Source organism: Alnus glutinosa, chromosome 12 (assembly GCF_958979055.1).
Source record: "Alnus glutinosa chromosome 12, dhAlnGlut1.1, whole genome shotgun sequence".
Classification (NCBI taxonomy): domain Eukaryota; kingdom Viridiplantae; phylum Streptophyta; class Magnoliopsida; order Fagales; family Betulaceae; genus Alnus; species Alnus glutinosa.
This window is the reverse complement of record NC_084897.1, coordinates 18,740,463-18,884,641: the sequence shown is the minus strand read 5'-3', so window position 1 is coordinate 18,884,641 and position 144,179 is coordinate 18,740,463. Positions and strand designations below refer to the sequence as shown.

Below are 144,179 nucleotides of genomic sequence, written 5' to 3'. Positions count from 1 at the left end.
CAAGATCTTCAGGGCTTTGCAGGAAATCATAAAGCTTGACCTGGTTCCAAGCAACTTCAATTCCTTCATACTCATCAAATGCCCTGTAACTGCAATAATCAAACACCAAAAACACCCAACAACTGCCAAATATATCAAATGCCCATTTACAACTACTCATAGAAAGACCAAAAAGAGCTCAATTTTTGAAGAAATCTGAAACGGATACTCGATAAATCAAGTGGACACGTTCAATTTGTAGAAAAATCTGAAATGGGTGTTCATGAAAAAAAAAAAATGGGAACGTAAGGATCACAATTCGTACACTGTCTTTGAAGCTCCTTTGCCAAGGATTTCATTGTACTGCAACAAATGGAGGAACCCAAATATCAGACTCAAAGCAGATAACGCGAGAGAGAGAGAGAGAGAGAGAGAGAGAGAGAGAGAGGTATACTCTGCCATATCTGCCAGTTGGATCAACTTCAACAAACTCAGAGAAATCCGGTTCAAGATGTGTTAGACCATTCATTCTCCAATTTCTCCTCCACCTTTTTTGCTCTCCTTTTTCTTTCCTATGATTACGATTCCCCTTGTGACTCTTCTTCTTCTACAGTTCTGACACACACTAACACGCGCAGAGGATTTATTATACCAAAATAATACTTTTCTAAAACTTTTGGAGATAGAAAGGCAGAGTGAAAATGAACAATTATTTACATGAGAAAGAGAGAGAGAGAAAAGAGTCTGGGAATTTACATGATTTTTGTAAGACTGTCCGATTTTTAAGAGGATAGAAACACAGCCACCCACCCACGACGGAACGTGACAAACAGAGTGAGAAAGAGATTTCAGTTGGCCTGCAAGTGTGTAAAAACATGGCTTACATAAGGTCCCACTTAAGTTGATGCTCAGATCAGATCATGAGGAGTAGGACCATGCTCGCTAAAAACATGAGAGAAGTTACAATGATCTTCCTCTTATCAAATTATGTTAATTTAAATTTTGGAGTAATTATCTTTTCTCCCATAAATTATTAACTTTTGTGTAAAGCTCTCACAAACTATCAATTCAATCAAAATAAAGCATTAAACTACCAAAGACAACCATTTTCCCCCTACCGTCAGTAAAATGGGTTAAAACAAACGGTCAACGAGTCATGTGACCGTCATATGTTGTTTTACCCTCATTTTCTTCTTATTTCCCTCCATGAACGACCACCATCTTCTAACATGCCCCCATAAACTACCAACATCTTCCAACATGTCCCCATGTAAAACGGCACGTGACCCGTTGACCGTTTGTTTTAACCCTCTAATTTACGGAAGGGAGAAAAATGGTTGCGTTTGGTAATTGAATTCTCTATTTTGGTCGAGTTGGTAGTTTATGGAGGCTTTGCGCAAAAGTTGGTAATTCATAGGGGAAAAAGATAATTACCCCTTAAATTTACATTCGACTTTTCTAAATTCCTAAATATTACATGCTGATCTCTTTTTGATTTTTAGCTTCTATTTAATGGATTAAATGAAATCTTTTCCTTAACGATTAAATAAAGAATAAATTACTTATTTAGTTCCTTAAGGCGTAAATTGGTAGTTGGACTAAACATGTGGCAAGGACAAATTTATTGGACATGGTCACATGGACTCGACTTATTATAAAATTAGAATTTTACCCTAAAATTTAAAAACAAAAACATTAAATAAACAAAAAGGCCATGACAAGGGTGGCCTATTGCCCCTGATTTGTTGAGGAGGGCTTCATCCCATCATACGGTGGGCAATCAATCACTCTACGGAGACCCCGTCTCTAACTAGTCATTCCATTTTGAGAGAAGGTCATTGTCACCCTCTCTGATAGAAGGTTATCCCTCACATTAAAGTAGGGCAAACTCTCCTCACATAAGAGTGTCGGACTATCCCTCACTTAATGACGGGTGGCGTCTCCAAACAAGGGGGGTGGTCAACCTCCCCTCACCATATGAGGGGTGAGGGGAGGTCGACCGCCCTTTACTAGTAAAGGGCAACTCTTTTTTTTTTTTTTTTTTTTTCATTGTGGGGGTAAAATTGTAGTTTTACAATATAATGATTTTTTTGGCTATATCACGAAACTATTTTAAACAAACAACTTCCACTAAGGATTTTTAAGATATTTTTTATACCTCATAGCTAAGTTTGGTACGACTACAACTTTAAAGGACTAAATAAGTTATTACGATTTTAAGTGTCATACATGGTTTAAGTAAAATATTACCTATGTGTATGTGAACTTGTATGCACATTCTACTTGTAATGGAGTTTTTAAGGATAAGTTCTACATGAGGTTTGTATTATTTAATATCAGACCCAACTACCATGTCGTGTATGACATCACACGCAAACTCATCAAGTATAACATGAAATGAGTTAAAGCTTTGTAGTCAAGTCACGAAGGAGCCAACCTATAGGCCGAATTAAAATATGTTGGTACCATGTGTAGACATAACGTTGAGTCATTGAATATTAATAGATGATTGGAGCTGCCAAAATAAAAATGATTATTATTGGATCAATGTTGATCGAGTGGGCTGCTATGGACATTGATTGCAGAGCATGTTGTTATGTTACAATCATAAATGTTCCGCATGTCTTAAGTACAATTTTTATCATGTGTATATAATCTATCGGATACATTTTCCTTGCAAACTAGTTAATTTTCAAATGTGAATTTTACCAAAAGCTTATATCATAAGTAATTTTTTGTAAAACCAATATTTGTAAAAAGTGATTTTGTTTAGTGCACTTGTGACTCTCACCAACCGAAAAACACTTTTCATTTTCATAATAGAATTACTTTTCTGAGTTGGTGGAATTTTTAGGTAGATTCCTCTTGTATTTTCACTCTTGTTTCGAAAATTGATTAATTCCTTTACTATTAACACTCGTACGGGTACCCGTCATGTAACATAGGAAGCAAAATGCATTCTAAAATTTGAACAAAATATTTTAAGAAATTTGAGTAGACTATTAGGGGCATGATTGGGTAATAATTGTTTTTTTTTTTTTTTTTTTTTTTCAAAAGCATGTTTGAGTTGATTTTTATAATTCAAATTCTATTTAGATTTTATTGAACTTTTTCTAATTTTGTCTCAGATTTTTTAAATTATTAAAACATAATTTCAAAATATAAATTCTCTCAAAATTTGTAATTTTGAGTATAATATAATAATAAAAAAAAAAATTGCACACCCAAACGAGTTCTTAACAAATGAATTGAGCCACACAATTTTCTTGCTATTGTTTTCCTTGACGAATAAATGTTGTTGTGCAAAACTTATTCTTATGAAGGTTTTTATTTTTTATTTTTTAAAATATATATATTTAATGCCTGAACATCCTCCCTTGATAATCATCTTTGGAGAAGATTTTTGCTTTTTATCGAAAAAAATAAAAATATTAACAAATAACTTTAAATATAAATTATTTACAAAACACTTAAAATTATTCTTACCTTTATGCCACATTAAAACATTTTTTCAACTAAAAAAAAATCATTTAAAAAGTGTTATCAAATAAACTCTCTTTGTTATCATGTTTGAGTGACTTAAAAAAAAAAAAAAAAAAAAAAAAAGAAAGAGGAGGAGGAGGCTATTTTGATAACATATTATTATTTTTAATTCCTTCAATCTTCTCAACAAACAAAAAAAAAAAAAAAAAAATCTTCAAAAAAAAGAAACACAATGATGTGTCATATCCAAATTATTTAGTATTTCTTTTAGGATTATTAATTATATACTACTAGTTGAACGAGCTTTCAAGCAGATTCTGAAATGGCCGAAATTCTTTATAATTGTAGACAGAGCTTCTCACAATTACGGTTGGACAAACTGCAATTCGGGTAATGAAGAGGGGTGCTACACATGCACCCCTCATCCACCTTTCATCCTCTATTTATTATAAAAAAAATTGATTTTAAGTAAAAAGGTGTCTCTGATGTGACATCAGAGACACCTTTTTGCTTAAAATCAATTTTTTTAAGCAAAAGAGGTGGACAAAGGAAGGATGAAGGGAGAATTTTTAGCATTTCCCATGTAGCTAATAGCCTAATAGCCTAATAGCCTGGTAGATTAGCCAACCCCTTGAAGTTGAACAAATTTTAAAGCGTTTACTTTTATGCACCGAATTTGAGTTGGTGAAATCGGGAAAATCCATCGAGGTGTTTTATTCTCGGAGAACATTAATTAATTCGGCGCACATGTGTTAGAAAATGTCGATACTATTAGCTCTCTCCTGATTCTCTTCCACTTTTTCTGTTTCTGGAAATGTCAAAGGGGGATTAGGTTACGAGTTAGAACCAGGGACGGACCAAAAAGATTAAAATTCTTCGTGCTAATATACCATGGGAAAGAAAACAAAGATGATGACATCACCGCTAGCAAAATGCATTTTTATCAAATTAGTCTTTTAGATTTAAATTTTATTGATTTACTCTCTCTAATATTTTAATTTTAATTATTATCAAATAAATCCTTTCTTTAAATTTATGACGGTGCTGTCAAGCCATATCCAATTAGAAGGTGACATCTTTTTTTGTTAAAGGGGACATGCATGGATCCGCCATGCCCCCTTGTTTCAAAATATTATTTTAATGTTTTTTTATTAAGTTATATATATATATAAGCTTAAAAAATTAGGTTTGGCCTCTACTACAAAAATATGATTCTCCATTCATACTTTGACCACTCCAGATGAAAAATTCAATTCTGTATTTGAAAAAGAAGACGTGTCGCCTTCTAATTAAGTATAACGCGATAACACCATTATAAATTTAACAAAATGATCTATTTCGAATTTGTAGATACACATGACTTTGTTCATTTTCTCATCTTCTCATTTTGAAAATCAATTATTAGATCTATATAATTCACATAAGACTCATGTGTAGATCATACGTATTCAATTGTTAATTTTCAATATGAGAGGATAAAAATAAAAAATAAAAAACATTTTATATATATATTTTTAATTGCGTGTGGGGTATTTGTGTTGTTGTGCAGTGCTCGTGCCCCTGGATAGAGTCTGGAGGTTGGTTGGTTGGTTTGATGGACTAAAATTTCTTACGTCTCAATAATAGCCGAGACAACCTAAGTTTATTAGTATAGCTAGGGATACTCTATCACAACTCAGAAGGATGTAGGATGAGTACCACAACTTCATTAGCTGTTTCTACTGATCATCAAAATTAGTCTTGGTTCCGTTAATTGTTTCGTAACAATAATTAAAGAGTAATGTGCGCTATTTAGTAGACGGTTTTATGTATGACTGTTATATAATTGAAAATAGGACTGAAAATGCAAGTCGTTATTAACCGCCTTAAAGCGCCTAACCGCTTTTAAAGGTGGCGTTAAAAAAAAACTGCTAACTGCCTATCCATACATATTTTATATACACAAAATGAAGTCGTTTTACCCTAGGGTTTAAACTTAAACATAGTAATCATTCATAGATTCACTCATTAAGTTGCACTCTCTAATCTCTGTGTTTCTCTTAGCTCTACATCTCTCTCATCTTTGAATTATTCACAGATTCACTCATTGTCTGTGCCCTATTCCTTATATTGCTTCAAACCCTCCTCCTTTTCACCATCCTCCCCTGCAAGCCATGGCGCTTCTTTTCCTCCTCTTGTTCCTGCACCATTAAGGACTTATTGTTGTATGTTTGTTTTGAGGTGCATAGACAGGTGTGATAATTTTTTGTTGCACAAGTGATGAATGTGTCATTGCAAGATTGAATGAAGCGTCTTTTTTGTGAGGATTGATTTAGAGGATTTGTCTTTTGAGTTGAAAAATCTTTTGGATTCATATTCTGTGAATTTTGGCTCGTGGATCTTAGATATTGTTATTTGTGTGTGCTCATTTGGGTTCTCATTTTAAAAAGCGGTTATATGATTAATAATCGCTAACCGGCGGTGATACAGCAGAGGATAGGAAAATAACATAAATAAAAGTAAATCTACGTTATTTTAGAATCTCACCAAAATAACAAAGATGATAGATTGAACTAGAGTTTCACTGGTATTGACAACATCTCACCACCAAAAGAACAGAGGAATCACATCTTAAAACAAAACATCTGTTTTTTTATATAATCATAATCTCTCCTCAACCGAATACAACAGGGGGATTAAATAGGATTAGAATAAAACCCTCATCATACCCTAGTGGACTTACTTGACGCCCACACATTTTACCAATTAGCCGCCCCCCCTCCCCCCAATTGAATTTGACATAAAAATAACGGATACTTGCTTAATAACTTGATATTTGCCAAACTGTAAAAATCCCTTATTGAACACAAAATAAACACTACAGCTGTTGACGCCATCAGTCGGTTATTTTATAACCGCTAACCGCTTAAAGCAGTGTGGAGACAATTATTAAATTTCACTAACTGCCTTAAACGGTTACAGTTAGCGGTTTGGGACGATAACTGCTAACTGTAATCGCCTTTTCACTCATACCTGGAATGATGTGACAATTTAAAGATTAATTTTTACTGTTATGTCATCAAATTGTATAACATTCATATAATTAACCGTCTATCAAACATAATTAACATTTAGCATTCACATTTATTTATTTAAAAAAAGGGCATGCAGTAAATGCTTCTTGGCTAAACATATTGTTTTCCTGACCTTCCTGGATGCAGATGGACGTTCAGGAAACAGTTATTTTCAAGAGTTGAATATAATTTATTCTGGTACAAAACAATATCATGATTCATGCATGTTGTCTTAATCTTAACTTTATTTTGAGTGCTTAATTAACTCCCAAGAAAAAAGAAAACGATTAAAAAAACATAATATATTTGAATTGATTAGACCCTACTAATTATATAATATTAAGCCAACAAATAGTCTAACAAGTTAATTGCCTTCGAGGGTTAGCTTGGAGGTTAGGGCACAATTAAGTTTACCATTTCTTCATATCTTGTTTTTAACTTTCGAGAAATGATAGAGGGGACTTTTGACCGTCGCCCTTCATTTTTTAATAAAAAATACAAATTTATTAAAAAATAATAATAATAAAATAATAAAAAGTACACTTTCTTAAATAAATTTGTATTTTTTATTGAAAAGGGAAGCCGGGAGGGGACGTTCACACTATAGACTTTTCGAACAGCTTTGGTAATAGGAATAGGGACTCTTGTAGGGTAGCTTTTGAATCTAAGGTAATAATGACATAAATACACCAATAAACCTTTTCTTTCAAACTTTCTTTTATCAAAATAATAATAATAATAATTAAAAAAAATCAAGAGCATTAACAGTAAATCCTCGTTTTCTTTTTCTTTTGGCTTGCTGGTAAGAGTTTATTTTTTATAGTAAAAAATTTATGGCAGTTTTTGTTCTAGAAAAGGTCTTTTCAGTGAAGAAATTTCAATGGAAGGCTTCTAGATTTCTCAAAATAATTACTTTTTCCCCCCAACAGTTGTTTTGAGTGCAAGACTTTCAAAGAGTGACACATGTAGAGGTGCGCAAAACCCGCACGAACCAACCCGATCCACAGGAACTGCCCCGCCCTGCCCCACCCCCGAATTTCAACATAAACCGCACAAAAGCTGTGCTTCACGTTTGTTTTTCCCGCAAACCGTGCGGTGTGGTTTGCGGGTCATGCGTTTTCAAAATCTCGGAGACCCGCCCCCACTGCCCCACCCCGTTTTAATATATATATAATTTTTTTTAAAAAAAAAAAACCGTAAACTTAATTCTTAACCCTAGCTAGCGCTACCCCCATCTTTTTCTTATGTTTTCTTTTCTTTGAAGCTCCGGAGAGTTCCACGGGGACCACAACCACTCGTCCCCTACACCACACAGCCTTTTTCTCATCTCTTCACGCTGCGTCGATGTCGATCTTCGATTATTCGCCTCTCCATCTTCTTCAACATTCGCCTATTCATCTTCTTCAACCTTCATGTGAATCCCCAAGTCAAGTATTGTCTACATCTCATATTCTCGTTTCTCATATCATAAAAGGATTATCATCTACATCTCATTGCCCTTTTTCTGTGGGCTTTGATTGTTGAATTTGTTGGGAACTTATTGGTTTTGCATTTTTTTGGAGGTCTTGAGCAGAAGCGGGAGCTAGAATCCAATGACCTGCCCCACCCTGCAAACCCGCGCCTCCCCGCCCCGCACAAACCCGCACCACACAGATTTCTCTTAAATTTTGCAGTTCACGGGTTGGATTTGCCCAACCTGCCGGAGTGCGGAGCGAAGCCAAAAATGGCGGAAAATTACCCCGCCCCATGCACACCCCTAGACACAGGGGTTGTGCTGTGCAAGAAAACACCTGGAGTCAAAAGTCAATGGACCCTAGTTATATTTACTTATTTATACCATACACATTTTATAATTTATTCAGAACCAATGTGTTCTAAAAGGCCATATGATTCATAATGTATTTTTATCAAATTAGTCTTTTAGATTTAAATTTTATTGATTTACTCTCTCTAAGGTTTCAATTTTAGTTATTATCAAATAGATCGTTTCGTTAAATTTAGTTATTAATATATATTGTTCAATATATATTTTCCTTTAACAATATATATATATATATAATTTAAATTGTAAATATATAAATATAAAAATAAAAAGAGAAGTAAAAAAAAGAGGTGCTACGCCACCCACTTGTCTAGTGCTTGTTTTCTTCAACTATACTTTTTCCTTCTTTCTTTTTTCATTTTTTACTTTTATTTATATATATATATATATAATTTTGATTTTTTTTGTTTGTTTAAGGGGACATGCATGGACGGATCCATGAATGTATAGAACAAGAGGCCATGCCCCACCTTGTTTCAAAATATTATTTTCTCTGAATTTCGGTTCCTTAACTTTATTTTGAGCGCTTAATTAACTCCCAAGAAAAAAGAAAACGATTAAAAAAACATAATATATTTGAATATATTAACTTATTATATAATATTAGCTTATTATAAATAATTTATGGCAGTTTTTGTTCTAGAAAAGCTCTTTTCAGTGAAGAAATTTCAATGGAAGGCTTCTAGATTTCTCAAAAGCATTACTTTTTCCCCCTAGCAGTCGTTTTGAGTGCAAGACTGTCGAAGAGTGATGCAGGGGTTGTGCTGTGCAAGAAAACACCTGGAGTCAAAAAGTTATTGGAACCTAGCTAGTTATATTTACTTATTTATACCGTACACATTTTATAATTTACTCAGAACCAATGAGTTCTACAAGGCCATATGATTCATGATGTTGATCAAGGATTAGGGGAGTAATTAGGTTATATTTAAATTTAAGGCTGTCTAAGAAATTCAGATTCCTTTCTCACTACTGTTGGTCTGAGATCAAATTCATGTTGAGTTGTCAGTTTTTGACACATTAAATTAATATATTAGAATTGAGGGATTTAATTCATTTAATTAAATGGGTCGAGTGAAGATTGACTTATATAATCTTATAAGTTATACACATGCCTCGACATCACCCCCGAATCCGACACGTGACCTTAGGGCAGCAAATTTTTTATATAAACCTAATACGAAATTAACGAGCTAGATTGAGATGTCTGACCCGTTTAATTAAATGAGTCGAGTTATGATTGAATTTTATAGTCTTATATCTATGACTCGGTATGATCCGAATCCAACACGTGTCTTTAGAACTGTCAATTTTTTATACGAATTTAATACGAAATTAGCGAGTCAGGGTTATGAGGTATAACTCATTTAATTAAATATGTCAACTTATGGTTGACCTACATATATTGTCTTATATACATATCTTGACACAATTCAAACTTTTGACACGTAAATATGAATTGCAACCCTTAATTTCAAGTAACGTTGCCATTTTCTTCTTTCAGATGAATATTTTTAATTGTAACTCTGACTCATCTAACTTTAAAGATAAATGGTGAGGTGTACACTTTCAAATAAACTGAAAATGAGTTAGTTAGTTGAAATGCAAAGACAAATTTGTCCTAAAAAAAATGTGAAATGACAAATTACCCATTTACTTAAACTAACCGACCCCTCTCCAATTCAGAGGATCCTTATCCGGTACAAGGGGCGTACACCCCAACATTTCTCAACTTTAAATATATCATTAATTTTATTTTTTTTTATAAACCAAATTAAAAAGATACAACAAATGGAGTTGAGCAAGTGACAAGTCATATACACCATTGTTTAATTAACCAGTGGTTCCAGCTAGCTGCTAATTATTCCCATTCATGGCCTTCATTGGATGCCATGGGCCTTTTGTTTTATTGCAACTCTCTTAATTAAGTTATTAATTACTATTATGGCTTTTCCCGTTTCGCTTAAGACAAAAGATGATTGATTTGATTGATTGAGATTATACGTGCAATGATCGATGTAACGCTTCAAAACAAAACACGCTTAGTTTGACGAGCTCGCGTTGATTCCGTAAATCGCCGTACGAAAAAGTCAAAAAGAAAATACAAAAAGCCAGAAATGAGTCCGAAATTGAGGCCAAAAGCCAAACTGGAACGTACAACTTGGGATACCCCGAAAATCTTGCTCTTCAGTCAAAAACAAAAACCAAAATAATTGTACGGATTGAGACTTCTATAATATAATATAGAATTTATATAGAATTTCGATCCAAAAAACTTTGATTTTTTTTGGTATAGAATTGGAATTTTCAAGAATGTGACTTTTTCGTGCTTGGAAATGATTAAAAATAATCAGATTAAATTGATAAGAACACGAGATTATTTTGTGTTGTTTACTCGTAAATATCTTATAAAAAATTATTATTATTATTATTTTAAAAAAAAAATTATTTATAGCCCATAATTTTTTATTATTTTTATAATCATACTGGTAAACTTTAAAAAGTGTCAATTTAATATATTTATTTTTTAAATTTTTTTCAATTTAAAATTTTTTGTTAAATCATATCAAAATTTCAAAAAATACCTATTTTTTTCTTATAATTTTTTTTTTTAATATTTAGGCATAGATATTTTTACATATTTTTTAAATCTTGTCCAACGGCTAAATCCTTCCATTTTTTTTTTTTTTTTTATAAAGAATAGGTATTTTAAGAATTTTGACACCCCTCTATTATGATTTAACGAAAAATTCGAACGTATGGTGAAATTAAAAAAAAAAAAAAATGAAAGATGGATACTACATTAACAATTTTTAAAGTTTATGAATATGATTGTAAAAGTGATGAAAGTTCAGAGGTGGTAAGTAAATTTTTTCCTATTTTTCTTTAAATATCTGTATGCATGTTTTGTCCAAATTTTTCTTACAATTTGTACGTTTTACTATCAATGAAAAGAAGAGACGGGTTGGCTACTACATGTATATCTTTTATATGAGTAATGCTAAAATGAAGACCTGTGTTTTTTTTAGTCCTCCCAAAATTGATATGGCTTTTAAAATTTACCTTGAATCAAAATCCAATAATAATCTATAACACATTTAATGGTGATTTTAGCATTACTCCTCTTGTGCATATGTGGTTAATTTTTTTTTTTCAAATCAATCATTGAATTTTTACATTCTGAATATATTTTTTCTGAAAATAGGGCTCCCGCTGTGAAAATTGATGCCTATATGTGAAGATTGATTGCCTCAATTTCGTCTGAAATTGACAAATCCTTTGTTTTATATATATATATATAGGTGGGAAAAGAAGCATAGGAAAATTATACAAGTGGGTCTTTCCCACTATGGAGTCATTGATTGAGCAAGGGAGGGGAGAAAAGTGAGAATGCTTCTAGATAAAGCCTTGGTTAAATTGGGCTATTCCGAATTTAGGGTTTGTTTTGAACCTATTTGGGGATTCTAACCTAGGAGTCGCCATAAACTTCACTTCTCAAAAAACATACATGAGAGGAGGAGGGATTAGATCACGAAAATAAAGTTTTTACATAAAAAATCTAACCCAGTATACTTTGTAATGGAAGAATTTTATGCTCGTAATCTTTAGTTAATGAAATACTCAGATATATATATATATGTATGTGTGTGTGTGGCTCTAAATTCATGATTGATACCAATAATTGAATCCAATTTTGATGTAGACTTAATCAATTAATTAAAAGAAACTCAAAGTTAGCGTTTATCTTGCTTTCATGTTTTTAGTACAAAATTGAGATCTTAAATTGAAGAATTCGTAGCCAATTTGATATGTATGATGTTATAATATATTAGTTGTTAGTGATACATATCCACTCCTCACCTTCAATTTAATATGCGACAAAGAAAATGATATTAAAATATATTATTGGATAATTTTTTTGGACTCAAATATCAAAATTAAAACCTCTGATATCTTATATTGAATTATGGGCAGCTGCAGTTTAATTATAAGCTGAGATATTATAAACATCTCTCTTGTGTAACATGGCCTTTATTTTTATTTTTCTTCCTAAGAACAAAGGAAGAACTACAACAAAAAAAAAAATAAAGATAATTAAGTTTTATATTGAAAAAAATCGAATTTTATTGGCTAAAAATGAGATTAGGCATACATCATTCTTCTGGAAGATAAACTATCACACCTCTAAAAGAAAAAACCCATCTCTTATATAAGTAATGCTTGAAGACTACTCATATGACATAAAACTCCCTAAGCATACATCATTCTTCTGGAAGATAACTTTTACTGTTGAAAAATAAAGACTTTTTCACTTCCGGACTCCTATGAGAAGATGGATATATATTTTCTCTTGTTGGACGCCTTTCCCATGATAGTCGTCATTTTTGTTGACAATTCCTAACTTGAATAAAAATATAACAAAACACAGATAATGAAAGATAGAGAAATGATCCTACTGTCCATCTTGCTTGCGTATATCTTGGTTGAGTTGATATGCTCCATTTAAACTTATTTAAGAATTGACTAGGACTGTCATGTTAATTTTATTGGATAATTATAAAATAAATATATAATTTCTAACATTATTTATATAAATTATAGGAATAAACTTTTTAAAAATCAAGCAATGGTGTCATAATCTTAAGGTCGTTACCTGAGGAGAAAAATAAATGACAAATTCCTGTGATATCTGCTCTTTTGTGAGTGACTTGTAGCCATGCATATATATATATATATATATATATATATATATATATATATATATATATATATATATATATATATATATATTGCCTCTTTTACTCTATAAAGGTCATTTAAGCAGAAAGTATGCTGTTAGGGCCATCAATCATTTCTTAACGTCTTTAGAAATGTTAAGCTTATTTTTAACCACTGAGAGATGTTACTAATTGTTTATAATTAATTATTATTATGTCCTAACAATTGTAAAGTTGATCCTACTCAATATTTCGATTTAATTATCATTTGTTCTAAAAGCTTCTTCTATACCTATGTTTGGTTTTTAACATGGTATCAGAACAGAAATCTTGAGTTCAAACCTTATTTTTTTCTTTCATTTTTCATTTTAACTAAATATTCGACGTGATGTGTCTCATGTGTTAAAATGAAGTTTGAATCCATACTGACATGTGAGGGGAAATGTTAAAGGATTGATTAAATGATTAAATTTATCTTTTTCTATCAACTTAAACTTTTAGAACAAGTGATAATTTAAAATATATAATATTTTTTTCAATACTTTAGTTCAAGTTGTCAAAGTGAAAAAAAGATGGAGAAACTTAAAATAATATAGATAGAAGTAATTAATTAATAAGAATATGTTAAATGCAAATTAAAGGCGAAAAATATTATGATTTTGTATAAAATAGAAGGATAGAAAAATAATACATGTGACAGATTCCAATAGGCTGACAAAGATCCCTGGAAACTGATTACAATATAATTGTTTAGTTGAACTCTCTTCAAAAAAAAAAAAAAATTGTTTAGTTGAACTGATCAATTGAGTTAATTAAATATGAAATGATAATAATAGGCTAGGATAGTTGAATCAAGATCTCCCACTATTCAAAACAGGATAGATATCACTTATTTAATTACTCTGTCCTTTTTGTTCCTATTTTTTCCATTTCTATTAATTGTATATATAAGACTCCACTTCTTCCCTGTCTTTACATATTATCAAGCATTCTTCTTTGGGCCGACCCACCATATTTTAATCAAATGCCAAAAGCTCTGCTGCATATTTTAAGGGGGACAATATTTTACACAATCGATGAATTTTGTATGAATTCAATATAAAATTATTGGATTAGAGTCGAGAGATATAAGTATATAACTCATTTAATTAAATGGGTCAGGTTAGAGTTGACCTATATAGTCTTATATATACCCATGCTTCGACGAGACTAGAATCTGACATACAACATAAGGCTAGCAATTTTTTACACAATCAGCGAATTCGATATGAACCCAACATGAAATTATCGGGTTAGAGTTGAGGGATCTAAGTATCTAACAATTTAATTAAATAGGTCAGGTTACGGTTGATCTATATAGTCTTATATATACCGATGCATCGACACAACTCGAATCTGACACGCGACATTTAGGACTGACAATTTTTTACTCGATCGACCAGTGACCCAACACGAAGTTAGGCAGATCATTAGGGTTGAGGGATCTTGTAATACCCTATATTTTAAGATATTGAATAAAATATCTTAAAATAGGATTTAAGGCCTAATAAACTAAATATGAATATTTATTCATAAATATTCATCAATTTGGGTTTAAAGGAATCAAATACTTAGTGACAATATATTTAGAGTTTAAAACGGATTAAGAAAGAAAATGAATTGTTTTTAGTATTGTGTTATAAAATATCTTTTGAGATATTTTATGAAATATCCCAGAAGATATTTTGAGATATTTTACAAAATATCCTAATAAGATATTTTGATAAGATTCTTATCATTTAATTATTCAAGTTATGTTTTAAAATAAGGTTTTAAAAGTGAAGTGATTAAAGTATAAATCATGTCATTGTGATGCCTGAGTAAAAAGAATCATTTTCGGTAAAAAAAAAAAAAAGAAAAAAAAAAAAGATAGGGTATTTTCACTATTTTGATAATGAAAAAGGGTATTTTGGTAATTGTTATGATTAAAGGTATTTTGGTAATTTAATAATGAATGCAGTTATATGCCCACATGAAATATGTGGCATTATAATTGAAGGATTTTATGTGCCGTTTCTATGTTGAAACTATAATAAGATTAAGAAGTCAGAAATTAGTATAGAATTAAATATATGTTTAGTGAATTGTATTACAGTGGTTTTATCTCTGAACACTTTTTTGAAGCCAAAAGAACTACTATGAATATTTCTTACTCACCGGAAGTGATGCGTGTGATTTAGTCTTTAGCATCATGGTGATTGCTGTTTTATTTGATTGTATGCAAGTTGTTTAACATATGGTTAACATGTTTTGATTGGAATTACATGTATGATGGTTGTATGATTACAGGTAGGTAAGTATATGTGTATACTAAACTTATATAACAAGTTATTAAGTTGGTTATTAATATTGTTGAATTGTGGACGTTATTAACGGTATTAGGATGGTGGGTGTTGTCTGTGGTAAGTATGGATGGTAGGCTCTGTTCATGGTAGGTGTGTATGGTTGGCATGCAGACACATTCATCTATAATTGTGGGTGTTATTCATGATAGAGTATATCTGTTAGTATTTTAGAGAACTATCTTTGCTTGTGTGATTATGTATATGATATGTATATCTGGCATCTTTTGGTTGCATTGTATATTATTAAATACATCAGTATGTTACTATGTGGTTGAGGACTGTTGACTCACTTGACTACAGAATGGGATTGTGGTGTGAACTATAATCACATGCAAGTTTTGTAGGATTGGAGGCAGGAGCTGCTAGATTATGGACGAGATCTTAATTAGTAGGTAGATGTTATATATAATAGTTATGTAATGTTTGTGCCGCATGTTGTTATTTGGATGTATTATATTATATCAGAATAAATGGTTATTATTTTCTATATTAAGGTTATTCAGTCAGCTCTAATGTATTATTGTAAAAAAAATATATATGTTCCGTTGTCAATTTATACTCTGATGATGTCGTTGTTGATGTCATAACGATACGTGAAAATCGAAATTTTCTCTTACGCCTTTTTGTAAAAGTGCGGATCGTTATAGATCTGATCAGTTTAATTAAATTGGCCGGGTTAAGATTGCGTAATATAGTCTTATATACATGCATCGATATAATCCAAACTCGACATATGAACACAAATTACCAACCCAACCTAGTGGTGCCAAAAGCATCCAGAGCATCCACATTTATGAAGGTAGTGCATCCGTTAGGTTCACAGCCTGTTCTTGGTGGGGCAGTGTTCCATCTTGTAGGGCTACATATGTATATATTTGTTTTGTTTTTTGTTAAATTCAATTGTAGTACACACTGTGGTGGTTTTTGTTTAAGTAAATTAAGGCCCATATTTGTAGGGGTGATTGAACTAAGAAGCTAGGGCATGTGTGATGGTTGGGGGTTAGGGCACACTGATGGCAATGAAACACTGCTCCACATGCTCACGTACGTACAAGTGGGATCCTACCCACTCCTTAAGTTTCCTTCCTTTTGCAATTTTGGATCACATCTTCGACCAAATTTCCAGCTGCCCTTTTCCTTCTTCTTCTTCTTCTTCTTCTTCTTCTTCTCTTTTTTTTTTTTTTTTTTTTTTTTTCAGAAAACATGTGAATACATACATTCCTTACATTTATTGAAGGCTAAAATACATAATAAATAAATAAAGAATTTCGTACAAAACCTAGCTAATCTACACACAAGTAAGAGTATCTCGAGCAATAATAACCAAAATAATTATTAAAAAAGTACAACTCTCTACTTTAGCTATTGCTTTTTCTATATTATCTCTAATAGGTTCTATATTTTACTCTTTATTTGCATTTAAATATTATTTCTCAATTTTTTTTTTTTTTTTTTGTCAACACTTGATGAAATTGAAAATATTGAATTTCCATAAATTCTTTGAGCTACACGGTACGAGTGTTGCACCAGATCAATATTCTAGCAAAATTACGCAATTTATGAAAGCAAAGCAACAAAAAAAAAATTAAGCGATTGATCATTCTTTTTTTTCTTTTTCTTTTTTTCAAAAAAAGACCAACAATGCAAAAAGAAAAACAAAGCAACTAAAAGCAACATAATATAGTTACAATAATGCAATTTAGAAAATATAATAGCAAATACTCTGTCCTTTTTATGCAATAATTGCAAAGAAATTCCAAAATGCAATGAAAAGTGAGAATGAGAGTGCGGGATACGGGTGAATATCATATTGTTTTAGTTATTATTTTTTTCAATATTGTATTAGTTATAGAATGAACAATTCATAGGCTGTTCATTCTATAATGAAAATAACAAATTTGTCGCATATGTGGAATTGAAAAAAAAAAATTGATAATAGTCAAATTTGATTATTTTGAGGATGCAAATGTTTGCAAACACAAGCAACCAAAGTATATATTGATGCCTCTATGACCTAATTGTTGGTAGAATTAAAGAGGTTGCAAACACAAGCAACCGGTTCAAATGTGAACATGTAATGGCTTCATCAGCATTTTAGGTGGAAGTTTATATATGGGCTTCTTTTTTCTTGGCCGAAGTCTTTTATGTATCATCAAAGTTATCAAACTACTGCGACAAGAAAACAGATGCATGCACGTAATTAAGTTGCTTTTGTGCAGCTCAATCCGTTGCTTGTTCGTTGCGTTAGCGCAAGAGCCAATTACTTTGTTGCCTAATTTCCAACCCTAAAAGAGGCCAAGTCCCCCTATATGGTGATTACACATTTTTTTTCTCATCTTCACGTAAGCCAACTATTAAATTAGCTTTAAAGTGGTCGAAAACCAAATTTTCAGACTTTTAAAAGGTCTGTCGGAATTAGGTCAAATTAAGCAGTGGAAAGAAAATGATGTCAATTTGAATTGCAACCAAATTTTACTCACAAGTATACGAATCATATGTAATCATACGTAGACACTTGTTTTACAAAGATCCATCCCACAAGGATTGACTTAATTATCTCAAATTCTAGAATTATTAATTAAATAATTCAACAAGAGAATGGATTATTAATCTTATGACCGAATGAAAAATTAAAGATGCGTTTGGATTTGTGATTTCAATAACTGTAATTTTAAATATATAATTTCAAAACCTAATTTTTTAAAATACAGTTAAGTACTGTTTGACAAAATCGCAGTTTAGCTTTTAAAATTATGCATTTTCAAAAAAACATTCACTTTTCTCCTATTTGAAAACACACAGATCTGCATTTTCAAATCACAATCCCAAATGTACCCTAACTAAATAGCTGAAAAAAAATATTAAAATTTGCTATTGGTAACACTAAGGCCTTGTTTGGTTTGCGGAATGAGTATTCCATTGAGAAATAAAATAGTTATTATCGGGAATAAAAGACAGTGAAATGAAATGGTTATTTATATTCTTTAGTTTGGTAACAATTCATATACTTTAATTAGAATATAATCAAAATTAAAAAAAAAAATCCAGCATTATTTTTTTAAAAAAAAAAATTACAAAAAAAAAAAACTCAAATTAAAGAAAAAAAAAATTGAAAACCCAAATACTCATGGCCACCCCCGATGATGCTTGGGGGTGGCTTGTGCCACTGCGACCACCCTCGGAATGCCTCGTGCACCACTCCCAGCTCCATATATGGCTGGCCAACTACCTATTGGGGTGGTCGACCAGCCACTGGGTAAAGGGGTTTTTTTTTAAAAAAAAAAAAAAAAAAAAAAAAATTGAGAAAAAAAAAATAATGAGTGGTTTTTTTTTTTTTTGAAAAATATAGTTTATTCCTATAGGAATAACTATTCCTCTAAAAAATGAAAGGAATTAGTATTCCTCTTCGTAAGGAAATAGTTATTCCAATAAGAATAACTATTTTAAGAAATAGACCCATATCATGCAAAGGAATATAATCATTCCATTCCAGTAGTCTATTTCACGAACCAAATGAGGCCTAATGCTTAGAGTTCACCCTGATCATCATAAATCCAAGTTTCTAGTGTAAGCTCACCAAAAGTCAGATTTCTATATATATATTTGACAGATTTTTTGCACATCTATATTCCTTGTTAGAAACAAAGATGTTTTCTTAATTTGAATCCATGAATATTGTATCCTTGTTTATATAGGCATAGAAAAATCACTCTCTCCATTCACCTTCTCACAAATTTCATAGTAATACCTGTTTATGATCAAGCACAAGCATCTATTGGGATATTCAAATCAGTCAAAAAAAAAAAAAAAAAAAAAACCAATCTATATATATTTCAAAAGATTAAAACACTATTTTGTGGAGAATGAGATAATACTAGAAATAACATAAAAATACTCAGGGTAGGGGATTCTTCGTAGCCTTAGGGTCCGTTTGGGTTTGCGATTTAAAAAAGTGCGATTTAAAATCACGATTTTAAAATGTGCGATTTGAAAAAAGTGATTTTTAAAAACACAATTAAGCGTTTGGCAAAATCGCAGTTTAACATTTAAAATCACAAATTAACCTTTAAAATTCTGTGTTTTGAAAAAAGCATCATCTCACCTGTGATTTAAAAAAACGGATTTTCTGCGTTTTCAAATCGCAATTTTTAAAAACGCAGTTTCCAAACGATTTATGTTCTGCGATTTGGTTTAAAATCGCACTTTTTGTCTACAAAATCGCAATCCCAAATGCATCCTTAGCCAAGGAAAAAGAAAAAAGAAAAAAGAAAAAAAAGTTGTCTTCTAATTTTAAGGTAACCCAAGAACTTGGGCCTATGGGCCTAGGGTGCAAAAGCATCTTGTCAACGGATCTAAGTCCAAGCAATAAACATATATTTATAAACCATATGGGCCTGTCATCCGTCCATGATAATTCACACTTATACAGTCATTTATCACAAATCATTTAATAAGCAAATATTTAATAAACTTTAGGCTCATAACATAATCACTTTGGGCTGGCTTTTGTTGACTAAGTGAATAATCTCCAACTCCTGCATATATTAAAAAAAAAAAAAACTGTAATTAATTGTATCTAATTCAGCACACGTACCAACTATAAAATATAATTTTGGGGTAAATATAATACCAATATTTCATGATTATCAAATATCCCAAAACCTATATTTTGCTAGTCCTCAAACAAAGACCTAATTTTTTATTTTATTTTTTATTTGGGTCTTAGCAGCTAATAAATGAAGCTTGACTACTCCTTGATAGCTTTGTAGCTTGTATGAACTTAGATTCAAGATTTCAAGGTCGTTTGTCACATCATTCTAGTCGTTCAACGATTTGCATAGGGTTAAAATAATATAAAAATTATGAAAATTAATTACATAATAATAATAATAATATATGTTTTGAGTAGTAGCAAGATTAAATCCATTCTGATTATTAAATTAAAGAAAGCCAATCCCAAGAAGTCTCAAAGAAACATGCTTGTTTTTGGTGTCACGCTTAAATTGTTTTATAGCCTAGTTTTATATGATGATAAACTGTACGTACTACCATAGGTTTTTGATTCCTCCGCCAGCTTTAAAATAGTGGATTTTTCTGTACTATTTATTTAGAAATGAAAAAAATAATTAGAAAAAAAAAATGAAAATAAAACTCGTTTGCTCATAAATAAGCAATGGGAATATTAGTCGTCTTAGTCCCACTAATGCCTGATAAAGCTAGGTCATGCTAAGGTTCGGTTGGACTTGATAGAGCACATGTAGTTCTCACCGTTTATGCGTCATCTTGTACCGCTTATAGCTGACAAGTGCTATTATGGTCACGCTCAGCTAAAACAACTACAATTAATCTCTTCAACTACCTTTTTGACAAAAAAAAAAAAAAATACAAGACAATGGGAGTACGTAGTGGAGTACTATAATTCCAAAACACCTCAGTGTCATTTGTTGTGTTAAAGTTGAATGATATATGGCTGGATTTTATAAATTTGTGCATTTTTTTAAAAAGAAAAAAAAAATTGTTGTAACGTGGTGTAAAAGTAAAAGTAGTTTTAAGTATTATGTTTAGAGCATCCGCATCGAGCTGGTTATTTCAAAAATTTCACCAAATTTTGGTGAAACTTTTCCAACTCTCTCATGCATCAAACTCTCTATCATTTCACCAAAACAATTCTTGTCAGAATCCTTCTCTATATTTAACGTCCATTGAGCTCACGCTATTCTATTTTTATTTTTTTTTCATTCTCGCGCCTTTCTTCACTTTCCTTTACATCTCTCTGTCAAGCTTCTTCACTGTGTGCACCTGCTTTCCCTCTTTCTCAAAATGCCCATACTCTCTCTCTCTCTCTCTCTCTCTCTCTCTCTCTCTCTCTCATGGCTTTTGATATGGATTCTGGTAGATGTGTTGAATTCAAACGAAAAATTACTGAGATCAAAGACACCCAAGTGACATAGCCAACACTGCCGCCACAATCCTCCACTTCTCTGTTGCAGCTCTTCTAAGAGAGGGAAAAAAGGTAAAAGCTGGAACTTGAAGAAGATCGATAGAAGAAGAGTTTGTGTGATTGAAGTGAAGGGTACGTGGCATCAATCTAAAGTGTTGTGGTCCAACTAATTAAGCATTTTAGAAGGGGATGAAGCGGTGCGTTTAATAGAGAATGTTGTGCGTTTTAGTAAAAATTTGAAGTTTGTAGTGGCTGGGAATTGAAAATTTGAAGTTTCCTGTTACGTGGGTAGCTGAATGTGGTGGGATTGTTTGATGTAGGAAAATTGATGTTCATACAGTTAAAGTGGTTGCTCTTAAAATCAATAAAAAAAATAATATTTAATTAAAATAGATAAATATTTAGAGAGTTTGATGTAGGAAGTGTTTTAAAAGTAAGAGATAAAATCAAAAAAGTAGATTATTTAAGTTAAATTTAGAGAAAATTTTGGAGAGCTTGATGTGAATGCTCTAAGTAGCCGTTCGGTATTAGCTTTTATTTATTTTTAATTTAATTTAATTTAAGCTAAAACATTCTCAAAAAACGATGTGAAATAAGGCAGGCCCAAAGTTCAAAGTTGAGCATCTTGTTTTGGGAAGCGCGTCTTGCTCGTGGGCTCGTGCTTACGGCACTGCAACAACGGACTGACGAAATAAAATTTATAGAGAAATAGTTTTAAATAATAAATGAAAAAAGATTTTTAACTGAATTTTCAATCCCAATGAATGCTTCACATGCCCCCCGTTCCTCTCCTCGAAGGGACGCAAACAATATTTAAAAACAATTTGATTAATTCGTTATTACTATCTCTTCACCAAAACAGACTCCATGTGATTTACGAAGATTGTTGAACTTCAATTGGATGACAAACATATATATATATATAAAAGAGAAAAAATAAAATTTAAGAAAAATTGAATTATTGATTCATGTGGTTGGCCTTAATGATAAATCGCTCCATACGATATCAAAATGGATTCAGAGATAACTGCGGTTAGGCTAATTTACAAATCGCTCATTAGAATCAAATTCCGTTAAAATTTTTAATATATTCTGTTAGGTGTCACATCAGAGCCAATAAGATGACGACACGTGTTACTCTTAATAAAAGAAATATAAATATATAAAACTTTAAAAATTATTATTTTTTTTTAAAAAAAAAAATTGAAAAAAAAAGAAAGGGGTGGCCTTTCCTTTTGTGTTGTTTACCATAAGTGTCGTGTTTTTAAAAAGAAAAAATAAAAATAAAAATAATATTTTTTGAAGTTACGTTGCGATGTATAATAAGAGATTGGGCCTGGATAAAATCCAGGCCCAAGAGCACTAGGTAGGCACCTCCCCAACCCTATCTATATTTTTTTAGGAGCAGGGGCTAGTGTTTCATCTCATTCCCCTAGCCATCCACCTGCTTGTCCCACATTACAACTTAACAACAAAGGGAATACAACCTTAATCAAAGCTGGCTCTTCCTTCTACAGGAAAAGAAAAGAAAAAAAAAATAGTACTTCATACATACCAGGCAAAAAATTAATAAACACTAAAAAAATGTAACATTTACTTTGGATGATTTAGCGAGTCCATGTAACGCCTTGATCTAATCTACGTCATTGAATAATATCTTCACTGTCTTTGTAGATAATGATGGCTAATACAAATTAATAACCCGATTACCAGCACAAAAAGTTGACTCTGGCCAAAGTGGTAATGAGTATAGGCAATATGCCTCGGGCTATTTTAGACAATATGCGAAACTTTTGAGACGATGCATTCTACCACTCTAAAGCATTTAATTTAAGTTCACATCTACCCTTCTCACAGATGAATACATTCTCCTCCAAATATTTATCTAAATTAATTTTAACTTGCTGAATTGTGTACATAGTTCGTACAAATGATTAAAATTTCTCCCGAGTCCAACAACATTGGAAGAACCACTAGAAGAGCTTTCTCGAGCATTTACTTGTTGAATTATTCAATAGCTAAAATTATGGTCCTTAATATATTCATCATACAACTTGTGCAAAATGGTAAGGCAATATTTATGTTGGCTTCTAGCTCTCGATAAGTAAACGGAAAACAAAACTAGATCAGCACCATTTTGAACCTTGGGTCCAACATTGTAGCTATCACCACCAACATATAGCATTCTCCCAAACACTCCCCAAAATTAATATTCATTCTCGTTGTCATGACCTTTATGTAGTCATTCTCATTCATGGACTTCTTAGTTAAAATGTTTTTTTATTCTCCACACTTCAGGAATGAACAAATTAGCAGTCGGGTAATCACTAATTGATACAATATTTGCTACTTTATTAAATACCTCTAAGACTTGACAAACATTTTACACTTTTAGCCAATCCTCAACAGTCGGCACCAAATGAAATCTTTGATCCTTATCTTCATATCTACAAAAAAACTTCTCTAAACTCAAGTGTAACCACCGATATCAGACAGTTTTTATTTCATAGAAAGGGTACATCAAGAAATATTTATTTATTTATCTTTTTGAAGAAAATTGCAATTACTTTGCAATCTAAGTAAATTGTCTCAACCTCCCCTCCAATACCACCAAATATTTTATCTCTTTTCTCACACAATTAATAACTTCCCCAATCTCAGCATGTACATATATAGAAGACTAAGAAGAGTTTTTATGCATTCTTGATCGATCTGTTGGTGATTTTTGTATTGTTAGATCAAGTCATAGACAATTGATCGAAGGATCCGGCTTAGACTACCGCATACATGCTGTTGCTCAAAGCAGCATCGTTTTGTTAGCCAACAGATAACAATCTCTACGTTACTTTAATTTCCATCACTTCGCATTAAATGAGCAATAAATTTCCCCCCAGAGAAAATAGGGATTCCTTTATATGATATTCATTTATTTCAACTTTTTGTCACCTAGCTTGTGATCAAATTTGAATGGCTAAGAATAAAGCTCTTCATGACAATATTGTTCCAAATACTCTTGGTAATCTCTTCTACTATAAACCAAATTGTTAAGCTTTATCACTCAGCGTGGTCCAATAAGCTTACTCTAAAGCTTGCAGTTTGGGAGAAGCCTTTTGCCTCTTGTTTCAAAATTAATTATGATGTTGCAACTCGTCCAAATATTTTAGCACAAGCAGTAGTTTGTAGGGACTTTTTGGAAACTATCATCGGTTGTTTTACTATTATCAGTCCACCATATACCCCTGTCTATGGTGAAACTAAATCAGCCTTTCTTGCCTGTCAATCGGCCTTATCTTTAGGTCTATCACAGTTCATTCTTGAAGGTAACTCTCTTATTGTCGCGTTATCTCTTCAAAAGCTTCTCTAATGCAAGATTAGAGAATCTCTTCCACTATCTCCCAGATTCTATCAGATATTCCATCAACTACTACTTGGTCGGCTACTCATGTTAACCGAAGTGTAAATTTCTGTGCCCATCATGTGACAAACTGAACCACAACTAAGTTTTTATCTAACTGCATTCTCAATTTCACCTTTTACTCCGGATCCTTTTCTCCTTGTTTTGGCAGGGAATTCATTTCATCTTTTTTCGTGCCTTAGATTTTTTTTTTTTTTTTTTTTTGGCCTTTTCTCTGTTGTATTTATAATAATAAAAAAAATAAAAAATAATCGGAGCACAAGTATGAAATAATCATAATTCACGGTTCAAAACTTACACATGATAAGAAAATTTATTGCTCATTTATTGTGAAGTGATGGAAATTAAAGTAACGTAGAGATTGTTGTTTTGAGCAACAGCATGTAAATAATGTAATAACCATTATCTGCCTTTATTTATAATTATTATTTTTTTTTGTGGTGAAGAAGAGGAGACGTATTAGGAGAAAGGAGATTTTTTTGTGGTGAATAAGAGGAAACGTATTAGGAGAAGAAGAGTCAGCTCAAGTGGGACTTTGGCATGTTTTCTGGTGAAATCAAGTGCATGTAATAAAGGCCAACCCAACTGCTAATTTGTATTTTGGCATGTTGTTGCTCAGTGAATTGAACCTATCTATCTCTTCTATCTCATCAAATAATGTTTTTGATATCTCAACTCTGGAGTAGATGAGAGAAATAAATGTAAAAGGGAAGAGAGTCAATGGAAGTACAAAAATGAAAGGATTTTGCCATGGAAACATGATCCTACCTGGTTGTAATCTATACTTGGTTGACAAAGTCAGCCTTTTTGATTTCCCCATTTTATATTAGGATTAATTTACCGTTTATTTGAATTTTTCTTTTTTAGTTTATTTTATGAAAAATACTATTTGATATTCTTTCATCCCTTCTCATATCCTCATTTTATTAAAAGATAAATGTTTAGTTTTCATTTTTATCCTATCTCCTGTCCATCGAGATATGATATGTTGTCACCCCATAACATAATTATTGACTTTTTAATTTTTTTATTAAACAAAAAAAAATCACAAAATCATGTAAATGGGTTGTTGTATGATTTTGTTTTTTTTTTTTTAAAAAAAAAAAAAAATCAATAATTGTGTCTTTGGGGCAAAATATCATTTTTCCTTGTCCATCTTTTATCCACGTGGATCTTACAAATTCGACGGTTGATTTTTTTTTTTTTTTTTTTAAATGAGGATAGAGAATGATGAGAGAAGAATGCGATAATGCTATATAACATTTCTCTTTTTTTATTGCCTTTAAGATTTAAGATTTTGTAATGTTTTCCTTCTTACTAGGTTTTAAACCACCTTTAGAATATGAGAAATGCTTAATTGTATTCTCCTATCCGTTCATTTTAAAAATAGAACCCGAGTGTACTAAATAGCAGGTCTCTTAGAATATTATTAGCCATAGTTGCGGGGTTGATAAATGATATTTTGTATTCCCTTGTCATTCTCTACTGATATGGTATATTCGATCCACTATTATTATTATTTTTAATTAAAATTGATCTAAAAATGAATTGACAATGTCACGTGAATGAAAAGAGATAGAAGAAAGAAAACGAATTGACATATCTCTGCGGGATTACCCATATTTAATTAGTTTAGTTTTATTTTATTTTCTTTTAAGCATTGTATTTGCTATTGTATGGAGAAAGAACAAGTTTTGAAAATGAAATATTAAGCAAAATCTAGATTTATCCCACCACTTCATCACATAATGTGATGGTTGAAAACAGAGTACAAAACAGAGTACTCTTCGGTCTTCGGTCTTCAGGCCAGGTTTGACATTTGATCTTCGCTGGAATTCACTAATATTAGATTATAGAGCCTATATTTCTGTAACCCTCAATGCAATGGTCTTTGGTTTGACTTGGAACAGATCAATCCTGACCATCCAGATCAAAAATTCAAAGCACTTGAAAATTCATCTTTTATTCTACAAAAAAAATCATTTCTGTGCGGGGTCCAAGGCCAACTGGTTGTAAAGCAATAAGTTCAGTGGATTAAAAATCCAGCCGAACAATCAGGCAGGTATAGGGAATAAATAAAATTAAGAAATTAAAATAAATTCATAAAAATCCAAAAGAAAGTAGGACCAAACAATTAAAAAATGAAAATGATTGGTGGGGTTGAAATTCAGCAAAAAAAAAAAAAAAAAAGCCAAAAGAAAGTACCTTTGGTACCCTACATTTTTATCTCAATTTGCCACTAAGGCACTGCCAATTAGTTTTTTTTTAAAAAAAAAATTATGACTAATCTAAATATTGATAGGTTTTGTTATTGATTTAAACAATGAATGGTGTTTTTCCAACATCTAAATAAACAAGAGATATACTATTTAACATTCTCTGCTAACATGTCATACATAATTTTTTTTTTTTTTTTTTAAGAAAAAATTAATTTGTCATTAATCAAGAAAAGTGTATATAACAAGTCACCATAAAGATGTACATAAGACACTATCATAAAAGTGTATACCCAACCTGAGCCAACAAAACGACTCAGACCATTGAGTCCTCCTAAATTGCATTGATTTATCCTAAAGATTTCATTTCAATTGAAATTTGGTTATTCACCATGTACGAAGATGCCCGCTAAGCATCCATGGCTGAATGGTTAAAGCGCCCAACTAATAATTGGTGAATTCGTAGGTTCAATTCCTACTGGACAGAAAAAATGCTACAAATAAAACTTAGCCAACCAAAATAATGCCTTTGTATTGAACATGTCATACATAATTTACATTAAGATCAATTTTTATTAAAAGAAAAAAAAATTAAAAAGTGTATTAAGCATGCTACGTCAATTAAAAATGTCAAAAAAAAAAGGAAGAGAAAATGCTAAATAGCTTTTCTCAATTAACAAATAGAAAACAGATGCGCGTGGTTATCACATGTCTGCGCGTGGCAATCCTATGCTTCTTTTGTTGTTTTGTTATCTTTTTGTTGTATTTATGATGTTTTTTCCGCACTTTTGTTAGTGTTACGTTGTTTTTATTTTGTGGTTTGGATTATCGTCTCCCAGCTTCTTTGATGCATGATCTGTTAGTAGAGACTTTTGTAATCGGGTTTCGCTCTACATCATCAGGTCCTCTCCGGTCTTTGACAGTATTTCTTCAACAACAACCATCTTCCAGTGGTTGTTGTTTTCTCTGGTTGTGCTTATCTTTGAGCCCTTTTGTCATTTAAAAATGCCTTGTGCGGCCTTATGAAAGACTCAGCTTGTTTATAAATTTTTTGAAATCATAGACAATTACTATTACCTATTGTTATCTGTTTGTGTTTGTATTCTACTGCCTTTCTTGTTATGGTTTGGTTGGTTTGACCTCCCTTCCCCTTTTCTCATATTTGACTAGAAAAGAAAAAGAAAAAATAGAAAACAGTTGATTTTGTTGCATGTTCTATTATTGAATCTGAGTTATTTATTTATTTATTATAAAATATTCATTATTATATATATATATATATATATTTTTTTTTTTATAAGGATGAAATATTCATTATTGAATAGGAGTTGAATGTACGTACGCCATGCTTTATCCAATAAAGTTGTTGAAACCCACTCGACGGCTGAAGCGAAGCAACGCTACAAAAGTGGTTGGAAAGTCTTTCCTTTTCCCAAGACCCCATCTTCCAATCCCTTTTGAGATGGCAAATAAAAAAGAAGGAAATATTAAATATATATATATATATATATATATATATATATATATATGAATATATCACAAATTATGGGTCATATATTATTTATAAATTATTAATTAATTCAACTTTAATCATTTGAACTTTAAAAACATCTCAATGATATTTTTTTTTTTTTTTGTAAATATCTCAATGATATATATTGATATCTATGTCCTATGACCATTATTCATCGATGCAGTTTCGTTTTTTTTTTTTTTTTGGTTTAAATATCCTTACAATATTAAAAGAATATATTAAACTAAATATTAACACAAGATAATTTAGAGATAAAATAAATTATACAAAAAAGGACAAAAGTCTAAAAGTAAAAGAAAAATCAGAGCCATGTGAACTAATCGTGAATGGTAAGCCCCCAGTGCAACCCAGCTCACTCAGACACAGAGAGAGAGAGAGAGAGAGAGAGAGAGAGAGAGAGCCCTTTCCGAGGCGCAAATCAAGGAAGGCAACATTAAGGGAAGTGTACGAGTGGGCTTTTTCTTAATAATTATTTATTTAAATTTAAAAAAATTTAAATAATTGAATATGAAATTATTTATAAAATTTATCTGACGAAATAAAAATTAGACTGTTTAATTATTTATTTTATTAGATGAATTTTATAAGTAATTTTTCATAATTATCTGTTTAAATTTTATAAAATTCGAATAAATAATTATAAAAAAAACTAATTTGAGCGCAAAGATCAACAACAGGTGCTGATGATTGTAATGATGGAAGCCTCTTATTTTCATCGTTCAAGATTCAAAACAAACGCGTATACCTTTTGCCCTCGTGAAAAAGCCAAATGCTCCCCTTAAATTTGTTTGGAATTGCGCCGGGAAATAGAACATTTATTTATAGGAAAAGTTTGAAGTTGTGTTAGAAAATAGAGTTTATATTTATAAAAAATAATTTCGAAAAATGGTTTTTTAGAAAAAAAAAAAGTCTCATTTTCAAGTTTTCCTTAAAATGTAGTTTTTTTTTTTAAATAAATAAAATTAAACAACCTTTTTAACTTAGGGGTCCGTTAAGGTTTTCGATTTCAAGAAATACAATTTAAAAATGTGCGATTTGAAAACGTGATTTTTAAAAGTTATTAAGTGTTTGACAAATCTCAGTTAAACCTTTAAAATTGTACATTTCGAAAAATAATCTCTTTAAGTGCGATTTGAAAACACAAATTTTTTACGTTTTAAAAAGAAAATTTCAAACGATTTATTTTTTAACTATTTAGTTTAAAATCACACTTTTTATATACAAAATTGTAATGCCAATCACACCCTTAATATAAATTTAAATTTTTTTAACTTAAAACAATCTAAAACAGCCTTACAAAAACCACCAAATAGACATTTTCCTAAACCAAGTGCAAAATAAACCATCCCCCAGCATAAATCCAAGCAAGCTGCAAACCTCCAAGATCTCTCTCTCTCTCTCTCTCTCTCTCACTGGACTGAAGTGCCGCAAAATCCAACTATAACTCTTCACAAAATCACAAAGCCAAGAACCAGAGCTCGCCCTCTCTCTCTCTCTCTGTGAAAACTTTCGACAGTTCTTCAACTGGTCCGAATGTTTTGAGAAACAAACGCAAGATTGAACGCCATGATTCCAGCATGTTTCAGCCAACCCAACACGCTCTCAAGCAGCTCTCAAGTGCCTCATCAGAACCTCATAACCTCCATCTACCAAACCCACCTCTGCGACTCTCCAACATATCTCACCCTCACCTGGTCCAAAACCCTCTTCTCCCACTCCCTCACCATTTCCGCAACCGACTCTTTCTCCATCTCCATCTCTCTCCACCCATCAACTTTCCCCTTTTTCCGAACCCGTCCCGGCTCCAAATCCATCTACCCGACCCACCATCGTTGCCAGAGAATCAAGCTCTACTGGGACTTCACTCGGGCCGAGTTCACCCACAACTCCGCCGACCCCGACTCGTGCTTCTACGTCGCCATCTCGTGCAATGGCAAGCTCGAATTCTTTCTCGGTGATCTTTTCGATGAGTTGACTCGGCGGTACTCCGGGTTGGTTATGGCTCGCCGAGTTGGCGAGCCAACTCTGTTGTCAAGGCGAGAGCACGTGTTTGGACGCAGGAATTATGTATCCCGGGCTCAGTTCTTGGGAACCAAACACGAGATTGGGATCGAGTGTAGTGGGGGAGTGCTCAAAGTAAAAGTGGATGGAGAAATACGGCTCGTCGTAAAAAGGCTTGCATGGAAATTTAGAGGGAATGAGAAAATTTACGTCGGTGGCATTGAGGTGGAATTCTTTTGGGATGTGTTTAATTGGGTCAATCATAATCATAGCAATAATAGTGGGACTAACGGAAATGGGCATGGTGTGTTTGTTTTTCAAGTTGGTGATGGTGGGGTGTGGCCAGAAATGGTAGGCCCGGAGAAGAGGTTGATGAGGAAGAGCTTGTCGTTCTCGTCCGGGTCCGGTGCCATGCCGTCAATGATATCGTCGTCGCCGTCAACGCCGTCGTGCTCGAGTGTGCTGCAGTGGGCAGAGGAGAGCAGTGATGGGGGGAGGAGTTCATGTTCATCAACTAGGTCGTGTGGGAGTAATGGGGGGTTCTCGTTGTTGTTGTATGCTTGGAGGAGGGATTAAGTTTAAAAATAAAAAAAATAAAAAAAACAGTTGATTTTGTGGTAATTAATTGGCTTTTATGTGGAGATCATTCTTTTTATAATTTGCATTATATTTGTGTCACAATTGTTTTATTTCATGTGAATTAATTCAACCCTTTTATATATATATTTCACCCATTTGATTTTGCTCTTTTATAACAATTTTGGTAAATCCTTAAGAATATATATATATATATATATATATATATATATATAGGTCGATCTCCAAAGTTTCACTCTCTTAATTATTCTTTTTCTCATTCATTCACAAGCCTTTTATTTATTTTCCCTTCTTAATTAGAGGTCATGAAAGGTGAATAAAATTTTGACATTTCAAATAATTTACCAACTATTTCTTCATCCAATACCCTTTTGGATCCTTTCTTTACATTTTCTACTTTCATATCTTAAAAGGTTGTATGAAGTAGTAACAAAATTCACTAAAAACAGACAACTAAATACAATTATACTTTTAAATCCACTTATATGTCGCTTCACAATTCCATAGGTTGCCTTTGGAATTTTCTTATGCCTTTTGGTGGGAAAATATAATAATATTATTTTTCATTACTAGATGCCTACTAGCACAATTAATTCTAATGCATGATTTTTTTTTTTATTTTTCACATAAAAAACATGTGGCTTTAAAAACCAGATTCATAAAAACTATTCTTAATTTTTTTTAAGAAGAGCTGCTTGTATCGCATGGAACCGGATCCTCTCCGATTCCTTTAAAAAGAAGGGTAAAATTGTTCAAAAATTTCATATCACATTTTTTTAGGGGGGTTACAAACCAAGCAACATTATCTATTCCCTCTACAAGTTCTTTTTTAGAAAAATGAGATTTTTCTTATGCTAATATTTTTTGTTTAATTTCTTATATATATGCCTACAAGCAGAAATTAGATTCTAGTGCATGGTTTAATTTTCACCTAAAATAAAGAATGCTGCAAAACGCAAGGTTTTTTGTGGCATTAAAAATTAACTATTTAAATCGAAGTGAAGGTTTTTGAAAATATTTGAAGGTCCAAGGAACTTGTTATAACAACTCCGACAGTTGACTTAACAAGACTTTTCATACCCATTTGTGGCGATACAAACCAACAAAGGCGCTTGACAACTAAAATGTCGCCTTTATAAGAGTTCCTTTTGAAAAAAAAGAAAGAAAAAAGAAAGGACCATCCTTATGCCCCTTCTCGCCTTTTATATATATTTTTAGAAATCCCTAAATTTGATTCTTGGGCATGTTTTTGTATAAAAAAAAAAGACCCTATAAAGCTCTTTAACTCGAAAAGCCTTGTGATCTTCATAAATTTCTAATTAAAAGTTAATTTTTAAATAACTTAAAATAACGACAATCATTCAAAAGTCGCCCTCAATAATGTCTTTTTAAGGAGACCCTACAAAACCAACCCCAATAGAATAGGAATATTTGGAGACAATATGATATTGAAGTTCTCAAATTATTATTATTTTTTTATTTTATTTCTGAGCAATTGAAGTCCTCAAAAGTCAATTCCTTTGAAACCCATCTTCCTTAGTTTCATGGTTTTACACTACCTGAAAGTGATAAATCCAAGATGTCCAAATTCAAGAGCCCAGAAAATGGGGACCAAAGTCAATTCCTTTACCCCAGTGAAAAAGCAAAGCAATAAGTTTTATCTCCATGCGCGCATGCACCACCTTCTAGGATTCCCTAATAAGCAATCATCTCTCATACATACATACATATAGCACAGTAACGGTGGCGGGTCCCATCAACACCATGGCCATCATCACCATCCATCCCCCAAAGTTTTCAAGTCTTTTTATTACAGATATGTTTAGGTGACATCAAATCTTCGAGTGGATAGGCTATCAATCATAACTAGAATAATATATGATGATGCACATTTTTGCACAGCCCCGGGAGCCTGTGAGTCTCCGATGCTTAAAATTGAATGAAGAGAGTTTAGGGCTGAAGATGTCATACGGGTATGGAGTTGGTGACCCTTTTTATCTAGAGCTCTCTAGAGGTGGTCTATGATGACTGCCTAATTATTTGCCACGTGGTGAATGAATTTGTTTGAGTGGGAACCTGATTATTTAAATTAATCACCTTTATTTAGATAAAGTCACAATCCTATTATTGATAAGTTATATGTATTAACTCCTTAAATTATCACCTTAAGGATATCTCAAACTAAGAAGGAAAATATGAAAGTGAAAAACCCTAGTGTCTTTTTTCATTTTCTTCTTTATCTTGGGTTCCCTGTTTTGTGGTCACATAATGACCACTCATAACACCAATCTACCAATCCGCCAATCTAAGCGCCCATTGTCACACTTAAAAAGTCTTTTTTATCCGAAATTTTATTTTAATTTTTATATGGTTTGATTTTGAATTCTTTTGTTCATTTAATTTGTGTATCGGTTCAATATTAAAAGAAAAAAAAAATAAAAAAAAAAATTCTAATTTGTGTCTTAATTTCTATTGTATACCAATCGGATTATAAGTACTTCATTGATCTTTTTGAATTTTGTTTATGATTCATGTTTTGCCCTTTTATATACAATATAAGACGCAATATGTAAACAGAATAAACAATACTATCAGCACAATTCTAATCATCTTCCATCCCTAGTGTTTGAAACTTTCCCTTCCAAACCATGAGGAGCTCACGTTACTGCCTTTACAACCCATAATCTCTATTATCTACATATTGTTATCTGTATGTATAATGATTGTGTTCCCTTATGATTACAAAGGCATACAACGCAGAACGCAGAAGCATAACTTTGTAATATTTAAAGGAAACACAGTTGTGGAGCCCTGAAGTGAGGATTGAATAGATATTTCTTGTGCGTGTGTATATGTCTAAAGCTTGAAAGTTAATGGCTGCCTGGAGCCTGTTTCACCATTAAAAATATGTAATGGGTGTCTCATTGCCTCACACAAATGGACGACATAATTCTTATGGCCAATCAAAAAAGGGAGAATGGAAAGGGTTTTCCTCCGACTCTTCCGACCGAGTCTTTAAAAAATTATTTGTGTTTCTCACATGTTATTAAAAAAAAAAAATGTGATTCTTACACGTGGACAAACCTCCTTTGAGCTTGGGTTTGTTAGAGAGGGAGTCAAGCTCGGAACTCACGCCAACTAGAGCAACTGATAGCTATCAAGCCTGCAAAAAGACTCGAGCCCAAAATCCCGCAAGACAAGAAAGTCCACATGAAGTAATTAATAGTCATTATGTTTTAGTTGCAATGATAATGATTGTATCAGCCGCAACAATGGTATAGGATCCTGATACTATCTATTTCAAATGAAAGGTCGGGATTTGAAGTTAGTGCATCTAGCGGTATATATGAAGTCAATGTTAGCACTTCTTTTAAAAATTTAAATAATGTGAAATGTTATACACTATTAGATGCATCAACTTTAAATCATGGCCATAAAATAGATAGTATCCAATCCTATTCCTTGTACCAGTATGGTCCACATGATCGACAATAATTTGTTAGTGAGTCCAGCAGTTAAACTAGCAATTAACTCTATTGACATAGATAACACGATCCAGCAGTGATATAGTTCACAGTGATGTTGTTCAGCAATGATATGGTTAGCAATGATATAGTTAATGAATGAGCTAAAATGATCATCTTAATGTGTCGAACTCAGACAATCAGAGATAATCAGAGATACCTTAATTTGTTTTATAGCCCCACCATCAAGAGAAAACAAAAGCCTGGTTTCACAAAATGTAAGCGGTCTTTAGGGAAATACTATATACATGGATTTAAGAAGACAAGTAATCTCAATCGTGGTTGATCCTATTTTCCCACTCTTCCAACTTTTCATATCATTTAACTCTCTGACGGTCCCACTAAAATCACAAGCCAAAACTCAAGTCACCTCAAAAATTAAATTAGTATCATTCTCAAATTAGTGCCCTGCACTTCCACCTTGATTCTTGAACTTAACCTAGAGCCCTGTTGTATCTTTTCCCCAATGTTTTTGTCTTGATAGTCCCAAAACACCCATCGAACCCCTATGTAATTACCTGAAAATCTTTGACATCATATTTATTGAGCCTTGAACATTCAATCGTTAGGCCTTCCAAAACTAGGGGTGAATATCTGGCCAATTGCTTCAAGCGCAGAAACATTCCAACTCTCAGCATGCCTGACAATCTGTTAAATGAAAAGACGTAGGCACCCGTAACTAGTGGCAATCATGGCATACGCATAAGAAATTCATATATGCACATTGCATCAAAAGAAAGAGCTTTTATTTCTCACGTTAAACTTGTCATCCAATTCGTAGACTGTACTTCCATCAATGCAAATGAGGGGCTTCCATGGAAGTTTTAGGTAAGTCCTGCAAACAACATTAAAAGCAGGTTTAGAATGAATTAGGCTGGACTTACACCTGGTGGTAAAAGGAATATTAATAAAGGTTTCTGTAATCAAAGGGAAGCATTTTTGTGATCTAAACATGAGGGAAAGTAACAATCGGGGAAGTTAAGAGGCAACAGGCAAACAGCCAACCAATTCCAGGTTAAGTCAGATTATTTTATACAACAGTAGAGTTGATGGAATTAGGCTTGTAAGAGCAGTTATTTTCATCATCTCGAAAAACATACAAGGCAATTTATCAATTTATAAGACCCAACCAGGAGCATCTGCCCCTCCGGAAGAAAATATGGGACTTACAGAAATAAAAGAAGAGCATCAAGTGAACCCTGAAGGAACCAAAGACAACGTAGGATCTGAAATTATACAGCAAAAAACAAGATAGGCCCAGGCATGCACCTTAGTTTCCATGTTGCTAGCACAAAATTAGTTTTGGAATTGATACCCTGCAGTGAAGTCATATTATCAGACACTAATAAACTCCAAAAATGTGGTAACATTTTTTTTTATAATAAATAGAGGTGAACAGCATTGTAGAAGAGCCCATATTCCATGCAATTCAAATTTTAAGCAGACACCTTTACAAGAATCATTCATACAAGAACAAAAAGTAACAAGCTGAATAATGTGCCTCACAAAATACTTCAGGATCTGCCTATCAAAAAAAAAAAAAAATCCTTCAGGATCTGAAAATCCACAGAGTTTCCATCTGGTAGATATGGGGCAGATTGGCTAGAGCTCTAGTTTTAAGCTGCATAACACGTTATGCTTGTAACCAGAATCAGATCAAATAATAACTCAAAACTGAATTTTCTTCTTGTTGCCTCCTAAAGGTACAATATGAAAGCAGCATTTGCTGAAACTGAACTCACCTTTTCCTAAAAAGGATGCTATTTACAATTTCCTTCCAAATATCCGAAAAGAAAATTCTGTAAACAGTCACCTGCCATCTTAAACACCTTTCCCCGTGGTCTAAAGAAAATCCAAAAATAAAAAAGGTGTAAAGCCTTGCACCATCCATTTTCTCATATACAAGATAGTGAAACTATACGGCTGACCTTGGAATCACAGAAGACATACAGAATCTTAGCCAAACACAACTTAAAAACAGGCGTTTTTCCGTCGAAGCATTTCATAATCTTACCCTCTCAATCAGTCAACACATTTTGATGCAGATGCCCAACTATTCTGTTACTAGAACTGAAATGAAATTTCACATAGAGAATGACTACCTTGTCAATCTTTTGCAATCCAATTGAAGGACGGTCAAAGAAAGGAACAAGCAATTTCAGGTTGCGTGAATACAATGCCTTACCTGAAGAAGGAAGAATAGAGAAATTAGTTGATTCTTCTCATAAATACTTGCAGTTTTACACAAAGTGGCAATTTTTAGTCGGTCTTTGAAATTCACAAACAGGGGAGAGAGAGAGAGAGAGAGAGAGAGAGAGAGAGAGAGAGAGAGAGAGAGAGATTCTAATTATCTAGTACTATTTACGCATGTCAAAAAATCCAGTTTGCACAGAGAGAACAAAGAACTTTCACCGAGACAAAATTTACCTTCAAAATTAGCATAGTTAAGGCCAGTGAGGTAATGGTTCCCTTTAAACCCACCCCACCCTCTTTTTTTAAAAAATTATTATTATTATTATATATATAAGTAATTGACCCAAGGGGAGGGGGAAGAAGAGATTTGAACTAGTGACCTCTGGGGCGTGGTCCCAACCAATTGAGCTAACCTTTGGAGTTCAATTCCCTTTAAATCTATACTTGTAGAATCTAATGAAATGGAAGTCATATATATATATTAAATAACTAATCACTATTAAGTAAAATGATGTAGGCAAGTAAATCACAACGAAAGTGGAGAAAACATGCTAATCACAAAATCCACCATAAGCCTTCTTACCTCGAAATCTAATAGTTGGATCTTCAAATATACAATCTTCAGCATAAATTGCAGAAGTAAAAGCCCCTAATTCAAATCAAAATATAGTATTACTGCTCATAAGCTAGCAAAAAAAATATTAATTAACTAATTTAGATTTAAATAAATATTGATAAGTACACAAAGGAAAGATTTGTCTCTTTCAAACAGCTCAACTTAATAGACTGTGCTTTTCCCCTCTCTCAGTGTTCATGTGTGTTCAATACAAGTACTGAGTGACTTTCATGTGATTGTAGGTATGCACAGCATTCGATAGGGTTTAAAGTGCCAATGGTACAAGAATTCCAACATGGTAAAATTTAAATTTAGGAAAGATAGTGTTGTGACATGTGTTGGTCTATTTTATTGTGAGATAATACAGTCAGATGGTGTATCAGTACACATTTTCGGGCAAAAGCATTATAATTAGACAATTTTATTGGCCAATAGTTAATAAGATGAAATATGAAAGTCAAAATTAGGCACTAGGTCTAATACATTCAAAAGATTCAAACCAAGTCATGTTAATTGCAATGATCAACGGAATCAAGCATGTAGTAGGCTACTAATGATGGTCAACCTATTACAAAAAATTACCAGAAAACCTTTTCTGTATATATATATATTTTTTCTTTTGATCTTTTATTATACCATGATTCTCAGCAGTTCATAAAGCATGGATATAAAAATTTGAGCATAAATGAAAAAATGTTCAAATGTAAAGGTCAAGTTTCATTTAATTTGTTCGACTCTTGTAGATGTGTTGAAAATTGAGAGCCTGTTTGATAAATTTTTTGAAAAGGTTTTCGATTTTGAAAAGGAGTTTTAGAAAAAGAGAAAATTGAAAAGTGTTTTCGGCAGGGGCCACATCTGAAAAAGCGTTGTTTTTGGGGTTCACAAAAGGAAATTTGTATGGTAAACTGAAAAATGTTTTTTAAGTAATAATATCAATCTCATTAAAAGCGAGAAGCGCCCCTAAGTAAACTGAAAGTATACAAAAGGAATAGGCTAAGTAGAAAGAGCAAAATGAAGAAAGAAAATCACTAAAACTAATTGACAGACGAGACACATACGTTGCCGTCCAAAGATACAAAGTTTCAAAGAACATAGAAATAATATCCTCCATAGACCTCTCCTTATCCTCAAAATTTCTATCATTTATTTCCTCCCATAAACACCAAAAGAGGCACGTAGGCACCATTTTCCACACCGCAACACACCTCGGCCTACCAGAGGATCACCAACAGTCATACAAATCAATGGCATGTCTAGTAGGGGTGTACATGCGGATGCAGATATTGCACCGCAAACACATCTGCAAAATGCGGACATCACTTTTAGATATCCACATCCACGCAATTGGTGCGGTTATTATCCACTATTCACAAATAGGTAATGGGCTTATTTTAAACACTTTCAAAAATAATTTTAACCAATTTTTAGTGTTTTGGGCTTATTTTGAAAATATAATGCAACATCGAAAATAAGTAGAACCGGAAAAAAGAAAAAAATTAAAAAAAAAAAGAAAAAAAAAAAAAGATGATGGATATGACCTCAAAATATTCATAGTAATCAATGCTCACAAGAAATACCCTTATGTTTTTTTTTATCCATGATTCAATGAGCATAACAATCAAGCCAGCAAACATAAAAAAAAAAACATAAAAAAATAATATTACAAACTCATAACATAAAAAACATAAATTGTCTAAATATAACACATTCATAATTGGATGTGGATGTTGATGGCGTTGTGTTTTGTTGAATACATTGACTATAATATATATAAATTATATATCATATATGAAGGGTATGCGGATGCGATTATTAACCGCATTCACATACCCTAAAACCGCCATCCACATTCGCACATGCAGATAGTGGTTTTTGCTAACAGTATCTACATGTGCATATATGATATAGCGGATAGCGGATGCGTAAGATTAGTATCCGACTGCATGTACATCTCTAACGTCTAGGCATAATCTAGGACATTCCAAAGCGATTGAAAATAATACTCCAAATAGCGGAAGCCACATCACAATGAAGTTTCTAACAAGCAAAAACTTGTAAGTGTTTTCAAAACATTAAAAAATAAAAAGAAAAATATTTGCTAGAGGCTAACATCCACGGGTGGTGGTTGCCACCCCTTCACATAAAGGGGGAGAGGGAGACCCATCTCCCTCTGCGGGGGTTGAAGGCCCATCATTGGGCGTCTACAAGAAGTGCAAAGGGGGTGCGTCTCCACCCCTCCCCTTTGCAAGGTTGGACGACCCATTCCCCCCTCTTTGTGAGAGGCATAGAGGGGGTGGGTCCCCCTCCCCTCTCCTTTGTAGGGGTAGAGGCTAGCCTATACTGTTTTTTGATTTTTTCTTTTTCATTAGTAACAAGGCCAATCTCCACACCTGAAAAAAGTGAGCTTGTGTTTTCAAAACATTTCTATATGACGGCGAGGTAAGTTTTGCAAAAAGTCTTTTGTGTTTTGTTTAATGGTGCGTGGCAAATCAGTTAACCACTTCCAAATATTAGGTTTTTGAATCACAAACAAATAGATGGTGTCTCAAGCAATCTTTGTAGATGTATGCTATAGGACCAAGTAACTAGAATTTATTTCGACTACATGCAAAATATCCCTTACAATGAAATTCTAAATATTCAACAGCTTGGTCAGAAAATGATTTTTTAGAGATTATAAGAAACTTTTGTTTCAATGATAAGCAAACTTGTTTAACTAAAGAATTAATATGATTGTAACAACATAACATTAAAAAAAAAAAAAAAAAATCATTAGCTTGCCATTTAAGCGTTGTAAATAAAGGGCTTGTTTGGCAAAGACATATACAGAACAGAGTAGTGGGTTGTTAGTTTTGGAATTAATAAAAAGTAACGATGTGATATAAAATAAAAAGAATTTGTATAAAAAAGTGAAAAAGTTTTGTATTGTAGTGAATTTTTTTATTTGAATAGTAATAAAAAATTATTAATGTGATATAAAAAGTGGGAATGTTTTGATGTTGATTAGTAGTGAAAAATATAAAAAAAATGAAAAAAAAAGGTACATGAACAGTTGCTGTTCTGTATTGTTCTGTATTGTTGCTTGACAAACAAGTCCAAAGTTCCAACACATTTTTGCAAGGCAATGTGTGCACCTGCATGGCATGACGTTTCAATGGGACGGGACCTACCTAGGTATCTTGTTGTTCCGTGCACAACAATGATGAACAATATGGAATGAAAAGAGAGATCAAGAGAGAAGTAAGACACAGATTTAACGTGGTTTGGCCATTTGCCTATGTCCACAAGAGTGCGGTTATATTCAATAATATGCTTTAGGGTTACATCATTACATATCTAACCTAGTTGACTGCCCTAAAAATGTCAATTTATGAGGTAGATGTCAACAAATTGCCCCTCGGAAGGTGTCTAACAAATAAGCACTAGGGCTAACCACACAGATCAAAAAATGATTCTATATGGCTGGATTATCACAAGACTGGTTCTTATTGACTTAGTACATCGCTCTTTCTACTATAGTAGCCCCTCAGGAAGTAAATAAAGGAGAGCCTTTATCACTCATCAGTAGTAGCTCTGAATAATGTCAGACAAGTCCATATGAGAGAAGATATCATGCAAAGAATCACCATAAGTTGAGATTGTACCCTCAAGGTGGACGGATCTCGAAGTCACTAAGGTATCTGTCGAACAGCATTAATCGGCTCATTTTGGGGTGTTGAAATAGTACACTCTTCATAATTTGGTTTTTTAACCTGCTCTATTAACACAAAATTTTCAAGAGGGAGAAAGGTACCTGTTACAAAGTAGGCATTCTCATAATCAGATTTGAGGATCATTACAACATCATTGACTCCCGAAACTGAAATCTCTTCTCTCTTTTTATCATCCACTCTTTCCGATCTGCAAAACACTAAGGGCTATAAAAATTCGCAAACACACACACACACACCACGGATTTCTTTTGTCAGTAGATTGTATAATTAAGAATGCAACTAAAACAACTACTAGATAACTAGTTATAGTGGTCTAACCAGATCTCATATATCATTAATCAATTGTTCCATAAACACTTTCCTCTATAATTAGAACAGACCATGATGCGTAGCCTCAGTTTAGTCACTATCCGCAGCACATGATGGTAAATTTTTCCACTCAAAATACACTGTTTTGAATCTTGAGATCTATTTTCCAAGCGTTAGAGTGGAACCGCTTTGAGCATTCATATCAACAGTTTCAATATGCCATATAACGAAATTGATATACATACACATGTTCGTTAAGAGTGAATTCATAATCAAAACGAGGAAACAATGGCAAAAGGAAAGAAAGAGCTTTAAATCCTCAACTTTGTATTAACTCTCAAATTTTCTCGCAAAACAAACAGAAAACGAAGGAGGTAAAAGTCCAATAAAAACCGAGCTAAGGATAGAGTTAGGCTCAGTTGAGAGCAGGTTTGTGAACATAACGACAAATAGAATAGTATAAGATCCTTATGAATTTCAAATAACTGAACTACATTTTCCCAGGAAACAAACAGAAAGTACCTGGAGGAGGAGAAGAGTCTCAAAAGCTCAGTGACTCCGCTCACCGCGAGTTTCAAAATCTGCGGGGTTTGGGTTTCTCTCTTATTCATATTTTTGTTGAAATTGTTATGCGGTGTGCTGGAGGAGCATCGGAGGCCGTGGAGTCTCTGCAAGATTAACGGTGATGAATAGGTCAGAGAGATTGAGAGTCATTTGAATCAGGGGAGCGAGGATCCAAGGCACTGGAAAGTGTAACTTTTGGGTATACCATTAAATGAGGAGCTCTTATACAGCAATATAACCCCGCCATTCCCACACTACGCGCGCGCGCGCTCTCTCTCTCTCTCTCTCTGAAAGAGATCCTCTGCCTTCTGTTTCTAATCCGCCGGTTTTACTTGCCGGGATATTATTTAATGTATCATTTTGAAATAAACAGTTTAAAACTATTTTTTTAAAATATTTCTTAATAATTTTTATATATATATATATATATATATATATATATATATATATATATATATATATATATATATATATATATATATATATATATATATATATATATATATTTTATTATATGTGGCACACTGGCACGTGTCAATATATTAACTAATTTTGTCACTTTTTTGAGCACCATTTACATTTTTCTTTTCTTATGTAGGGAGTATTTAATCACATTTTAAACTTCAGAGACTGCAGCATAAAACCCAAGCTAATTTTTTACAGTCATATCATTCCAGTTAAGTTATATAAATATATTGTAACAGTTTATAAAATAACATTATTTTTTTAAAGGATTCAATAAAAAAAAAAAAATCTCTTATGATACGCCAGATCATCTCAATTATTGATAAAATGAATATATTCACCATTTTTTGAAATTTCTCTTATGATTCAAAATCTTAGTGTAAATGTGTATCCCTCATGTTCCGGTCATAAAATAGATGAAATAAATTAAAAAAATTGATTTTTGTTCAAGAATAAAATCTCATTGGAAGTGTTCTTATTTCATTCATCTTTTGGTACCATATCACATCACAATATTGTTTGGAACTCTTTGAAGTGATTTTCAAATTTATAGGTGATTTTAAAATGAAAAACATTTGGTTTAATTCTTTTGCATATCTCTTGTGTATTTCCCATATAAGAGATTTTTATAACTTTCGAGATAAAAAGATAAGGAGAAAAATTTTATCAAATCAGTTTGTAGAAAATTTTACATAACCCACGTATTAGAATGACATGTGTCTTTTAACATGTGAGAAGCATATATTATTTTAATAGTATGTACTTCTCACATGTTTAAATAACACACATCATTTTTATACATGAGAGGTATAAAATTTCTTATAAATTTCTGTCTAAGAGATAATGTATAGCATTATTAATTTATTATTATTATTATTATTTTCGTATAAAGGGCACAGCCACACAGGAACTCCTTTTCTCTTTCGGTAAGCCATTCCTTTTCTCTTTTTTTTTTTTTTCCTTAAATAAATACTCCTTTTCTCTTTGAGTACGAGACATGAGTAATCAAATTTTGAATTTTAATTTAAAGTTGAAAAATCATCAACCACGTTAGCATAGATACATATGAATGATGCGGTTATTATTATCATACATTTTTATCGCTAATTCACAAGAATCATGCTACATACATTTTTTATACATTTTTTTTTAAAAATTAATCATTAAATTTATAGGACTTAAAACGTTAGTATTTGTAAATTAAAAAAATAAAAATGGATTAACGATGATGTCGTACAAATATCATTTATCAATTCACAATTCGCAATTCACTCTCCAGAAGATTCGTCTCTCTTCAACTACATCACCTATCCGCCACTCACGACTCCCACTTCTCTTTCAGTTTCACTATCCTTACACTTTTACACCACCAACATGGCCGAGCCCACCTCCACGACCCGCCCCCACAAAATCATAGCCGGAGCCGACTCCTTCGGCTGCGCCCTCAAGGACGCGCTCGTCTCTCACCTGCGCTCCCTCGACATCGACGTCGAGGACCTGGGCACCTCCTCCTACTACTCCATCGCCGCCGAGGTCGGCCGCCGCGTCTCCTCCTCCCCCACCGACACCCAGGGACTCGTCGCCTGCGGCACGGGCGTCGGTGTCTCCATCTTCGCTAACAAGTTTCCGGGCGTCTTCGCCGCCACCTGCCTCACCCCCGATGAAGCCCTCAACGCCCGCTCCATCAACAACTCCAACGTCCTCGCCGTCTCAGGCATGTCCACCTCCCCGGACTCCGGCATCGATATCCTCAACGCCTGGCTCAACACCCCCTTCAAGTCCCCTTGCCCCGCCTCCGGCTCCAATCCCTGGCCCGAAGATATCCAGTCCTTCCTCGACAACTCGCTCTCCGAGATGCCCAAGATCGGAGCCCAGTCCGAATCTGATTCTGATTCAACAACACCCTGTGCCTTATGTTGTTTGGTGAAGAACAGGGAGTTGAACCCGATCGACCTGATTCCAGGTGGGTCGATGAAGATCCTGAGGGAGAGCCCGACCTCGGCGATTGTGAGGTTCAAGGCCGGGAGTGTGGAGCCTGCGCACCACCATACCTTCGGGCACGATCTGGTGGTATTGGAGGGGAAGAAGAGCGTGTGGAATATGACAAAGAAGGAGAGGTACGATTTGGTGGTTGGTGATTATTTGTTTACTCCGGCAGGGGATGTGCATAGGGTGAAGTATTATGAGGACACTGAGTTCTTCATCAAGTGGGATGGGAAGTGGGATATGTTCTTCGACGAGGATCTTGAAGCTGCCAAGACTGCTATTGACAAGGAATTAGAAAATGGGTCTGCGTAAAAAAAAAAAAAAAATTGAACTGTGTTTGAATGGTAGTAGTTGTTGTGTGCTCGATGTTTTATGGGATTGACTGCAGTGGTGCTATCGATTCAGTATGTATATAAACCACCTCTTGTCTTGGAATATGACGTTGGTTTTTGTTTTGATGTCTTATTGTTACTTTTGTTTAATGTAGCTGCTGTTTTTGATATGATCTATGACGCTTCTATGTTGTGATTTTGGGTACAAAGCCCGTTACCCATTCGATTTTATACTCGACAAGCTGCTTTGACGTAATGGTTGACTTTGATACCAAATGATGCAAATTTCAGGTAGAACTCATCCTTAAAAACCAGCTTGAAAGGGGAGGGTGTCAATAACTTATATAAACATGATTAAGATTGTTCTTAAACCGTGTGGACACGTAGGATCGTAATAGAAGGGTAACAATAGCTATTCATGCTTGGCATGGGGATCACTCTGGTCATTCAATTAGCTTAGTTTAGCTATTAATGCTTCAAGTTGATTGGGGTAGTGCTTCCAAACAATCCATCTCATACACATGACTAAGTAGATATTCCACATCTGAAAATTTGGTAGTAGATTGGAATACCAAACGGAGCAACAATTCATAACTATTTCCCTGGTTTTCTGACTTTTCTAGTGGAGGTGAGATGGATCTGATTCTGCTCATGTCATGTCTTGTTCTTGCCATTTCTTTTATTAATTATGATGCAGTGGTTCACTGTTATACTTTTTTTTTTTTTTTTGATAAGTAAGAGAATTTTATTAAAAAACGCAAAGCGCAATCAAGTATACAGGGGGTATACAAGGGAGACAATTAAGAAGAAGAAGAAAGCAATACAAGGAAATTGTGATAACTAATCCCTAGAGGTGTGAGATACGCAGCCGTCCAGGAGTACAAAGAATGAATAAAAAAGGAAATGAGCTCCTCTATGGTTCTTTCTTTGTCCTCAAACTGTCTATCGTTGCGTTCCGTCCACAAGCACCACATAAGACAACAAGGAACCATTTTCCACACAACCGCGCTTCGGGAGCGTTCCCCCGGCCACCAACTGGTAAATAAGTCTATCACCCGAAAAGGCATCACCCAAGACAAACCGAAGCGACTGAGGATGACATACCAAAGAGCGCGTGCAACCTCGCAATGAAGAAGAAGGTGATCCACAGTCTCCCCGGTCATTTTACACATGCAACATCTATCAATCACAATGACATGCTTCTTTCTAAGATTGTCCAAGGTGAGGATTTTTCCTAGCGCTGCCGTCCAAGCGAAGAAGACCACTTTCAATGGAGCCTTGGTCCGCCAAATGCTTTTCCAGGGAAATAAAATAGCATCTTTGCAAGCAAGATCCTTATAGAAAGAACTAACATCAAAAGACCCTTTGTGAGAAAGGGACCACTAGAGCCGGTCTCCCCCATCTTGAGCAACCTTGGAGGAATACAGTAAGGAGAAAAAGGAAGCCATGACGTCCACCTCCCAGTCGTGTACGTCTCGAAAAAATCTGACATCCCACTGATAGGATCCACTTACCACTACCAAGTGGTCTGCCACCAGAGTATCCTTGACACAAGCTATTTCATACAGAACTGGGAAAGCTTTCTTGAGGGACATCTCCCAACACCATACATCATCCCAAAAATGAATCCTGGACCCATTATCCAAGATAAGTCTGGTATAGCTACAAAACAAGCTCCACCCCTTCCTAATGTTCTTCCAAATCCCCACACCGTGAGACCCAGGGGGGTCTAAGGAACACCAACCAGCCCTAGTAGAACCATACTTTGCATCCACCACAGATTTCCACAAAGCCTCTCTCTCTTAATGCACACCATTGTTGCAAGTTGCAACTGACTTAGCTCTTGGGTCTCCCTGGGTTTGTCCACATGTATAAACTATCATGGTCTTTGTTCAGATGCCTCATGGAAGGTTTAGCGATATGATATCAATAGGCTGAAATGGCTTCTCAAAATTTGATATTCTCCATGTATGGGTGAATTGGGCAATTCATTGATTTAAGTAACTTGTTTACAGAAAATAAAAATAAAAAAAATCATCTTTTCAAACGTGAAAGTCCAAAAGCTGCATCCAGCTGTGGGAATGTAAACTTTTTTCTTTAGCTGGCTTCGACTTGAATTATATCTGTCTTGAATTCCAGCCCAATATAAACTCTTTCTACCTTCAAATTCCCTTCTAGTCTTTTTCATCAAATAAACTGTTTGACATCTGCATTTTAGAGGTTGAATCAGATCAGGTCATCCAATCTTTTGGTTTAATTCAGCAAATAGAATGTCTTAGGGTCCGTTTGGGTTTACGATTTCAAAAAATGCGATTTAAAATCATGATTTTAAAATGTGCGATTAGAAAAAAAAAAAAGTGATTTTTAAAAACGCAGTTAAGCGTTTGGCAAAATCGCAGTTTAGCATTAAAAATCGCAAAAATTAGCCTTTAAAATACTGCGTTTTCAAAAAAGCACAATCTTATCTGCGATTTAAAAAAACAGATTTTTTCCGTTTTCAAATTGTAATTTTTAAAAACGCAGTTTCCAAACGATTTATGTTCTGCGATTTGGTTTAAAATCGCACTTATTGTCTACGAAATCGTATTTCCAAACGCACCCTTAGTCTAATGGTGATTTAGAAATTGTGGATTGTTGTTGTGTCAAATAGAGCACTCCTATCAAAAGTCTCTGTCAATCTATGATTTTATTCTGAACTTCTGTTTGCAAATGCTTGAATTCTTCTCCAATCTCAATGTTTCTCCTTGAGGTCTGCAACGATAGGTGGATTGAAAGAAAATGTTCATCTTTGCAAGGTCCTTGGCCGCCTCTTTTGTTCAACGTATTGCCCAAACCCTGGTCAGCCAGAGACTCCATTTCAGGGTTGCTCACCTTCTTGCCTGTCAATGAACCTGTTGAATTGCATTCTCATAAATATAAATGTCTATTAGATTTCTCTTTGAAACTATGTAAGGTCATGCTATCTACTGCCATTTCTTTTCATGTTTCTCTGGATGGAATAATGTGGAGCAATATAGTCTGGCCAGTAGTTGTTAAGATAGCATATCTTTGGCCATGTCTATTCTTTATGTTTTTCCATAGCAGCTTAATATGGATCAGCCTGGCTGTCGCTCTGAAAAAGGATTCAGGTTGTTTTACAATGGGTGGGAACTTTTGAATAACTATATGTAAACTCAAATTACCTTATAAATGGTAGGTGATCTTGTGGAAATGTGGTTATTATTCCTCACCTTTGAAGAAAACATGGTTACTGAAAAAGTGACTATGATCCCCTCTGCACCTTCGCTGAGGTCCAGGAGGAAATAGTTGATAATTTTTTGTTAATAAATGAGGTTTTTTGTTAATGTATGGAGAACAAAATCCATTTTTCCTACTCTACTTTTTTTTTTTTTTTTTAATTTTTTTTAATTTTTTTTATGTTTTTACATTTATCTTCAGACACTCTCTCTCTCTCCCACGTACGAAGTGGTTGTTCTAAAATCAATAAAAAAAATAATAATATTTAGTTAAAGTAAAAAATATTTAGAGAGTTTGCTGTATGGTGTTTGGGAAGTGGCAAACTAAAACAGTAAAAATAAATTTTTTTAACTAAAATTTCGAGAAATTATAGAGAGCTCGTTGAGAATGCTACAAAGGTGAGCACAAATCCCCCCTTCTCACCAAAGAGAGAATTGGAGGTGGTGCTGCTGTTTTTAGCACAAGTTGAAAGAATCATTTTGCTAGGAAGTTATGTGATGAGAATGGTGTCCATGAGAGCGATTTTTGGAATTGATCCTAACTTCAAACAACACAAAAATGAAAAATTCCTTCACAGATTAGAACACACATTGTAATCTTTATAGTTTTGTCAATACTTTTAATATCATGCACGCATATGTTTATACAAATAAATGCATGAGAAATGAATGAATAAATAGGGCTATAGACGTCCTCTATTTACCAAAACAATGTTATTGTTTGTATTATGCCGGGAATATTTTGATTAATCGATGGTTAAGAGGCGTTTGGTACGCGGAATGATTATTTTATTGAAAAAAGAAATAGCTATTCTTAGGAATAGAATAATGTGCAATGGAATAGCTATTACTATTCTACGGTGATCACATATGCTATCATTGTAATTAAACCAAAATTTCTAAAATACGCACATTTTTTTTAAAAAAATTTGATGCACCGTTTGTTTAAGAATGTAGAACTTCGGCAGCCGGCAGTGGATTCCAGCAATTGGCTGTAGATTTGCAGTAGTAACAATGCCTCTATACTATTGAACCAACTAATGGACTTCTCCAAGTTGTTGAACGTTTTTGCAAACAAGAATAGGTACGAGCCAGATGGAGGTTCCTTCCACTCGTTAAATATGATCACTTCGAAAAAATTCAAGTGTTTTCATCAAGTGTTATAGGGATGAAATCAATTAAAAATAAAAAAAATAAAAAAAAATCCTCCATGATGGAGCTAGGACCACCCTTAGCCTCAGGGGTCCGTGGTAACTCTAAACTTTTTAAAAACGCTTACAAAAATATTACTTTTGATACTCCAACCCCGTCTACTATAAATATTTTTATATCATAATATAACAAGTAACGTTTAGTAGTTTTGTGGTTAGATCAATTTTTATTGAACAAAGAGGGAAGGCGTTAGAAACTCCATACCCTCAAATTGATTGTTTTGAATCTTTTTATTTATCTAGTAAAAGGTGAAATGATTGTAGTTATTGGGGTTCAAACTTGTGCCTCAAAATGAAGGAAATCCCTTACCCTCAAATTGGTTGTTTTGAAAGTCTTTATATTTACAGTCTGAAAAAAGTTTTTAACCTGCATGATTGCAGTTCTTGGGGTTTGAACTTGTGCCTCAAAAAGAAGGAAATCCCTTACCCTTAAATTTACTATTTTGAGAGTCTTTATATTTACTATCTAGTAAAAGTTTAACCTGCATAATTGTAGGTTTTTGGGGTTCAAACTTATGCCTCAAAGAATGAAAAGATGACCTTTTTTCCACCAGACCAACTACACAACTCATTTTTGAATGTAATAGATGCAAATATTAATAAGTAACTTTTAATTACAGGTTTTTCCTAATGGAAAGTTGGCAATATTTTTGTTTCTAATTCTTGTTATTCTCACCTAATATTTTCATAACAATTTTAGTGTTTGTTTTTTATTCTTTTCTTTATTACATTATTTAACACTGTCAAATATATAGTTTTGACTTCCATATGAAATTTCGAATCTTACACTCTACGTTAGACCGCTCTATGCCTTATAACATGTAATGTTTTTATACATTTACTCTATGCCTTATAACATGTAATGTTTTTATACATTTATGACTTATGACTTAGTATGAAATTAAATTTAAGACCTTGTTTTTGTTTACATTAACACGTGCACACACACATGGTGAGATTATATGCATCTATGTATTTATTTATGTAAGTTCAAACCCTCACACAAAAAATCCTAGTTCTGCCCTTGTCCATGTAGTACATTGAAATTCCAGCAGACTACTTCCTTGGATGCCAACACCTTGCCATTATCACCATCAAGACTAGAGCAGCCCTTCATTTCTTCTTGAGCAGAAATCACACTGACAAGATGAAATTGATTGCTTGATTCTATTGAAATTGATGTTTCACGCTTTACATAACTTCCTGATATTACATACAATACAATGATGAACATACGTACTCCTGTGCTACCCACCACATGCTCTCCACAACTTTGAGGTGGTTTCTTGTGGTACTTGAAAAACAAATGATTTCTTGTGGTACTTGAAAAACAAATGACCATATATTAGACCAGAGTCAGCTCATCATTAACGTTGGCAGCTTTCGTATGTCCTTGAGATTCAGTGGTAGCAAGCTTCTTCCGCAATGAAACCAACTCTTCCCCAGCATCACATATGAAGGCAGAAGTTTGCCTGCCAGACAAAGTTGCCCCCTCCATGCTGTCTATGTAATCCTGCACAAGGTAGAACCATTTAGACTTCATACAAGTTCCTTTTATATATTTTCTTTTTTTAGAAAAAGTTGTGATTTAATATAGTATCAGAGTAGAGGTCATGAGTTCGAACCATGTCTCCATCATTTACCTCTCTCATTTCAATTAAAGTATCCCACGTGTTAGGTCTCATCTATTAAATGAAAGCTTCAACCCACACGTGAGGGGGAGTGTTAGAACATATATGCTTAAATTCATTTCTTCCTATTAGTTTAAGTTTTTAAGAAAAGTGGAGATTTAACACAGCTGCCCCATGAAATATGGATTTCATGCAAATAAGGCAAGGGCTTGTGAAACAACAACTTAATATCAAGAGTTTATAAAAACCTTATTGATCTGTTATTGTCAAAGCACCAGTGTCATTTAAGACATTGTTGGAACCAGTAACAACAGATGATGTCCCTTCTTTTCACATGAACAAAGGGAGTTCCTGCAGAAAAGAACTGAGTTCTTATTTTCTTTTATGTATTTTGGCAGATTAACTACACTATATTTTGTATGACCATATTCTAGTCAAACATATCATTAGATAGGCAGTATGATAACCTTTGCTGAAGGAGTTGCAAGCACAAATGTTAAACAGCAACATGCATAAAACAACCAAGCATTATGTAACAGGTTCAGGGCAGTAAAGTTACCTGTTTTGTATATGAGCCAGCAAGGAAGAAATTCTTTATTGGTGTCTTCTGATCAGGTCTAAATGGATCTTTACCAGGTCCCTCACGATATAGAGATTGCCCAATCTTGACAACAGATGACCAAGTAACTTCTAAACCTTGAGATGATGGGAATAAAGCCAAAACCTGATAATAATAATAAAAAAAAGACAACCATGAGGAACTAACTTAAAATAGTGAATCTAACTAACAAGAAGATGCAAAACCCTCTGCTCTGACAGTGCCTTGGACCAGCAATGTGTAGTCAGAAGATCCTTGTTGTCAAGTATAATATAAAAAGCCTAACTGCTGGTTCTGACATTAATCCTATTTACATGATATTCACGGAATAAAAAAGAAAAAAAATTCACCTCTAATGTTTTCCAAACCAGCCCATATAATAGATAATGTTAGTTAGTTTTATTTCTTGCACAATCAAGCAGTAAGCTGTATCCAGTATTTTAGTTGAGAGAAAAGAACAACATAAGCTACAGCCCTGTATTAATTAGTTTGGGGGAAAATACACTTAGCCCCCTCCCTCACAAACTTACGCCCCTCTTGCACTTATATCCCCAAACTTTAAGGAGTGACACTCGACTCCCTCCAACAACCACTCCGTTAGCATTTTCCATCAAATTGGATGGAAATGACACGTGTCACCCACAATAAAAAGATATAAATAAATAAAAACTAAAAACTAATTTTTTTTTTTTGTCATTTTCTCCACCTTTTCTTCTCTCTCCCGTAGCTTCTTTCTCTTTCCCACTTCTCTTCTTTGCTTCTTCTCTCTATCTTCAACTTCTCTTCTCAATCTCGTGTCGTCCCGCATCTTAAGGCTTGAGATACCCAAGCATAAAAAAATATGTATTAACTTCCTGCTATCTTTTGGGAAATGATAACCAATTGATTCCCTATACAGTTTTCTGAAGTTAATCTTTACTGTGAGAAATTTTTCAAAACGTGTATAACCATAGTAGAGATGGTTCATCTCTTCTACTCCCCTACTCTGTCACAAAGGAGGTCTAGTTGCCTGTTTTCTCATTGTAACCTATTTGATGCCTATTAAGATGCTAGCATGTTGGAAAGAAGATTTGGAAGGCAACGAAGTAGAGTTATCTGGAATTTTCTACCCTTTTTCGAGTGTGGCCTATAAGGTGGGAGAGAAATAATTAAATATTCAATCTTTTGCAGTTGTTGAGCTTCAAGAAAGCAAGTTCAAACTCCTGTTCTTGCAATCTCTTATTGATCAAATGGCTGCCTTTTGTTTTCTATTTTCAGATCTTTGGGATACCCTCAATTTTAAAAGCTAGCTTCAGGGGACCTTTTCTATGCCTCGGTCTTTCTAAAGTTGAATCCATTTATTTCTTTTCTAATAATTGACTAAATAATCAACAAGCAAATTCCAAAACATGATAACTGGAGTCGGAAATAATGTGTGAAAGCAATCTGCCCTTGGGTTTCTTTTGAGTGCAAGTGAAGATATTTGAGAAAGAAGAATTGGTTTTTAGAAGATACTAACCTGCTTCGCCACTCTTGCTATGATTTCATCATTTGGCAAGGGCATGTAAGGATCACCTGGTGTGAGAACACATCTGCAGGACAGAAATCGCTTTTTTGACTTAGTAGGTGAATTCCAAAGTAAACATTAATGGAGAAATAAAGACATGAGAAGAGAAGATTCACTCAAAATTGCATGCATGTGAAGGTCTTTACAATTTAATCAGGGCTTGCAAAGTTTCAAATTCTATCTGCAAGTTAATATTTAGCCAATCACCAAATAAAACATTTTTGAATAAATTCATGCAAGTATAAGAAATTTTAAAATTATAATAGTAGAAATAAATGGAAAAAAATAATACATAGAGATCATTGCAGTACATGCCCAAGCATAGAAATCTGACAAAGATGAGAACATCAAATAGCAGACGAGCAAAACAAGACACGCACTTTTGGGCTGGTTTGGCATTGTTTCATATCCTCCATTGCCTGAAGCTTCCTTTCTTTTAATACTTGATATATGTATTTAAACCCCCTACTCAATTTTTTCAGAAACTTGCATGCTCTAAATTTTATTTTTTCCTATTTTCATTTCCTATTTATCCTTGAGGAGAGATACAAGACCTAAAATGACAAGGATAAAAGGTGCATTCAAGCAGATAATACTAAAAGGGTAAAGGGTACATTCTCAAACAGATAAGACTATTGGTTTTCAGCTTTGCATATAGCTTGGCATCTGGAAAAACTAATTATAAAGATAGTGAAACGGGCATGTGACATGATAGGCTGCCTTTAGAACAGGGAACATAAAGATTAACAAGTAAATATGAAATAAATCATGCTAGTTGAGTAGTTGACGTAAAAGTCTAGGTCTAGAAGTGAATCTGCGTAAAGGGAAGAAGGCAAGATACAAATTGCAATTGCAGAAAATCTTAAGATCAACAGATTTACACTGGTTCACAAACCACGGTTCTGGTAGCTGAATTAGTAGAAACTGATAGAGGTAGAAGGTGAAGTGTCTACATCAGAACACAAAATGATCACTATTTGGGTCCCCAAAGATGAATAGACATAAAGACCAACACTGGCACAAAATCGAAACCTAAAAGATGGATTAATATGCAGCACAGAACTTGAAATAAATAAAAGCCTTCCAGAAATGATCAAACTTATTGCTTCTCTATGGACTGGAAACATGTGTTGGCAGTAAATATTGCCACAACCTAATGCACAATGGTCACGATAAGAAAAGTTTCCTTACTGGAGCAATGAACCTTGTCCCTCAATGTAGTAATCTTCTGGAGATGAAAGTGCTAGGTCTGCAAAGCAAGAGAAATCTGCATCTGGAGTATAAAGAAGGTTATCTAACCCTGCTGCTTGCCTCAATTGCCTACCAGTCAGAAAGTAATGTTTCAAGAAGAAATAAAGCAACAAAGCCTTAGGCTTCCAGGTATGAAACAGAAACAGATTTTACGTTGGTCCTCATAGCAATAGCATTCCACTTCTCTACGCCAATAACATGGTATAGATGAGATGATTACCTTGACCGTTCTAGATCCTGCAACTCTGTGACCCAACCACTGTATCTTAGTTGCACTGTAACAACAGGCACTCCAACTAGTTCATAAATATTATTGAAAAACTCCAATTCCCTCCACTGGGTTGGAAGCAATCTTTTGATCCCAGGGACATCGCATGCTGCCATCAAAAGAACAGTCAGAGAATATTCACCTGACATAAATAAACAAATACGTGTATACAGACACAGAGGAAGAGCAAGCCACAAACCTGCAACATAAGCATCAGCTTTCACAATTTTCTTGTTAGTAGCCTGAGATAAAAAGCAAATACTAGGAATTTAACCCTTAAAGAAGAATCCAACAGTCCAAAATACATGCCTAACAGATAAAAATCCCAGATTTGTACTGGACATGGAAAGCAAATCAGCAGGTATAGTGATAGACATATCCAGTAGATGAACTGTTAACTAACTACAAAATATTTTCAGCTCAATTAGCTAGTCTTAGCAACTTCTAAATGCAGGTAAGAAAGCTTCTACATTTTTTAAAGGAACATGATGACAAGCAAATCACCTTAGAAATAGCAAGTCCTGTAACATATGTATCGCCATCAGCTGATTTATCATAGAGTATCTCTCTACACCCCCACCTAAGATGGAACCTGTTCTAGCATAGGAGAGGAGGAAATCAACGTAGGAGAAAACAAACTCAAATATTGAGTCATAATCCATCATTGCCATACAAAGTTCCCTATTCTAAAAATAATACCTTCCCCCTTTGTCGGTGATATACTTTCTGATTGGACCACTCAAGTAAATATCTGGTGAACCCTTGAGCATGCGTAGTAGGGAAGCCTCCGTCTTAGTGGCAAATAATGAGAATATAGTAAGCATGCAACGAGCACTCATATTATCACAATCAATAAACCCAAGGGCATAAGCAACAGGATCCCACATTCTCTGAATACTCATGCGAGTGCCACCTTTGGACAAGAACCAATCAGAGAAGCTGATCTGTGAAAAATAAACAAAATGTTTTAAAAAAATATATATATAGAATCATAAAAAAAAATAAAAAAAATCACAAGTACATAAACAAAACTTGTGAATCAAAAAGATATAGCCACAAAAAATCTGTTTAGATTCAATTGAACTATTGCCAAAGGCCACATAGTAACATCTTGCATCTCCAAATATAAAGATTCCACCCCCCATGGCTCCCTTTAGGAAAGAAAATAAGAAAGGCCAAACCCGAACAGAAAAATACTATAGAAAGGTGGAGGTGAACGAACAAAGAAAAAGAAAATAGAAGTCTCCATGAAAACTGGCAACTTCCCTCCTGGCAATTTTGTGTTCAGATCTCCTGAAAGTATTAGTCAAATCTTAAAGAAAGATGTAAACGACATTACTGCTCCCCAGATGTGTACCGATGATCGTGTGTAATTTGTGGGCCTAGGGTGTCCGCCTTAGAAACCAAAAGAAAAATAAATAAAGGAGAAAAAAGGGGGGGACAACTCTTCTGATGGATCACAAGAACAAAGGGAGCCAAAGGTAACTAGACAAAAAAAACATCTCTTACATTATCCAAATTCCGTATGTCCCTCATTGCACCATCTGGATCAACAAGAGCCTTCACAACTGGACTTAGGGCAAGAGCCACAGCATTTCTTGCTTTATCATAAGTCTGCACTTTTACAGTGTTAGAAAGGAATAGATCAGTAACAAATCCAAAAGCAGCACAAAGCTTCAGCAACATTTTCAGCATTCCTAACGGAGAATAAAAGGTCATTGTGCCTTCTTTTTCTCTCCAATGCCCCACAGCATGTCAAAATTAAGTTCGACAGACTGATACCTAAAATATAGTATATCACTAAGAACTGGAAAGCTAGTACGTGAACATAATTGATGGTCATGGCATGAAAATAAGGTGCTATAAAGGCAGTGGAAATGGCATAAAAAGCACTACCTTGAGCTGATTTGTAGATAAAAATGCACGGATTCCATGTAATGGTGCACCAACTGGAAATCGAAAATCAAGTTCTGCAGTTGAAAATCAAAGTTATTAACAAAGTATTTTTGGGTAGAAATTATTTATGAAACACAATATACAAGACTGACCATGGCAAAAGCAATTTGCAAATAGGTAAATAAAACTATTAAACATAACAAATTATAAAGTAAAATTTGATTTTAGAACAACCATGAAAGCATACCACCAATTTGACCCCCTTTGTTTATAAAAGTGTGAGTATGATCCTTCACAAGTAGATTTTTATCTGCACCCACCTAGTTTCAAGTAGAGATATAAGAAAATTTATCAGAGACCATATAGATACAGACCCTTTTTCTTTAAGAAGAATACATGGGTTTAAATTCAATTCAGGAGATTTCACAGGATATTGATCCTAAAAGGAAGATAAGCTGGAGTAAGTGCAGAGCAGGCTCATATCTGAATCAGCCCATCACATCTCAAAATAGGTTACAACTTCCATCCTAGACAATAAAATCCACTTTATATTTAGATAACACAACATGATTCAATGTTGAAAAGAACAACTTTAGGTTATATCAAACATGACTACACCATCTTTTGGACAATGTTACTGAAGCAATCCATGAACTAAGATTAAATATTATTCATACACAAAGCCACAAGTTTATACATTAAATTGCCAAGGTAGCATGAGCATGATATGTTAGGAAATGGTAGGTTGGCAAAGAGGCAGTTTGACCAGTACATGTATGACATAGATATATCGGCAAAAATCTTTGATTCAGGAACATCCCAACCTAAATTATTCATCTAAATGAACAATTATATGTTAATGTTGAATGCCATTTTATGATTTATACTATGAAGCTAGAAAAGTACAATATTCTCATCATGTAATCAAGTTACATATCTTTATCATTGTCATTATATTAGGATAAATGAATGAAGCCAAAAGCTGCTTCATGGAAGTAACTCCATTGAATTTTTGAGTTTTAAACATGGAGGAAAACATAGAAGGTACCTTCTACGCGTAATTATCACAAAAATCATAAGATGGCATATTAAAGAGTATAGATAAGATTTTACTTTTTTTTTCCTACAGAAATCACATGTTCAGTGTATGCTGTACTTACATGTGTTTTCTCGCTACACAATACTGGTTTGTAAAAGGTGCAAATAGAGACTAAAATGTCATATCACTGCAACCAAGCAAGTTATATTCACCTTTTTCATCAAACGGAAAAGATTATTGTAGCAACCGAAGAAAACATGCAGTCCCATTTCAATGTGGTTACCACGTTTGTCAACAAAAGAACCTACTTTTCCACCAATAAAAGACCTTGACTCGTATATATCGACCTGAAAAAACAAGAGCACGCATGTAACTGATTTCCTCATTGTGTAAATGCATTAAAATCACAGAAGCTAGAATACTATCAAGTGTAGTTCCACTGAAAAAACTCCGCAGAATAATCCAAAATGGCATTTTATATCTAGTTCTTCATTTTGCAATTAAAAATGGTGTAATGGTGGTATGGTCAAGATTTTGGAAAATTGTATAGAAATCAGATCGCCAGCATTGAGGACAAGAGAATAAGATGAGCCAAACCTCATGGCCTTGATCCAAAAGTTCAACTGCTGTTGACATGCCCGCTAGCCCAGCTCCAATTATAGCAACTTTCAGCTTAGGTCCACGATAATGTACAGGTTCTGGTGGAAACAATCCTTTTGGAGCTGGCATGTAAATAACTCATTTAAGTATACTGAATCAAAGGATAGCACGGACCTACAACTACTGATTTATAAATTAACTATATGTTCCAACATTTTTCAGGTCCAGAGCTAGAAAATAGTACTGAGACCTTTCCAACTCATTTGTTTAGCTTGTCCTGAAAAGAAAACGAAAAGGGGCAGAAAAATCCATTTGCTTACAAATTTTCACAACTGCCCAAACTCATGCATATCCTAGAATTTGATCCCAAGTCCTCCGGCTGAGTACAATGCTACTCATCCAATACAAATTGAGGCCTTTCACACAGTGAGAGTGAACTCTGAGTACTAGGGGGAGAAAGAAGAAATTGGTAGTCCAGAAAAGAAAGAAGATATTTCAATCGAGCTAATTTACTAGATACAACATAATCAGGGCCCATTAGATATAACTTTTTTTTTCTTTTTTTTACATACCCAAATGAGAAGATCAAAACAAACCTACTTAGGAAACAATTTTTCACATAAATAAGCACCCAAATGTTAGAAAAATGCTCCATAACTTTATCCAATAGAATTTCCTCAACAGCAGAGTTCTAATAACATAAAAGTATACACTCCCCCCCACCCAAAAAAAATAAAATAAAATAAAATCCAATTCTCAAACTCAGCACAAATCTACACAATTCGCAGAGAACTCACCATGAACCCCCTAAAGTTCAGTGAAAACTAACTAAAGCCGTCAATCAGAACCAAAAATTTCTCACCAAACAACAAAATACTAAATACCCAGAAAGCCAAAAAGCACAAACACCGAAAGTTTTTAGATAAAATAACAAAATTTTGAAAAAGCAAAGAGCAATTACCATTAACACTCATGTCAGAAACTTTGGTGTCCAAAGAGTCCAAAGAGGAGCGAACGCAGACCCTCTGGCTCTTCACCTGAGCCATCGGACGCCTCCACCCGAATAAGAATCCGGCCGCATCCCTCCGAGTCGCGGTGACAGAAGTCCCCGGAAAAAGAATCCAAGAAGCCATGGCTGGAAACCCAATACTAGAAATTTAAAGCTAAAGAAACTGATAGCTCTCTCTCTCTCTCTCTCTCTCTCTCTGTGTGTACTATCTACAAACTACTAACTCAGGTCTATCTGTTTGCGAACTAATGTAAATTTACTCGACGTTTGAAGAGAAAGAAGGAGAGATGGGGGGGCGTATCTGAGGTATAAGATTCGGTTAAGCAGTGGTCTTGGAAGTTAATGCGGTTGAACAGGGTGTGTTCACCGTTCACGTACGTGGAAGTGGAGGTTCCGCTAACGATAATGCGCCACCAAATCCAAAGCTCAAGACAAAGAGCCAAATTTCGTTTTTCCCTTTTCTTTAATATTGCTTATTAAAAGAGTAAAAAACAAAATAATAATAATAATAATAATAATAATGGATTAAAACAAGAGAATAACTTCAGGCAGGATTTGGTGTAAAACCCAAAAGTAGTTGACACATTAGTTTTAAAAAAAAAAAACAATGTAAATGAAAACACAGGATCTATTCACAAAACAAACCTATCGAAAAAAAACAATGGCTAGTTGGGTCGAGTTCTTCTGGCAATGGAGTGTTCAAACTCAGTTACTTAGAGGTGGGTTTTGGATTTCTTGATCTGGGTCTTCCATAAATTTGATTCATTTAGAGGTTATGTTTAGGGGATGAATATACATGTAAATTTTTATTTTTTTTCCTGTTTAGGGGAATAGTTGGTTGTGGATTTTTTTTTCTTCCTGAAATCGATTGCTAACTGATTACACAAAGCCTTGATGATGACTGCCATTTGAAGACCTTGAAGCCTGTAACAGTACAGTTAGTTTGGGTTAGTGGGCTGGATGGGCTTTGTTCTAATAGTTAGTAGTGAAGCTCATTCTAGGATTAGTAGTTGAATTGTTAGGCCAATTTCAATTGTAAGAGTTTTACTTGGTTAGTTTAGGAGTTATGTGTATATAAAGTCCAAAAGTTTGATTATAGAGATATCTGATTGATAAAGAGTCTACTTTTGTAAATGAAGATTGAGCACTTCGAATTGCTCTATAAAACCGGATACCTCGAATTGTCCATTTCAATACAAATTCCATTCACCTTTATTCAACTTTCCATTCACAATCAATCCATTTTCCTTCGTAAGTCCTATACAAAGCCGCTCTCTAGAAAGTCCCCAAATCTCAAGAGTAATAGCAACTCCAAATACTAAGCCACTCCTGGATCCCATTTTAGGAATGTACGTATATGCCATAAAATATTTAATTTTTGTATGAAGAATTGAACATTCTCTCTCTAGCCTGTTGTTATGGTGTTTCTTGAACTCTATCCTTCTTTACCGAAGCCCCAGCATCAATGTGCTATATATGCAGAGTTAGGCTAATTGCAATTCTTGAGGAGGTTTCATTGCTGTGTCTTGTGGCTGACCCGGCCAGTAGCATTCATGGGGTGATCAGGTGGAACGTAGAAGGTTTTTTTTTTTTTTTTTTTTTTTGGGTGGAATGAGTAATTTTGGTTGGCCGATAAGGTGTTTTCATTACTATTGTATTTGATGCTTTTAGCTGACTTATCAAAGTTTTATTATAGGCCATAAAAACCCTTGTTATATAGCTCATCTGAATAGAAGGGGCTCTCTTAAAACAAATGGGGATATCTTCACTTAAGGATATTGAACTATCGGTCTATTTGATTTAAGGGTACTGAACTTCAAAATGTCTTAAACTAGGGTATCCAATTTTCAAAACGTCTCAGTTACAGCCTTACAGGTACTTCGTTAGGCTTTGCCATTAAAACCTACCAAAAATTCCAAAATACCCTTTTGTTTATTTTTTTAAAAAAAATTTATAAAATTTTCAAAGATTTAGACATAAATATTTTTGTAAATTCCGTTAAATTTTGACCAACACCTAAATCCTAGCAAATTTTTTTTTTCTTTAAAAAAAATGGTATTTTGAAAATTTTGGCAGGATTTAATAGCAAATCCTAATAGAGTACCTGTAATTGAGACGTTTGCAAAATTTGATATTCTAGTTTGAAATGTTTTGAAATTCAGTACTCTTAAGTCAAATAGACCGATAGTTCAGTACTATTAAGTGAAGTTATCCCAGACAAATGAGAAGATAGAAAGATGTTCAAAGTTTTTTATTTTTTATTTTTATTATTATCTTATGCAATGCTTAGGGTGCAATTCTATTTTTTTTACCAGGATCCTCTTTAGTTGAGAGGAACTAGAGAGGAGCCGATCCTTTATGCACATGGGTATTTTTGTAATTTCAATCGGCTCCTCTCCAGTTGATTTCTTGATGCATTTTTTTTTACCATTCGTTTCAAAAAGAACTGTGCAGATCATTATAACAAAATAAAAGGCATAAGCATAGCTAAAGAGAAAAATAAAATAAAAATAAAAAATAAGAAGAATGGGGGCACCGTTGTGATTGGTTTCCGGCCACCAACAACTAAGGGCAGAATCAAGAATTTTAGTAGGTGACAAAACTGAAAAATAAAAATAAAAAAATGGGCAGAGAGAAATATGATATAGTAATAGCATCATGTGGATAATATGAAATATTGCATTGTTCGTATAATATGACGGGGCGTGGGGTGTTACACGGACAACGTTGTTGCGGGTAGGAGGTGCTTTGACCAATGAGACTAGTTAAGTTATAATTGGAACTCTTTAGAATTATTTATAAAATTCAGTCTTACTGAGTAGGAAATTAATATAAGACTTAACACTCATGAGTATCTTTATAATTCACCCACTCAATATAAATAATTAATCTTCTCAACGTGAGACTAACTCCTCAATCTTTTCAATTGAATAATTCCCGCCAACCCTCACAAATATTATAAAACAATCTAAATTTATCATTCAATCCCAAAAATCAGTAGGCATGTTTCAATCTCAAACACAACCACATTGTCATATTAGTTAAGATTTGATTATCATTTTAATTAATTACACCCCTTACATGTAAATATTCCAACAAAATAATATTACCTTAAAACAAATCCTAACGAGAAATACAACCCATGACTTGATCTACATTTATCCTTCATGCGTGGGAATATTGTAACTATTGTTGCAACCTGTGTCTTGATTTGCTCCTTGTGTGAACTGTGAGGGTGGATAAGGTGCATTGAGACACACATGTGACAATACTAATGGTTGGCTAGGACAAATTTAGGCAAGTTGACTTTACTTATAAGCCAATCAGGGGACTAGGATCATTTCCAGTTGAAACCAACAGGAGAGGAGCAGGTTCTTTATAACATGAGGGTAGAATTACAATTTCACTTTTTATTTGGACAATTCTACCCTCCTGTTATAAGGAACCGGCTTCTCTCCAGTTGCTAGAAGATGATCTGTCCCCAATCAAGTAGGTTGAGTTTAATGAGTAGCAAGATGAATTGGATGGATGCTGATTAATTGAATCCTAATGCATTAGGCCTAATACAAAGTTGCCTTGGCTCAATGGAGTTTTGCAAGGGGGAGTATTTTCTCTATGGACTTGGACAAAGAATCACTTGTTCTTACCTCAAAGTTACCAAATTTTCTTTTATATATATATATTCACCCGATTGGGCATGGACAAAAGAGGCCTATTAAAGTTAAACACTTGGGCCTGATACTTCGGCCAACCCCCGGACTAAGAAGCAGAGAAGGGCGCATAGTAGAGGATCACCCCTCCAGCAAGATCAAACCCAGTTGAAGTAGGACGTCCCACTTTGTGGTCTTCAAGCTAGATCAAACATAGTTGAAGTGGACCGATATAACAAGCATAGGAGACGATGCCTTATTTATTGGAAAGAATAACTCCTTATTCATCTCATGTCAAAATCTTTTCACTAGTTGGAGAAATAATTGTATTTGCTTTTCGGATGCCTACAATGAAAGCCACATAATTAAATAGAATTGTAGGTGGTTATGATAATATTACGTACAACTTGGAAAATAGAAAAAATTTGGGGTAATTACCTTTTCTCCCCATCAACTACCAGCCATTGTCAACATGCCCCCATGAACTGACACATCGACCAAAAGAGAGCATCCAACTACCAACTTTACACACTTTGCCCCCTTCCGTCAAGGAATTCCGTTAACTTGGAAGGAATATTTCATTTTTGGGCGTTAATTTTGGCTTAAAGACCAAAATGCCCTCCAACAATAATTAATAAAAAAAATATTAAAATTAATATGTTTAAAAAAGTTGAGGGCATTTATGTCTTTTTACGAATTAAACTGACGGAATGGGACAAAGTGTGTAAAGTTGGTAGTTGGATGCTCTCTTTTGGTCGATGTGTCAGTTCATGGGGGCATGTTGACAATGGCTGGTAGTTGATGGGGGAAAAAGGTAATTACCCCAAAAAATTTAGTCAATTCCAAGACATGTAATAAGTGATTCTTTGTTGGTATCTCCTACACCAATTTGGGTTATTCCTAACGCAGTTCCTTAAGGAAATAGAAAAGTATTTCCTAAGATCAACAAGGATGCTTAAGTTGTAGAAATGATGGAAAACACTATCCCTTTGCATTTTGGTTTAGCTCTTTGCGTTCAATTGTGATTTTTGAGCTTTAGAATATCTAATACGACAGCTAATGTAGTATTATGATGAACATGCATGTAAGCTTATCCATGAGAATTTCACCAAATTTGATGAAAATTTGGGCTAGTTGAAGGGTTTAATCTTCTCTCTCTCTTTTTATTATATATATATATATATATATATATATATATATATATATATATATATTCTTGTTTATTATGCTTGGAGAGTTGGGGTATTACAGTTTTGTGTAGTATGATCGTTTAATATCATCATATATATTAGATATTAAAGCAATTAACTACAAGTCTAAAGTCTTTAATAGAAAAAAGAAAAAAGAAAAAATGATGAATATGTAGTAAACAAGACATAAATGAAACACATGTATTAATACACACAGCTAAACAAAAAGGATGACGCACATATATGGGTGTACAATTGGTTGCCAGGGCCGGCTGGGGCCTTGGCGAATTAGGCGGCCGCCTAAGGCCCCCAATGAAAAATATTAATAATTTTTTTTTTAAAGGCTTTAATTGTCATCAATACACTTTAATAAGGCTCCAAAATATGGTAAAAATAAAATTAATAAGGCCCAAAAATCTGGTAAAAATAAAATTAATAAGGGCTCAATTACGAAATATAAATGAAGATGAAAAGTCTCATTAAAAAAATAGAAAAAAGACATAATTAAGGAGATTCTTCGGTCTGTCCCAACTCCCAAGTTCCAACATTCAATTTGGCATGCACATCTATTAGCTAGAGTCATGAATGGAATGCCTTGTCCACCAAAGAAAAATATAGAATGAAAATAAAAAATTAAATGCTAAGAGTGAAAGAAGATGGAAAGTCTCATTAAAAAAGAAGACTTAATTAAGTCCACTGTACGTCCAACGTTCCTTTTTTTTTTTTTTCTTCTTTTTTCTTTTTTTAAAAAAAGTTACATCCAACGTTCCGGTTAAAGTCCAATGTTGTTCCAAAAAAACAAAAACAAAATTAGGGTAAATGTATCATAAATTTCTGAGTCGACGCGCGATTTGAAATTGGTCTCTTACTTTTAAATTTTAAACATTAACTCTCTCACCTTTTCATGTTTTTAAATTGGGTCATTCCTTACATTTTCCGTCCAATCTTGCTAACTCCGTGAGTCTGAGTCACCTGATGTCCACGTAAGCGTCCACAACTCCTCCCAAAAATGATGCCGTTTCATTTTTAGCTTTACAACTCAGCCCCAAATTGTCTGTGTTGGAATCTGCCGACACTTAAATTGGAACTTCAACAACATTTTTTGAACGTTGGTGAAGGATGATGCGAAAAGCAACAAAGCTGGAAGAAGGAGTCAGAGTAGGTGAAAAGGAAGATTTCTCCATCGGGAAGGCAAATAAGGTTGAGTATTGGTAAGTTGTGTTAATGGGTAGTTGTAGTTAGGGTTTATTGCTGAAAGTCCCCCGATCTGACTGTTTAGGGTTCTTCAATGTCGTCTGTGAGAGATGATGTGGGTGTTGATGCACCTACGTGCAAATGCAGCCTTCGATCTCCAATGAGGACTTCGTAGACGACAACAAATCCTGTGAGGCATTTCTTTGGGTGTGCCATATACGACCAATCAAAGGTGAACTAACCGTAACCCAACTGTTTGATGATATTCTTCAAAGAGTAAAACCTATGTGATTGTGTGTATTACCCCTTTTTGTAATTTTTTTTTTTTCCTTTTAGAAAGCAGGGCAATGTCGGTTTTTTCATTGGTTTGATAAAAAGACATGTCCCCGTGGAAAGGAATTACTTCATCCATTGCGTAGTGAATTGGTGCTCTTGAACGAAGAGGATGTACAACTTAGAGCATGGAAGAGGCAGTTTACTCTTCTGTTAGTGTCTTTGTCAGTTGTATTTATTGTTTTGGTGGGTTTATAGTTGATGGGGATAAGGAGTAAGGCCATGCAGTGACATGCATTGACAATGTATGCAATGGTAGTGTGTTTGTTAGGATTTGCATCGGCTATAGTATTTTGTATGTTTGATGGAGTGAATCAACCACTCCCATTTTGGTGAATTGTGAACATTGTATAATACGTTAATCCAATTATGTTGTTGTATTTGTCAGTTGCATTTATTGCTTTGTGATTGCTTTAGTGGGAATGTGACGGTATTTTGGGTTGGTGGACAGAATCTCTATTGTATATTTTGGTTCAATGAATATCAATGTCACAATTATTTGGGATGAACATAATTCTCCTGAAATGCATTTGCATTTGCAATAGGTAATACAAACAACTTGCTTATTCAAATACAATACAATATTCACTTACAAAATATTGTCTCAAATCTGTACAAAACTTCCAACATAATACCAAAATATTGTTTCAAATCTGAATACATCTGGTAGTTTATCCAAAATACCAACATTCATTTTAGTAAAACAGGTCCTTAGATCATTAACAAAATACATATCTTGCCCATCAAACCAACAAAATAAGTGTTTAGACCATTAACAAAATATATGTCATCCAACATACCAACATACCAACATGTTTAGGTAGAATAAACCATCTACATATATTGTCCAACAAACCAACAAAATAACACAACATATTGTTTAACTCCTCATTTTTCAGCTCATCCTCCTTCTATTACGGGTCTGCATAGTTTGGGATGACGCAGCGGATTGAGGTTGAGATGACCCACATGGTTGAGATGATGCATCTTTATTTTGGGGTAACTACAACATAGAAATGAGTAAGAACTTTGTTAACACTAAATTTGGTAATAGAAGAATGTGGGGGTATTATACTTACATTTGAAGAAGTTCCAGTAGTCATCTTCCTCTTTGGGTTCCATCTCTTTCTATTAGGGTTTAAAGGTAGATTGCAACCCTTGTAATTGTGACCTTGACCCCCACAGTTCCCACACGTGACCACATACCCACTACCACTTATCTTGTATGGGTTTGTGGGCTCATTTGGTGCCCTTTTCCTCGCTTTTTTAGGACGTCCAGGTTGAACTCTAACAATTGGGAGAATGATTACATCACAACTATCAGCAAGTGGCCACTCTTTAGGACCTGGCATAGCATGTATTTGTGGGTTGTATGCTTGCATATACTTCGCCATCATGTAATAACTGTCTAAATATTGCTCAGGCTTATGTTTGTGCATGTAAATGGCAGCACAAGCATGTGCACAAGGGATACAGTTGATCTACCATCTCCCATATGTGCATGTATGTTCATCCAACTTAACTATTCTATGTCCATCATACATGTGGTCCACCTCGAACTCCAACTCATTTTGCCACCTACATATACAGTTCATTACTTCATCCATTGATCTTTTCAATTTTTTCTGAATCTTAAGACAGATTTTGTGCGTAGCGAATCAAATTCCATCTCTCTTCTACTGGAATCTTGTCATCAATTGCCACCGAATCATTTCCAGCATGGTCAAGAACGACTTGTCCATAGATTCGTTGATCCATGCATTGAATGTTTCTGCAAGATTATTCAAAAGAATGTCACTCTTGGACTAGGTAGAAAATGCATGTCTAGACCAAGATGCAGGGTTGACATCATCAAGGTACTTATAGGCAAGAGCATACATACTTTCAATCACCTTCATGTGATGCTTAAAAACCGTTGCACTTGATGCCCATGCAGCTGCCCACAATTCATCATTGAATGCTTTTCCCTTGAATCCCTTTCCCTTGAAGTTTGCATGCAGGTGACGCACACAAAATCGGTGCTCAGCATATGGCAACAAATGTTCTACCGCATTGCCAAAACCCTGCAAATATGCAAACAAAAATATATCAATAAAGCTAACAAAATAAAAAAAGAATAAAATAAAAAAGCAATAAACATGTAAACATGATTCATTTTAACTTTCTTTTGTCGGTTAGACATATTAGTCTAGCCGCGACCTTCACCATTACCATCATAAATATCATCGATAAGAATACTTATAAACCATTCCTAAGAAGCCCTGGTCTCAGCTTGCGCTACCGCGTACGCAATGGGGAACATATCATCATTCCCATCCTTCCCAATGGCACACAACAACTGACCCCCATATTCCCCTGAGATGGCAAGCATCCAAACTCAAGATTGGTCTACAACCATATTTGAAACCCTTCTTGCATGCATCTAAGCATACATTCATCCGCTAGAAGCAGGGTCCATCCATTTTCATGTATGCACTACTACAAGGATTTGACCTTAGAATAGCCTCACAGTAATCCCTTACACGACGGTATTGCTCCGTATAAGAACCAAAGATTTTTTTCAATGCAATTTTTTTGGCTCTCCAATATCGCCCTAAGGGAACATCAATGTTGTGGTCACTTTTAACCCTTTGTTGTAATGCATAAGGAGTCCATGTGGGATCATCCTTGAAATCAGGCGTGTACTTGGCGACAAGAAACTCCACATCAACCCTTTGTTCTCATATTGGCTCCCGCATTGATGGTTTGGTAAATGTTTAAATTTGTATTGCTTCTTTCTTCGCATCTAAAGATGCATGAATCCTCCAAATACAATCTTGCTCCTTGCAAACTGCAGTCACCCTCCCCCTATCATTGTGCTTAAATTTGAAATCAAACCCATGTTGCACAACATACAATTTTAGTTCCTTTTTAAAGACGCTAGTATCAGTAAATAGGTCTCCCTTGTCTAACACGATTGGTCTTCACATGTCATGTCTCTCATTGAACTCGCGATACTCTCTTTTTTTTTTTCTTTTTTTTTTCTTTTTCCGGGCCTGTCCCCTCATCACTGGACCCATCCAAACTCTTCATTTGGAATTTTTGCATGATGCTTAGAATCTACAAACTTCCTCCTCCAAGCATCCATGTAATCATCTTTAATTGGTTCTTTAACTGCGAACAAATCCTCATCGTCATCAGTTATCTCGAAATCACTCAACTGTAGTTTTTCTTCGACTATTACGTCTGCCAAACCACTATCTTGACCCCTTCTCTCAATGGTAGCCTGCCTTTTATTTCTTTTCCTAGTGCCAAGACTATCAGCTTTGGCAGCCCCATTTTTTTCCCCCACAGCTTTAGGTTTTCTCATAGAAGCCTTCTTTTTTGAATGTCAGGCAGCCTTCTTTTTTGAAGTTTTTGATGCAGTCTGTTCCACTTGAACATCTACATAAATATAATCCCTCTCATGGCCAACATTTCCATCAACTTCTGGGAAGGACTCAGCATTTTCGGCAACCCCCTCAACATTTTCAGCATCCCCCTTAGCATTGCCAACATTTGCATACTCATTCACATGGCCATTTTGAACGTCACCATCTAGCTCATTAGGATGTGGTCCAGCTGGTGGCAAGAGTAGTACTTCCCCAACGATGTCTAGCACATCAACCCTATGTTCAACATATATGTGAACACCTTCCAATCCGTATATTTCAACAATATTCAGAAAATCTACTACATGTTCATCATTTGTCAATGGCTTTCCTAATTCATCCATGTCACTGTCATCAATCTTATATTAGTATCTCAGGTCATTCACATACCCAAGGTCCCTAACAAGATCCTCAATTTCCCACACCGAAAGGAAATCAATATCATACTTTTTAATGAAATCTGTCGTACCCCCAACATACGTAAGCCTAGGATTGTGTTGCACTACTCCACCGTGGTGAATAGTTATATCGACCAGTGGCGGGACTAGGATTTGTTATGTGGGGGGACGAACTTACATGGATGTAGTTACGGTAATGACAAATGGTAGAACTTTCTTATCAAACTTGTGTTAAAATATTAGCTAAATGATTAAATTTATTATTTTTTATAGCTTTAAACTTTTAGAATAATTGATAATTTAACGTGAACTTTCTCTAATCCTTGAAAATTGATGGTATTTCTTTTTTATCACCTTTAAGTTTTTAAGACAAATGGTAATTTGATCAACTTGATTCCCCTATCTTTGAAAAAATAATGGTATTTTTTGTAAATGAGCTATGTATAATTTCATCCTAATCCAATTAATACATGTTAGATTAAAAATAAAACAAGGTAATAAGTGTGCAAATTAATAAGCATGAAATGATAGTGAGTTTGTGCATTACTTGTTAAAAAAATCACGGAAATCAGGTTCAAAATTATGAAGTTAAAGAACATTTTTTGTTTTTTTGTTTTTTTTCTTTCTTTTATGAAACTAAGTCTATATATATATATATATATATATATATATATATATATATATATATATATATATATATTGAGTTTCCCTAGGTTTTGCGTATACCCTATAACCTATGAGTAACCTTATGAGGTATGGGAATAGAAGAATAGAGGAGAAGGTAGGAGAAAAGATGTGGCAGGAGAAGAAATAAAAAATAAAAAATAACAGACTCTTAGGTGGTAGGCCTACAAAGTGTTGAGAGAGAAGACGAAAGACAGAACAATTGACTCCAAAAGAAAAGAAAAAACAAGTTAAAGGGAACAAATATTAAATATTGGAGGTACGATCCTCATTGAAACCCCTTAATAACAGGGGTTTAAAAAACTTTTGGGGGGACAAATGAACATGGGTCCGACCTTGATATCGACCATATCTGCAGATGGGGTTCTGGATGAATAAGAGTTTGAGTTCTATCAATTGTTGACAATTATAACAACGGGCAAAAAAAGATTTTGATTAGGCAGGGTTTATAGGATAAGTTTGCATGCAATGTTAACTATACGTTGCATATGTTCAAAAGTTACTAACATGAAAACAAAAAACTTAAGGACCATAAACCCCACCACTCTGTCAAAGATGTGTGATAACACGCGCATCAAGTGGGAAAAATCACAAAAAATCGAAAAACTCAGGGACCACAAATGTTGAAAATCGAACCTGACCCCTGAAGACAAACACTTTTGAGTAATTTATTGTTCCCACCATCTCACTTTCAAGCAATCCCAACATCCACATCTGGCCCACCTGACCTAGAAATTGAGCATCCAACAACTGACAAATATCCACATCGAAATACAGACAGCCCTACAATAAAAAAGTATATAAAGTTGTTGCACAACATCATTTCATAACCCAACATCACTTTGGACAAATGAATCCAAAACCCTAAATTGGGAAAAATTTCAACATAAAAACCGAGAAAGAAAGATTAAGAAAATACCTTCAACCCAAGGATAACGAAGTCTGAGATGGTACAAAAACCGGATCGGAACGAACCAGAACGATTTCCACAGTAGCGCAACCCACGACGGAGACGACGAACACATAGACCTATTTTTGAGTTAATGGACGATATGGGCGGATATGGCCTTGTGTTTTCCAGAGTATTCTATATTTCGTCCTTGATTTTGTTGAATTTTTTTTTTAGTGCCGGCAGATTCCAACAACACAGACGATTTAGGGCTGAGTTGTAAAGCCAAAAATGAAACGACGTCGTTTTTGGGAGGAGTTGTGGATGCTTACGTGGACAGCAGGTGACTCAGCCTCAAGGAGTTGGCAAGATTGGACGGAAAATGTAAGGAAAGATCCAATTCAAAAACGCGAAAAAGTGAGGGAGTTAATTTTTAAAATTAAAAAGTGAGAGACCAATTTCAAATCGCGTGTCGACTCAGGGATTTATTATACATTTACCCAGAAAATTAAGTCTAACGTTCGAGTCTTCAACTTCAAGAATAAATAAATAAATGCTAAAAAGTAAGAAGATGGAAAGTCTCTAATTAAGTTTCTATTTCAAATGAGTTTCCTTTTATTTATTTATTTTTTTTTTTTATTTCAAGTTTCCTATTCAAGTCATCTTATTCGAATTTGAATTTCTGTTTTCTTCTCTATTTTCATTCTTTCCCTATAACTTACTATTCAACTCCCTAAAATCATTCCATATCTACTCAGTGCTAAAAAAAAAAGAAAAAGGGTTAGTTACCAAAAAAATCAATCAATCAATTGCATTAATTCTTTTATTTGATTTTAAGAAATATTCTTACATTAATTTGTCTTTCTTTGTGCATGTTAAAAGTGTTAGATAATCCTACCATAAAGATTAAAAAGAATTCAATCTTTGACAAATCAGGTTTTATTGTTCTATTTTTTAATTTATTTTATTATAGTCATAATATATATAATTTTTTTTTTATACATAAATCGTGTTTATTTAATTTGTAATTACTTTTAGTTATATATGCCTACTAGAAAATATGTTTCTGGATATGAAAAACTAAAAAAAAAAAAAAAAAAAAAGGGTAGAAAAATTAATTGAATCTCAAAAAGGATCTTTAAATAAATTTGTTATTAGCAAAATATAAATGATAATTTAGTTGAAAAGCACATAAATGAAAAAGAAATTCATGAATATAAAAACTTAATAAATAATTTTGCATTCCAAAAAGCAAGAAAAATGTATTTTAAATAAAAATATAATTTTAAATTAAAGGCCTCACTTAAACTTCTCGCCTAAGGCCTCCAAATATTTTGGGCCGGCCTTGCCAGTTGCGGTAGCAGTTATCGCTACCGCAACCGAAGTCTCCGGTTATTCTTTTTTTAACAACCGCAACTGCAACCAGACTACCGGTTGCAGTTTTTACCAACCACCGGTTATCTAGTTATTTTAAACTGGTTATTAACCGGATAACCGGTTTTCTTTTATTGTTGAATTTGTCAATTTTTTTTTTTAAAAAAAAAAAACCCAATATTTGGCTGGGTAACGTAAGTAAAAATTTGTAGATAAATGTTAACATATAATTTATCTGTATAAGGGCTCTTCTTTTTCTTGATATTTGCAATTGGCAGTGCACTTTTAGACTAATAGATATTTGATTAATGAGATTGGAGGACCCGGTTGGGTGCATAGATTTGATTTTGTGCAAACAGCGGATTGTTGGAAGTAGACAATTCTGTATTTATGTTTTAATTGATGCACTTTTATCTTCTCTGTTACTGAATGAATTAGGGTAAAAATTTCTTATCTTTGGTTCGGGAATCGTGATGCTTTATTTAATCTCGAGGAATATTTATTGGAGATTGGTTCGAAATGCTTGATTGGATTTGATTCATTTCCTTATTTTCACTCAACGAGTCTTATCGACCAACATGGTAACATCTGGATCGTTTCAACACAGACTGTCACTACAAAGAAGCATGCATCTTCGTTACGGTTATTGTCCAGCACCTATTATCACTCCAAATAATTATATACAATAATGAAAACCGGTTGCGGTTACCCGGTTATTAACCGGTAACCGCAACAGGGTATCCGATCATCCGATTTTTCTGATTAGCGGTTAATCTCGGTTATTAGTGGTTACCGGTTAATAACTACACTGCTTGTACAGTACTCCTAACGCACATACTTCACATCTCCTTTCTTCTATAACCATAGGAGTGGGTCACATTAAATCCTAGTTCTTCCATCTTGAATAGCACATGCGGCGGTGGTGGTGCAGCGCCTGTCATGACCGCTACCTTGCCTGGAAGTGGCCTCTGCTCACTAACTGTTGCATTTACTATCATGTTTAGAACTGTTGGTGCACCACTCAAGTGGGTCACCTTGTGCCTAGATATATTATCAAAGATTCCTCCGGCAGTGACATTCCTTTGGCACACATTCGTGCCACCCTGAGCAGAACCACCCCAAGGGAGGCACCACCCGTTGCAGTGAAACATAGGGACGCACCATAAATATACAGGCATTGAGCTCATCTCGTTGAGAAGTACCGTTGCAAGTGAATTGAGATATGCACCTCTGTGGTTAAAGATAACACCTTTGGGGCTTGATATGTAGTGCCTGAAGTGTAATTCAACGAGATTGGATCCCATTCATCATTTGGCCTTCTGATCTCGAAATCAATTCTTCCTTTTCCCAAAAGGCACTCATATTCTAGGTTATTGGATGTTGAAATGGTGTTGCATATTTTAGGAGAAAGTTGATCAGACTCTGGAATTAAGATCAGAAGGGGCAGCTAGCTTGATGCTTGTCTGGGATAGAATATCAATGGCTCCCTGAGCAATATGAAGAAATTGGTACGTAGTCCACAAAAATGATTTTGGTCTCTGAATGTTTAAGTAACGTTGACACCATTGCTGAATCATGACGTGTATTTAGTGTACAAAGAACTGCACCGGCCATTGGAACACCAAAATGTACCTCATACATTGCTGGAGTATTCGGGTCCAGTGCAGCAATTAACCTGCTCAAATGAGCTAGTGAAAGTTCATTGGAAACACAAATGAAGATTGTGTATATATATATATATGTTGAGATGTTCACTTCTTTCACTTTCGACCAACCAATTTCAACCACTCTTTTTAACTATTCCTGAGAATGAAGACAAGCAAATCTCTTCCTAATCCCCAAAGGACATCAACAAATTGAAGGTATTAACAGATTATTACACAAATGAAAAGCTTAAGATTGTCACATATTTTTAGCTAATGGAATTAATGTTCATAGGGTTGGAAACTGACTCAGCAGATATGAAATATGAAAGAAAAAGTAAACCCCACTAAACCACATTGGCAGATAGCATATTGCCACATCTGCAAAGCATAAAGTGGAGTTTCTCTGAGGAAAAAAGGAGCACTTTAGCCACATACATCGTAGGAACAGCACCCACCGTCCGACCCAGATACGACAACGTTAACAATGACATCAAGAGTGTGTCATTATTTTATTTTATTTTTTCAAAAACTCGTGATTTTATTAAACACCATTTCTAAATATTGCGTTTTGATTAGAAATCGTTATTTTTTTTCGCATCACAGTTTTGAGACGGCTTAATCAAATGGAAAGGCATTTACTGCAAAAATCAATTATAAGCCTGAGATCGAAAGCAAGAAAGATTGAACAAAATTCCAAGACTTTACCACATCTCCGCGAGAAATTCCGAGTTGGGCGAGAGCATAAGCGAGTCTGGTGCACCGTTCACGCGTCTCTTTGGGATTTGATTCTTGTACTACACCATCACAACAACTGCACAACAACCTCTCACATGAGGGTGGACCCCAGTGTGTGGGACCCACCCTCATGTGAGGGGTTGTTGTGCAGTTGTTGTATTGGTGTTGTAAATCTAATATTTTTCTAACATTAAAGCTCAACTGGTGCTGACACGTGGAGTGAGAGGACACCTGGCAGCTTTAACGTGGACATGCGTCACACGCATTGACGTAATAAAATGCTGCATTTTGCTTTGAAGAGCATTCATAATGGCTTATCTAAATTTTTAGACAAAATAGTTAATCAAAACCCATTTTGTTAATTTTTAGTTAACCACTTTTCAACACCTTCATCCATCAGCTTATCTAAACTTCTTCTCTCTATATATATATTTATTTTAATTAAAAACACATCTTCACCAAAAACACCAACTGGAACCAGAACCAGAACCATCCCACAGAGCCGCCGAACTGGACCCACCACACCGGAACCCAGAGTATGCCAACAGCCTAGGACCACCGAACAGATCTCTTTGTCTCTCTCTCTCTGGAACAGATCTCTCTGTTGCTCAGTTTTGTGCCGAAGTTTGATTCCCTCATATTTGATAATATTGGGTAGTTTTTGGACGGCTTTGATGTTTGTGGGCTTGAGGACGGTGAGCGTAGTGAGCTTCGGTTGGCCAAAAATAAGTGAATTTTGGCCATGTTGTTGATAGGAAAAGGAAAAAAAAAAGGGGGGGGGGGGGGGGGGGGGGGGGGGGGGGGGGCTTGTAGTTTGATGAGCTTTTTTATAATTATCACTATTTTTTTTTTTTAATGTGTAACACCGTCCACAAGGTTGTCTTTATATTAGTCTTGTTTGGCAAAGGCACGTACAGAACAAAGTAATAAGTTGTTAATTTTGAAATTAGTAAAAAGTGATGATATGATATAAATTAAAAGAATTTATATAGAAAAGAGAAAAAATTTTGTATTGTTAGTGAATTTTTTTTATTTGAATAGTAATAAAAAATTATTAATGTGATATAAAAAGTGAAAAAAAATAAAAATGTTTTTACGTTGATTGTTATTAAAAAATATGAAAAACTTAAAATTAAAAATAAATAAAGAAAGAAAAAAAGAAAAAAGCAATAGTATATAAACAACAAAAGACACTATTCTGTTCCATTCATGTTCTTGCCTAACATCACCATTATTACAACTTCTGCGACATGGTTGATTGATTGGCTTTTGATGTTGGAATAATTGTACTAACATGAGACTGTTTGTTTGTTTGTGATATTTGAAAAGAATAATGACAAATATTTGTTACATGAAAAGGATCTAAATAGTTTGAATAAACTCCATTTATCTTATTACAAATCGGTATAACCATAAGCACTGATTTTGCATATCTTTTCCTCAATGCTGTTCGATTATCTACCTATGCACTCAGCCTGATGATTTGCTGTTGGTTTATCCATAAATTTGAAGCATTAGTCCATTCATTGTGGGATTTCAATGGCAATTTGTCTTTCGTATATTTGTTTATCATTTGGCATTTTGTACCAGCGGGGGCCTCTTTAGTTGAAGTACAAAATATTACACTCCTATTGGACTTTTATTTTCTTAGACTGATGTGTCAATGTCCGTTAGCCATTAGATTAATCATTGTTAAAAGAAATAAATAATATAAAAATTATTAAGAGTTGATTGATACTGCTACATCAACCTATTAGGATGGATGGAGTTTTCCTCCAAACTAGGAAATTCCTCCAACCCAGAACATAAAAATGACATGTGTCCCTAAAAAAAAAAGATAATCAAATGAAAAAAATAAACACAAAAGATTTTACGTGATTCGATCTATGACCTATGTCCACAAAATAAAGCCCTAAGAGCTACATTTTTCTCTTATGCTCTGTTGTTTCGATGTAAAATGGTTTCAATTGTAAAATGGTTTCAGGGAAGTCATTTTTTAGAAAAATATTTTTCACCGAAAGCATTTTTCAGTGTTTGACGCACGTACGGAAAATCGTAAATATTTTTTATATTTTCATTCAATTATATTAACTTATAAAAATCAATTTTTATTCACAACATATAAATATTTATGTAAAATAATATAAAAATCACCAGTGACAAGATTCTGTCACTGACCAACAGGATTTCAGCCATTTTTATCGAATTCCGACTACTATTGTCAGAATCCGGGATAAAGGCTGGAATCCGAAAATGTCATGTCGCCGTCGCCGGATTTCGACGAGCCAGATTCGTGGGAATCTGGCCTAATACGGCTGAATCCAGGCCGGAATATGGCCTAATACGGCTAGACTCCGGCTGTATGGCAGGAATCTGGCCAAATCCGGCCTGCTTGGCCAGATTCCGTTTTGATCCCACCGGAGACTCCGGTGTTGGAATCTGGCTATGGTTGCTGGATTCCAACGATGATCGACTGGAGCGTAAAGGTTGCTACGTCTGCCGTCTGCGAAAAATGATTTTCGCTTTTAAAAAACGTAAATCATTTTCTGAATATATATATATATATATATATATATATATATATATATATATATATATATATATATTTTGACTTGTCCACGCAAGAGGGGGGAGGGGGATTCGAACTAATGACCTTCACTTTATGAGGCGTGGTCCCCAGTCAATTTAGCTACCTCTTGGGGATAGCTTCCATTATTAACCTCACTCATTTATATCACATATAACTCCCAATTGCATTATAAATTCTAAGTAACTCTCATATGTAGAATAAATCATATTTAACTCATATAACGCCCATAATATTCTAACAGCCTTTCAGCATATGAGAAATATATACTTTTTTAATAGCATATGAGATGTACATATTTTTTTTAATAAAATTTCTTTCAACTTTGTCTCTACTATTAAAGAACATGTCATTTTTATAAATTAAGTTTGAAGAAGTTTCTCCAACCCATTTTTGAAGGAATTTTTTTTTTTTTTTTTTTTTTTTCTTTCATTCATATGTGTGTGTGTATATAATATATATATATATATATATGAGTAAGCGGAGGCCGAGGTGGATAATATTTCACTATCCACTCGCATAGGAGCAAATAACATATATGGTATCGGCTCGCCCGAGATTAAGCATTAAAAATCTGCTCGTAACCCATAACCGAGATCAAGGGCAAATAAAAAGTACAAACTAATTTTTAACTGCTCACTTAAACACCCTTAATCCTATCAGATGCTCCATCAATTTATTAATGAACACCCTTAAACCTACCTAAAGCTTTCTTAAATAGATAAAGAAAGAAAAAAGAAAAAGAAAGAAGCGTATAATTGGGTCTTCTACTCCGTTTGTTTCGGTATAAAATGATTTCAGCATTTTTCGGTGTTTGGTAGGGGCAAAAATAATAGTCAATCGGAAAATGATTTATGTTTGACAAAAAATGCTTTGTAAATTTCGGAAAATAGTTTACGCTTTTTAAAAGCGTAAATCATTTTCCGAAGACGCCAGACGCATTCGACCCTTTTTAAACGACACAATCGACCTTCACATTAAAGCAGTCGACCATCACCGAAATCTTGCCAGTACCGAAATCCGACAACCTCATGTCAATGTCGTCGGAATCCGGCCATCTTCGCCGGAATTTGGTCGGCCCAGAGTCCAGAGACCAAACTGATCGTATTCCGGCCACCTGGCCAGAATCTGGCCAGAAAAGGTCGGATCTGGCCAGAATATCCCGGCCAAAACGGTTGGCTCCCTGTCGACTAGCCAGAATGGCCGGATTCCAGTGGTTCTGGCAGTTTCCGGGCAGTATGCCGGAGTCCAGCCATTCTGGGCCGGATTCCGGCAGTTTTGGCCGGAATCCGGTATTTTTGCCAGAATCCGGCCAACCAAGATGCTGACGAGACTGTCTGGATTTTAGCCTTTATCTTAGATTTTGGTTATAGTAGCCAGAATCTGATAAAAGTGGTCGGAATCATGTCGGTTAGTGACAGAATCTCGTCTCCGATAATTTTTATATTATTTTATATTAATATTTATATGATTTGAATAAAAATTGATTTTTATAAGTTAATATGATTGAATAAAAATATAAAAAATATTTGTGATTTTCTGTACCACCAAACACCGAAAAATGTTTTCGGCGAAAAATATTTTTCAGAAAAATGACTTCCATGAAACCATTTTACGACAAAAATCATTTTACATTAAAATAAATGGAGCATTAGTTACATTATTAAAGTAATATTTGCCGAGGATGGGCCTGGTAGTTGGGCCATAGATAATTGAGGTCTAAAGTCTAAAAAAGCCTTTGGAAAATGATGATGGAGTGGTTGACAACTTGACATCCATCCCGTTTTACTTCTGAATTTATTTAAATCTCCCCAAATTATACAAAAATTAAGGAATTTGCTTCATTAGATTAGGGAGTACGTTTTGGGTTTGACCACTCAAGTTTTGGGCAAATCATCAAGTCAAACTTATTTAACAAGTTTGAATATAATATATAATATTGGACCCAATTATGTCTGTCGGGTGGGTTCAGCTCCCTTCCATTTCTTTCCATTTTGATTTGGACGTAAGATTTGTGTTAAAAAATTAATATTTATAAGGGATATCATTAATATTTGAGATTCTACATATGTAATTGTTTTTTAAATCAGATCCTTCTGATTTAAGAGTGTGTGGGGGGGGATATGTCCCTCATTGCTCACGATGTAGCCTTTGGGCATTCAGATATTAAATAGCACATGCTATTTGTTAAAAATAAATAAATAAATACTTGCCATTAATGTTCAATTGAGTAGCACTATAAAGCCAATCACTCTTAATTGGAAGCTTTGATTAAAAAATAATTAAGAAAAATCTAAATCGAAAAAAACGTTGTGTTTTTTAAATGAGAAATATTCTTTTTACATCTCTACGTGTGAGTCTTGCAAATCAAATAATTATTTTTAAAAATAGATGTACGGAAAATATATATTTATCGTGTCTCTTTTTTAATATATTTCTATGTGAGGATTTTCAACTCAAACTTAAATCTCTTGCAGTCATTTATACCACATGGTGTATATCATTATAGTAAAAAAATGGAGTGAACGTTTTAATTTGGTGGGGAGAAAGAGAAACTGCTATTTGTCATGAAAATGTGGGATTAGATCATCTCAAAGTAAGCCGAATTTGAGAGAATTCGGATAGGTAATTATGAAAAACTACTTATGGGACTCACCTAAACGGATAAGTGGTTGGACAACCTAATTTTTATTTGGTGAGGTAGGTTCGAAAATGGTCTCTACAATCATCTTCTCGAATTTTTTTAAATTTGAGTAGATAATTTGAGATGATTATAATTCAAAAATGGGTTAAATATATTTTAGCCCCCCAAACTACCACCCTTTCTCCGGATGGCCCCCCAAACTACCAATGCTTAGATTCTGACCCTCTAAACTACCATTTTCTAATTTTTTTGACCTCATCCGTCTATTTATGCCGTCAATTCTAACAGAAATTGGCCAAAAACCCGAAAATGCTCATCCCTTAACCGTGGGAATTTCAAAGTATAGGATGGGTATTTTCGGATTTCTATTTAGAATTGACGGCATAAATGGACGGATGGAGCCAAAAAAACAAAAAGTTGTAGTTTGAGGGGCCAGAATCTAAGCACTGATAGTTTGAGGGGCTAAAATATATTTATCCCTTAAAAAATGTAAGATCATAAAGGCCAAAAAAAAAAAAAAAAAAGGAAAAAAACAAAAAAAATTGAATTGGGCTTATGCAGGGCCCAACAAGTTGACTCCCAAAAATTGGGCTAAGTTGGGCAGTAACGCACCCCAACCGACCACGGACAAGTACACGTGAACCCCACGTCTAATCTCCCACAAAGTAAGAATTAACAAATCTCCGCTCTCGTAATCTTTGCTGTCCTTTACATGACAACAGCTCTTTCTCCACACGCCACCGAGCGCGTGGATCACACTGTTCAACCTCAAAAGGCAGATTCCTTCGTCCTGAACCGTGCTTTTTTGCGATGGGATGGTTGAGCAGTAGTGGACCCATTTAAAACAAGATATCTCTGTCTCAATTCCACTGGTGCGTGTACCTCACGCTCCCCGATATGTCCTCCTTAACTTTTAAGGTTTCCAGCACCATGGAATAAAATGTGAAGCAAAAATAAAGCCAAAAGCTTTGGCCTCAACATTTTGGGGAACCCCTCTTTAGAATCAAATCCACCACCCTTTCAATTACTTAAGAAATAAAAAATAAAAAATAAAAATCTACCCTTTCAATACCAGCTCACACAGATTAAATTGTAGACAGAAGAATCCATAGATTTGGAGAGGAAATATAGTGGAGAGAGATATAATGGGGTTGGCAGTGATGGTGTCTGGTGGAGCCAAAAATGGGTATTCATGGTCAAGCCACTTCTGGGCTTTTTGAATTTTGACTGCACTCGCTGTCAGAGCATATATGTCGAGTATTTTGACTGCGTCAATAAAATCAAAAATAAACACCTTCTAAAAAAGAAAAATGGTGTTAATTCTCTTATTGTCAAAGCATTTTTGGTTTTTTCAACACGCTAAAAAAATGAAAATTAGGGGTGAATGACATCGTGCTTGCATGTACATGGCAATGGGGGGGTTAATGAACCCCACTTCTCAGACCCTTCGTTCGTTTCGCATTCCTTTAAATACTTGAAAATGGCGAACCACTAAAATACAGAAACACGTAAAACTACAGAAATCTATTTTTCTACATATTTGGATATATGTTTTAGCCCTCAAATGCAAAAAAAAAAAATCTTGCTCCTGTCAATGTTGTGCTTTGCAAATCTCTCTATCCGAAATGTGAGAGAGACTAAACTCTGAGTTGAGTCTCTGTTTGGTAGTAAATTTTTTTGTCTCACTTTCTCGTGTGGGTTTTGTCAGCTAAAAGAGATGTCCTTAAAGAGAGAGAGAATATGAGGAGGACATGCTTTTTTCCTTTCAGTGTTGAGTAATCTTCAAAACCCAGCCTTTCCAGCAGTACCCAGTTGCTACTTGCTCCTTGCTCCTTGCTCCAATACCGTTTTTGTCTCCATCACCTTGATTGGGACTATTTAAGCTGTCGCAATCTTGGGGTATATTTTCATTTTATCTCTATTCTCTTCTGCCTCTATTACCTTCTTTCTTAAATGTTTCTTGGGGGGTCTAGTTCCTTTTTTGTTTTTTTAATTTGTGTGTGGTTGGGGCTGAGGTTTTGACAGTGAAACAAGTCTACTTTTTCTTGTCTGCTTCCCTGTTTTTAGTTATTTTACTCCCTACACATTCCCCAAATTTGTCTTCAATTTAGATGTGCACTTATTGTGCTTTCTATGAACTTTTGGATTAGTTGCCTTAGAAATGCATCAAAGAGTCCATACCCAGTTCAAATCAGCGCTTGAGAAGCAGATTTGGGAGCATTTCTGAGATGGGTTTTTGATTTTGTCTCTGATCTGTTGGAGGTAAGGGTCTCTTCTTGCTTTCTAAGTTGGTTTCGTTTTTGAGTTGAATATTTTCTGAGTCCTTTTTCATTTGTCTTTGTTTTTTTCTTTTTTGTGTTCGACTCCCAAAGTGGATACCAACTATTTGTCAAGAAACCAGAGACAAAGTTTAGGATTAGTAAATGCAAGTTATTGGTGTGAAGATGAGAGATTTCCCATCTTGTTTTGGTGAAAATGGGGTTCAAATTGCCGATTCTTCCTCATCAAGCACTAGTAGGGCTGCCCAGAATTTAGTTACTTGTGTCTATCAATGCCGTTTTCGTGGCCGGTCTTGCTTGATTACTGTCACATGGAGTAAGAATTTGATGGGTCAAGGCCTTGGAGTTGGGATCGACGATTCGTCAAATCAGTGTCTCTGTAAGGTTGATATTAAACCCTGGTTGTTCTCCAAGAGGAGAGGATCCAAGAGTTTAGAAGCCTATTCATGTAAAATTGATATATATTGGGACCTTTCTTCGGCGAAATTCGGACCCGGGCCTGAGCCTTTGGAGGGATTTTATGTTGCGGTTCTGGTTGATCGGCAAATGGTTCTCCTTCTTGGGGATTTGAGAAAAGAAGCTTTCAAGAAAACTAATGCCAGCCCCGTGCCTTCTAATGCTGTTTTCATTGCCAAGAGAGAGCATATTTTTGGCAAGAAAGTGTTCAGTACCAAGGCTCAATTTTGTGATAATGGGCAAATTCACGATCTTGTGATCGAATGTGACACTATTGGTGTCAATGATCCGTGCCTGGTGATCCGCATAGATAGCAAGCCTGTAATGCAGGTGAAGCGGCTTCGGTGGAAGTTCCGGGGAAATGATACCATTCTGGTTGATGGGCTTGCCATAGAAGTTTTCTGGGATGTTCATAATTGGCTCTTTGGTACATCACTTGGAAATGCTGTTTTTATGTTCAAGACATGCCTCTCGACTGAGAAACTGTGGGCTAGCCAACCCCTTTCCAATCCAAGTCCAGAGCCATGGTCTTTTTCGCAGAGATTTTCAGATTCTAAATCACAATGTCTAGGTTTCTCGCTGATTTTGTATGCTTGGAAGAATGAATAGAGAGATTTAATGGATTCTTCATTGAGTGCTAACAGAAGCTTTTTAGGGAGTGTTGATTTTTATAAACTCTGTGATCGGATTTCACTTAATTTAATTAAATGGTCCATTTGTTTTCTTCTTATCCTTTTCCCTCTTGAGCGACGTGAGCCATTCATAGATTAGAGATAATTTTTATATTACTTGCTGTATATCCTTCTTACATTGTTAATTTCATTGTTTTTTATTGGGAGTTTTATTCAAAGAGTGATCATCTAAAGCTCCTTTTTGTTACCCTTCAAGTTTGTTTTTGCAACAAGCAGTATAGTATGGTGTATCTTTCTAACTTGTTGCATTGAGAGCTCCCTTCATCAGCAATGTCTGAAGCTGGTGTACCTTAACTGTGAGTATGGCGCCCCTTCATTTCAAGTCGAAATCAATATTAAAGAACTAGACCTATTCCAACATTTCCCTCTCTTGGAAAACAGCTATTACTTGGGTGCGAATTCTTTTTGTTACAGGAGCTGAAGATATGGTGCTACGGCAAGAAGAATTCAGTATAGATACATGTTTGGCTTCCATGTAACAGGCGCTAAATCCCTAATCTTCCCTCCCATTGCCTTGGTTTAACTGGCATGGGTACTTCTGCATATGATATATCTACTAATGGCCAACAATCCATCAATGCTGGTATGATGCCCTAACTTCTTTTTATTTTATAGCTAGTGAACTGATATTGCATCTTGCATGTTCCTAGGTAGTCTTGGCACATCGATACATGATGAATCCTTTATGATATAGGGGTGTGCATTGGAGGTATCAGAGTTAGAATCCATGATTCCGCATTCCGCCTCCACCAGCGTAGGAAGAGTCGGAAAACCTCCGATTCTTCCTCTACTAGAGGCTATTTCCGCCTGCCTCCGCCTCCGAAAAAGTTGGATTCGGAGTCGGTTGGAATAGGCAAAGATGGCCAAGATGAAGAGATCTCAAATCTCTGTCTTCGTCAGACAAAGACGCCTCATCTTCGTGCGTCTTCATATCTAGCAAAGACTCTTTAGGGTGCGATTGTGCAAAGAGAGACAAGACAACGATCTGAGAACAAAGAGATTCGTCTTCGGGGTGGTTGCGAAGAGAGACAAGAGAACAGAAGATTATGAATTTGAAACAAATGGCATAGTGAAGAGACTTTAGGGTTTAAATCGATGAATGCATATGGCTTCAAAATTACTCCATTTTACATAAAAATATCTTACTAAAATATTAAAACCCAAAACAATGTTGATCTGCAATTTTTTTTAAAATATTAAAAAGAGTCGGGTAGGGTCGGAAACCGTTGGAAATATAAAAACTCTTCTGCGTTCACCTCCAACTTTTGTTGGAAACTAGAGATTGTGTTCGACCCCACATCTGCCTGCTATTGCAAGCCGACCCGTGCAGGTCGGAATCATGTCGGTGATAGGTCAGCAGTCGAAAAGCCGGAAATCTGCACATCCCTATTAAGATATCAGACATTTGGATTCAGACTTGAAATACCAAATGGTGTTCTACGTACAAATTAAGCATAAACTGCATGTCCACACATTTTAAGTTTCGCTTAGCCATTATCCAACATCTTAACCATGTGAGGTTTAAATGTCCATTCTGACTATCTGCAACATATTCTTTTGCTCCCTAAAACGTAATTCACTAGAGGGGAAATATTGTTGCTATTTCCATGATTAATTAATCTATGTGACTGGAAGAGTAAACAAAAATATTCATCCAAAAAAAAGAGTAAACAAAAAAAAAAAGCGCCATGGTTTTGGAAGCATCAACAAAGTTCATTTCCTATGTCAAACTTCATGAGAACAAAGGTTATTGGATAAGTCTCAGGAACTTTCATAAAAGCATAAACAAAAGAGCACTGGAATTAAAAAGTCATGGAAATATTCTTCTTCTTTTTCACATTAGAATATTAAATTGAATTGAATTAAAACAATTAAATTGAATTAAATTACTTATTTTAAAAAAGAAAAAGAAAAAAGGGAAGATGAATTGTTCACATTGAGTGGGTAGATTATAAAGTGCTTATGATTATGAGTGTTAAGTTCCATATTGGTTCTTTACTAGGTAAGACTGTTTGTATAATTAATTATGAGGAGCTCTAATTGTAACTTGACTAGTCATTTTTAAATAATAGCGTGGATGTAATTAGCACTTTTCTCAAATCGTCACAAAAAGAGTTGAGAGAATGTCAGTGTCCTCTTAAACTAAAACTCCTGCATTAGCTCGTTCTTTGGTACGTATTTGTGGATATTCAAGCAGTTTAGGCTGAAAATAGTGAATGGTTAGAAGACATGCTGATAATGTTAAAGTCTGTAGGTGCTTTCCATGAAAAGACGAGGGGGGAGGGGGGGAGTTTGGGAAGTGATTTAAGTTGTGATTAGTTAATTGTTAATCTTGTATCTTTGCTAAAGAAATTATTCTTACCAAGCTTTAGCCCAACTCTTATGAGGCCTTGTGTGAGGTTTAAGCATGTTCGTTAAAGTTACACACTGCAATGTCCTTCAGAGTTTCCTTACTTTCTTTTGGTACCTTAGATAAGCCTAAACACTCTGTCACTCTGTTTTTAGTTCATTATGTAGTTCCAACTTCCAAGAAGTCTGCCTCTGGCTGCCTGAAGTTTTTGTTTATTTCTCTAATTATTGCCCCCTTGAAACTTATTGTGGTTTTGGAAACCCCAGGAAAGCATGGGATGTCACAAATTTCCTGCTAATCCTACTTGTAGGCTCAAAGCAGATACTAGAACTACATGTCACAATGGAAGAAGCATCATCAACAGCCTATCTCCAACTTATGGTTGGGCTTACAGTTTTAAAGTACTGCAAGCTATGCAAATTGAACCTCTGGCTCAGTTTTTGTAAGGTTAATTATATAGTAAAAAACATGGTATCCTATGATTTAGATTCCAGACCTTCACTGTGCACTGTTATCCTCTATGATATCTATCTGTTCACTTTCAGGCTGTCTCTGTAGCTGTGCTGGGTGTTGCAATAGTTATGGACCCAGTTCCTATTGGAAAGAAAATAGTGTACACAATTTGAAATCCTTTTGTAAACAGAAGAATGGTTGGTAAGTAATCTGGAGATTTGATTGTCAATGTTGTTTGTTTTTTCCCGTGAGTCCAAAGATTACACATTGACAATCTTTGGCGCGTAGCTTGTGGCTTGCTTGCATGCAGAGACATAAATACATAATATTTCAACGGAAACCTCCGATACTTGAGTTATTATAATACTTTTGGGAGAGAAGACTGAACATAAACTTTAAGGGGTAAGTCTATTGCCCGATTATCTTCCGTGTAGAGGCTGCTTAAGTGTACTTAGGGTGACTATTTAGTGTAGCACCAAGTATATTGGAGGCCTCCTATCTCTCGTCTTTCTCCTTTTTTCCCTTTTTTTTATGTTACTTTTTTTAAAAAAAAGAAATTGTTTTTATTTTTTTTTATCAAACTCTCCAGCCTCTTCAGTTTTTGCACTTCACGATTCACTCAAACAGTCAAGCCTCTCATTTCTCAAAAATTGAAAAATATATAATTATTCTATTTCTTTCTCAAATGTCTATTCCCTTCTTCCACTTCTTCAATTCTTCGACAGCTAAACAGAAGAGCTTCATATTATCTTTCTCTTCTTCTTCTTAAAACATTGCATGCTTTTCTATTACATAACATATTAAAACACGTATCATGTAAACGGAATTTATAGCTTTTGAAAGGGAATTTACTTACAGCTTTCACTTATATCCTCGCTATAAACTTTGATTTGTGTCACATGATCGTGTGCAAATTTTCGTGCTATTAGTTAGGGTTTAACCATCAAAACCCTAGACCTCAATATGACATTAAAACTCCTCCAAACTTCTCCACCAAAACCTATCTTATTCAAAAACTAAAAAATTTCTCTCTCGTTGAGAAGACCCCTTCATTTTTCAATTCTAGGCAATCAAGATTGAACAAGGGTTTGATCGAGGTATTTTGTGACATGCTCGATCAATCAAGATTCGATCAGGGCTTTCTATGTTGTGTTCGATTGATTGACCCTTTGTCTCAGTAGACTGAAAGACATTAACATTGGCTACTTACGCTCGAAAACACCACAAAACCCTAATTTAACACCACCTTGTACACCACATTTTGCCATTTCAACTCACTCAAACATCAAAAACCTCTCCTCTTACAATTTGGCAACGTCTAACAACCAAAACAACAATTTAAAATACCCACACAACATTAAACTAAAATATCAAACTGTAACCTCCCCTCACCCCCCCCCCCCCCCCTCTCTCTCTCTCTCTCTCTCCACAATAAATACGTAGCAATATGATAGAAATTTAAGAAAAGTGAGTATTTTTGGACAAAAAAATAAAGGAGGAGAAAGTGAAGAGTTAAAAAAACAAAAGAGAAGTTTGAACATTTAGAAAAAATTTATATCAATAAGCATTGTTCGGACGAAACTACCTGCGTCCAAATGGGGATGTGGGTAAGGCCATGTGTACCCAAGATTTAAGCAGTTGTGTTCGAACGAGATCATCCATGCATGCGAAATAGATATATCCAAACACACAAAAAACAAAAATAAAATAAAAAGAAGTAGGGCTTAAAAACCCTAGCCAACCCTCCAGCCTACATTTTCACTCGTTCCAATAGCCGGGGAGAGAGAAAATAGAAAAAGAAGGAGAAATAAGAGAACTTAGGGCATCCTTGGAGCTAGAGGCTAAGAATCCTAAACCTTTTTCTTGTTCTCATGAAACTTGTATGGATTTCTCATGCTTGGTTGCTATTTCCGAGGCTGTGTTGTGTGAATGTGTATAGGGTGTTGCAACATGTAGTGTTTGGGTAGAAATGGAGAAAATGAGGAGTTTTTACATGAAAACTTAACCATTTCTTCAAAAAAGCTTGAGTCTTTTAAAGGTTGGATTTAAAAACAAACTAGAAGTGGTTAGGGTACGAATTTGGTGAGCTTTTGGGTCATGTGGTTTGAGGTGTTGAGGTTATGGGTTGTTTAGAAGGGAGCTTGTTGAAGTAAATGGAGAAAGAAGAAGAAAATGTGTGATCTTTACTTTTTGAACATAAAGATCGTGACTTTTGGTGTTAAAGAGGAGTTAGAAGGAGAAAATTAGGCTTTTCTTTTCTTTTTTGTGTTTTGGGGTGTTGGATAAGTAAAAAAACTTTAGAAAAATCGAAGATTGAGTAAGGAGAAAATCGAAAAAGATGATAAACAGTGTTCTCATCTGAACGGGGTCCAAATGAAATCGGAGCGAGACATTGATCGAGAACTCCATTTGGAGCATTGTTCTCATGTCGTCCTAACGGAGGGTGCTAAGATTTCTAAAACACACCGTTTAAGGCTCATTCGAACGAGACATATAATAAAAATAATAATAAAGCTTCCACCTCTCTCTCTCTCTCTCTCTCCTAAGCATCTTAGAAGCCCTAGCAAACCAAATGGTCGCTAGGGTTGGCCTAAGGATGATTTATAGGCAAACCCCCACTTCTACAAGTCTTGGCCGTATTTAAATCGTATTCTGACTGACCCTAATCGATCATAAAAGAGATGTGATTGAACACTAGGGTTTCTGGGCACCTATGATCGATTCGCCCCCCGAGGGTGATTGATCACTCGGGCCCAAAATAGGTCAAAGCAATTTGAGCCAAATTTTCTTATTCTTTATGCCAAAACTTGTTTCTTATTAACTCTTATGTCCTAATTAATAATTTAGTAACCCTAGTTTAAACCAGAGTATTACATATTGAGAGTTAGGAAGAGATAGATTAGGATTTTTATAATTTGAATAACCCGGTTAACAATAAGGTAAATTTGCAGACGAGGGAACCGAAGGCTTCGAGGAGGATTTTGTTGATGAACAAAAAGCATAAGGTATGTAAACACATATGCAAGTACAAATGATAAATCTTGTGCACATCACTATTTGTAAATAGAAAATAATAACTTTTATGAAAGCATGAAAATAATATATTTTCCATACGATGTGAACCAAGTTTGATTTCAAGTAATATGTTTCTAAATGATTAATCAAAGTACATGCATGAATACGATTTTTATGTACAAGTAAGACAATTTGACACTATCATATCCATAAATATTTAATTACTGAGATGTAGACTCGCGATTGCACTTGTTAAATGTTTATTTTACAGTTATAGTCAGGCAAGAGGTGGATGAGCCAGAAGGGTCACACAATATGACTCATAGTATGTGGGGTCTACTTTTTGGGGTTCAAGATGAAAACCTAGCTTTTGTAGTATATGGTTAGGCAAGCTTACGCACCATTTTTTATGTTGTATAGTTTATGTAAAGTTCCTAACTGTTGAGGGCACAAACAATATTGTATGTTATTGATGCGAACCAAATAGTACAAAACATAGGAAAAGATATTGGTTGTTTCTAGTGAGTCAGGAATTGCCAAATACAGAAAACTATACTATATTTAATAATATTCAACGGATATGGCTTAGGTGCTGTAAATTTTTTTACAGCACCTATGCTGTAGTAAATCTAAGGGTTTGGATTTGATTTCAAACCCTTGAAATCAAATCCAAAGAGTTTGAAATCAAATCTAAACCCTTAGATTTACTACAGCATAGGTGCTGTAAAAAAATTTACAGCACCTAAGCTTAATCCATATTCAACATACCACTTTATTGATAGTTCTTCCTTTTATACAAGAGAATAATAAGACGTTGATTACAATAGAAAAATAGAAATACAAATAGAAGTCTAACTAATATGCTTATCACCAACTAAGTCTAACTAATCTCCTTATCACCGACAATAACTAACTAGCTTGCTAATGAGACTATAACCCTTAATAGGATTCTAACTCTTTAAGAGATGTTAGAATAAACTTGACTTGAAACACTCAGAACACTTGGAACGTAGATTCCTTATTAGATTTGAATACTACTAGAGAAGTCTCCTTATTAGACAACAAGACTCCTTGGGTCATATCATTCCTCCCTCATTGCCTTTTCCTTGTCCTCAAGGAAATAAACAACCGTTTACACCGATGCCCTGATCCATATTTGTCATTACATTTGAAGCACAAGCCTTTCTCTTGTCTTTCCTTTAATTCAGTTGGCGTCAATCTCTTGATGGAGAGTATTGATTGGCCTGCTGGTTGTAGGTTGTCCCATGGTTTGACCTTCGATAGGTTACTCTTTCGAATGCTCGTGTTTCATGCTTCATATAGCCAACCTAGACCAATGGCAGACCCTGTTGATTTTGGGGTAAATTCCCTATCTTGGAAAGCAAGGACTCAAAATTGGCTTGATATTCTCTTACACTTCCATCTTGTTGCAGCTTAGTTAGTTCTCCAAAGGGATCATAAAATTGGTTTGGCCCTAAGTGGGTAAACAACCCCTTCGTGAATTTTGCCCACCCAACCTCTCGCCTTTCACGTCGCAAGATTTGGAACACATCTGGGCTCCTCTTTCTAGGTGAAAAGAGGCTAGAATTGTCTTCTCACCCTCATGGTCGGGATCCTTGAAATCTGAAGAATCGCTCTGCTTGACATATCCAAATGGTTGGGTCTTCCTCTCCATTGAACCGTGGAAAGTTTCACATGTCTGGTTGTGACCACTAGTTGACATTCCCCATTTTTGGGATTTTCCCTTTCAATCCCATGGTGATCTTTTCCTCGTGAACTCTCGCCTTTTTCTAGTCGTTTTTTCTTGGCTTGACAAAAGATTATAGATCTCTGACATGCGGTCACACATCTCCTATTGTGCATCACGAATTTCCTATTGCACATCAGTTAAGGTTTTTACTGATCGCTCCACATGTCTCATGCATCGGTCCATTGCACCTTGTTGTCCTTCTTGTTTCTAGTTTCTTTTGAGGGAAACCGAGTCTCTTGGGTTAACAATTTACTTGCTAATCAAGAGAAAAACCTAGCTCTAATACCAATTAATGCAAACCTACTAGTAAAAAATACAGGAAAAGATAATTGACTGTTTCGAATGAGATAGGAACTGCCAAATACAGAAAACTGCACTATACTTAATAATAATAAGGTGTTGACTATAATAGAAGAATAGAAATACAAATAGAAGTCTAACTAATCTCCTTATTACCGGCTATGACTAACTCGCTTGCTAATAAGACTATAACTCTTAATAGGATTCTAACTCTTTAAGAGATATTAGAATGAACTTGACTTAGAACGTAGGTTCCTTATTAGACGTGAAGACTACTCGGGAAGTCTCCTTATTGGACTCCAAGACTCCTTGGGTCAGGAATCTATCAATTATGTTAATGAATGTTATGTATTTCTAGAGCTCTAGTTGTGAATGTAAATAGGTAAGTTTGTGGTTTCACAATAGAAAAAAAAAAAAAAAAAAATTTAGGGATTTGATTCATACACAACACCATCACAACAACCCTTCACATGAGGGTGGGCCCTAATGTGTGGGGTCCACCCTCATGTGAGGGGTTGTTGTGTTGGTGTTGTAAATTTAACATTTTCCAAAATTTTATAAGAAGTTTCCATGATACAAGGTAACAATAGTAGCGTCGCAATAATTATCCTCTTTATGTCATTCAGGACGTTACAATAATAGTATCGTGTAATGATTATTGTTGATGTGTCCATTGATCTTTAAGGAAAAATACAAAATGATTTATTGTAAAATGTGCCTAGTGCATTGGATAAATTGTTTTCAAACCTACATTAAATTTCTAAAATGATTTGTAAAAATCCCATAAGAAATTCAACATTTGAATAAGCTCTAATACAATGGGGTTATTGCTTTAATTTATAAACCCCATCTTCATATTTGATATTGAAAAATTACTATAATTGTATTAATATGACTTCACTCAAAAATGTATATGAACAAATTAAAAATAAAATAAAATAAAATTGTGTGATCATAATTATATACTATTTTGACCCAAAATATTATATTACTATACTCAAATTTCTTTTTAATCATTTCCCACCGAAAAAGGTAATAAAATATCCAAAAAAATAATATTATTTTTTTTTTACATTTGTTTATCAATTATATATGTGATCAAAATGCCAGCATTCCTTGGAAGTCTTTCAAAGATGCGGTTTTGTAGGAATGCAAAATTCCAGAAACTAAAATGAAAGAAAAATATTCCGAAATTCAACCCCACCATGTGCAATAAATATTAAATAGGACCACCCGCGCGTCAAAAACAAGCCCGACAAATTCGCGTGACATCACCTCTCCCTAACTTCCTGTTCAAAGCCACGCGTGTTTGGATTGGTTGCGGTGCATTTCGATGTCGGTTCTGCAACCGACATTTCCTCTGTTATCACTCCCGTGAACTGAGCTGTCCCAATAGTGTATTCTCGTAATTCCACATAATTTTAGCTGACTTGGGGATTAAAGGAAAAAAGGTGTCTAATATGCATAAAGTTTAATAAAAATTTGTGTTTTTTTTTTTAATAAAAAAATAAATAAATTGCGAGAAAAGATTTGTGTTACAAATAAAGAATTATTCATAATGTTTATTTATAAATAAAGTTTGATATTACTAAAAATTTGTGTTATGAATAAAGAATTATTCATAATGTTTTAAATAAATAAAGTGCATTTAGCAATGCCGGATGAAAAAATAATTTTAGAGAAAAAAAAGTGAAGTTTGGTAACATTATTTGTTAAAACAGTTTCCGGTAGGTGACGTGTCGATCAGATATTTGTCTTGGTTGTCGGGGGGTTCCGACAACCCCGCTCCGATGCTTAAGTGAGTGTATGGTTCTGAGAATAAATGCGCAGAATAATGCCAAAAAGATTGATTAGCATGTACCTTAACATCTGAAGAGGTTCTAGTATTTATAGAGGTTGAGGAGCAGTTCAATTAGCCTCTCAATTTGTGCACGAGGCGGTCGGAGGAGACGTGGCCCTGGATGAACGGATATTCCGGGTTCCACTTACCTCGAAGGCATCATCAAGTTTCATGACGTGCGTCGTGTCCCTTAGATTCCGGGTACTGCCGAGATATACGCAGATATGGATATCAACTAGTATTTGGGTCGCCAATTCGGGCCAGTTGTGACAGATTGGGCCCAAGTGGTCTTAACGGGCTTGGGTGGATTATGCTCTATTTAATATTTGGGCCTGGTTGGGTGGACCAGAGTGGGCCTAGTTCCCGGGTTGGGCCTAACGCCCGAGAAGGTTAATATTCTTCCCAACATTATTGTTAAGAATTTCACATTGTTAAAATATGGTTGGATCGTGGACTTTATAAGCCCCTTTTATGATATTAAACAAAATATTCATTAAAGATGAAAATAAAAATAAAACCCCTAAAAAAGATTAATTTCATTATCATCTTAAATTATATTCACACAAATCAAAAAACAATTCACCAAAATAGAGTTATGAGATAGCACTGATTTTACGTACTTTTAGATTCTAAACTCTCCTTCTCTGTACGATCAAAATTGTAGCAACCAACAAATAGAAATTCAAATTGACGAAGAAGGAACTAAACAATTCTAAATACAAGATACTCTTAAAAATAAAAATAAAAATAAAAATAATTATTTTTTCACATTTATATCACATTTGAACATCCATCAATGGTGGTGGTTTTAGTGATATTAATGAATTCTCAAGTGGTTGGACATGTTTTAGGGTGAGAGTTCGACTTCCAAAATAGAAATCCTCAATCTTATTAATATTAGTCACATTAAGTCCTATTGATGCCCAATCACGCCCAGCTACAATTAAGAGTGTACATGTGGATGTAGAGGTAGTTATTTGCAATATCCGCAAAATGCAGATATCACTTTTAAATATTCGCATCCGCGCCATATTTTTCCTAATTGTATTCACGCGGCTATTGCGTCTATTAAATGCGGTTATTACCCGCTATTTGCATATTAGGTAATAGGCCTATTTTAGTCTTTTGAGCCTATTTTATGTCTCTCTTAAGACATATTTTAAACTGTTTCGAAAATAATTTAGGTCGCTTTTTAGTCTTTTGGTTCGTTTTAATTCTTTTTTTAAAGCTTTAATCTTTTGAAAATATATTGATTTCACAATACTTTTTTCTTTTTGATCAAGTGTTACACAAGAAAGCAACACAGCTAACCAAATCAATATAAACATAACCTATATCTAATTCAAAACGATACCATTTTGATATTAAACATTAAAACGACGTCTTTTTGTCGAATATACTAAATATAATATGTACTATATACAAATGGGTTAATAACTGTATCTGTATACCTTAAAACCGTTATCTACATTTGCACAAATAGTTAGTTTTGCTAATAGCATCTGCATCCGCACGTAAGGATAACAGACACATGCAGCTAATATGTGCTCGCATGTACACCCCCGACTACAATAACCACAGTTGGTCTCCCTCACGTGATTTTAGAATGGAAAAATTTATATATCATGACACTATTAAAAAAAAACACACACACACTCACACCAAAAGAAAGTAATAGGAGCTTTTTCATTAATGAGTTATTTCTTAATGCACCCGAAATTGAAACATATAAATCAAAGAAATGATCACAGCATCATGAAGGGGATGACCATGAAGGGGACCTCTCAACGATTAAACTGACAAATTATGAGCCCTAAAGATACCAATATTTGGTCATAGGCATCAAACAATGATAAGGGAAGCAAATTGTCAAGGACCAACTTTTTGTGCTATCTTTATTCAAGTAAATACACCTGTGAATCATAATTTATATCAAAATCAAATATCTCAATCACTATGCTTAACGGAACTATTCCTTGATGTAGATTGGAATTGCCAAAAAAATAAAAATAAAAAATAAAATAAAAAATGGCAGTTGTACCGTACGTATATAGTTCAATTTAGCGGCCGTGATTATCGTTGAAAACGCGTTTGGATCACGAGTGGCAGACCAACCATGTCCCAAGCTCTTTCTTCAGCACTTTGTGAGGTGCGAGGATGATGCATTAATCATTCATGTCTATTTGCCCTTCAATCTAAATCATTACCTCTAATTGATTATTGCTTTAACCCCATCTTATTAGTAACAAAGATGTTAGACCTACCATTGGTCTATTGTCTATAATCATTTTACAAGTTGTTGACACGGGTTAGCAAGTTGTAAAAAAATTGCAGACTAATTGTAAGTGTTGCATTACAAACATTTTCATCCCGCTAGTTAAAATGGAGCCAAGATGCTAAAATCAGATCAAAATTAGCTATATCTGGGTTAGCAAAATGTTGAAACATTTGGTTAGCTGTTACAACGGTGGGTTCACTCACCAAATGTGAAAAAAAAAAAAAATAAATAAATAAATCATTAAAAATGAATATTTAAATGGAATAATGAACGTGAATGGCTAAAATAAAGAGTCGGATGTATGTGCTTTAAAAAAGTTAGCAGCTAAAATAGAAAAATGTTATTTTTTTTAATTTTTTTAATTAAAATGGAGAGTAAATTTGCTGAACCGAATGTAAATTTTTAAAAATCTTTTAATCTATAAAAAAATAAAAATAAATAAATAAATATTGTTTGTTGATAAAATTTACATTTATCTGTTGGTTGTCTCGCTCTCTCATTTACTTCCATTATTATCTTGAAGTAAGACACTTCAATAAATGAAAAAACTAAGAACAAATATAAAACCCACAACTTCTACAATCATTTCAAATTTTCAATAGTTAGTAACTCAAAACCCTAAAAATTCTACCCCATGAATTTAGTGACATTATCTAATGCACAGATTTTTTGAAGTTAATTATTTTATTATTTGTGATAAGGAAAATAATCCAATATTAAGATTATTACCTAAAATTGAATTTTAATCTAGTAGGGTTGAGATTACTAGAAACTAATATTGGATTAAAATAATCCAATTTAAATCTCAACCCTAGCTTACTATTAAATTTTTTTCACATTTTTTTTATCTAATTTTTTCCTTTAGACCTCTTCCCACTCTCACATTGTCCAATCATTATTATTTTTTTAAAAAAAAATTGAGAACCATATATATCAAAGCTACATTCAAGCCAATAAAGAAAAGACGGCCCAACAATCTTGAATAAATAAAGAAAAATGAAGTTTGGAACAATGTTTCTTAATTATAATATAATTGAAAAGTATCTTTTCTCTCGTTCCTTTTCTTTTTTTTCCATATAAATATTTTATAAAATTGTGTAGTATAAACAATTTACCAACCATATTAATTTTTATATTATATCTGACAAATATCAACTCTACTTTAGGGGGAAAAAACCCATACTTAAATTATATTTTTAGATAAATTATATTATTTAGGAGACTGATATACAATTATTATACAATTAAAATAATATGATAATAGAAATAAGTCGTTTATTTATTTTTATTTTTTTTTGGATAATAATAAAGATTAATTACTTGCCAAAAGGAGGAGGCCATTGATGAGCTGGCGCATTGCGACAGACTAAACTCTGGAGTATTCCCTTTTGTGCTTCCAGGTGTCATACAGCTGTATGTTTCTCATCCAAATTACCATATAGCTCATGCTCTACCATTTTGTTACCTCACAAGTCCACCTCCCCTTGACGGCGTCGTTTCAATGTCCTATCCAAAAGGCTGCCCCTATCAGTTTCCCAGCTGACCGTTTTAGCCTCCCTAACGGTCACTTTGTTAACACGAAACCGACTAAAAAGACAAGGGAGTCAAAGGTTGACAGCAGACATAACCGTCTTTGTGCTCAGCCGCAGTAACCTCACTGTTGTCGTAATGTTGCTATGTTAAGGGTGTTTCTGTAATTTTAGACGAACCTCCAAGCTTGGCAACGAAGATGCAAGAAGTAGAAGAAGCAAGTGATTGAGAAAGTTTTGCATTGTGCCGTTGAAACGCTGACTCAGTGAGTTGGCATTCTGTGTCTGATATTTTCTGTGGGAGTAAAGGACTGAGTTATGGGCGAGTCAAGTGGCTCGGTTTCCATTGATATTGATATGATACCTTTAGGAGGGAAGGTAAGAGATATAAACTTTTGATTTTCTTCAATGCAGAATTCATTTCTCACTTCTAGTCTGTATTCCTTCTCTTTTCTATCTTTGTTGTCAGTTTGTAATGTATAATTTTTGTTTTTGTTTTTGGTTTGTGCTTAATGTGCTTTTGCAGGAGTGTGTGGTGAAAACAAGCAAAGGTTCAATCTCTGTGTTTGTATGTGGGGACCAAGAAAAGCCTGCTTTGATAACATACCCAGATGTTGGTCTCAATTGTATGCTTCAGTTATTGTACTCATTTTTTTAATGGTTGATGCTAATTTTTATATTTTCTTGGAGGTAGCTTTGGTGGGTTGTTGCATTTCAATTCAAAGTATGCTTACAGTGAATGAAGCTTTAATTTCCTGAGAAACGTTGCTTAATCCACATATCTTGAAGTTATTTTTAATGGGTCTCTGTGTTTCACTCCAAGATTTGAGTTTTCAATGTCTGGGCAGTGTTATTTGCTTTCTGGGGTTTTATTGGTTTTTGGTGTTGTTCAATCCAAATTTGTTAAAACTAATAATGTTTTCTAGTTTCTGGGTGTTTACTGTTTGTTGGGTTTTACACAGACATGTCTTGTTTCCAAGGCCTCTTCTTTTGCCCAGATGCAGCTTCTTTGCTCCTTCATAACTTCTGCATTTACCACATTGATGCCCCAGGCCATGAGGTCAGTATCAGCCATGCATTTATTTAGATATAAGTGTTGCATTGTAAAATTCTTTCTTTTGCTGATATTAATAAAGTCTCTGTCTTCCATTTGTTCAAAAGTTGTTGCAGGTGGGAGCTGATTCCATTTCTTCAGATGTTCCATTGCTTAGCGTGGACGATCTTGCAGACCAGGTAGCCGAAGTGCTTGATTATTTCGGGTATGTTAATATTATTCTCTTATACTAGTTTTGAATTATTTTACTATAACTTTCTTTTCTGTTGGTGGCAATGGGACTCAAAAATGGAACAGTGGGGCTTTAATTCTCATTATGTTGACATTTGACAGCCTAGTGATTTCAGGAAATGAATGTTGATTATATTGAGTTGTAGCTTTGTTCCATCTCTCAGCTTATTTTCCTTACGGAGTTTGCTTTGTTTGTTATTTTTATTCAATCTGTCCTCCCTTGGTTTCATTTGGAATAGGAGTGTGGCATACTGATTGTTATGAGCTTATGAATGTATCCTATTAGTTTTCTTTTTTTTCTTTTTTATGTGCAAATAGGAAGTATCTTCCACTTTTATAGTCTATTCTTGTGTTTTGATATCAGAGAGTTCCAACTAAAGAGTTATCATGGTCAATATTCGCAGCCATCAGTTTCATCCAAAAAGTGTAATATCTTGAAGGATTTCATGAGTTTCTGATGCTAGTAAGAAGAAAAATAGAACTATGGGTTGATACCTTGGAATCTGGAGATTTTCATAATAAGTTAGCTGAAATATAAGGGCAGATGACTCATTGTTACCGGGCAAAGTGTTCCTTGACTTCATAGCCATACTGGATTGTGGTTTTTTCAAGTAATTCTTTGAAAATGTTCTTAAGCACTTATTGATGATATTTCTACTTCAGGCTGAAAGAGGTTCTGTGCTTAGGTGTAACAGCTGGTGCTTACATCCTTACTCTCTTTGCAGTAAGTTGCTAAAATTTAGCTGCCTTTTATTTGTTGTGATATTCTTCTTTTGTAAGTCGTGTTTTTTCGCATGTGGCAGATGAAATATCCAGAGCGGGTGCTTGGGTTAATTCTCGTATCTCCTCTTTGTAAAGCACCCTCATGGACTGAATGGCTCTACAACAAGGTTCTGATCTCCATGACCAAGTTAGCAGTGCTTGACTGCTTGTGAATGTGAAAATAATGTGGCAGCAGTCATAGAGTGTAGTTAATTGGAATATGTGCAATTAATGTAATGAAGGCACTGTAGCCGTCAGTATTCACCTTGGAGGGTGACATGTTGGATACTGACAGCTACAGTGCCTTCATTACATTAATTGCACATGTTCCAATCAGCTACACTGGTGCCTTCATTGACATGAGTAGCAACAGAACACTGTATATCAATTTAATTTTTGTTAGGTCCAAGTGTGTACCTAAGTAACCTAATATAGGTAATGGGCAGGAGGAGGGAGCCCTTGTGCATCATGCACCATTTGATACTATTAAGAGCCTGTTGGCTGCACTGATTGTCCAAAGTTCAAACACTCTCTAGCACTAAACGCTTCTTGGAGATTCTACCTAGGAAAGTGGTTTTTCATTGTCCAGTCCCCCAAGTCGTTGCTTTCTTCACACAACAAATAGAATCATTTAGTAAGAAACCTGATAATGATGTCAGTTCAATAATGCAAGGCTACATTTTTTTATAAAAGGGGGTAAAAGTACTACATACTCATTTTTTTCCTTTTAGTAGGTAAAACTATATACTCTTTTCTTGTGAGGTTTCCTTAAGATTTTATGAACTCCACTTTTGCAGGTATTGTTGAACTTGTTATACTTTTATGGTATGTGTGGTGTATTGAAGGAATGCCTCCTCCAGCGTTACTTTAGTAAGGTACTACACATCACCTTATTTTTCTGGCACTTTCTGTGATTGGAATATGTTATAATTCTCAGATATATCTTGTAGGAACTTAGGTGTGGCATGCATGGGGCAGAATCAGACGTAATACACAGTTTCAGAAGGGTATGGAAATCTCAGTTTCAGTAATTTCTTGCGAATAGTATTGATTTAGGTAATAATGTCAATATCACTTGAACCGCTGCTGATCCTTTTTTCTGAAATGTGCTTACAGTTACTGGATGAAAGGCAAAGTTTGAATGTCATGCGTTTCCTTCAAGCTATTAATGAGTAAGATCTTGTATATTCAATAGACGTGCTTCGTCAAGTGTTTTCCCAGCTTCCTGTTCGTGTGACTTGTTATGCCCCAACCCTTGAAGGCTTGAACCTGTTATTATGGTTCAAGTCCTTTTGTGGTGCCGATGTGAATTTGACATACATGCTTACAGTTGGAAACAAGAAGCAACTGGCTGGTACTTCTGCATTTAACATAGTAATCATAGTAATACCACAAAGCAGTTTCGGGTCTATAGAGAGGGTGGTTGTATGGTTCAATAGATCAATAGGGCACAAAGAACTGAAAAAAACAAAGTTTGTGCTCTCGCATTGTTACCGTATTTCTAAATTTCAGGAAAATTTCATAGCATGTAACAATGCTCCTGGCCGGTATTGATCAGATAGTCTATTTGCAGGAGGCGTGACCTTACAAAGGGCTTGAAGAAGCTGCAGTGCAAGACACTTATTTTTGTAGGTGATAGCAGTGAATTCCATGCTGAATCTGTATATATGAGTGCCAAAATGGGCAGAAAAAGCTGTGCTCTTGTTGAGGTAGCATGCTCTTTCTCAATGCATTATCTTGCTTTAACTTTGAATTATGGTAATCGAATAATGTTCATTTATAGTCTAACATGAGAAGGATAGTACCCTTCACAGAAGAATAAAAGAGAAGGAAAAAAAATGACACCTAGGACTTTGGATCAACTTCACTCTTATTCAAGTGTAAATTCAATGTAGATTATCTGCACTTATTTGCTTTTGCAGCCTCTGAGTTTGGATAAGCAAGCCAGACAAAAATATTGATCTTTTAGAATCAGTAATTGAAAGAAGAACTTGCTTTTATGTCTATATATTTGATTCAGCTTCTTTTTTTTTTTTTCTTTTTTTTTTGCATGAATGAAAACTTTATAACCAAACACAAGCAGCACAAACACTCCAGTAAAAACTAGAACAAAATCCACCCAATACAGGGAGAAAAAACCACATACAGCTACATAACAGTAGCAAACCCAGCAACTAAACCCAACAAAATGACTCAAACAAACACAGGAGAAACTACATCACACCAGAATTTTCTTATGCAGATTCCAAACATGAATGAGAACTAAGTTCTCAGCAGAACGCTTGAAGGTTCCCTTTGCCATAATTCTCGACCAAATCTCCTATTTGATCTGAGCAACTAGATCTTCCTCTGTTCTAGGAATATTTCCATGTAGCAGGTCATTTCTTTGTTTCCAGAGATGATAAACAGCAGCTCCAATAATCAGCTTGCACAAACTAGTTTTCAGACTTTTGCCATGTAAATTTTCGACACTCCACTTAACAACTTCTTCCCAAACCTCATACGGAATAAAGATCAAACAAGAAGTCATTGACTCCCTCCACACTCGACTGCTGAAACTGCATTGGAAAAATAAATGATTTCCTACTTTCCTGCCTTCCTCGACAAAATAGACACAAGCTATTCCCTGCATAACCCCATTTACACATCTTTTCTTTAGTAATCAGAGCATCTCTAATAACTTTTTTTTTTATAAGTAAGATTTCATTAAAAGAGCATCTCTAATAACTAACCATAGAAGGAAAGAATGACGTGGAATAGCCAATGAAAACCATACCACTTTCCACCAATCCACAACAGGCTGCTTCTCTCTTAAAAGCTCCCAAGTTTCAGAACAAGAGTAAACTCCATTTCTGGAATTCCAGATTGGCAAGTCCTCAATGCCAATATCAACTTCAGGGAGCCTACTTTGAAGCTCAACTAAACTTTCAAACCTAGCACGAGGCCAGAACCAATCCCTATCACGGATGATGGACGAAAGTTTTGCTCCTGCATAGCTTCTTGCATCATAGATAGCTCTAAATCTATACTTATCAAGGAGACAACCAGCAGGATGCCAATTATCATACCACAGGAAAATCTGGTGTCCATTTCCCACTTTAAATCTGATAAATCCCTTCGCATCACGAAGCTTTAGAATTTTCTTCCATGTGTATGGCACATTATTGCTTTTGAACGATTTGTACTTAGAACTAGAGGACTCCATGTGTATGGCACATTATTGGACGTATCACAGGAAGAATTGTCCCGCAAACAAATCAAAAACGGAAAACATAAAGGATTGGTGTCACACCAAGGGAATGTGTCTCACCATAAGAAGAAGATGAATCACAACTCAAACAAACAAAATCTATTTATTCATCAATTCTAATCTGTCTCCATTGGAATACAAAAGAACACTTAAATAAACACTGACAAAAACCTAACCCTAATTTGACCGACTTTTAGCCAAGACCATTAATGAATTACAAAATAACACTAACTCTTAAAATATAAAATTAAATACCTAAATAAAACTAAAAGACTCAATTATTTATTTTTCATCCTGAATCATTATTATTATACTTCTCAGTTTCAGTTGGGTGTGTATTCACTTGTATGACAGTCCTATTCGTGTGCTTGATAGGTTCAAGCTTGTGGCTCACTAGTGACAGAAGAGCATCCATATGCTATGCTAATTCCTATTGAATTCTTCTTGATGGGGTTGGGTTACTACAGACAACAACATTTTGCTTCCTCATCAAGTAATGGCTCTAACCCAACTAGCCCTTCAAGCCAGTCATGCATAGCGCCAGAACTTCTCTCTCCAGAGAGCCTGGGAATCAAGCTTAAGCCCATCAAAACCCGAGTAGATATTGAAATTTGATGCAGAAGGAAATGACTGTTTGAAGGAAATGGTGTCTCAGCTTCACACACACACACACACATATATAGCCATCATAGATTTGTAATTTCTTCTTGATAGCATATTCTTTGATTCTGTTAAATTGGGTTAGGATATTGGTGATTAAGATGAAGTGAAGTTATGTAATTTTCGAACTTGATTGTAGATAGAATAGGGGCATATAATATAGATGGAAGGTAGAACTATTATTCTTTCAGGAAGTTTTTTTTTTTTTTTTTGTCTATAATCATACATTGGGTACAAAACACTAGTTTGTAAGTTGCAACTCTAGAAGCAATTTTTTTATTGATGTATTTTGACCAAATTACAAAGGTCACTATTTATCTGTAGAGTAATGATTCATTGCCACCTTTTTATACAACTTTTCACCACCTTGTCTATGTGGCAAGGTGGTCTCCTACTACTTTTTAAGTTTTAAAAATAAAATAAGGTAGGGGACCACTTGCCACATAACCAAGATGGTAATATATTGTATAGAAATGTGGCAATGAATCATTATTCTTATCTGTATGTCGTTCCTCGTGCATTAATATCTAGTAGTGATTTTAATCATTTTCCTAAGCTAAAACCATTTTTTTGGCTTGTACGGAAAATCAACAATTTTTTTTTTTTTTTTTTTATATATATTCATTTAATCATATTAACTTATAAATATCAACTTTTTTATTCACAACATAAAAATATTAATATAAAACAAATAAAAAATCAACTTAAAATTATGTTTATACACATATTAACTAACAATGATCATATATTTTTATTTATTTTGAGAAGCTTTGAGGAAGAGAGAGACAACAAAGAGGAAAAAAGTGTTACTGTAAGAATAAAAGGCCTTTAGGGGTGAATTGTGAAATGGCTATTGTGAGGCTCACCTTACCTGAACTCGAGACATATTTAGGCAAGTCTCGAGTGCTCTAAGCCTATTGGAGCTAATTTTATTTTTCTTCTCAAGTTGATTATTACTCTTATTGGGCTTGATCTAATTACACAACGACACTCTCCCCCTAGTTGTGTATGTAGAAGGTGGTAGACTAGTCTTTCCAAGTTCTACTTTGGCAACAAAACCTAATACTACTTTTACTAGGACATACAAACCTATTTGACGGGAGTTTACGTGGGCATTAAAGTCTACACTATTGGTCTCATAATCATAATTGAGGAGAATGTTTAGAGGTCTCAAAACCCTAGCTTCTTTCTAAAGAGAGAAGGTCTGAAATTTCTAGAGAGAGAGAGAGAGAACTCTGTGAGCTCCGTTCGCCGGGGGGGGGGGCTCCACGTCTCCCCCTCCTGCTGCTGGTGTTCCCCTGGCCGTTAGGGCAAGGGGTTTTTGTCTCCTAGCCTTTTGGCTGTAGGAGTTTTGTTCCTCCCGGTGATTGAACCGGTGGAGGTTGTTGGTTTTTTCTTTTTTCTATAGTTTTCTTGTGGCAAAGAGTGATTTTCAGGTGCTAGCCCGTGAAAAACGGTGGGTGTTGGAGGATTTCCGGTGGAGTTTTGTTCAACGTCAGATCTATTAGCCTCGGCTGGTTTTTCTCCAACAAGAACTTTCCAAGTGCGGTGGCCGGCCTCTTCTGGTCAGGATGGTTATTTTTCGAGGCCATGCAGTTCATCCATGGTCGGTCGTGACCCGCACGCGCCAGCGTTTCAGATCTTCTGCTTTTGCGTGTGTGGGCTACAACTGTTTTCTCCGGTCTCGGAAAGTGCCGATCTCAGCTTGTGGAAGTCGTCTGTCGCTAGGAAGGTTCCCGGCGAGGGAGCGTGTTTTACACGCGCCGTCTCTGGCAGTCGTTTCTTGCCGGTGTCTGCATTCTGGGTTTCTGTTTGTGTTTGTTGTATATTCCTACTTGTATTCACAGTCTACCGTTTGGTAGCTGCTTCAAACCAAGTTTTCCTAGTTTTGTGGGTAGAGATTCTTCATCTCTGTTCACTCCGACGGCCTTCGGGCTCTGTTTCTCGCCTTTGGGCGTTGTATTTGTATCTGGTGCCCTGCTTGTATTGTTTGCTTCTTCTCTGGTTATGTACCCCTTTGGAGAGTTTTTCTAAAGAATGAAATGGAAGAAGACGACACTGTGTTCAAAAAAAAAAACCCTAGCGTTCACGTGTGAATTGAAGCTTGGAGCAAGAAGATTCAAATCAAACCATCAACCCTTGGTACGTAGCTGAGTTTTCAAGGTATACATCGTGCCTTGCAATTTTTTGTTTTGCATTATCCTTTGTCTTCTTCATTGGCTTTTTTCAATGTGTCTTTAAGATATATTCCCAACACATTATTGGAATGTCGGTTTTTCTGGCCAGGCTTAAAGAGGGACATGGCATAGATTGTCAAACAGTGTCGTGTATATCTATTGAGTAAAGGTCAGGAACATAACAGAGGTTTGAACTCGACGTGACCTACGCTTAACCTTCCATAGGAGAATCTTAACATGGATTTTATATTCGAATTGCCTAAGACATTAAATGGTCACTGTTCAATTTTGGACAACAAAAAGGAAGCAAACAGACAAAAGAACATGGGAAAACGACCTCAAGAATCTAAGCTACAATTGAAGCCTATACTTAGTTACAATTACTAGATGTAGTTAAAGTTTATTTGTATTATTTAATTCACTTGTTATATTGTAAACATCACTCAAAGAAATAAGAGCAAAATGTAGCCCCTCCCTTTGGGCTTTATCCTGTAGACATAGGTCATAGACTGAACCACGTAATTCTTTGTCTCTATTTATTTATTATTCTGCATTATATTATTTTTCAAAAAATACACTTAACCCCTCAAATTAACACCTCACTTGCGCTTATTTTAAACTACTATTTGTGACACTTAACCCATTTCAACTACCTTTTTCTTAAAAATAAAAAAAAAAAAAAAAAAAAATTGAACCCTACGTTAGCGTTGGGCATTAAAATTGATGGACATATGACCCACGTGTAAGTTTTTTATTTGAAATACCATAAATACCCCGATTTTAGAAGTTTTGTCATGGTTGTCCTTCAAATAAAAAATTATAAATACAACATTTAAAAGAAAAAAAAAAAAAAAAAAAAAAAAAAAAAAAAAAAAAAAACCTAAAAAAAGAGAGGTAGGGTGGTTGGACCACCCCTTGGGCTGAATGGATGGTTCAACCATTGAAGAAAAAAAAAAAATATATATATATATATATATATATATTTTGTTGAAGGATAATTTTTAGATATTTCAAATAAAAAATTGGTATGGGCAAGTTTTCGTTTATTTTAAGACTAAGGAGCAAGTATGGTGTTAATTGAAAAGAAAAATAGAGTTTTAAGGGTGTTAACTATCATAAAAGGTAGTTTAAGGCTGCCTCAAAATAACCCTCAACTTTGGAGCTGAATTATTTTTTTTTTCCAACAAATAACAAAGTCAAAGAAAATGGTCCGGTCCTTACACATGGGGCAAGGGAAAAAAGCAAAAATAAAAATAAAATCCTCTTTTCCCGCCTTTCCACTCCGTCGATTCAATTTCATATTTTGTTCAAACACACACAGAGAGAGAGAGAGAGAGAGAGAGAGAGAGAATGTGGAAGAGGTCCAAAAGCTGTAAGAGCCACACCGCAAATGGACACCCTAGAGAAGAACCACGTCATCGCCACTTCTGGGTTGGTCTTTCCTAAAACCCTTCTCTCTTTCTCTCTCGCTCAATGTTTTTGCTTCTCTTATTCATTGTTGTTATGTTTTTCTCACCTTCTTTTTTGTTACTAAGAAGATTGAGATCAAGAAAAAGAAAAGCTCTATATTCCATTTCATGTTCGTACAAGTAAATTCACAAAAAGAAAATGAAATACCCAATTCCAATAACCCTCATAGGTGTATGTAAGGGTCAAAATTCAGTGAGAAGTTTCTATTTCTTTTCTGATCCTTGACACTAAAAAGCCTAAAATTTACAATAGCTTCGATATGCTTTTTTTTTTTTTTTTTTCCTTATTTTATTCTTAATGTTTAATATTTTTTTTATTGGGTTTTGCACTAAAATGTCGGTGCAGTGGGTCTTAATTTGTTGTGAAGCTCTCATTTCTATTTGGGATTGCAGTCGTACTGTATTTTGAGGAATTTTGATATGGGTGTTTATGATAAGCACGACAAATAGCAATTAGGGTTTCCGGCATCCTAGCTATCAATTAGGGTTTCCAGCAATTTGGGTTCCACCTAAGGCATGCGGCTAGAGGCAGTTGGCACCAAGCTTGCTTTCCAAATCCTGCTTAGCCTCTAACGGCTACTTTCCTTCTCAGTCTATTTCACTTTCCTTCTCAGCCTATTTCAATATGGCAAGCTAATAAGTCTTATTTCATTTCCTTGTAGTGTTATTTCCTTTCCTTGTTTACACACTAAGTTATCCTATAAATGTAACCATAGTCTATGAGTTGGGATATCAATGAATTATCAATAACAAAGTTCTCTTTTGAGTTCCCAATTTCAGGTTCTTATCAATTTATAAAATTTTGTGAATTACTGTAGTTCTAAGTGAGAATGAGGGTTTTAGTACTATTTATCTAAGTGCATATATAGGGGTTTAACTGGGTTTGTTATATGCGCACAGAAAGGGAGATAGAGAACCCAATGCTTCGATGAACTTTATGGGCTTTTTCTTTTTTGTGAATAGTTGTTGCATTATGTTTCATTAATAACCTAGCCATTGTCATGCTATTTACTATAATATTATTGTCTTTTGTTGGCAACAATTTACTTCCATTTGTTTGTGATTGTTCTAAATCGGGTATTAATTGTTTGGTTTTTAGTGCTATTGTGCTGAGAGATAATCCTTGTCCACATGGAAGATTCTCCTGTATTCAATTACATCAGCAATCTTTCTCCCATTGGGCCAGTCAAGTTCATACAAACTAATTGTGCATTTAATTCACTCACTTGTGCATCTCCTCCATCTGTGTTTACTTCACCACAGATTTGTATCAACTAAGAAACTAGATTTTCATTTAGAAGGTAAAGTTGATTTGCCTATTCTTCTGCTATTCAATCGTATAATGAATAATGTAACCCATTGTTGTTCACGATTCAAGCAACTTTGTTATCAGGCATCACTTCTTAAACCCATCAAAACTTGATTCATCCTATAGTGGAAATGAAAACAATACAAGTGGGGGAGTTTCAGTCACTATTAAAAGTGCTGGACAGCTTAAATTTTCTACTTTGAGTTCAGAAAGAGATATCACTATTAAGCCACCCGATGTGAACTCAAATTTAGTAATCGAGTTTCCAACGACCTTGAAACATGATTGTTGTAGCCCTGGCGACAATGTGGTACCTTCTGATGTGATTACGACAAAGACTGTGCTAGACGTGGTAGGCACATTGACATAATTTGATGAGATACTCATGGATGACTCAAAAGGGAAGCACCATTCATTTAAAAGTGAAATAAATTTGCATAGAATCTGTTCAATTGAGCAAAACGAAGAAGCATGCAATTGGGTGACATTGGTTTTTGACACTGCTGATCTGTTTGATGTTGATTTATCTATCAATGAAGAGCATTTTAAGGAGCAAGATCACAAATCAGTTGATCCTGGGACAATGTCTTTTATCTCAACTGTCCTACAACTCCCACAAGACAATGCAAACGATTTAGAGAGGATGGAATCTGTTGGTACCGTCACTTGTAAACTATGTGAAATAGGAGAAACAGAAACTCAATCAAGAGAAATAGGGGACCTGAAAGAAACAGATCCAGCATCTGCAATCCTTTCTAGCACCCTATTAGATAAGCTAGTTGTTAGTGATTCAAGTGATGAAGTGGACCACAAGGGAGCAGAAGTGCATGCAGGCCAGATGCAAGGTATTACATTGTTTTGACCTTTGCTTTTATAGGTTGCGGAAGAGTATCTACAAATAATGTATCTGTTTTCTTCTGCGTCATCAACATGGTTTGTGATAGGATGAGGCCAAAATATTATGAAGTACATAATATTTATATAACGAGAGCCTCTTAAAGCTTTAACTTATATGTAGTGTCAATAATCTATTGTAGACGAAGATTTCTCATAGTTCATTTACTATAGAGTACTCTTAGCTTAGATTAATATCTCTAAATTACATGTTCCATATCGTCTCTCCATCATGTATCTACTTTTAGATTGAATAAGTTTATGCATGGTGTGTATCAGGTGTATAAGTAAACATTGTGGATGTAGCATTTCTGAAACTCAATTCAGGGTGAAAGTATAGAAATATTCCAAGTGTTTAGAATTTATTATAATAATAAAACTGGAGTTACTACATGTCAATTGATATAAATGCTTTAACTAAGAATCTTTCAGATCTCCCTTTTACTTCGAGTTATAGTGCTTTTTTTAAGTCGTTGTGAATTAAGGTTACTATCTAATGGCATATGGCTCCTCAACCATGAAATACTTTTCTATGATATCTGATTGTGACTGCATTTTCATCAAGACTTTTCTATGAATTATGATTATGACCAAGAGGGATTCTTGCTTTACTGATAATGTAGCTAAAATGTACTTGAGAATCAACTTTTATGCCTAGGACAATCATTTGTTCTAATGATGTGTGCATAACTTGTAGCGTTAGTTCAATGAAAGAATGGTGCTTAGGTGATAGCCAGTTAATCAAGTCCAGTTTCAGCACCATTGCAAGCTACACCTTTCATATTATGCTATCTAGAAGTTGATCTACTCTAAAACTAAGTAAAGATAACAGTAGTTAGTAAAGATGAACTAGGATTGGGTATTAAGGATACACAAGTTTTGTATAGGTGTATTGTTGGCACAACAAATAAGGCAGAACTTAAACAAGTCTTGTGTGGTAAATTATAAAAGGTCAAATGTGAAACTAAACCATTATTTACCTTGTTCATATGTTAATGGTTTGAAATGTAAAAATTGCCAATCATATTAGCAAATAATGGTAATGTTGGTTCTTAAAGAAGATTTATTGTTCTGAAACATAATATAAAATCTCCAAATTAGTGAACACGCTTTAAGGCTCTCTTTTCTTTAGAGTAATTGAAACAGTCATTTGCACTCATTCACACAGTTGCTCAATAATCTGTATCCTGAAACATGGATTCAATGGTTATTGTGCAAAGTTTATTACTTAATGGTTATACTTTTAGTATAGGCGTAAGCATCCCTAATGTGATGCATAGTCTAGTTTATGCTAAGGACAGCAACCTCTGTGTCTGTGCATGTCATTGTCCCTCTCACCTTGTTCATTTGTTTGTGCAGTAATTGTTACCTACTCTTTCTTTTACACTCTGAAGTGCATAAATTATACTATCCATCGATAATTTCTTTGAACTTGTTCATCCTGGTTCTCAAAGGCATTGTAATGTACGACAGAGCTGTTTGGTTTTTGAAACGGCAGGAACTCATAAAAATAAATCAATATTCAATTGTAATAGTAGTTCTTCGGTCTCAATACAATTTGATTGTAAAGTAGCCTCTGATGAAAAGCAGTTGGTTCAAGTTAATGCCAGAAGTGGTTGTTCATCATCCGTGGTACCTGGTAGTGGTTTGCACTTGAATGCTCTTTTAGCTGCTTCGACAAACTCAATGGCCTCTAGACCTAATCAGAATCCTCTTGATAGATTCTTGAGTCTAAACACTTTAGAAAGTGAATTGCTTCCATGTGACAATGAAGCTCAGGTTATAGAAACTGCTCCTCAAACATCTACATTTGCTTTTGGTGAAGAGTTTGACCATAGTAGCCATAAAAGAAAGAGGCATGTGCAGGCAATGCTATTGTTTGAACATTGACATTTACTTGTTAAATAAGTGTTTAATATTCTCATTTTTTGTTGTAACTTTTGATACCTAACAGGTTAAAGGCGGAAGATGTTGGAGAAAGTAAAGGCTACAAGCGCTGTAATTGTAAGAAGTCAAAATGCTTGAAGCTGTAAGTTCATTCTATGTACTCATATTTATGTTCAAAATTTGTGTGCATCATTTTCATCACTCAGATCTAAGATGCTTAAAATCAGGTGTTAATATCTTGAAAGATTTTATAGTGGATTGAAATATTGGTAATGTCCTTGGTTTTAATGATATAAAATAGCTATGAAGTTTGGTTGGTTATCAGCAAGTTGTTTGGTGCTTAGTCATTGATCTATGTTAAATTGGGGCATGAGAGTCATCAATTTGTTATTTATGAACAATGATAACTTAGCATGAGAAATTAGAAAATATTCATAATAGATATATATAAACATAAACATCTACTATCTACATTTGATGAGATGGTAGAGATGTATACATCATACATCTCGACCAACATGCCTACCAGTGTATCCTCAACTAGAGCTTAAGAAACCTAAATTTAATTCTGATGCCAGAGAATATGCTCTTAGTAGCCTTGATAACAGAAGTTAACATGTATTGAGTTCTGGAGGTTATCTGAAATGATAATTACTAGTCTCTACTAAATTAAAAAATTCAGTTTGTACAGTTCACTGTACTTTTTGTGCATAGGAGTGTCGTTAGTAGCGCACCAAGCGGCTACGTGGATTTTAAATTTATAAGTTTACCACTCGCAATAGTACGTATCGATTGTACTATAGTAAGGGTGATCGAACCACAGAGATTATTGGTTGTTTTGCGTAACGGGATATCTAAAGAGAGTATTTAACTTAACTTAAAAATAAAAACAAAAGCAAGAGTTGTAGAATTGAAGCTACAACAAGTAAGGCAAATGAAATCGGAAATTGAAAACAAACTAAGAGAAAACTTAGGGTGTTGATCTTATCCTATCCTCAACCAATGAAATGCTTAAAGTCTATATGGATCTTCCTAACATGCTTGATATGAGCGCGTAATGGGCATCAACCATTACGACGACATCGACACGAAAATACTTTCGTTAAGACGTAGTTATAAAGCACCTAGTTTTACATTAATCCACTCCACGTAAAAATTAAACTATAATTGAAAAACATTTACTCTACCAAAGGTATGGATTGACTAATGCTCCCTAGCTTACTACTCTAAAACACATCCCAATAAGCATACAAGATATACAAAAACCCTAACTAGGCCACAATGATAAGGTATCTAGTTTCACACCGGTCTATTCCTTGTAAAGATTAAACTACAATGGAAAGACATTCTATACTACCAAAGGTATGAAATGATCGGTCTTCCCTAGCATACCCTATAAAGTGACTTTAATAGGTAGTCATACATCAAGTCATGTAGAACCATTGCAAAAGACATCATTCTTATTTCTAAGAATGTTGGTTTTACTCAAGAAATCTAAGAAAACTCATAGACAAGTTTAACTCTTTTTCATGAATAAATAGATCGGAATCTTGATACCAAAACCTTTTAGCATGGGTTTTGATATCCTCTAGCCCTTAACAATCATCAAACATCTAAAGAAAATCCTAAGAACCTCAAGAACACTACATAGGTTTTTGGATTGGATTTTGATCAAACCCTAAGAACTAATTTAGCTAAACATGAATTGAATCTAATCTAAGCATGAATTTAAAGGAAAGCAGTAAAGAAACAAGAAAGAAATGGATCAAAAACAACTATATTGAAATTATGAAATTCGGATTACAAAAAGGGAGAAAAACCTAAGCTAGAACATGAAGAACAAAGAGGAAAAAGAAGAAGAAATTGCTCTCTGGAATTAAGCCCAGAAAACGTGCATCAAAGTAAACTATGACATGAGAAATTAAAGTGATACACCTGAGAAAATCCGAACAAACCCCAAAAGATGCATGTTTAAACCTAAATCCCTCATCTCATATATATAGAGAATTGGATTTACAAAAGACCATCAAGAGTTAATTCTAGCCGCACAAACAGAGCTGGTCGGCGTCCATTTCTGTCCACAAAATCCAACTTATGATTTGAATTGCATAAAGAATACAAAGATCTGGAAATATCTGATTTTCTGGAAGACGGAGAATTCGATCGATCGACTTTTATTTCGATCGATCTAACTTTCGATCGATCCAATTTTATTTCGATCGATCTAACTGCCTTGGCCAATTCTTCAACTTGTAGGAACAATCCCGAACTCTAGAAATGACTAAAGTACTCTTGATGTATTTTCATGTCTAATTCAAGTGTTTTGAATTAGATTTCAACTAAGACCTGAAAATAAGACATAAAACAAAGCTACAACAAAACGTTATATATACAATACGAACTAGGTCTAACAAATGCAATTTAAGGGGTCTTGAATCGAATAATTCAAGACTTATCAGTCGTTATTATGCCCAAGTGGAATAGTATTCATTTTGCGTATATTCTTTGATATTATTAAGACTACGGATTTAATGGAACTCCAATTGTAAAGTACGGGTAAAATTTGGCATATTTAATCATCATGGTGTCAATTATATCAGTGAATTTTACATTTATATTATGTATGCTACTTGTTTTATCAAGTTAAGTGTGACGACCCGTTTTTTTTTTTTTTTGAAAACATACAAACGGATCTTTACAATGGCACGACTACATGTCGCTCAGCCAACATATGGCACATACCACATAACATGCATTTGAAAATCAGAGTTACATCTAACAGCAGAATATAATAATCAATGTGCAGCGGAACACATATTATAAGCGAAAATACATTTAATACATAACAGTTAATTACAAGAAGAGTCATTTACAAGTCTATCTATTTAAGGCTTATAAAACATATTACATTGACTATATACTAAAATACAGGCTCAACAAATACATATGCCACGTATGACACGAGCCATAAATAAAATACCCAAATGCGGACTACCTATGAGTCCGTGACTTATGACTGTCGTAATGTGCTCCAATCATAACATCCCGTATGTTAAGTGAACGAGTCAATATCTATATCCGCAGAACCTGCAATCAAAGCATCAATGTATGTACCGTTGTGGGGGTTACCGCATCCGTACAGGTAGAATTATGAGCCCACCGTCTTAGCATATATAAATACACTAAGACCTCAGATGTATACTATTTATTGAGTTTTCGCAAAGAACCAACTTTTCTTTTTCTAGTCATTCGTACACTATAACAGCCACCAATTTTATACACTTTTTTTTGAAAACCCCCATAGCTGATATAGCAGACACTGACTAATAAAAAACATTTAAAGCATACTATGCAGCTGAGCTTATACGTAGAAGTTCCGTTGTTTGAAACAACTACATACATCATCACATACTATATTACTTTTGATTTAGTAAGACTTAGAAAACATTGACATTTAAATCATGCAACCATCCGATAAAAATATACATAAGTTCTTTTCCATTGAGACTCTTATGCATACTAATACGTCTTGCATAAAGCTACTATATATCATAACGTGAAAACAATTCAATTATCATAAAACAAATGATATGCATGCTTGTCGTTCGTCATTGTTTGCCTAGGGAATTAAACCCCGGTCTTGGTCGTTTGCCAAAGGAATTGAACCCCGGTCTTGTTCGTTTGCCTAAGGGAATTGAACCCCGATCTTGTTCGTTTCATGCTCAATGCTCATGCTCAAATACTATACATTTAATTTCATGGACATGACTTTAACACATGCTTTATTCATAAAACACAAACCGTTCAACATGTCATTTTTTCAAACAATTTGCATAACTTAATTTCCAACCGTAGCAAGCAATAAAACACTTTAAATCATATCTCAAAACACCAAATATATTTCATACTCATATCTCAAATCATCTTAAATCACATAAACATTATTGTCATATTTCAACATAATTAAAACTACTCAAAACATCCAAAACATATTGTCAAGAGACAGTCGGTTCGGATTTATAAAACACATATCTTACAATTCTATAATATATGAAAATAGTAGTTTCTCAGTGAGTAGAATACTTACCTTGGCTGCACGGAGTTAATCACTAGGTCTTCTACACACCACCTTGCAATATATCACTGTAAAATAACACATTGCACTATTTAGTACTTTAAATAATTTACACCCTGATTAGCACTTGAATCACTAAAGGCTAAACCGTTGAAAAACCCATAATATTGTTAAGGGTTCCAAACATCTACCCATAAATCCTAGATACTAACTAAAACTCAAACAATACTAACCCAAAGTATTTACTAATGGTTAGACATTAAAATTACTATTTAACTATTTACTCATAATATTAATTACTAACCTGCAATTAATTTCACTAACACTTTTATACTAACATTAATTCTAAAATCACATTCACTAATCTTTTTTACAATAAGCATCAACTTAATTACTAACTTATTAACTTAAATCATTAACACATTTAAAATAACATTAACCCATAAAAAAATCTTAGGGTTAACTTCGCAAATACTATTTAAACTAAATACCCATAATTATTTATTTTTACTAACATTAGAACATAACCTATAAATACTTATTTTTACAAAACTTATAGCTAACTTGGGATTAATCATCACTATAATCACGATTAATCCACAAATTAACAATCTAAGTTTTAAACACTTAAAAACCCTAAATTAATTTAACCCATCAAATTAAAGTTTTCAAATTTAAACCCATAATTTATTTTACTAACCCATAACATAATATTGATATTTAAACACTAACAACACTAACCCATAAGGTTTACTTAGGATTAGACATAAGAAATCGCAATTAAAATACATAACCTAAAAGTTAGGGTTTGAGGAAACTCACCAAAAACTCACCAAACCAAAACCCATGGTTTGGGTAGCCTTCAACAAGTTCTAACAAGCTCATCACCTAAAGGAAACACTAGATTAAACTCACATTTCAAGATTTTAATCCAAAATCTAAAAAACATGAGTTTAGTATTTTACCTCAAAAATGATCGGTAAAAACGTAGATCCAAGTGTAAGGATCACGTTTCCATATACGAATCAAAAATCGGACCGTTAGATCTTCTTAGATCACAATTTTACTACAAAAAGACTCCCTCTTTTGCTTTCTTTTTTCTTCTTTTTTTCTGCTTCTCTCTGAAAGGCTCTCGGGAACCTTTTTGTCCATAAAGGTGATGGGCACCACTTTGTCTTCTTTTATTATTATTATTATATATTAATTTTATTTGATGGTCATTTGGCCATTCCTATATTAAATGGCCAAGTGGCCATTTGTGTGAGTGTGGGGCGCAGGCATGCTCCTATATATATATATTCTATTTCATTTCTTTTTCTTTTCTTTTCTATTTTATTTGGACTTTAAAAATAGTCTCTTGTATTTTATTTTCTTGACTACCATTTACAAGTCCATAGAATAAAAATAAAACATTTTATTTTATTTTACCACACCAAATAGACTTATTTTTATTTAAACTTAATAAACCCATTAAATATTTTCTTGGATGTTACATTAAGACTCTCACAATTGCCCATATTCACCATCATACTATGGACTGCTTCCTTTTCAGTAATGAGCTTGTGTTCTTAATGGTCATGTTCTTCAATACAGTTACTGCGAATGCTTTGCTACTGGCCTCTACTGTGTTGAGCCTTGTTCATGCCAAGATTGTTTTAACAAACCTATTCATGAAAACACTGTTCTGGAGACTTGGAGACAGATTGAATCTTGCAACCCAATTACATTTGCTCCCAAAGTGATTAGAAGCACCGATGCTATTATGGACATTGGGGTAAGAAATTACCCCCAAGATTATATTAATTTTATAATAAATCAGCCTCGCTTTGAATTCCAGAGGCATCAGAGACATTTTGCTCAAACTCCATCACTTAATCAATTTGATGGAGTCTAACCCCATTGGTGAAGTAGGACCACTGCATAATTCCTTGCAAGAATTTGTGGTTAGGGTTGGGCTGTGATGGTGGTGCTGCTAATCTGTTTATGATATTAGGTTCTTCTTTTGGCTATTTTTAATGTGGAGTTACCTTTTCCCTTTCATGACGAAACCAAAACTCCAGCTTCAGCCAGGCATAAAAGAGGATGCAACTGCAAAAAATCAAGTTGCTTAAAGAAATACTGTGAATGCTTTCAGGTTGTCTGACAGCCCATTATATACATGCTACATAGTTTATGCTAATCATATATATATATATATATAATAGGGGAATCAGTAGGAGGAATGCATAACATTAAGACAAGTGGCTTTCTAAAATGCTTCCAAGTGTCCATTTTAAGTTAAACGGTGAGTTTAAGTTTAATAATCAAAAGACACGTTTAAGCGTTTAAGTTAAATAGTGCGTTCAGTTATTTTTTCCAATTAAAACATTTGAATGCAAAGGCTATAAAACTGTATCATAACTGTTTGCAAAAACTGCAAACAACAAATAACTGTTAGTTAATCGTTTTCTCCTTCTTCTTCTACTAAAATTTACAACAACCCTCTGAAACTTCATTCCCACTATACCGAGTAAGTTTAATGCGTTTTAGAATTCTTTTTAAATTAAGTTTTGGGGCTGTGTTATTTTGCTTCTCCATAGTGTATTTCTCTACGATAATGTATCTGTCTTTATATTTGCTTCTCCATAGTGCATTTTTATGCTTCCTCATTACATTCTTTGTAACGTCTGTTGAGATATATAGTGACCAAACTGTTGATAATAGCTTCCTATACTTCTTGATAATTTCCTCCTGTAGAAGGCAGAATAGTAGAGACAAGGATTCTACTGAATAAGTCCATATGAGACACATGATGAGATACTGTTTCAAAATTATGGCCAAAGAAATTTTTTCTTCAAGATTTCATGAGATGCTTTAGTAAACATGACAGAGCAGGAGACAAGAGTTCAAAAAAGAAGAAAAGCCTACCAAAAAAAAAATTGTAAGAAAACAACCAAAGCAAAAGTGACAATAGTTACCTTCTTCCATATCTAAGCATCATACTTCTTCCATATCTGCACAACTGGGACAGTAACGCCGGCATAAAGAGCCCTTCTGACTACAATGTTCTTCATAGCGTTCCTAAACTTGGAGATGATATCGTATCCTATATCCTCCTCATTCGCCTCTTCTTCTTTAATAGATGCCTCCAATAGATTCATCTCTCTTTCAACTTCATCGGCAGGGTAGATTTTTTGCAAAATTACGTTTGCGTATTTGTGTCCCGCATGTTCTATTTCTTTGTCTTTGCTTTTGTATTTCTTCTTTATTTTGTTTCACTTCTTGGCAAAAGAAGAATCCAGACCTTCCATTTCTATCTTTTTTTAAATTCTGTAATTTTTTATTTTTTTTTTAACTTGTTTGACAGGAATAGTCTAGATGTTCTACTTCTTTCTAGAATGTGATATGCGTTGATTTTGTGTTGCTCCTGTCGCTCTGCACACGTATTTCCATGGTTAGATTTTGTCGTATTCTTGTGTGGATAAAGGTGATATTGGGGCTTATAAAACTGTGGGCAGATTCTTACAAAAAAGAAAAGAAAAGAAAAAAAACAAACTGTAGGTAGATGGATATATCACCTACGGTGCTTGCCCTCTAAATTATGTATACCACTTCTACCAAAAACATAACACCACGTTGTACTCTCAAAATTATATTGTATTTTGGTAAAAACTTCACGGTTAAAATAAGAAACCGATTGCAATAAGTGTAGCCTTTTCTTTTAAATTCAATTTTCTAATTTTCTAATTTATAAATTTATCATATGATCTTCAAAATGTCATCACATTTTTAAATTTTCGCTTAAATGCTATATTTTCCTTCTCCTATACTTAATTTTTGTTCAAATCACCATATTATGCATAATGACTTTTGAATTAATGTTTAAAAGTATTGAATACAAATAATCTATCCAATTATCTCTCAAAATAGTTTGCAAGACACGTGAAGCTGATCACATTCTCCTCCTCCAAATAATTATTATTATTATTATTATATGTTTAACTTTAGCTTGATAAAGTAAATGATATTCTGTAAAAAATGTGGTTTAATTTTTTTAAAAAAATGTTAACTGTTAACAATATTTTCTTTTGGATTCCTTTAATCGATATTTTGGACTGCAGCATGGCATGCAAACATCATGACAAAGATGAGCGAGATCCTAACGAATTCTTACTCAGCCTGGTACGTTGGGCGTGTCGCGAGAGATCCGAAGTCCTCCATTTACGCCATTTCATGGTTAGAACTCCTAGCATCAATCGTGGAAGGGGACGACGTGTTCAGGTACATCGAGAGGGGATATCAGACAGGGGACTCCCTCTTGCAAGGGCATCTGATCCTAATAGGACAACATCACTAAGTCGCTACCAACACTTGTATCAAATGCCTGAAGTTATTGATTTTCACCACATGATTAATTTGGAGTGTCAGGAGGAGACAAATGTACCACCACCTGAGTCCTCCGACATTGAGGACGATCATGCTTGACAGATTTCAGCTTCTCTATTATAAGTTCTTAAATTTAATGCATATAGACTTAATAAATTATATGTAGAATTTTAATATTGGCTATCCTATTTGTAAATATTGAATACAAGTTATTGCAATGATGTGAATGCATTATTTTATTCTTTGTTTTGTGAATTCCTATATTATTTTAAAAAAGGTCTTTTGAATTAATATCAATAAAAATTGAATACATATGATCTATATATGTTGACGTATTTGCATTCTTATTCCTTAATTTTAATTTTATGTATTAAATTAAATGTAGCATTCTAATAGAATAACACAACTGTTTTTTTAAATTACTTTGTACATTATTTATTACTTTTTAATTGGTGTTTCCCGCGCATGACGCGAGTTATATGCTAGTTATCATCTAATATGGACACTTTTGTTTGTCTACAAAGAGTGGGGTCGGATGTACTATCGGCTATAGATGCACTGGATGTAAAAAAGAGTTTGGTCAAAAGGATGGTGAGTGTTTTATCTTGTTGACTTGCACTAATTTCTGCCCTAAAGTTAATTCTCTAAAATTTTCCTTTGTCAATGTATCTAGCAATGCTTCTGCATTTCTATTTGTATTGATATCTAGTGGATCTTATCACTTAATTCAACTGCTATCTACTTTGCTTGGATCTAGATCTCTAGGCATTGTATTAAGTAGGCATGAAATTAATGTAGTTATCTCAATTTTTCATTTTCTTTTAATATAATAGGATCGCAAGAAACTGAGGTCACAGGGGAAGAATCAAAAGCTTGTGCAAGTTTATAGATAGTCAAGGAGGATGAAAAGGAACATGTTCATCTCCCATTTAAACCTCGTTCCAAGATTAGCATGTTTTCACTTGTAATAATTTTCAGTAAGATACAAGTTCTAACTTTTTTTCTAGATCTTTTTGGCTTACATTTACTTTTGATCTCCAGATCTGTACAGACAGTGAATGAGGATGGAAAAGAGCATCCAAAGCTCCGGATAACGCCTTCTTGTGATATAAGCAGGTTTTCAATTCTAGTAATTGTGAGCTTGATATAGTATTCCAGATTGCACCAATTGTGTTATTTAATGTTGTGTTTATTTCATTTTTCAGACCTCCGATTCAACTGTCCTTCACCTTTAGTGGGAAGCGTCCTCTATCTTATGTTGCCTCTGTCAAAAAAACATCACCTCGGTTGGGCAGCAGATTTGAGAAACATGTTCGAATGATTCAAGAAAATGAAACTCCTAAGACCCTAGATTGATGGTACTAGTGATGTGATATCAGTCTCTCCAAAGTCTAAGAGGGTTTCACCTCCTAATCGAGAATTTGGGTCATCAACTGGTTGGAGGCCTGGTAGAAAAATGAAATTAATTCTGAGATTTATCCCACCATTTCCATCTCTCATTCCACTAGGAGAGCAGTAATGTTTCCAATGCTTAGAAATGTTGTGGTTATATATCTTTCAACATGGTAGTGGTATAGTTAACAGGCAATGTAAAAATATATACAAATTACAGATGAATCCATTTTTAAAAGAGAAATGTTATTTAGTAGACTGTTATACACTGTTGATTTTTACTGCCACATGCGTCATTCCAATTGTATGGTAGTCTTATAGCAGTCTAGTAAATATCATTTTTATTTCTAATAAATGTCTTGAGGCCCAAATTCCCGATCCATATGCGCCCAAATTTTGTGCTTGAACCTTCCATCCCTAGATAGTAGATTGTGTTATGTTTTGTTGTTGTACGAGTGTAAAAAGTTGAAGGAATGTGTAATATTACTCTATTAATTTGTTTCCCATACTAGTAGTTTATTGCTACCTTTTCAAATTGAGTAAAGATGTTTAGTATACTACTATAAAATTGAGATGACGTGACAATAGAAATGAATTTTTGAATTTTTTTTTTTACAAGTTTTGATTCAATGGTTGATTTTCACTGTCCCATCATCAAGTTATAATGACAATCGTATAACAGTTTGTTTACTAATGCTCCATTTGTTTCTGCGTAAAATGTTTTTTAGAAAATGTTTTTTGTGTTTTTCAGTGTTTGGTGGGAGTGAAAATAATAGTCAACGGAAATCATTTTCAATTTGACTGCCTCTTTAATTTTTGAAAAACGATTTACGGTTTTGAAAATCGTAAATCGTTTTTTGGATTTAAACTCTTCATTCTTGCACTCACGTTTGAGGTAATCCGCCACCACAAGGCACTAGAGTTTATTGGTAACCCGAAGATCCTCGAATTTTAGTATTCAATTGTAGGAATCCGGCCGTTTTTCTGGATTCCGGCCAGTTTGGCTGGAATCTAGAGATTTATGCCGAAATCCGACAAACTTTACCGAATTTTGCCTGACCAAATTTTGGCTAGTTTGGCCGAAATATGAAAGTTTATGCCGGAATCTGACCAGTCTGTCCAGATTCCATTTTACGCCGTTGATTTTTTTTGGTACAAGCTAAACATCGAAAAATATTTTTAAAAAAATCATCTTTTAAAAAAAAATAATAATTGTTAAAAAATATTTTATGACGAAAAACATTTTACGTTGAAATAAACCAAGCATAAATGGCATTATTTTTCCAAATTTTTACTTCTAATGTATTAACTTTTACGTCAAAGCTAACGTTAAAGGAAAATTACCAATTAGAGTACTGTAATATAAAAATAAAAAATAAAAATAAAAAATGTTGATTACAGCCTGGGAGTTATCCTTAATCCTCGTACCGAAAGAAATAGGAAAAGTTTAGTCGGTTAGGGTTAAAAAACTTGTCTCCTATTCGGAATAGAAAACCATGCAATCTGATAGGCTAAAAAGAGTCGGTTAGGGTTAAGCAGACATAGGATAGGATTAGGACATTCGCTCTAAATATATACCACACCAGCCCGATCAGCCTTCTCCATCGATCACCGCAACTCTCATTCTCACTCGCTCATTCGATCGATTTTTAATTTGTTGGGAATAGTAATGAAGATAATGATGATAGAGAAAGTTGTTCATGTGCCCACAAGACCAAGAACCAAGCTTGCGCGTAGCAAGAAGATCAGGAGGTCGTATCTTGCCTCTTTTATCAGGAGCCTAGGGCTTACCCCGGAAGAGTTACAGGAGAAGATCAGAAAGTTGAAGTATTCAAGGGACTACTCTTTCTTGTTCGACGATGATCATCAGCAAACTCAGTACCACCACAACAACAACAAGAAGAAGCTCGAGGCCGGTGCTGATCATCAAGTATATGTTCATCGTGTCAAGCAAAGCAATAAGCGTAGGAGTGAAAGCATTCACTACCATAGATACAAGGTTACTACTCAAAAGTACAGCTGTCTGCCAAAATAGCCCATATATATATATATATATATATAGATATATCATCGTACGCATGAAATGGCATGCAAGTATCAACGTGGTCGGTAGTATTAGAGAGATGCATGTTTTAGAATTATCTTGTACTAATTAATGTAATGTGGTTTACTTCACACCCGAAGTGAAGGGTTTTCGTACGTAATTCAATTTCTATTTCATTCCATCGATCGTACGTTCGAAGTGATCGAAAATGAAGGATCATCATAGAAAAACAATAGGGTAATTAAAATGAGAGCATATATATATATATCCAAAGTAGCTGGACGACCAGGTGAGATTACCTTTTCAAAACGGTGCCGTGTCGTTCTAGGCTGTCAATTTGATGTTTTGGGAGGTTGTATTAGCAGTAGGTACTGTGAAGTACTGTGAACGACAGTGGCCGGCCGGTCAGGAGGTTGAGAGCACAGGCAGTGTCAATGGAGTGAAAAAAAACCAGTAAATTTAGGGCGAGGGACGACAAAGTAACAAATTACCCCAGAGAGAGAGAGAGAGAGAGAGAGAGAGAGACATGCAAAAGGGTAGCAACGTTCTGTAGAGGTAGACAAATCAGGGTCAATCCTAATTAAAATTAATTAATGTTTAAATCATATTTTGATAAAACAAAACCCTAGACTGAGTCACCTTTAGTCGTGGCACCCCTAAAGGTAACTAAATTTGTAATTTCGCCTGAATTTTAAACCAACGTGTCGGTTAAGTTGGTTCGATCATTAAAATAATGTTTAGATTTAAGTAATTAAATTTTGTTTTGAGTAAATTAAATTCTACATTGCTCAACACAAAATATGTAATATATTAAAACTAAATGTGATCTCGTACAGGTACTAGAGATGAATTCACATGTCGTTTGAATAAAAATTAGGAAAATGATATAAATTTATCTCCTTTCCGTCTCAATGACAGATTTAAAACTTAGTTATATAGAGATGGATGTCTAAAATTTTGAGTCTTCGATCCAATCTATACAATTGTTCAAAACTGAAATCTTAGAAAGTTTGGAAAAAGTACACAACCTCCTTAAACTACCACCACATTATCAATATCCATTCCAAATTTTGTCATTGAGAGGACATTAACAATTTAGTGCTAGTTTGAGGGGGATATGTGTACTTTAAGAAATGCTACGTACCCACAGTACTCCCAAATGCTCACTCTCACTCCCTCACCATTAGATTTTGGATGGATTATCATTGAATTTTAGATTCAATGATGATTTTCACTGCCACGTCAGAAAGTATGTAGCATTTCTCATATACTTTTCTTTTCTTTCTTTCTTTTTTTCCAAGGAAAAAATACTCTTTCCCAGGGCAGTCTCATTGGCTGTATCAATTAGGCTATTCCCTTAAAGCCCCAAATGGCGATAGTATAAATAACTTACTTCAAAAAGAAAACAAAAAAAGAATTAAGACTCCAATTATGGTAAAAATGTTGGTCAATACTTTTTAATTAAGGCATCAATTATAGTTAAAAATAAGAGTAATATTATTTAGTAGAATGGTGTGTGACTCGACCATTTTTGGGGTGGCCGAACCTCCCCCTATCCATTTGAGGGTGGTTTGGCCACTACCTCTTTTTTTAAAAAAAATAAAATAAAATAAAATTGAGGGGATGATCCAAGGGGGTGGTTCGGCCACCTCCTATTTGGCCAAAGTCGGTGGCTTGGCCACCTTCTTGGTTTTTAAAATTTTTTATTTAAAAGTTTTTTTAAAAAAAAAAAATTATAAAAATATTTTTGCCTTATTGAAAAAAAAAATAGTGATTTTTGTCTTTTTGTTGGCCTTGAAGGACATTGGCATTTTTATTTTTATTTTTATCGTTTATGGGGAACATTGACACAATTGGTAGTTTATGATAGACATTGACAATGAAATGGTAGTTTGAGGAAAGTATACACTCTTTTTCAAATAATTATATGTAATTCAACACAAAATATGGCATCCACCAAAAAAAAAATTAAATATCTCGCACATGAGATGAATTCACATGTTCTTTGAAAAAATTAAGAGTAAAAAGTGAAAAGAATGATTTTTTTTTTTTAAAAAAAAAAAAAAGGTACAAACTAAAAATTAAAACTAATATGATTTAATTACTATTTAAATATAAAAAGTCAATTTAAATTTGTCGACTTAAACCTCAAAATCTATCTATTTATGAAGCCCCAAACTACAACCCCTTGAGTACTGCCCTGCCCCGTTAGCACTTATTACTTATTAGACCATTCATTCTATGATCTAAAGTTTCAAATTTATAACGGACTTAAAGTCAAGTCTAGAATAAATACAAATTCTAGACTAAATACAAATTCAGAACTGAAATCTTAAAAGTTTAAATAACCAAAAACACAAATTTCTAACCTGATTTCCCTTCCTGATGACGCAGAGGCGGAACTAGGTAAGGTTTTGAGTCCCCTAAAAATTTTAAAATTACACCAAAATTTTATGTTTTTTTTTTTTTTATGTAATATCTCCTCCAAAATTAACAAACGTCCCCCAAAAAATTTAAACTTACCTCTAAATTTCATGTTTTTTTTCTCAGTTATGTGCCCCACACTATAAGTCTATAATGCCTAGTTCCGCCCCTACAGACGAGCTAATGAGATTTCTACTATTCACATTACTGCTGCACATCACACATGGCAAACATCAAGCCAAAAAAACCAAGAGTCCTACACACATTCTTATCATTAGATTAACGATAAATACATTATTAAATTTTAATTAAATAGTAATTTTCAAATCCATGTAAAAGAGTATGGGAGTGAGAGTCGCATTACTCTAAAACCAAAATATACACAATTCAATTAACAATAACAATTATGCTTCATCAATTAACTGGCATTTTGACAAAAATGACTACATAAATATTCGCCAAGTTGGGCATCAAACAAATAAACTCCATAAAACAGAGAAAGTTGCTACAAAAAAATATAATAAAAATTGCACATCTACCTAATGAAGGCAAAAAAATTCTAAATTGTAGAAAACTATGCCGCACTAGCCTGCCTCATGATTCTAATTGGCAAAAACTTCATCGCAATTCAAAAGAAAAACAAAATGGCTTTTATGCTCCCACAGGTTCAGTCTCCCCCTCGACCACCGTTTCTTCAGCTGACCTCTCCACCTTCACACCAACATCATCGTGGTAGTCACCATGAACCTAAACAAATGAAGTAAGCGTCAATATAGTTTAGAAAATTTAAACAGGAACTAGTTCTTGTTTATAGAATTTGTGTGCATCATAATGTGTGTACTTGTGTTAGGCCCAGCAGGATGGGAAGTATGTGTCATGCGTAATCAATGCATCTTCTACTTCTAATCTATGCAATCTAACCTAGGAAGTAAATACACAACCATAACCCAAGAGGGGGGGGGGGGGGGGGGGAATCAGTATGACATGGTATACCTCCATCAACTTGCCAAGATCAAATTTAGGAGCTTTCAGAATCTTGACTTTTCGGATGAAAACATTTTGCAGGGGGTAGATGCCAGTTGTTGCCTTTTCTATCTCTCTACCAATCATCTCAGGTATGAACTTCGCAACCAAATCCTTCAGATCACATGAAGAAGCCTGGTTTGTCATAATCTCCCTCATCTTCCGGCGGATCTGAAAATAAAGAAAGGACACAAAAGAAAACCTAGCATCATTTTTGTGCATCCACAGCAAATCAGACTATAGGGAAAAATAAGACTTGCAACACAAACCTGACGAATCTGACTGGACTGGGCATAACATGTCCGCTTGACCTGGTTTAATCGCCTCTTTGTAAATCCAATGCAGAACATTCTCAGTGTATAGTTGTCGGTAGTCTTGACATCCACATGGGCCTCAATCAATGTCTGCCACTTGCGCACCAGTGACCTGAGCTTGTCCGTGGTGAAATCCATTCCCTGAGTCAGCAGGAAAACCAAAAAAAATCATGCAAATACTGCAAAATATTAAACGAATATCAGAATTGTCTCCTGTTGAAAAGCAAAATAAACCAAATAATTTGCTAACCCACCCAGAAGTTCGTGAGCACATTCCTCCCTTGCACATCCTCAGATCTCAAACGGATCTTCCTGTAGGCATGCTGTTCATCATTCTGAAGATCAGCCAGAGAAATTTCAAACACCCGATGTTTGAGCCCTTCAGAAGCAATCTGTTCGATAATATGCAGAAGAAAACATTAGTGAAAAATATGGGCAGAATGGTTGTTCAATTGGTCACAATTAAACAAAGCTAAGTTTTCATTAGATGGCCTAGAGCAATAAAATAGAAAATTCACAACTGCAGAAACATAAGCCACCTATTAAGGGTGTAATTGTTTGTATGATTTACTCCAACACATATATAGAAGCCGGTTACAGATAATAAGAAAGAAACCCTAAACGCAAGAACACTAACAGCTTAGCATTGTTGGAAAATGCATGACCGCTTAACTAGAATTACGGAAATCAAAGTCATGCAAAGAATTTGTGAAACATAGCCATATCAAGTTATCAACTCCCTAGTCGGTAACAAGAAGCTGGTTTGGTATGCAGAATAGACTCCTAGAATAGAATGGCTCTTCCCGTGTTTGGTTGCACACCATTTCTGGGAATAGCCATTCCCCTACAAAGAGGAACCCCTATTCCTGGAGGAGCAGAATGGAGTTTCCAAAAAAGCCCATTATTTTCTTTTTTCTTTTTATTCAAACACAAAATTTATATTTTAAGAAGAAAAAAAAAATCTTAATATTCAAATCAACACACACAAAAAAAAAAAAAAGGGGGGGGGGGGCGCATTTCTGGGAATAGCCATTCCCCTACAAAGAGGAATCCCTATTCCTGGAGGAGCAGAATGGAGTTTCCAAAAAAGCCCATTATTTTCTTTTTTCTTTTTATTCAAACCCAAAATTTATATTTTAAGAAGAAGAAAAAAATCTTAATATTCAAATCAACACAAAAGGGCGGGGGGGGGGGGGCACAAACGTCCAGTATAACGGAATTATAAACTCGTTTTGCTTTTTGAGTTTCTTTTTGAGCGCCAAAGGAATAAACAAATATGTATTTGAGACGAACCAAATCAAAGATTATACAACAACCCCCATAATTTCAGATTCCCTCCTCATATCCTCCATTTTCTCATGAAAAACCAGCAGGCAAACATACAACACCACTTAACACAAAAAACACCTATCGATGCATACATACAAATATACACAAACATATATAAAAATGTGTACGTAGGAAGAGAGGGAGGGACCTTCGTGCCCTGAGTTCTGGTGACAAGCGTTTTGCCGACCTGGCGTTGGTCGAAGAGAGATGGCGCCTTAATGTCATACCAATCCTTCTTTGCAAATGGGTCAGCTCTGTAAATTATCAGATCCCAGTTTTAAAAAACAAATACAGGTTCCATTTTTTTTATAAAACCAATCAGATCCCAGTTTTAAGGAAATCAAAATTGCAAGAAATGAATGAACGATTCTGCCACTCACGCTTTCTTCTTTCCTCCCTTCTTCCCCTTCGAAATCCTCTTGTTCTTCCTGCAATTTCATGACCAGCCACACAATTCAGAAACCCCAATTACACAGAAAATATATATATATACACACACGTATGTATCTATGATAGAGAGTGGACAAGAGAGGGAGGTACCCGACTGCCATTATTGGCTGTTTGGGTCTGGACAGCGAGGGGCACAGAAGGTGAGTCGCTGAAATGAAACCCTATAGACTAGAGTTTTGCATGTATGGGTTTATTTGAGACAAACGCCAAGCGTAGTTAGCCCAGAGGTGGGCCTGCACGTGGGCCGGATCACAGTCAAGCCTAATTCGGCCCACACTATGCTTAAGAATAAGACGTGCTTTTTTTTCTTTCTTTTTTCTAAATAAAACATTTTGAAATTTAACATGATTTAGTGTTAATTGCGTGCCTAATTTCTTAGAATATTTAGAATATTCCTTGATATATTTTTCTTATTTAATTAAAGCTTTTGAAATTTAACATGATTTTGCTCACTTATTAAAAGAAAATTTGAACCCTCAAGAATATTACTGGATAATTAAATGATTAAATTCACAATTTCCTATAAATTTAAACTTTTGAAATAATAGGTTATTTAACAAAATTAGAACTAAAATATACCAAATTTTATTGCATCAAGGTGCCATTTACCTTTATTTTATTTTATTTATTTTATTTTCCTTTCTTTCTAATGAATACAAACTTGGGAGAAAAGCATTACAACTTCTGTGTGTTAGGGGGAGCTTATGGTTGCTATAGGGTAAAGACTGGACTGGACTGAGCTTTCATGAACTTCGGCCTTCCAATCATCAAACCCACAAAAAATTAGGGATTAAAAGAGAGAATTTGGACTGCACAAGGCATCGGGATCCTCTCCATTTGATTTTCAACCGGAGAGGAGCCGGTCCTTTATACACACAGGTATTTTTGTAATTTCACATGGTGTGAAATTACAAAAATACCTCTGTGTATAAAGGACCGGCTCCTTTCCGGTTCCTCTCAACTGGAGAGGATCCTGGTCCTGCAAACAAGGGAGGGGAAGAAATTCATATTACCCAAATGAAAAAATATAGAAAGCATACAGCACTGCAGTGTGCCATTTTTAGATTCCCTCACACAAAATCTTCACATGTAGCTTTAAAAAAATTTGGTGCGTTCTTGTAAATCTTACATCAAAAAACAGAAATCTCAAACTTATGCAAAGGGAAAAGTCACCTAGTAAGATTCCTACTTCACCACAGGGGCATCCTAAAAAATACATCACACTGACTGACATATCAAAAGCTTGGGGAAAAAGCACAAACAAATACAAAAGAGTTCATTTTTCATATAATGAAGTCCAAAATATTAGCAACTAAGCTATTTGGGCAGCGAATTGTTGATGCACCCTTATACTTTTGGAGGGATGGGCAACAGTTATGAGAATCTCAATAATTGGAGGAGTTACAATGAAACTTTCAAGCTTTTTAGGGCAGTGGTAAGCAGAGACAGCTTCCCAGGTGCTCTCTGCTTGTAGTCTCTCTCCAATGCTGTTGCTACCAGAGATTGTAGCTCCGGGCTTTCCTTGTCGTCCTTGTTCCGCCCCTTAGTAAGCTGTCCTATGGCAGCAGAACACTGGATGATGGGAGGAAAAATTTCTTTCTGTCAGAAATTGGTTACAGCAAAACAAGGACAAAAGGGAGACATGGAAGTGCACCAGGATTGACAACTAAAGGTATTAAAAAAAAAAAATACAACAATCCACCAAGAAAAATATCTCAGATGAAAACTAAATGACAATTTACATGTTTTGTGTGTGTGTGAATATGAATGTATGTATTTAGAGAGAGAGAGAGAGAGCTCACCAGGCAGATACCAAAAAGTGCTCTGGTATTTTTGCCTCCAGTCAAGTCTATGGTGGAGGCATAGTATTTTTTTGCAGTCTGAACGTTTTCTAGTCCACCAAGTGTATAAAGCACCTGTTGTTTACAGAAGCAAAAGACGAGGTATTTGTTCAGTGATTATTGTTAAAAAACAAAAAAAACGCAGTCATATTCATTTACATTATTTTCAACCTCATATAAAAATGTTAGTATCCAACAAATTTGGAACTTTATTTTCATACCCAACAAATTTGGAACTTTATTTTTGTTTGCAGAATCATAACCAAACAAGCCAAGCACATGGATTCCAAAAACAACAAACTAAAAGCTTAAAATAGTAGGTGGAGAGACCTGCCTAATATACAAAGCAACAACTAAGACCATACCCAACCAGTGTTAAACTTATCTTTTTCACAAAAGAAGATAACTATTATGACCAGGACACTGTCATTTTGCATGAGCCTCTAGAAAGAAAATAATGAGGGAACAACAGAAGTAGGATACTGGCAGAAAAGGAGGATGATAGTAGTTCTCTGAAATTGAGTGCGGATAGAAACATTTTCAAAAAATGCTCCCCTACTTCAGAGGTGAATGCTACAGGCAGGAGAGGGTGGGGAAAGAAAGCAAGAAAATTCCTGTTAGCTTCAGGCCTTTATTCAAAGCAAGCATGGTGAGCAGCATCAGTTTTATAGAAGAAAAAAAAGATGAAGGCTAACTTGTTTAAGTATCAGAGAACATTAACTTTTTTGAGTTTTAGAATGGAGACTTAGGGAGGCAATATTTGAATATCGATCAGCCTTGTCCAGCAGACCCTGTCCAACCCAAGAACATCCAAATTCAGATAGAATGCGACAGATATATGGATACTTGCATTTATACCGAACTAAAATACAGTTCATTTAACTGTACCTGCTTTCTTTTTTTATGGGTAAGTCAATTTATTTTGTAACTCGCAATATTAATAGATCCACCAAAGAACAAGTTCATGAAACTTTTAATAATATCAAGATGCAAATCATCACATACCCATTTGACTCAAGTTTGGGACTTTGGAAGCAAGAAAGGCAATCCAGAAAGAAGATTATATGAGCAAGCAGTTCAGGCTATTAGGACTGGTGTCTAAAACTCCAATTGGTTGGATGATGCTTTGCTATAATTGTATAATATTGAACATTGGGCATATACATTAATGTTTTACATGTACATATATGTTTGAATATTTTCATATTATATACATGTGAGGTCCCTAAATTACATTGTATTTGACTATGGTGTGAGTAAAGAAACTATCACACAGAAGATCATAGTCATAGTTCCTTGTAACTTATAAAGATTGTTCGTAGTCGTAAATGGAACTGGAAAATTCATCTAGACTATAACATGTCAACCTCAACGATTTGTCTTGATTAGGAGAAGCAAGTGGGCTTCGGGTTGATATATTGGTATAAGATCAAGATAGTGTCATGCACCGAACAGACCACGTGAGTCATCATTATTTTAACACTGTCACAGAGAATGGTGTACGTACACGAACGCTTATAACAGTTATTCTAAATCCTAAGAAGATCGTGAACTCAAATGTAAAGTGTAGGTTACTTTAATGTATGCATGAGTGAGATCTTTCCATGGTCAACATCTTCGTGCATTGGGTGATCACATGTAGTATTGTGGAAACACAATTTTCAAAAAGAATCAAATTCTTTGTCAGGAACAAAGTGATAAGAAATATTCTTATTGATGTAAATTTAATGGAAATGATTATCATAAAGCTTGGGCTTTAGTGTTTCAATGGAATTTACTGAAACTTATATGTACAAGGTCAGATGAATTGTCATAGGGTACAAAATGATAATCAAGTAATTAAATTAGGTTATCAAGGAAAAGAGGTAGTGAACAAAGTAACAGTGTATGGACTTTGGTTCACCTACGGAATGGTTTTATAGAGGGGTAATATGTAATAAATATGCCACATGGATTAATTGATTAATCGAAAATATATATTAGAGCGTGTTACTTATCAAAAGAAAGAAAGAACGAAAATGTCTTCTCTCTCTCTCTCTCTGCCCTAGTGGCGGCGTGTGAGAGCGTGTTACGTAGGAGTTTGCCTTGATTCGCCTACCAGACGCCCGATTGCTGTACGGGGTTAGTGTGTTGAGCATCAGGTGTTTGTGGGTCGCGCTAGTAGCTCGCGTAGGGGTGTCAGCCAGTGGGTCTCGTGACTATGTGGATCCTTTCCGTCGAAAATGTGATCATTTTCTGGGTCGGCCGCTTGGGTTCTGGGTGTTTTTTGAGATGGAGTTAAGTTTTATTGTGGAGTCGAAGACTTTTGTCTTCTCGGTTCTGGATGGGGCATCGACGTTGAGGGTGGGGGAGAAGAGACAAAGCTTCTCCGGCGAAATTTTCATTAGTTCTTCATGCTCTGAATGGTTGGCTTCGACGTTGGCGCTTCTTGTGGATTATCCGGAAGATCAAGTTTTCATCAAATCTTTTAGGGAAGGATCGAGAGTCTTGATTGCTCGAAGAGGGTGTAACCAAGTCGGCCGTTTCTTAGAGGTAGCTTCATTCGGGATGGGTGGCTGGAAAGAGTTTATTCTGATCCCTGAGGGACGTGGAGGGTGGGGTTGGATCAAATTCTCCGACGAGCTGAGAAAGGCCATTGTTTCTTTCTCTGCTTCAGTGGGCTGGGGATCTGGGCTCTTGCATGAGTCGGTAGAGAATAAGGGGAAGAAAGTAGAGGCTTGGCCGGGTTTGGTTCCTTTCACGAAGGGGCCCTCCTTTGTGGAGGTGTTGAAGGCAGGCTCGGCCGCTATCGTGAAGAAGGCGCCTATCGTGGGGGGTCGTTTGTCCGGGAGAATGGTTACGCCAGTGGATCAATGTGAGCTTGACCTTCTTCCGGCGGTGAGGGTGATAGATGCAGATTTGAGGTCGGCGTTGGATTGTTCTACCTTGGAGTCTTCTTCGTTTGATCTGTTGGGTAAGGACCAGCCTCACCGTCTGATGGGTAAGACTTATCTTCCACATGCAAGTTTGAAATTTGAAATTTCAAAGTTGCGCACGTGGAGTAAGCAGGTCATAGGTTTCAACTTGGCTTTGGGCCGGGCTGCTAAGAAGCTTCTAGGCTGGCTTGCAAGGAATGGACTGAGACGAAAGGGATTGCGTTTGGGTCGCTTCTTGCAAACACCTAATTCCTTCCGGTCGTCGGGTTTCTCGCCGGAGACAACGCTGGTGGCTTTTTCTGGGTCGTGCGATCTCAATCTGTCGGAGTTTCCCGTTGGGGATCCTTTGCGCGAAGACCGATCTGGGGGTGGGTCGTCTCTAGTTAAGTCGGTTCCTCCGTTCGTCTTCCCACCGCTGCCGACTGCGGAGATGCCGTCGCCGGCAACTTTGGCTATTCCTTCGGCGTTGTCTGGGCTTCTGTGTGGTGCAGAACTCTCCGTCTCTTCTGTTCCTTCTCTCTCAGGGGCCTCTGAGTTGGGGAAGAAGATTCATTCTTCTCCCTCCTACTTGCTGCAAAGTCGCCCGTTTCAGCAATATTTCAGGAGGGCTAGGGAGCTCAGGGCAGGGCATTATGTGTTATGGAATGATGGGTTTCTTTCTGACTCTTTGGAAGCCTCGAAGCTGTCCGCAGAACCTGTTCTTTTTAAGGATACGGGTGGAGAGTTCCATGCGAAAAAGAAGACAGAAACTCCAGCGAAAAAGGGTCTTTTTAGGAAGGGTTTTCTTAATCTTCCCCCGATTGTTTCTGTCCCTCCCGTTTTGCCGCGAGAGGTCAAGGACGTCGGGGTGGTACAATCTTCCCCTCCTCCGAGTCTTCCCCTCCTCCGAATGGCTGCATCTCTCCTTGTTCCGTTGAGGGAAATGGATTCTCCCAATCTCGAAATTGGCCTGTCAGTTTTGTTCACAACGGGGAGATAGTAGATTGTGAGGAGGAGGAGGAGGAGGAAGATGATTATTGGGATGGATTGCCCTTGGATTGGGCATTGGAAGGGGCTTTTAGGGAGGAGGCCTTGGCAATTAAGGATGCCATGGAAGAAGATTTTCAGCGGGAGAAGATGATTGCGAGCTAAAAGTCTAAAGGAAAAAGAGAGCTACTAAATCTACATAGCTCCATCAATTATGGTGATACTAAAATTCCCTCTAGGAGTAGGAAAGGCAAGGCACACATGATGTAGGTTTGTGTGCTTTGGTGGGTGGGTGGTGGGTTGTTTTGTTCTTAGTTGGGTGCTATGGTAGTTTGTTTTGGGGTTTTTCTTCGATTTTGGGGTTCGGGTTTTTTGTTGAGTTTTTGCGGGTTAGCTTTGGTTATTCCTGTGTATACTTCATGTGTACTTAGGGGCGCCTTACGCTTTCATTAATAAAGTCTTATTACTTATCAAAAAAAAGAGTGCAATCACATTTATTTAGTGAAATCAATTGTGATTAATGGTATCATGTGACAAGTGTCACAAGCCTATGGAAGCTACTTGTATTTTTCTCTTTAGGTCCCTCTTGAACTGATGTAAATTGACTATTTGGTTTTGGGCCTCAGTTATATATTTATTTATTTGGGTTATTTTATTTTATAAAACATGGGTCAAGAAATTTAATTCCTATGTGGCTTGTTATTTGGAGTTGATTGAGCTTAGGAATTTAACTCCTAAAGGCTTAGGCAATTAAAAGAGCTGTGGGCTCAAAGGATTTAATCCTACAGGCTTAAGCAAAGTTAAAAGAGCATTGGGCCAATGGGATAATTCCCCTTGTGACCGCCTGCGTTTATCTCCCCATGTGCCACCTAGGGCTAGGGTTAATCCAAGAAGCTCCCATTGTGACCATAACTCCTAGTTTACTAGGAGTAGATATCCTAATTCTAAAAGGATCCTAGAATGCCATTTCCTATCTCTCCAAGTAAACCTGAATCTATAAATAGAAGACCATAAGACACAGTTTTCATAAACAAGAACTTGAGCTTGCATAAGTGAAAAACACATTTGAGAGAGTTGTGAGAAATATTCAAGAGAGAATATTTATTTTTTTCAAGTTTATGCTTATATTCTCTAGAATTGAGAATAACTTTGTGAGTCCGCACTCACAGTCATATTCAATCATCAAAGAAGATCTAAAGGTTGAATCAAAAACATCAAGAACACGTTCTTCATCATTCAACATGCAAGAAGAGAATTTCAAGCAGAGTTATATAGCCCTAAATGCCTAAGAGAGGCCGAATTCGATTGTAAGTATCACAAACTTGTGTATTTAATTCTAAATCTAGCCTTGTTTATCTTGAAGACTAAGATCCTTGAGATTGTTTTTCACTACGTATACTCTTATATGCATGATCCCAACACAGGCCGACATCAAAACCTTTTCTCTCAAGTGGTGTACATGGAGGTTTTCAGTTAAATCAATGAATTAGTCGATTTGCAACCTGGGAAGGTATTAGAAAATTTCAATTGAGAGGGCACAATTCCATACAGAATCTGGAAATTAGTAATGATATCCAAAGTTGTCTTCCGGTTTGGTTCCTGGACTTTGACTAGTGGGAAGCAGGCAAGTGCAATAGGAACATGTCTAAGGAAGAAGCTGAGCTAAATAAATAAAGTATGTCTTTCTGTATCATTTAACGGCCAGTAAAAAGTCAAATATATTCTCTACACTGGTGGATTTGGGGCCATTATATTGCATCATCAAAGTCCCTATTAAGTGTTCTTTGTTAGGTGGCTATAACACTATATGGTGTAGCTCAGATTTTGTTATTTCCAGAAATTAGCTGAGCTTTTTTATTCTTAAAAACTGGAGGATGGTTAATGAAGTTGCACCCTACTTTCCATAATGTTCTCCATAAAGCATTAGTTGTGCTCTTCTTTGACTCTTTTATATATCCCATGAAAATCAAGGGGCAAAAAGGGAATGTAACAGTGAACAAGTGGAAGTAATGACCAGTTAAAAAAAAAACAAAAAGAAAGAAAGAAGAAGCCACTTACATCAGCATAGGCTAAGTGGTACTGGGGAACCATTGGTTGAGACAATATTAACTCCTCATAGCAAAATGCCGCTTGCTTGTACCTAAGATAAAAACAATGATATAGATTATGAAACACCAAAAGAAGGCAATTTGGTAGCCACTAATTTCCTTACATTTGCAAGGAGACATATATTTCAGCCAGTTCTCTCCAGGCATCGTGATCAGCCATAAATCTGTTAAATGCAGGAAAGTCAACCACAGCAAGATCTTTTTGCAGACATATTATGAGACTTCTTTCATAGGACATATAGTGAGAACTTTGAGAGAGAGAGAGAGAGAGAGAGAGAGAGAGAGGAAGGGAGGGAAGCTTTTCAAATCTATCTCACATTTCAAGATATTTGTTGAGCCATTCAATGGCCCCAGTCATATTTCCTTGTGCTTTCGCCATCGCTACCCTCCTCTTATGTATTGTCTGTATTAAAAAATAAATAAATAAAAAATAAAGCAAGTGAAAACTTCAATAGTTAATCATGTTTTCTTTACTATTATTGTGGTCCATTATTTTATTTTCTTTCAATAAGTAACAGTACGGTCCATTCTTACAAAAACAAATGTTTTGCTTCATAAATAATCGGTTGCACAAATTACTTGATCTAATGGATTATCTTCCAAGAGGCTTGAGTAAGCTTTCTCTGCCTCTTCCCAGGATCCCTTTGCTTCAAACAACAATGCCTCCAGCCTGCCTGTGATTTATAACAAGATTGATACCATGGCATTAAATATACTTATCTCAAAAAAAAAAATTTAAAAAAATATCCATTGAATATCAACAACTAGTGAAATTATTATCTACCCCAAGTTATCCAAACTTTTGACAACAACATAGGAGCCAGACTAGTTTGAGGCAAACATAAATCAATTCTGCACACATTCACAATATTTAAAGCAGTCATTGTCAAACCCAGCACAGACGTTAATCTTGAGCAACTCATACACATTGCTATCGAAGGTTTCTTCCACTAAAACTAGCCTGTCCAAAATAGATATAACATAAAACCCCTGTTTTTTAATAGACGTTAGCATGCTGGGATAAACCAACACCATCTTGTGGAGAACATCAATCACAAGGACAAGGATAATTATGTGGAGTTCTAAAACGAACTCTTTACACTTCTAAATATCTTGTAGCTTCATATCTAGAAACGTCGGAACTTCACCAACTCTTCAAAAAAAAATCTTTTTATGTGAATGGGTTCTAGATCAAATAGCATTTCTTCTCCTCTTAAGATAGAATTGAAGGGGCATAGGATCAAGACCCACTAGATACGTGTGCAACTAACCAAATTTTTTTTTTTTTTGAAAAAAAAATGCCTTCTTTTGAGGTGGGTTGAGATACACGCCGTGAAGAGAGAGAGAGAGAGGGACTATAATAAGTTTAAGAAGGCTTTATCTTGTGATTTGAGCTAACACATGCTTGATTGGGTTTTCAGGCATGGAATTAACATGTGAATTTGTCTCTTCAGAATGTTTAATTCACTTTAGACTTTCATACCATATATTACTGGCCTACTGGGAAGAATGCTTATAACGATGATATCAACCCTCCCACAACACTCCAGTCAGTGGTGTAAAGTACCAGATGGTACAAGAGTGAATATTTGCAAAATTTTATTTCATAAATTACAACAACTTTGTTGCAATTATATAATTAATAGTTCGAATACAATCACAAAGAAGTGTCCAGTTCAGGTTTGTGTCAAACATAAGTATCTCACACAGTTTATATTTGATAATAATTTTATCCTTAGCATGTGCCATAAAATAAGAATAAGAAATTAAGCTTTAAGCATGTCAAGCATTTACATAAATTTCAAATCACTGACAAGCCATTCTTTTTTCTTTCATAAACACATAGAGATATGAGCGAGCTTGCCCTATGCATGCCTCTATCAACATGTGACTTAAATTAGGAGCCCACAAGTTTCAGAAAGGTAGTAAACTCATTTTTTTTTTTTACTTATCAAAAAAAAAAACATCATGAAAGAAGATTCCTTTTGCATGTGAGAGCTGGATACCTAGCTATTAAGGATGAGCCATGAAGATACATCACAAGCCACTGAACAACAACACGCATAAGCTTAAATATCACAACCTTTTCCAATACAAATTCAGGCATGAAGACAGATTTGGTTTGCCACAGGTTATTTCAACTTACCAACCCTTTTACTCTCTGGAAATTTCTTATGTAGAACCTTTAAGCAATCCTGTAATAGATTCACAAGTAAATTAGAATCAACTTCAAGACCATAATTCAAGCCAGCAATCCAATCAGCAAATTCACATTAGTAAATGATTTGATCCATGGTTCTAGCAATGATTAAAGGATGCATGAATGCAAAAGCTAAAATCAAAATAGACCAGAAGAAAATTCTACCAATGCATAAACTCATCTTGTCCAAACAGGGTATAAATAATTCAAAAATAGTATGATTTAATTCAACGAGTAGTTCAAAGAGTTGCAAGTTGAAGATTATATCCAAAACATAATGAAACATTACACTGCAAGGGAGTAATGACTTAGCATATCAAACCAACAAAAAACATGTCTCTAGTTATGCCTGATTAGCATGCGCTTCCCTTAACCAACATGATCTGATGAGCAAAAGAACCTTATAGTTGTGTAGATGTGTATACGAGAAGGAAAAAGTCACTTGGGTGAGACTCCAATAGGAATGAGAAAAAGAATTACACGTCACAACAACTTTAATAATGATTAGACATTTTACCGAAGAACTCATGTGCTCCCCCCCACCCACACCAAAAAGTCCAACATAGCACTAAGCAACTATGGTCCGTATACAATATGCTTTTAACAACTAACATGAAGGCAAGGATTATGCTAATAAAACATGGAGGGTCTATCTCAACTAAAAGATAAGGTCACATGTATGAAATAGATATAATGCCTCCTCCAAGAAAAGGAGGAACTATAACACAAAAGGACTGTAGATTGGTATTATTACTTACTAAAAAAAAAATTAATAATAACACAAAAGGAACACGAGGTTAAGTAAGAACTATGGGCCAAGGTTTCGCCAAACTAACAGTGAGGAGCAGTCAAACCAGTGATGGAAGCATAAAATAGCGTCACTTTGCATTTTATGCATGCAACGGCACTATATGAAAAGAGTTAGATCTAGGGCATAAGATGATTTGATTCAAAAATCAGTTGAAAACTTTACTAACGAATCTATACAGGGGAGCTTAAACACAATCTGTGAAAGGAAAATTAAATAAGAAAACACTGTACCTTTGCAACATCAAGACATTGGCAGTCCATGGCTGCAATTGCCACTTGGTCATACAAAGTCCATTCTACATCAGGAAATACATACTGGTTAGTCAGAAGTTCAGTCCACTAAAAGGAGGATCATACATTAAAGGGAGCTAACAATTATATAGCCAGGAGAGTAAAGAGCCTAAGTGTGAACTGAAATTAAAAGAGTCTACAACTAGAAAACACAATTTGACAGATTACTGCAAATGAAATTGCCCCTATTGGCTATGAAATTTAGTAACAATTCCTGAAGTCTATTTGCCATCATAGACAAGAAATCAAGGTGGTGCCAAAAATAATTGGATCACCATGTAAGCCTTATGGCCTATGTATGTTTTATGATTTCAACCTTTTATTTGCTTATACATGTCAAAACACAAATTTATATTCACACAAACTACTAACACATGATAGCATTATGAAAGAGAAATTTACACACAACTCCATAAGCAAAAGCCTCAGGCCCCAATAGTTCAATTTTGCATTTTATCAGAGATGATGCATAATGAGAGATTGATACATAACTTTCACGGAAAAAAAACTCAGGCAATAATATCTCACTTTTGCATTTTATTAGAGATTATGCAGAGTGATCAGAATAAACTTCTAGAAACAATTAGAAAGAAAGAAAAAATATATAAATAAAATTAAGAAGACATCCCTTATCCTAGAAAAAATGATTCACGCATTATAAGGATATGCTAACTAGTAGGTTGCTCAAAGTGTATATGATCACTACTGAGAACTTGACTAGAATATCAAACCAGCTGTTCCGCAAACTACGAATACATCCCCTTGTGTCTTTTAGCATGGTAGAGAAATCTAATGCAGTGCTTGCTGCTGATGACCAAATTAAGTTTAAAGAGCCCAATATTATAATTTTTTTTGATAAGTAAAGAGCCCAATATTATAATTGAATGCAAAGTACACTTGGATTAGGCATGTGACAAGATCAGTTAAAATTTCCATCACATCTTCTCAGAGAAAGTGAGGGGGGTTGCACCCCTGTTTAGATCCTCAATGAAAATTTAAAAAATGACAGGTGCATATTTATAGCTTCACAGCCAACCCATTGGCACGTGTTGTATTCTTTAGTCCTATCACAGTCAGCCAACTGACATGAGTTTTGGTATGTAGTTATACAGTCTTCGACACAGCAATCCCATGTTACTTCTTCTTTATGGTCATTGAGCCACTTAGCAAAAAATTGATGAAAAGATTTCCAGAGTGATAGCAATGAATATGGTCAATTCTAATTATACACGCGATACTGCCACATATCCATAATTGGCATAACAGAATTGTATTTGCTCGCTGGTTTGCACTGAAAAAGATTACGCACAGCACAGTTTTCCTCCGGTAATCTATTTAAAAAAGATTGATAGCTTTGTAACAATCGATGTGGCTTCTGTCAGTGGCCACCTATTGGTAGTCTAAGTTTATATTATCGCTTTGAAGACAAACACCTCCCAAATTAATCAAAATGCTCCACAGAAACCCACACAATTCCTTGAAACCTTACCAGTTAGGGAGAGAGAGAAACTCAGGTGAAACGCATAAAAAAAACATCCCATTAATGACAGATTCATATCAATAAACATATTTTACAAAAAAGTAAAAGCACCGCATAATAAACAGAATCCGGGTGAACAAACACAAAACTAAACACCCAATTACGGAATCCAAACAATTTTACTATCCAACCCAATTCTAGCCCATGCCCAATTAAATCGAACTCCGAATCACCGAATCCACACAAACCCATTTCGACTGACCAACAAAGAAGCTCGAAACTCACCATCCGAGCCGAGGCTGGATCGCTTTTTGGGGTTGTTGAGAATCGATAACCCGTGCTTCAGAACCTTCTCAGAGCGCCGGACCTTGAGCTTCCTGACGAGGCAGAGGTACTCCCAAGCCCCTCCTCCTCCATTGTCCACCTGGCTCTCCAGATTGCTCAACTGGGTCTCCTCTGTCTTGGTCACCATCGTCACCAATCCACAGGGACAGCCGCAGAGAAGAAACCAATTTGTCTAACACGGAAAGCAAAGCTCTTTCTGTCTCTCTGTGTGTTTTGTTCGCGAAGTCTGTGCTATGGGCTTTGGATCGATCTGTTATATGAGATTTGACTAGAAGGGCACTTTTGGTTTTGGGTTCCAAGTAGCGCTCACAAGTACAGCCTTTTTCATTGTATATGTTGGCCATTTTGGTGGTGCGGCCACACATGGGAAGATTAAGCCAATTAGGTGATCCTTGGTGGCATGATTCTGGCCCTTGGATTCTTTGTTCTTTAAGACCATGTTTGGTTCAGGCAGTTCTTGAAGACCATTGGATTGACTTCCCGCTTAATCGCTTAATTGGATCATCTCTGCCTAAGCGGATGATATCTATAAGTTCATGTGGAATCCACTAAGGGTCCGTTTGGGTTTGCGATTTCAAAAAGTTCGATTTAAAATAACGATTTTAAAATGTGCGATTTGAAAAAAGTGATTTTTAAAAACGCAGTTAAGCGTTTGGCAAAATCACAGTTTAGCCTTTAAAATCGCGAATTTACCTTTTAAAATTCTGCGTTTTCAAAAAAGCATCATCTTATCTGCGATTTGAAAAAGCAGATTTTCTGCGTTTTCAAATCGCAATTTTTAAAAATGCAGTTCCCAAACGATCTATGTTCTGCGATTTGGTTTAAAATCGCACTTATTGCCTACGAAATCGCAATCCCAAACGCACCCTAAATATGAATTTTGCTTACGGTCGATTTGGAATTAGTGATTTAAAGACATAGATTTTAAAATGTGTGATTTAAAAATATAATTTTTAAAAACGTTTAGTAAAATTACAATTTAACTTTTAAAATCACAAGTAATGTGATATATATGTGTTTATATATATAGCTATATAGTTATATACTAATTATTAATTATTAATAGCTATATTGTTATATGCTAATTATTAATAACGTAATATATTAGTTTAACATACTAAATACTATTATCAAAGTATTATAATTAATATGTAATACTATATTTACTTAGCTAGTATTCTATTTGATTATTTGGTATATATAATATACATAGAAATATCAAGTAATATATAGTTAATTATATTTACTTAGTATACGTTAATTAACTAGATAATATGTTAGTTTATGAATTATCTAGTTAGCATGTTAACTAATACACACACATATAAATATTAACTAACATATATAACATATATTACTTAATTACTAATATACATGCTTAAATTTATATAACTCATTTTTAGAAGTATATTAATATATATGTTTATATGTATATATATATACAATAAATATGAACGAGCTAACAAGTACGACTAATAAGCCGGGTGAGCGATCCAGTCAAGTCTTAAACGAGCTGAGCTCGCAAACGTCTATTGAGTTTTGTTGAGCAAATCAAGTACGTATCATCTACTAATCGAGCAAGTTTATACAGTATCGAGCTCGAGTTCAGATCGAGCTAAACCGAGCTTTTTGTCAAACGGACTGATTTATTTACAACTCTAATATGTTACTTCCTTCTCAAAACAATTTATTAAAGGGAATATAAATATGATATTTCTTTAAGCATACATCTTGAAACATAGTGAATTAAACTGTTGATGCGACAAATTTGTCGGATTTCCATAGGTGACATCCGGATGGGGTTTGTGGTGTCCGGATCTTCACTTGAATCTTTAGTAGATTTATGACGCGCGTCTGGACAAGTGCATGAAAATCCATTCTTCATCCGCAGTCATCACATTTTTGTCCAAACCCTATGCGAACGGAGACTTACTGACTTCAGCGTCTGCTAGGCCGTCCGGACCTCTTCCGAACCTTGAACTACTGACTCCACCATATGCTGTAGCATTCATACCCTAATTAGACATTGAGTTTCTGACTTGGGCGTCCGGACGGTCTGTATGGAAAACTTACTTTTTGAACTGTAAATCTTCCAAATTCTTTCATTTACCAGGATATTTTATTATTAGTAAAATTATGTGTAGATTACTTCATTTTTTAGTCATTTCCATCTTGAAATTAAATATTATGCAACAATTCTTCTGGAATCTTCTGGAATTACGGTGTCCCTGTTATGGAAGTCCTATATATGGAGGCGTTTTTGTCAACCAAAATGTAGCAAATTAAAATAAACTAACAGAGTATTTTAATAAATACTTAAAAACATGTAAAATGTCTACCAAAAAAAATATTTTAGGACGAAATTTGCCTTAATAGTTATAAATGCCGCCTCAACAATTACTTAAAAAGAAAAAAGAAAAAAGAGAGATCATGTGAAAGAAGGAATATGACTTGAAATTGGAATGTGGTGTTAGATGATCATAATTTGATATTGTTGTATTTAACGGTATATATAATATCAAACAATAAATATGTTAGTACGCTATTCAAAAAATTTAAATGATATGATATCATTTATAATTATTAAATACAACAATATCAAAATTTAACAATGTAATGAGTCGTCTCTATTTCATTTAAAATGATGTTTTATCTGTTTTTTTTTTTCTTTTTTTTTTTTGTTGCTTTTTTAAATTTAAAAACTAAAAGAAAAAATAGAGAGAATCTTTGCCCTTTCAAGTAACTCAACCTTCAAACACACAACTACAACTATTTTCCTTATGAAGCTCTCTTCTCTCTCCTCTAAAATCCCTCTCCCCTTTTTTAACACATGACGGCAAGGGGAGGAGTGGGTTTCGTCCCCCTCCCCACCACTACACCTACTTCCCCCAACCAATTTTCGCCTCTTTCAAGTCCTTATCCACCTCTTTGGAGGCTTTATCCGCCTCTTCAAAGGTTCTATCCAAAGTTTGGTTCACAAGCTTTGTCGGCTTCTCCAACAATGCATATGGTACAGTATCCTCATCCTCCCTGCCTCGGATCCGACCGTTTTTTGATCAATTTTAGGAAGCTATATTGTCACACTCACATCTCCACTGTGCTCCTGGGCCTCTCCACTTTGATCCGTTGTCCGTTACTTCTTTGTCCAGCCAACACATGTCGGCATGTGACTCACATGCGTAATGCGTGAGCAGCCCTCAGCCGCGCGTATTGATTTCATTTGCCTTATGCCACCGTCGCCGATCTTCTGTAGTTGTTTGCTACCTCACAGTGCTCGTTGCTAACGTATGAATACCACGCGCTGATGT

General features: G+C 34.8%; 10 protein-coding genes, 1 long non-coding RNA gene and 1 pseudogene across 18 annotated transcripts in view; 5 read left to right on the top strand and 7 right to left on the bottom strand.

Moving 5' to 3' along the window:
- LOC133851438 (probable serine/threonine-protein kinase WNK9) overlaps nucleotides 1-728 on the bottom strand; it is a 3,387-nt gene extending 2,659 nt beyond the window's left edge. The window contains exons 1-3 of the mRNA XM_062287872.1: nucleotides 434-728; nucleotides 305-342; nucleotides 1-89 (exon numbers count right to left, since the gene is read on the bottom strand). The exon at nucleotides 1-89 is cut by the window's left edge and continues 139 nt beyond it. Coding sequence (XP_062143856.1) covers nucleotides 1-89; nucleotides 305-342; nucleotides 434-508 — 202 coding nt within the window. The 5' untranslated portion in view covers nucleotides 509-728. The remainder of the gene's footprint in view (nucleotides 90-304; nucleotides 343-433) is intronic.
- A 29,383-nt stretch (nucleotides 729-30,111) lies between these two features.
- Nucleotides 30,112-31,122, top strand: LOC133852616 (uncharacterized). Its single transcript, XM_062289385.1, has one exon. It carries the CDS (start codon nucleotides 30,112-30,114, stop codon nucleotides 31,120-31,122), a length of 1,011 nt encoding a protein of 336 aa, XP_062145369.1.
- A 3,692-nt stretch (nucleotides 31,123-34,814) lies between these two features.
- Nucleotides 34,815-42,400, bottom strand: LOC133883117 (uncharacterized). Of its 3 annotated transcripts, XM_062322330.1 has the most exons (9): nucleotides 42,268-42,400; nucleotides 42,021-42,166; nucleotides 41,270-41,376; nucleotides 41,121-41,156; nucleotides 37,444-37,509; nucleotides 36,770-36,852; nucleotides 35,937-35,983; nucleotides 35,424-35,502; nucleotides 34,815-35,315 (listed from the first exon to the last, which is right to left on the bottom strand). In XM_062322330.1, the coding sequence occupies exons 1-9, from the start codon at nucleotides 42,307-42,309 to the stop codon at nucleotides 35,226-35,228; spliced, it is 696 nt and encodes a 231-aa protein (XP_062178314.1). In that variant the 5' UTR covers nucleotides 42,310-42,400; the 3' UTR covers nucleotides 34,815-35,225. The 3 variants fall into 3 exon arrangements, with proteins under 3 accessions (XP_062178314.1, XP_062178315.1, XP_062178316.1); XM_062322331.1 differs by lacking the exon at nucleotides 41,121-41,156; XM_062322332.1 differs by lacking the exons at nucleotides 37,444-37,509; nucleotides 41,121-41,156.
- Nucleotides 42,401-43,789: 1,389 nt separating this feature from the next.
- On the top strand, nucleotides 43,790-48,056 carry LOC133851824 (DNA damage-repair/toleration protein DRT102). Of its 4 annotated transcripts, none has more exons than XM_062288413.1 (3): nucleotides 43,790-44,917; nucleotides 45,001-45,136; nucleotides 47,641-48,056. In XM_062288413.1, the coding sequence occupies exon 1, from the start codon at nucleotides 43,902-43,904 to the stop codon at nucleotides 44,823-44,825; it is 924 nt and encodes a 307-aa protein (XP_062144397.1). In that variant the 5' UTR covers nucleotides 43,790-43,901; the 3' UTR covers nucleotides 44,826-44,917; nucleotides 45,001-45,136; nucleotides 47,641-48,056. The 4 variants fall into 4 exon arrangements, with proteins under 4 accessions (XP_062144397.1, XP_062144399.1, XP_062144398.1 ...); XM_062288415.1 differs by having other exon boundaries at nucleotides 47,609-48,056; XM_062288414.1 differs by having other exon boundaries at nucleotides 45,001-45,473.
- A 2,376-nt stretch (nucleotides 48,057-50,432) lies between these two features.
- LOC133851679 (zeta-carotene desaturase, chloroplastic/chromoplastic) lies at nucleotides 50,433-59,545 on the bottom strand. Its single transcript, XM_062288210.1, has 14 exons — nucleotides 59,083-59,545; nucleotides 58,119-58,243; nucleotides 57,734-57,868; nucleotides 56,730-56,802; nucleotides 56,483-56,556; nucleotides 56,096-56,200; nucleotides 55,286-55,530; nucleotides 55,091-55,178; nucleotides 54,786-54,828; nucleotides 54,539-54,695; nucleotides 54,259-54,387; nucleotides 53,020-53,092; nucleotides 51,483-51,647; nucleotides 50,433-50,805 (listed from the first exon to the last, which is right to left on the bottom strand). The coding sequence occupies exons 1-14, from the start codon at nucleotides 59,252-59,254 to the stop codon at nucleotides 50,638-50,640; spliced, it is 1,752 nt and encodes a 583-aa protein (XP_062144194.1). The 5' UTR covers nucleotides 59,255-59,545; the 3' UTR covers nucleotides 50,433-50,637.
- A 13,546-nt stretch (nucleotides 59,546-73,091) lies between these two features.
- Nucleotides 73,092-74,886, bottom strand: LOC133852615 (butanoate--CoA ligase AAE1-like; annotated as a pseudogene).
- A 6,479-nt stretch (nucleotides 74,887-81,365) lies between these two features.
- On the top strand, nucleotides 81,366-83,245 carry LOC133852240 (uncharacterized). Of its 2 annotated transcripts, XM_062288952.1 has the most exons (3): nucleotides 81,366-81,763; nucleotides 82,015-82,126; nucleotides 82,237-83,245. In XM_062288952.1, the coding sequence occupies exon 3, from the start codon at nucleotides 82,288-82,290 to the stop codon at nucleotides 83,206-83,208; it is 921 nt and encodes a 306-aa protein (XP_062144936.1). In that variant the 5' UTR covers nucleotides 81,366-81,763; nucleotides 82,015-82,126; nucleotides 82,237-82,287; the 3' UTR covers nucleotides 83,209-83,245. The 2 variants fall into 2 exon arrangements, with proteins under 2 accessions (XP_062144936.1, XP_062144935.1); XM_062288951.1 differs by having other exon boundaries at nucleotides 81,366-82,126.
- A 13,703-nt stretch (nucleotides 83,246-96,948) lies between these two features.
- On the top strand, nucleotides 96,949-102,953 carry LOC133851701 (protein NDL1-like). 2 transcript variants are annotated; one of them, XM_062288247.1, is made up of 11 exons: nucleotides 96,949-97,184; nucleotides 97,333-97,432; nucleotides 97,769-97,866; nucleotides 97,977-98,065; nucleotides 98,755-98,815; nucleotides 98,895-98,981; nucleotides 99,651-99,728; nucleotides 99,804-99,860; nucleotides 99,970-100,025; nucleotides 100,427-100,562; nucleotides 102,479-102,953. In XM_062288247.1, the coding sequence occupies exons 1-11, from the start codon at nucleotides 97,125-97,127 to the stop codon at nucleotides 102,716-102,718; spliced, it is 1,062 nt and encodes a 353-aa protein (XP_062144231.1). In that variant the 5' UTR covers nucleotides 96,949-97,124; the 3' UTR covers nucleotides 102,719-102,953. The 2 variants fall into 2 exon arrangements, with proteins under 2 accessions (XP_062144231.1, XP_062144230.1); XM_062288246.1 differs by having other exon boundaries at nucleotides 96,950-97,184; nucleotides 97,968-98,065.
- Nucleotides 102,954-107,540: 4,587 nt separating this feature from the next.
- On the top strand, nucleotides 107,541-120,458 carry LOC133852614 (protein tesmin/TSO1-like CXC 2). The gene is made up of 8 exons (XM_062289384.1): nucleotides 107,541-107,676; nucleotides 108,120-108,563; nucleotides 110,111-110,468; nucleotides 110,567-110,641; nucleotides 116,168-116,349; nucleotides 116,614-116,708; nucleotides 119,464-119,530; nucleotides 120,319-120,458. Exons 1-8 carry the CDS (start codon nucleotides 107,541-107,543, stop codon nucleotides 120,456-120,458), a joined length of 1,497 nt encoding a protein of 498 aa, XP_062145368.1.
- LOC133852412 (uncharacterized) lies at nucleotides 113,311-115,696 on the bottom strand. Its single transcript, XR_009895931.1, has 4 exons — nucleotides 115,540-115,696; nucleotides 115,397-115,462; nucleotides 114,587-114,642; nucleotides 113,311-113,586 (listed from the first exon to the last, which is right to left on the bottom strand). It is a non-coding gene; the product is annotated as an uncharacterized LOC133852412 (long non-coding RNA).
- Nucleotides 120,459-125,190: 4,732 nt separating the features above from the next.
- LOC133851706 (small ribosomal subunit protein eS1y) lies at nucleotides 125,191-128,089 on the bottom strand. The gene is made up of 7 exons (XM_062288253.1): nucleotides 128,006-128,089; nucleotides 127,846-127,893; nucleotides 127,614-127,719; nucleotides 126,391-126,528; nucleotides 126,092-126,277; nucleotides 125,793-125,993; nucleotides 125,191-125,546 (listed from the first exon to the last, which is right to left on the bottom strand). Exons 1-7 carry the CDS (start codon nucleotides 128,014-128,016, stop codon nucleotides 125,451-125,453), a joined length of 786 nt encoding a protein of 261 aa, XP_062144237.1. The 5' UTR covers nucleotides 128,017-128,089; the 3' UTR covers nucleotides 125,191-125,450.
- An 896-nt stretch (nucleotides 128,090-128,985) lies between these two features.
- Nucleotides 128,986-141,183, bottom strand: LOC133851497 (uncharacterized). Its single transcript, XM_062287938.1, has 9 exons — nucleotides 140,812-141,183; nucleotides 138,987-139,051; nucleotides 137,892-137,940; nucleotides 136,325-136,419; nucleotides 136,063-136,148; nucleotides 135,850-135,909; nucleotides 135,696-135,777; nucleotides 129,718-129,831; nucleotides 128,986-129,487 (listed from the first exon to the last, which is right to left on the bottom strand). Exons 1-9 carry the CDS (start codon nucleotides 140,996-140,998, stop codon nucleotides 129,317-129,319), a joined length of 909 nt encoding a protein of 302 aa, XP_062143922.1. The 5' UTR covers nucleotides 140,999-141,183; the 3' UTR covers nucleotides 128,986-129,316.
- Nucleotides 141,184-144,179: the final 2,996 nt, after the last annotated feature.

Coding starts and splice junctions, on each gene's coding strand:
- LOC133851701 (XM_062288246.1), top strand. CDS start 97,125: ATGGGCGAGTCAAGTGGCTCGGTTTCCATTGATATTGATATGATACCT. Junction 97,185..97,332: donor TGATACCTTTAGGAGGGAAG/GTAAGAGATATA, acceptor GTGCTTTTGCAG/GAGTGTGTGGTGAAAACAAG. Junction 97,867..97,967: donor TTGATGCCCCAGGCCATGAG/GTCAGTATCAGC, acceptor TTTGTTCAAAAG/TTGTTGCAGGTGGGAGCTGA.
- LOC133852240 (XM_062288952.1), top strand. CDS start 82,288: ATGCAAGTTATTGGTGTGAAGATGAGAGATTTCCCATCTTGTTTTGGT.
- LOC133851706 (XM_062288253.1), bottom strand. Junction 127,720..127,845: donor AAGGGAGGAAAGAAGAAAGC/GTGAGTGGCAGA, acceptor GATAATTTACAG/AGCTGACCCATTTGCAAAGA. Junction 126,278..126,390: donor ATGTGCTCACGAACTTCTGG/GTGGGTTAGCAA, acceptor CTGCTGACTCAG/GGAATGGATTTCACCACGGA.
- LOC133851497 (XM_062287938.1), bottom strand. CDS start 140,998: ATGGTGACCAAGACAGAGGAGACCCAGTTGAGCAATCTGGAGAGCCAG. Junction 139,052..140,811: donor ATCCAGCCTCGGCTCGGATG/GTGAGTTTCGAG, acceptor TTCCTGATGTAG/AATGGACTTTGTATGACCAA. Junction 135,910..136,062: donor CTCAACAAATATCTTGAAAT/GTGAGATAGATT, acceptor TGCATTTAACAG/ATTTATGGCTGATCACGATG.
- LOC133883117 (XM_062322330.1), bottom strand. CDS start 42,309: ATGGCGGGGTTATATTGCTGTATAAGAGCTCCTCATTTAATG. Junction 42,167..42,267: donor TAAGAGCTCCTCATTTAATG/GTATACCCAAAA, acceptor TTAATCTTGCAG/AGACTCCACGGCCTCCGATG. Junction 41,377..42,020: donor AGACTCTTCTCCTCCTCCAG/GTACTTTCTGTT, acceptor AGTGTTTTGCAG/ATCGGAAAGAGTGGATGATA.
- LOC133851824 (XM_062288417.1), top strand. CDS start 43,902: ATGGCCGAGCCCACCTCCACGACCCGCCCCCACAAAATCATAGCCGGA.
- LOC133852614 (XM_062289384.1), top strand. CDS start 107,541: ATGGAAGATTCTCCTGTATTCAATTACATCAGCAATCTTTCTCCCATT. Junction 108,564..110,110: donor GCATGCAGGCCAGATGCAAG/GTATTACATTGT, acceptor TTGAAACGGCAG/GAACTCATAAAAATAAATCA. Junction 110,469..110,566: donor AGTAGCCATAAAAGAAAGAG/GCATGTGCAGGC, acceptor GATACCTAACAG/GTTAAAGGCGGAAGATGTTG.
- LOC133852616 (XM_062289385.1), top strand. CDS start 30,112: ATGATTCCAGCATGTTTCAGCCAACCCAACACGCTCTCAAGCAGCTCT.
- LOC133851679 (XM_062288210.1), bottom strand. CDS start 59,254: ATGGCTTCTTGGATTCTTTTTCCGGGGACTTCTGTCACCGCGACTCGG. Junction 54,696..54,785: donor AGCTGATGCTTATGTTGCAG/GTTTGTGGCTTG, acceptor TTTTGATGGCAG/CATGCGATGTCCCTGGGATC. Junction 50,806..51,482: donor CTGGCTCATATACAAAACAG/GTAACTTTACTG, acceptor TACCTTGTGCAG/GATTACATAGACAGCATGGA.